Source organism: Magallana gigas, chromosome 1, assembly GCF_963853765.1.
Source record: "Magallana gigas chromosome 1, xbMagGiga1.1, whole genome shotgun sequence".
Taxonomy (NCBI): Eukaryota; Metazoa; Mollusca; class Bivalvia; order Ostreida; family Ostreidae; genus Magallana; species Magallana gigas.
The window spans coordinates 3,463,697-3,588,640 of NC_088853.1; the positions used below are offsets into that span (position 1 = coordinate 3,463,697).

The window sequence follows — 124,944 nt, forward strand, 5'->3', positions numbered from 1 at the left end:
TGTTTATGTAGAGTCCACGCACAGAACACAAAGTCCGTTGATGATCGGTAATTATTTGGCTTCTGTAACTCCATTGGAATTATGGATAATCCGGGAAGGTTTTCTACTGTCTCCTCCTGAAAAAAAAAATTATAATACTATTAAATGATTAATACCAAATACTTGGACAAGAAGGAAAGAGTGAGCAAGCTCAAACACCCCATGTTCTCCCATTACTTGACAACGCTACACATCATGAATGGCAGAGTATGCATTAAGGTGGCATTCTACACCGCTTTCTGATGACTCAGTACGCAAAAAAGTAAATCTGGAAGCATGTAATTCTGGTACCGGCTGATTGCAACTGATGCGAATTTGAAAAAATTGTTAAATGAACAGAATAAATCAAAATTTTGATTAAAATTCATTATTTACATGTAAGGTGGTATGGGACACCTTCATGTTGTGTCGTATCATTTATCGAAATAAACAATAAATCAAGTGTAATTTTATAAAAAGTTTCTTTCCCATCATTGTTACCTTACAGCGTAGTGCAGTGGGTTAGAGGGCTCACTACGGACCTGTAAGTCACGAGTTCGAGTCGGGTTTGAAAAATTTATTACTTTTCCAAAATTTTCTAAAACATATTTTTTGGTAAAATATTGTGAAAGAAAATTCTAAACCAATGAAAGTATTTCAATAGTTATGTACTTTAATTCACATCATTATTGACAGATGTTCCATACCACCTTAATTAAAGGGATGGGAGGGTGGCTTTGAATTTCTCTCAGATTGGGATACATAAATCCTAATTATCTCCCCTTGAAAAGGGGCAGCTTCCTTAATTTTCACAACTTTGAATCTTCTTTGCCTAAGGGTGCTTTGTGCCAAGTTTGGTTGAAATTGACCCAGTAGTTCTTGGGGAGATATTGAAAATCTGAAAAGTTGACGGACAGAGGACAGACAAACAAACAGACAGACAGACGACAGACAAAATGTGATCAGAAAGGCTCACTTGAGCTTTCAGTTCAGTTAGCTAAAAATGATAAAGGGCATTACTAGCAAAACATCATCACATCAAAACTTTCTGCAATTATGCACATATTTAATCATTTGTCTTAAACAGCAACATACGACATTCTAATGGTTCAAAATTTGAAGACAAAACATTTAATTAAAATTTCCTAGAAATGTGCAAATCAACACATTGTGTTCTAACTACCTACAAAAACATAGGTAATCACAGATTGCAAAGCTCACCGAGACGAGACATTACCCTTATGAGACTTCACCTTTAAGAGACCACCTTTATCATATTAAATGAAAATCACATTTATGATCTTGGATATTCATGGATTCTGTTTTGACACAATATCGTATATCATCTGTTAAAGAATTGTATGATAATCATATGTTCATTTGTTAATTAATACAATAATATAACATTAAAAATTGCATCCAATCATATTTACAACATATATCATATAATACAATAAAATACCATAATAAACAATGATGAGATATGATATTGTAACGTATGATATGACATTGTATTGTGTTATACGTTATTGTATTTGATCAAATAATACAATATCATAATATATAAACCAATATAGTATTATATTACAATATCATATTACATAATACATCATAACATTGAAACATATGATATTTTATTGTATAATATAGTATGACATTGTATGATACTGTATCATTTTTGAAACATAATATGATATTGTATCATATGATACAATATAATTTGATGCAACATTGTATCATATCAAATGATACTTTTACTTATTAGGTTTGTTACTGACTCACTACAGAAATATTTGGGGTTGATAAATCTCATAGATGGGGAGGCAAAGCCGATCATTTCTGTAGTGAGTCAGTAAAAAACCTAATAAGTGTTTTGTTTTCCCGAGGACTATCAAGTGACACATTAATTCACAAAAGCGATAATCTACGCAAACAATTCATATATACAAGTTCCCGAACATCTCGTCCAATTTAACTCATTTAAACTTTTTAAAATATTAACCTCACCTTTTAAATTCTCTTTGAAAACCTTCGCTTCACTAATGTTTTCTTACAATGTTTTGTTGCTATTCAATTTTAAAGGTTTTTTCCCTTTCCTCTGCAGAGATTTGAGCAAATCTCGATGCTGCCATTTTGTTCTGCTCCAGACACAACAATGTGACGTCAATATTTAAAGGGCAACTACTCTAATTTTAAAGAATTTCAAAGGGCAACTACTCAAAATATTTTAAGAACTTACGGAACACGGTTTCTGTGTTAAATATGAAATGTCGAAATGAGTAGGCGAAGCGGCGGCCAATGATGGCCATATTGCCTAATAATAATCCTCACGGTGCCTACATAGAGATATATGAGGTAATTACGTGCTATGTTTAAACCAATGAAAGTGTGGCATTTCAGTCCGAGGGAAAACAAAATATTATGTGATAAAGTAAAATATTATATAATAAAATATTATATCATACATATTGTATCATATGATACAATAATATATTTTACAATATCATACAATACAATTTCATGTGATGTGATAATATATCATATTATAAACCAATATCATATTATACAATATCGTATGATACAATATAACATACTATTACAGTATCATATTATACAACTTCATATGATATAATTCTATATTACAGAAACTAATATCATATTATACAATATCGTATACAATATTATAGAATATACAAAATTGTATCATAGGATACAATATCATATTTTGCAATATCTTAATTTAATAGTAATATGTGATAAAATAATAAATTAATAATACAATATAATATTATACAATATTGTATCATAATATACAATACTATACATAACGATATGATGATACAATATCATAACATAAAATATCAAAAAATTGATACAATATCATATCGTATCATATAACTTTTTATAATATTACATATGATATTATATTGTATCATATCAAACAATATTGTTTCATACCATACAATACTATATCATTGAAATCATGTTATATCATTTATCAACAAACACATCTGTCTATCGAGCAGGTTTGAGTGAGGTAGGAGATTTCTTTAGCATCCTTGATAATGGAGATCAGGCTCTGCATCTGAAGCAACCTCTACGTTTCATTTATAATATAGTTAAATCAACTATGCAATCATCTATAAAACATTTGACCTGTTCCAAAAAAACTAAACCTCATCCAGCATCCGAAACCTATGGCTCAGATTCAGCATTTAAGCCTGTCAGGTGCATCCGTATACAAGCTTGGTGAAGTTCAGACCAGTAATAACTAAGATATCATCATCAGAGGGCACTAGCAATTAAAACCTTAACCTGCTCCAGCATCCGCAACCTATGGCTCAGATTCAACATCCATGCCTGTCAGGTGCATCTGTATCATAAGACAAACCTTCCATTCAAGCTTGGTGAAGTAAGGACCTGTAATAACTAAGATATATTTTTTAGCATCCTTAATAATGGAGATCAAGCTCTGCATCTGAAGTTTCCTCTGTGATTCATTCATACAACACTTTAATCAACTATGCAAGTTTAAAATAGTACTATTATCTATTAAACATGTGACCTGTTCCAAAAAACTTAACTTTATCCAACATCTGAAACCTAAGGCTCAGATTCAGCATTCAAACCTGTCAGGTGCATCAGTATCATAAAACGCACCCTCCATGGAAGTCTGGTGAAGTTAGGACAAGTAATAACTAAGATATATTCATCAGAGGGCACCTGTTTAAAAAACTTTCACCAGCTCTTAAAACCTTAACCTCCTCCAGCATCCGAAACCTATGGCTCAGATTCAGCATCCAAGCCTGCCTGGTGCATCAGTATCATAAGACACACCATCAATGCAAGTTTGGTGAAGTACGGACCAGCAGTAACTTAGATATTGCTATCAAAGGGCACCTGCAACAAAAACTTAAACCTGCTACAAAAATCTTAACCTTCTCCAGCATCCGAAACCCATAGCTCAGATTCAGCACTCCAGCCTGCCTGGTGCATCAGTATCATAAGACACACCATCCATGCAAGTTTGGTGAGGTATGGACCTGCAGTAACTTAGATATTGCTATCAAAGGGCACCTGCAACAAAAACTTTAACCTGGTCCAACAACCGTAATCTCCTCCAGCATCTAAAATTTAGGACTCAGATTCAGCATCCAAGTCTTTCAAGTCCATAAGTAGGTCCAGATGCATCATCCATGCAAGTTTGGTGAAGATAGGACAAGTGATGGCTTAGATACAGGACCTGCAACAAAAACTTTAACCAGGTCCGGACGCCGACGCTGAGGGTATAGCATAAGCTCCCCCTGACTTCGTCTCGGTGAGTAAAAAATCATTGCTAAATTCAACATTTGGACAAAATTCTAAGTTCAATGGGGCTAAAATTCCCAGAAAGATAAATGAATTGGAACTTCCTAGTAATAAGCACATCTACACGTTATGTCCTAAATACCTTAAAAGTTTCATTTTAAACATGATAAAATTCTGTGCAGCTGTTTAATATATAAGTTTTGCTTAAAATCCAGGACTGACTGCGATAAGTCGAAGTCATTATTCTCTAACAATTCCATTGCATAGGGTATAATAATGGCATAATTAGCAAAACAAAGACATTTTGGAATTGATAATGATCTGACATTTACAATTTATAATTGTTCAGTTTAATATTATAGACTTCATGTGGATATTTGTTTTATAATATTCCACATTCAGAAAATAAAACTTGTATAACATGATGTTTCTCACTCAGCAACAGACAGCCATGTTTGGATGATCACAAAGTGTGAAATGAACAGGAGTCAGTATTACAGTCCATGTAAATTATACACAGCTCAATTTCAGCTGCAGATGTTGAACAAAGTGACAAATAACATCTGTGGTTTTGAGAGCAGACTAGATTTGTACAGAAACATTTACAACCTGTCAATATCCCAGCTATCTCCATTATACGGCTGGTGTTGAGCTGGACATGGCCTCCCCATCAGTACAGGGTGTGTGTTCATCTACAACAAGTCATTAATCAGCTGTTAATTAATTATTACATACCGTATAAAGAGCTACATCTACAAATTAAAATTTTAACCTGATTACTATGACACTTGCTTTGATATTTGTCTAATTAATTAAATTAAGTCAATTCATATGTAACAAAACAACATATTACAAATACATGCGTCAGTGAGTTTTACTTTCGTTTCGTTGTTGAGTTTTGTTGTGACGAGGTGTCGTGTATCGGGTGTCTCCATCAGGACGGGGTCTGTGTTCATCTACAACAAGTCATTAATTAGCTGTTAATTAATGAATTACATACAGTATATGTAATGATAGAGCTACAATTACAAGTTAAAACTTTAACCATGACACTTTCTTTAAAACAGGAGTCAGTATTACAGTCCATGTGAATTATACACAGTTCAATTTCAGCTGCAGATGTTGAACAAAGTGACAAACAACATGTGTGGTTTTGAGAGCAGACTAGATTTGTACAGAAACATTTACAACCTGTCAATATCCCAGCTATCTCCATTATACGGCTGGTGTTGAGCTGGACATGGCCTCCTCATCAGGACGAGGTCTGTGTTCATCTACAACATGTCATTAATTAGCTGTTAATTAATACATACAGTATATAAAATGATAAAGCTACATCTACAAATTAAAATTTTAACCTGATTACCATGACACTTGCTTTATTATTTATCTAATTAATTAAATTATGTCAATTAACATATATCACAAAATAACTGATTACAAATACATGTGTAACTCTAGATATATTTCATAATTAAATACAGCAACCTGCTATTTCTATTCACTAAACACAATGACATGTAACTGTACATTTAATTAATAAAATAATGTATCTAATTTCTGTTTATTTTAGATAAACAATGAATCCCAATGACTGGTAGATACAGCTAACCCTGTAACAATGAGTTGTTTATATTGACAAACATTCACACAGATAAACATGTCCTACATGTATCTTATTGACTGATAATTAACACGGACTGTGTGTCTTAGTTATCTATATCTAATTAATGTGAATGATAATGACTCAGACTTACCTGTCAGAGTCCTGTCTGGTGATATACCTGTAGACACACACCTTCTTGTTGTCCAGTGATCCGACCCAGAGACGGTGAGTGTTGACATCATAACTCAAGCTGTGTGGTATACCCATCTCTAGTGATTTTGTCAGTAGATGTGACAGGAACTGACCGTCCTTATTTATCATCTGTACTGTTTTGGTTCTACCATCACACACCAGGATGTGTGACAGCGCGTCAGTACAGATTCCACGTGGCATTAGTACTGATCCTGATGGAGGTCCTGTGTAGGAGAAACGATGTCTTCCTCCACGCTTTGTCACCACTACAGCACTAGAGTCAGACACCACGACATCCCCATTGTTGTTTTCTGTTATATAGTGAGGTCTACTATACAGTCCCCGTCCTGTGTTGTCGTTCTGTATGGTTTGTGTGAGTTGTCCACTCTGGTTGTACCGGGCTACCTTGCCTGTTACCTTGCCTGTCTTTATATCATTGTTATCCATCCCGACCTGTAGATCCTCAGTGGACGGGGACCAGTACACACACCGAAGTCTCCATGTAGAGTCTGTTCTCTCTATAAATGTTGTGGTTGTTTTCATATCCTTTGACAGTTTGTTGATGTTATAATTCCTATCTATATAAATCAGTTCACTCTCACTGTTCACTGTGTGTGATCCTCTATATAAACCACCACATGAATCCTCCACACGATGTAGAGGGACACCTGTTGTGTCTGTCATGATGAGATTGTTTACATAATCACTGACCCAGCCCCGGTCTGATGCCACACAGGAAATGTGAAAACAATTGTAAACACCTTTCAGTGTGAGAGATTGATGGAGCTCAGCACCAGACATCAGTTTCAGCAGACACTGGTTTCCTACGCGTCGGTTTCCTCTCTCTGTGATTTGGATTGCACTCAGTGACTCCATCACATCCTCCTTCTTGAGTGACTCAGTCATGGAGAGCTGCCTGGTGTGGAGTGTAAGATGTATCTGGGGGAGGGCTGTCTTTATGTCTTTACGGAGGGCTGTCTTTGTGAATGAGAGGAATTGTAGTGCACTGAATGTAAATGCTGGCTGTACATATCTGTGTTCATATCTCCTTAGTCTGCCAATATGTCTGCTCATTTTTATCTTTTGTTTTCTACATCTGTGTTTGAAATCAAAGTAACATAACACATTGTTCAATAGATCATATACCACATAGTCAATGAGATCCTTCAGTATTTGGGCCTTTGTTAACATCTTTGATTGAAGGGGAGAGAATTCTGTGTGACAGGTTTTGACATCAGCTTTGATTCCTGTCAGGAGAACAGGTCTGTAAAAGAGAGCCTCACTTCTGATGGTCTGAATGGTTCCTCTGTGTTGTTGTCGCTTTGTTTTATAGGCTGTTTTAACATCTATCTTCTTGTGATTTCTATGTTTTCTGCAGTGGTAACAGACAGGAACTTGACAGGGTTCACAGTACTTTGTATAAACATGGCTAGGATGTCTCACACAGATCTCTTGTGTTGGGATGTAGTTGATTATATCACGGCGTGACAAAACATCATGGTCTATTGTTTGGAGATCTTTTACATGGTTCTCTTTACACTGGTGACATAGATCACATGGACACGATACACAATAGTACTCTGTGTCCCCCGGACACTTAGAACACTGATGTACTCTATATGAGGAGCGTGCTGTGTCCATGATGTGGGCGGTCTGGGTCATAACCTGTTCAATGAAAATAAAGAGTTTTAGATTTATTATTGTTTTATAGATTCAATGTCAAATTTTAAAAGAAATATATTTGGGTTTTTTAAGGAATAATATATTTTCCCTACTTTTGCCCCTTTTTTTATCCCTATATTCCTTTCTCTCTGTTTTTCTGGATTGCTGAGAGAAAGATGTGCTCTCTCTCTCCCTCTTTCTCTCTCTCTCTCTTGCTCTCTCTCTCTCTCTCTCTCAGAGACTTGTTCTTATACATGTAAACATGTGCATTTTGCTTATTCTCTCAGACATGTAATATCTCACTCTCTCTGACGTTCTCTGTAATGTAATCTCTCTCTCTCTCTCTCTCATTATTACTTTCTTTAATTGATATCAAAATACAATTCATACCTTATCATAAAATGTGTGCAAAATGGGAACCCACTATTGTATACATGTTAATTACCAGCTTATTTTCCTTGCATTGCTATTCCCTTAACGTGGCTATCATTTTTTTACTGCCCCCCGGTAGATAAATTAGCCCTGACATTACCACAAGGATATGTTTCTCTTCGTCTAACACATCAATAATCAAATGGGAATGTGGACAATAGTTATATTGTCAGTTCCTGGGTAAGAAGTTGATGTTGACCTCGGCCTATGCTCTCGGGCAACAGTTCTTACCCCAGGACTAACACAATGACTACTGCCCTCATACCTATTTAAAAGATGTACTAGTAGACTTAAATGTCTACCAATGATACACGACGACAAACGTGAGATAGCAATGGGTCTCCTGAGTGACTCAGGTGACCTAAAATAATATAGCTACATGAACATGGTGATATTACATGAATACTATACCACATATATTCTCTCTTTGATCTCTCAGTACACAGCACAGTCAGACACATCCTGGGAACCTGTAAAGAGACAATCAACTGTTACATACTACAGACTGGTATAACCTATTAGTCAACATACAGACACAGAGAACCTGTAAAGAGACCATCAACTGTAACATACTACAGACTGGTATAACCTATCACTCAACAGTTAGACACAGAGAACCTGTAAAGAGACCATCAACTGTTACATACTACAGACTGGTATAACCTATCAGTCAACAGTCAGACACATGGAACCTGTAAAGAGACAATCAACTGTTACATACTACAGACTGGTATAACCTATCAGTCAACAGTCAGACACAGAGAACCTGTAAAGAGACCATCAACTGTAACATACTACAGACTGGTATAACCTTTTAGTCAATAGTCACACACAGGGAACCTGTAAAGAGACCATCAGCTGTTACATACTACATACTGATATTACCTATCAGTCAACAGTCAGACACAGGGAACCTGTAAAGAGACCATCAACTGATACATACTACAGACTGGTATAACCTATCAGACAACAGTCAGACACAGAGAACCTGTAAAGAGACCATCAACTGTAACATACTACAGACTGGTATAACCTATCAGTCAACAGTCAGACACAGAGAACCTGTAAAGAGACCATCAACTGTTACATACTACAGACTGGTATAACCTATCAGTCAACAGTCAGACACAGAGAACCTGTAAAGAGACAATCAACTGTTACATACTACAGACTGGTATAACCCATCAGGCAACAGTCAGACACAGAGAACCTGTAAAGAGACCATCAACTGTTACATTCAAGTATTTGATGATATTCCGCACGAGTGCGTGATTTAATAATATATACATTAATATGATACAATGCTTAATATTTCAAAAATTATTTTTTGGTTCATTTTTGTAAATATTTTTTTTTATTTTGTATATATTTTGTCTGATTCTTTTCTTAATTGTTTTCTTAACCTTTTCTTTAAAATTGAAATAAAAAACCAACAGCATGGCTTGATTTTAACAGGAGCAGGGATGAAAAATCTAAACTAAAATGGATGATATATACATATTATATACCCATCAATTTTTCTTCCTTGATACTGTCAATTTTACAGAGTTTGATCTGAGTTTCCGGATCACCACACTGTGGTTTTCCGATTCCGTATCACTGCTCTCTGAAACTGATAACGTCTGTATTTTAGCCCATTTTTAAAAGAGTTCGTATAAAATACAGTCAAACCTCATTATCTCGAACTAGATGGGACTGTTTAAAACCTTCCAGAAATCCGAGTATTTGAAATATCAAGGTACAATACTTAAAGCGGAAGGAAAGTAGTAAAAAAACACATTTTATTTATATTAATAAAGTGTTTTAAATTATCACACGTGGTCATGCTGATTATATGTATGCATTAATATTACTTTTTATTAAAGCACACGGTAGGCCAATTATTTTAATTTTGTAATCCTACAAATTTTCTCTTATCAAAATAGAATGATGTCGATTATTTGTTTCAAGGACACCGCCCCCTCCTTCTCAGTATTACAGTAAAACACGGTTATAACGAAGCGCCGGGGACGGGCGATTTTGCTTCATTATAAGCGTAGTTCGTTATATCCATCAAGTCTACAACATGTAATATAGTCACGGGGAATGAAAATCACTTCGCTGTAAGCGTCAATTCATTATAAACGTTTTCACTATAACCGTGTTTTACTGTATATATTAAAATACATTAATGTATTAAATTAATTAAATTAGTTTATTAAAACATCCTACCATATTCACCATTCTATTAATGATCACTGTTGATGTGTATTATTTGTAGTATAGGAAAACGGTCTAGGAAAAACAAAACATTTTTTTATGAACATTCATCGCCCAGTCACCATTCAACTTTCCCATTCTATGTATACATGATTGATTCATATAGATGTAGAACACAATCTGTTCATTGTTTACAAATTAATGTAAAAGGTTTGCTACGAATCTTTCCTGTATTAAAATGTATGAAATTAAAAGACGCTAGTGTATGCTAGTAATGCAACTGTGAAACGATAAGCACGTGCCATTATCATTGTGATGTCATGAAAAAGTTCACACATTATTGAAATGATTCGCTATTCTGCAGATTCATATAAGGAAACATATTTGCAACTATAAATATCAAGTATCACCTTCTATGTATACTCTAAGTAAATTCCCAGTAAATATATTCACTCTTTACATTTAATCATTCGATATCATTGCAAGTATATAATTTGATACAAACTCCCACTGACTTGGATCCCCCTAAGCATGTCCACCACCATACTCTCATTTTTGCTATTTTAGGCTGGTTTTAAAATATTGAAAATGAAATTAGGTTTTTAATTAATTCTACAATAATTACTTATCAGGTAAAATTCAATTATAGTTTATGGACATCATATTACACTTGTTCAAATACCAAAGGTGTAAGCAGTTACTCTGGTGCAGGCATTTTTTAGTTTATTGACAAACTGTCTTCATCTATAAGTATAGATATTCTTACATGTAACAAATGTTTAAGTGGCAATAACTTTTTCTATATATTTTTTTTTCAAATTCTGGTAAGCGATTAAGACATTGATAAATGTATTTTCATAAAATTTTGGTCTTTCAACAGAAAAACAAAATGTTACTTACTTTTTTTTTTAGACAAATGCCACCCCCCCCCCCAAAAAAAAAGAGCTATTATAATATTTAGCTTTTAATGTATTAATCGGTCAACTTAGTTTTCATTATTAATTAATTTCATCTTTATATTACTTATTAAAATTTTAAAAGGAGGGGGGTTCTGTGTCTGAACAAACGACTTCTCTTGTCACTGGTACATACAGCTGTTGGATTGAAACAACTTACCCCCTCCTCCCTTACCTGAACTAAGTTACAAATTTTTTCTTCAACACTTTACATATACATGAAGGACACGATTTCGAAGGTTTGTTTCTGGGTCAGCCATTTAATTTCAGTATGTACGTAGTTGATTTTTAAAAAATATCGCGTTTTATCTCACCTAAATTGTCCCTGGCATGATATATTGAAGAAGTAGAACATTGTAGAATATATGATATGACAAACCTTTTGTTTCACGGGGAACAATTATATTAACGGATAGAAATAAACTTTACTTTCCTCCTAAGCCCTCCTATATATCGTCTGGTCGACATACGTCACAACAATGGTTGTTTTATTTGTTTTTTTTTTATTAATTCATGTCAAATTGCATTATGTATCTGTGAAATATCAATTTAGAAATTGAGTTTATGACGGTGACATGCGCTGATCGGGGGTGGGGGGGGGGGGGGGTTAGGGTAATCCTCCCTTAATTGCAAATTCAATTTCTTTAAATTACCATTATAAATTAAAATTATCAAAATATATCTCAGACCGCCTCCCCCTTCCGGCACACTCAAGTAACCGTTGGACCACCCCGCCCCTAGAATTTTTTTTCTGGGTCAACGCATGGGTGATATTGCTATCTATAACATTCCTGCCCAGTCAGATTCTGTGCATTTTTGGTGACTTGTTTACAATCTTTAAGAAAATAAGATGTCTAATTCTGATACCACGCCTGCATGACGCCGGAAATCGTGTTTATTTCAGCGGCACTACTGAAGAAAAACACGGTACATGTACTTTTGCACAAAATACAGAAATCAATGAAATCAAGTTATAATCTAAGAAAGCCATGCATTGAGCTCTTTTTCATAGGAAAATAATAAAAGATATTGGCAAAAGGCTGTGAAATTTTTACAATATAAAGCAAAACTTTCACAAATAAACACTATTCTTTTCAACTTTTCGCGAATAAATGCAAAACTTTTGCGAATAAACGCAAAACTTTTGCGAATAAACCGAAACTTTTGCAAGTGTACGTGAATCGTTGATACGAAAATCACTAAGCTATAGCCTGTCCTAATTTAATGCTTTCACCGCTTTTTGATGATATTTAATAAATATACAAAAGAAAATGATACAAGGGAAAATGTCTAAAATATCTTCATTGACTAATCATCATTCTTTAATCATAGAAATTCACAGGAACGAAATCAAAATTCTTACGGAGATTTATAATGAAAAATGTATTGCCACTATTCGGCACTCGGAATACCTCGCACAATTTTTCTAACGTTATCATCCGGGCTATATCATGACCGATGCAATGCAAAATCCCGGTAGACCTTCTATTTTGGGTTGAAACCTAAAGCGGTAGATGGGGTGTATCAAAATAGATTATCTGTACATGCTTACATGTATATTATAGCATTGATTCATTATTTTTTGAAAGATATAATCTCATATTTGCAGCGGTGTGTGCATACAAATTAAATAATGTGTGTGTACAAACCGCTGCAGTTATGAGACTATATCTTTAAAAAAATCACGATTTAATGCTTATATTTACATTTTTTATAACTTCTTTTCTTGTCTGCAAATGTGATTTTTACGTCAAAATTTCTGTTTTATCCTAAGGGTAACTTCAAATTAATAAAAGAGCCACTGTAACAGCCACAAGCGTGAAATTGATTCTTGCTTGTGACGTTGCATTTTACAGCGTTCAACGTTTGTGACATCATTATAAAACTCGTCATTTTAACTTTTGAGTACCCGTGTGTGTTACAGTCTTATAACTGCAATATCTTTTTACACACTTTACATCCGAAAATATGTGCAATGTAAATATTAGTATATGAACGTACTTTAAGCACAAAAGAATTTATGTTTATCAAAACACAAAGAGAAAAGTGGTGGAAACAAAAACTCGGGATAGAGTATAAATAGATGCTTAATTAATGTGCGGCGATATCACATACAACGTATGTTTAAAGTTTTCTATAATTATATCCTTCCCATTTTACAATGAAATTCGGTAATTTCTTTTCAAGTAAAATTGGGATTAAGCAAATGTTGGTACCTCATTTCCTTAAATAAAATAAAGCTCTCATGACAATCGCAATACATTAGAGGAATTGACTTTTAAATGACCCTTATAGTTTGATATTCTATTTCTAAAATGATAAACTAAAGTCTATAGATGCATTAAATATACATATTTGTGTAAGAGAAAGTAGAATGACATTATTTTCATGGATAATTAATACATTTTTTGGGAGTTGATTTTAATCAACTCCCATCTGCAGTTTCTCAGGCAAAAAGGAAGTGAAACAGTGTTTGGACATAATTAGCACAAATTATCACACTGACAAGACTCAGTACTTGAATATAATCGATAAATTCAATAAAATGTATTCAGAAGCAGGGGGTCCTGTCCTCAAACACCTTTGTACAAAACATGATTCATATGGGCTTTTCCGTCTATAGTTCGGATTTCTTGTCGAAGCTCGATAATTCATATTCATAAGGCAAAAATTATGCGTAATGATTAAAATATATCTCAGAAGCTATTAGCCATTCGAAATTTCATATTGTTGATTTTGAGATATTTAATAACTATTAAATCAACTCCCAACAGTACTTCAGTACTTTGATATATATATTAGTTGCACGTGTAGATATCAAGTTAAAAACATGTAGAGAATATACCCCTTTCCGCCATGTGCAATATAATCTGCAAATTCGACTACTGCGGAATAAACATCAAGAGTTTAACTTTATATCTTATCATTAGACGATTTAAATTGAAGGACATAGTTATTATGCAAAATGTTCGAACTGCCGTTTACATTACAGACCCAACCATTCAAAAAAAAAATATGTCAAAATTCATTAATCACAAAGATATGAATTTTCAACTGGGCGATTAACAATTTCTGTCTTGTTTTTCCTAGACAGTTTTCGAAATGTACGAATGCATGCACGGAACTCGATTTTGATTTGGAAGAGAGGCAGTTATCATTGTAGCATATTTATATGATCTAAGGGAAGTAACTGTTTGTGTATGAATGTATGAGTATGATGTGAGTAAGAGTTATGGTTCTTTATGTGTATTGTTTGAGAGTATCATCCGGGGATTGAGGACGGGAAAATAGCCATGCTGATGATGTGTGCGTGCGTGAGAGCATGATGTGGATTTGTATACATGTGTCATGAATAAACCTATTCGTGAATTGATTTAATTCGTTATATTCTTCAATCATGGTTATCGGGAAGGGGGCTCTGATGTTTATTTTCGGTAACTTTACCACTGATACTAATAACTTTAGAGGAATTACCCTAGTGAGTAACCTAGCTAAGATTTGTACATCTGTCTTAAAAAATAGGCTGTTAGATTGGTCCTTTGCTAATAATGTTATATCTGACGCACAGTTTGGATTTAAACCAGTGTTTGGTACTGTAGATGCCATATTCGCACTACACGGAATGATTTCACATCACATTAATAAGGATAAAAAGTCATATTGTTGCTTTATAGATTATAAAAAAGCTTTTGACAGTGTCGATAGAAACAAAATGTTTCATAAACTTCCTAGAAGCGGAGTCACGGGAAAATTTCTTGTGTTATCCGTAAACTCTACAGTGATGTTAAATCATGTGTGAAGTTCAAATCAGATCTCTCTAAGTTCTTTTCTTCCACAAGGGGAGTAATGCAGGGTGGGCCACTTTCTCCATTCATATTTTCCTTATACATTAACGACTTCGAATGAATTCATATATACGCATTATTTCCCTTTTATCTCTGACTACCGCCATATTAGTTGTCGATTGCTATTGTTCTGCTCATCGCTACACACCCCCTATATAAGGCCGAGAGCCCTCGTCTTGCTTCACTGCATTCAGGAATTTCATACACCCGACCACGTTACCTTGGACGAAAAGACTTGTAAAAACGCGTTTTGAACAAAAATAATATGACAACCACTTCACTGGCAAGATATTTCCAATAAAGGACGAAACAAGGCAGACTGAAATCCAGGCGCAGATACTTCAAAAATTCCTCGATAAATGTAGACTGTTTCCCTGTGTACGTTATAACATCGCACATGCACAAACCACACACTGTGGCAGATCGAGCAATGTCAATTACCGCATGGATTTTATAAACGGGGAGTTTTTGTAGGAACGGATGGAAACGTTGTTATTTTCTTGGATTTACTATCATTTATCTACTGCGTTGATAAATGATAGTAAACTGTGTAGATCATGCATTTAGAAGTCCGTGCAACGTGAATGCCTCCATCGGAAAGCAACCGACCGTAACTTTCTCGACCGGTATTTATACCCCAATGGCAGTAGAGGAGCGATCGAAACTAATATGGCGACCAAATGCTTTTATGAATTCATGTCAGCTTTAAGAGTATATGTGAACCTATTCAACTTAAGGACATCTCATTGTTTCTTTTGGTATACGCAGGGGACTGTTGCAACCACTATTGAAATAAAACCACTATTGAAATAAATTATTTCAATAGTGGTTGGGAATGCATATCATTAGAAAAATCGCTTTGCAACCACTATTGAAATAAAACCACTATTGAAATAAATTATTTCAATAGTGGTTGGGGATGTATTTCATTTGAAAAATCACATTGTAACCACTATTGAAATACAACCACTATTGAAATAATTTATTCAAATATTGTTCCGGGATGTATTCCATTTTAAAAATCAATTTACAGACACTGTTGAAGTACATATACTATTAACATTATTTTTCAATCGTAGCTTAGAATGAATATCTTTATAAGTATTACTTTGAAAATTTATATTTTTTCTTTACGTTTCCCTTTTTACAGACATATCATGTTCTATGAATATTGTATATTACATGTATTAAATGATAGTGAACATATTGTCAATTGCCAGAACTTCTATTCAAACCCCCTGTATAATGAATCATTATTTATTGATAAATATTATTATAAATATTACTATTAAGATAAATTATTTCAATAGTGGTTAGGGATGTACGTCATTACGACAGCTATTTAAATATAGTATTTCAATAGTGGTTAAGGATGCGTTTCATTTCAACCACTATTGAAATCAAAAATTTTCAATAGAGGTTAGGGATACCTTTCATTTCAACCACTATTAAAAAAAGAATTTCAATAGTGATTGATGATGCATATCAGTTTTATGTCTATTATTATGTCTATTTGAAGCACTTTCCTTTCTGCTAGGGGAGTTTTTTCAGATATGAAGTATGTCTTATCATATGATAAATTCCTTTTTAATCATGATTTACCTTTATATGGTCATGCTTTCCATACCACCTGTCATTTGGAACTGACAAAGCTATACGCAGACGGAATAATAGGCATAAAAATGACATGCATCCCTACCACTTTTGAAATAGTTTATTTCAAAAGTAGTTGTAATGAAACGGATCCTTAACCACTATTGAAATAAATTATTTCAATAGTGGTTGTAATGAAACGCCTCCCTAACCACTATTGAAATAACTTATTTCAATAGTGGTTGTAATGAAACGCCTCCATAACTACTATTGAAATAACTTATTTCAATAGTGGTTGTAATGAAACGCGTCCTTAACCACTATTGAAATAATTTATTTCAATAGTGGTTTAGATTGTATTTCATTATCAACATCATATTGTAATCACAATCAAGATACTACCAGAGTTGAAATTTCAATTATGCAATATTTGATTAAAACTACATTTGAAGAATAATTGCAAAGGTCAAATTTCTAAAAGGCAGATCGAGATCGAACTCATGACTTACAGATTCGTAGCTTAACTATTTTTCTACACTAATAAATACTTCGACCTGGAAAATTAAATGTATAAAATCATACTTGATTCAATTGTTCATTTCGATACAAAGATTTTTACAATATGGAAGTATTTCATACTAGATTTTGTAGTGGACTCCTAAATCAACATTTGTTATAGCTTAAAAATGACCCCTGAAAAATGATTTTCAGGTCAAAAGATCAAAATTAAACCTGAGATCAATGAATTGCGAGAGATTCTTCAGTACCAAGCGGAGGACACAAATTCTTTTAATTATATTGTTTCAATATTGGTTTGAAATGTATTTCATTATGAATATGACTAATAAAACACCGACTACGTGTTAAAATTAAATATACAAAAAAGCAGCCACTGAATTTATTGAATTTTATAATTCTAAGTCAATTGAATGTTATTGATTAATATAAAATCAAAAACATTGTTTCACCCTGACATATAAAGCCAAGCCACCCCTTCTCCGGTGATAAATCATTACGTTACAGAGGATGGTTTTGACTGAAATAAAAAGATTTCTGCTCAAAAATTTAATTGCGAACGTTCTCTAAAACTTACTAAACTTTGCAAAAAATATCAATATTATATGTTTGTTTGATATTGGCTATGTTGTTATGGAGAAAAAGTATAAAAAATTAATTGTTTACGACTACAAAAATGATGTCACCAACAATGACTGACATGGGATAAATGTTGATGAGAAAAATATACAAAGGCCGAGAAGGCTCATTTGAGATTCGAGATTCAAAATACGACATTCGAAATACGAAAAACGGAAATTCAAGATTCGAAATTCGAGAAATGCAGTGTGTTTCGCGGATCTAAGTGATTTTGTTTGCCCCGGTGCATTTCCACCTGATGCGTTTGAACCCTGGGAAATTTCACAACCAATAGTTTAAAACCCCGGTTTATTCACCCCTTTTGTGTAAAAATGCGGTTATGGTAGAGAACTTCATAAACGGAGCCAATTTATTCGGTAGGGGGCCCCTAGGCCAATTTTCAATAATTTTACTATTTACATTCAATAGGCTTCAATTTTCGATTAGTATCTAAAATATGTTTTAATCTTAATATAAATAATCAGTCCAGTTTCAACGATAAATATAAGCAATACTTATCGTTTTTTATGTATACAGGCATACACTAGTACTATGATTATAAACTAATCATTGAGATATTATTACATCATACAGAATAATTAATTATTTTTTATTTTACTTTTCTTGAGTAAACAATTTCAAATGAGTCTTACATTTGGCATTGTTTTCAATATAGAAGGATACATATTTTGTACAATTAAAGGTAAGGATGATTTGTTCACATTGCCGATTTCTCGTGCAGAAAACAGTAAAATTTTAAAAAGTTTGTGCATGGATTTCTCAAAATTAATTGATGTAGTTTGGTATGATTCATTCATTGGTATATTAACAAGAAAGAATAGAAGGTATATAGACAGGCATATGTAGCTTACCAGTTTATTTTTTATTCATTTTTATTTGTTTGAATTTTCACATCAAAAGTATCAGTTTTCTAAACAAGTTTTACCAATTCTTGTAAGTTGAAAACTATAATAAAAATCACACATAAAAATAGCATGCCTAGAAAACAGGGTATGATATCAATAAGAATATAAAAACTAGCTCTGATTTAATATCATGTGCTTTAACACGTCTATTGTGGGGAAAAATTTCAAAATTTAAAAAAAAAACTTAAACGATGAAAGTACTTTTATTACAATATTTTATATAAAAAACAGTATTCAAATGTTAAAATATTAGCATAGCACTGTTCCTTTTAACTTCCATCTGGAACGAACATATCAACGACTCAGGCAGGCAGACAAACAGAAAATGTCTAATGAATATACCCTACTTTGAATGAAAGCAGGGACAATATTTATTTAAATAGTGCTTGTGTTTCAGCAGTTTTCAACAATTGCTATAAAGTAAAATGTATAATGGAATTTATTATCAATTACTATTGAAATAATAAATTTTAAAAGTAGTTGAAAGGTTTTCCCAGAATATCTGATACCATTTCCTCCTTAAATAACTGATTCATTTTGTTGAACAAAAATCAAATGCATTTTTTATAAAAATATATGAAGTGAATTTTCACTCAAGAAATTTAACAAGCATTCACAAGTTTTTTGACAAGTAAAGAATTCTTTATAAAACACAACATATTTAAGAATGTGATCCATATTTCTTTCATTAATGGTTATAATGAAACGCATACCCAACAACTATTGAAATGATTTATTTCAATAGTGGTTATAAAAAAATGCATATCCAACCACTATTGAAATGATTTATTTCAATAGTGGTTATAAAAAAACATGCATATTTAACCACTATTGAAATAATTTATTTCAATAGTGGTTATAAATAAATGCATACCCAACCACTATTGAAATAATTTATTTCAATAGTGGTTATAAACAAATGCATACCCAACCACTATTGAAATAATTTATTTCAATAGTGGTTTTATTTAGATAGTCAGGTTACTAAGTGATTCTAATAATAAAATACATCCTCAACCGCTATTTAAATTACTTCTCTCTCTCTCTCATATATATATATATATATATATATATATATATATATATATATATATATATATATATATATATATATATATATATATATATAGATTGAACATTTTGAAGAGTTTAAATGAGTTAAATTGGACGAGATGTTAGGCATCTTGTACATGGCGTTGCGTAGATCATCGCTATTTGTGAATAAATATGTCGCTTGATAGTCCTCGAGAAAACAAAACACTTATAAGGTTAGTTACTGACTCATTACGGAGATATATTGGGTTGATCAATCTCATAGAAGGCTCGGCTTCGCCTCGCCATCTATTGGATTGATCAACCATATATATATATATATATATATATATATATATATATATATATATATATATATATATATATATATATATATATATATAATGAAATAACAATTATACATTATTTATAAAAAAAAATCGAATTACTATTTGCAAATTGATACTTGAAATGAAGTACATCCACGACCTATACAAAAAAAAATAGCATAAATGTGATATGATAAATGAAATTTATTCCCAATACTGCATAGTTATTCTTGTACTGAAATACATCTATACAATTACGATTATCATAATATATTTCAATAAAGACTATTATAATGATATATGTTATATAATATTTTAAATGGGGTTTGTATTTCAATAGTGGTTGCAAATTATTTCTCATAATAAGCTTCATAACCCACCACTATTGAAGTAATTTATTTCAATAGTGGTCGTAATAAACTTCATCATCAACCACTATTAAAATAATTTATCTTAATAGTGATGTTTATAATTACATGTATCCTTAATTGATTTATTTTAATATACAGGGGGTTTGAGTTGAAGTTCAGGTAATTTCCAATGTGTTAATTCTTGTACAAATAATTTACGATTTTCACATTATATATCAATAGAAAGAAAAAGGTAAAGAAAAGAATATGAAAACAATTCTATACATCATTCTACGAGATTTTTTTATTTCTGCACAACAGTAAAAATCCGAAAAGAGGTACGTTAAATTCATAGTCTCGGTTATAATTACTGTAAAATATAAGTCTTTAATACCTTTTATTTGCATTTTAATTTGCGTGAATTGGTTATATATTTTTGCACACCCGTGAAAATTGTAACATTATACCATATTTCCTTTTAGTCTTGATTATTAATACCGTAAAATATGCAAGTATAATACCTACCTTTTGTATCTGATATTGTTCGTTAGATAAAGTGTTTCTTGCGTTACAATAGTAATAACAAAGTAATATTTCTAAAAAGTTCATTCTCGTCTACAATAAAAAAAAATAATGAAACATTAGTCTTTAAAAGTGTCTGTAAAGTGACTCTTAAAATGAAATGCATCCCCAACTACTATTGATATAATTACTTCGATAGTAGTTGTATTTCAATAGTGGTTGCAAAGTGATTCTTCAAATGAAATAATCCCCAACCACTATTGAAATAGTTTATTTCAATAGTGGTTGCAAAGTGATTTTTCTAATGAAATGCATTCCCAACCACTATTGAAATAATTTATTTCAATAGTGGTTTTATTTCAATAGTGGTTGCAACAGGGGACACTGTTTTACTGTCTGAGTCTAAGGAGGGTCTTCAAAATATCTTAGATAATTTGCATGTTACTGTGAAAGTTGGAATATTGATGTAAATGTGACTAAAACAAAAGTTGTTGTGTTCCGAAAAGGATCAAAACTACCTAAAAGTTACAGATGGTTTTATAACAAGCAACCGGTCGAGCTTGTAAATAGTTTCAATTATTTAGGCATGACCTTGAGTTTAAATGGTAAATTTAATTTAACACAGAAGATACTGGCTCAACAAGGTAGAAAATGCATGTTTGGTATACTTAAAACATGTAAGGAAAATGTTTTGAATATTAGGAATAGGAAATATAATAGGAAAGGACGTTGAACGTGTCTATACTCGATTTTGTAAATTAATACTAAGAGTGTTCAGTTCCACGCCACATTTTATATACTGAACTGGGTCGTTTTTAGAAAGTTAAAAATACTGAAATATTGGATGAAAATTTTAAATTCGCAAAATTGTAAATTAAAAAACATATATGAGGATATGTATTCCACCTAATGTGAAAACTCTTGGATTTCTATGGTAAAACAATGATTGTGCTCTACTGGTTTTAGCTATGTTTAGTATGAACAAAATGTTCCAAATCAAAGAAAACTGTTTTTTAGATATTAAGCAAAGACTATGTGATGTCTTTATCCAGGAAAGAGACGCCTTCTTTACAAGTTCCTCTAAATGTTACGTATACAAATATTTGTACGACCCTTTTGGTTTCCAGTATTATCTTAAAAATGTATATCAGAAAATATTGTTCACTATTTGACAAAATATAGATTGTCTGCTTATAGACTAGCAATAGAACAAGGTCGGTATAATCAAACTGTACGCTCGCGTCGCACGTGTAGATTTTGTTCTTTTTATAGGATTGAAGATAAATATCACTTCATTCTAGAATGTCCAAAGTACAGTCATTTATGGTGTATTAATATAAGAAATTATTACTGGTCAAGGCCTTCTTGCTTCAAGCTTGTTCAGTTGCTGAGTTCGAGAAATAAGAAACAATTAAACAGACTATATGTATTTTTCTTACGAAAGCCACAGATTATAGAAATAATTTGCTTTAATTAATATGTATATTATCGTCCTAATGTGATAATTTAAGTATTATAAAATACATATATGTACATTTTTCTTTTCTTTTTTTGTTATGTAATTTCCAACGGAAGACCTTATTGTTTTTCTTAGGTTTCTTTTTCCCTAAAATTATTAAGGTCTTCCGTTTCCAACGGAAGACCTTATTGTTATTGCTTTGTTTCTTTTTCCCTATGCTTCTTATTATTTTTTTTCCTTTTTTGTGCACGCGATATCTCAAAAACGGCTCGGCCGATCTCAATCAAATTTTTGGATGTGATAGATAGTGGTCTGAACTTGATTGGAAATTTTTTGTGTTGATAACGTCATATTCGTTTTTGAGATATTGAGATTTTTCTAATTTTTATAAGGGTATTTTGTCTTCTGTTGTTCTCCTAAACTATAAGAGATATTAAGCTCAAATGTAATTGAAGTTTTGCATGATTGTTGTTTTGTATGTTTAGCACTACTGGCGCCAAAGCTCGCTATGGCTCGAAAATTGACATTAAAAAAACGTCGTGAATTTTTGTGCTTTTTTCTCTTTATCTCTTTTCTGGAAAATATTTTGTTAAAACATGTAATGTAAAAAAAAGTTGATATTTACAAGACCTTTCTGCTGATATCAAGAAAAAGGGGCTGGCCCCTAAAATTAGGGACCTTGAAGGCTCTAAAGTCTGTTCCGTGGCTCTTCACCAAGGGATATTTTGTAATAGATTATAGAAGCAAATATCTTTATCTCACAGTTATGTATTCAAGCAATGTAATGATTTTATCATGTGCTACGTAATTAAGGGATTTTAGGGGCCAAAAATCCAAAATTTTGATCACCCATATCTCAGAAAGGAATAATATTTTGTAATGCAATACAGAAGAAAAGTTGTTCAAAATGATGTTCTCAACAAAATGCAACCTTCAAAATTTCGTTCAACGGCCCCTATAAGGAGTTATGGGATCGGCCCCTAAAACCTTCTTTCTCATATATCTCCAGAACGGTATCGAATTTCTAAACACTTGTTGAACAAAATTTGTTTAGAATTAAATGACCGTTCATTTCATATCCAGAAAAAGGGGCTGGCCCCTAAAATTAGGGGACCAAAGGGCTCTAAAGTCTTAATCTGTAGCCTTTTACTGAGAGATATTTTGTGAAATGTTATAGAAGCAAATGTGTTTATCTTATAGTTATGTATTCAAGCAATGTAATGATTTTACCATGTGTTACGTGATGAAGGGTTTTTAAGGGCCAAAATTCCAAATCTTTGATCACCCATATCTCAGAAAGAAAATATACTTTGTAATGCAGTACAGAAGAAAAGTTGTTCAAAATGATGTTCTTAACAATATACAACCTCCAAAATTTCGTTAAACGGCCCCTATAAAGTGATAAGGGATCGGCCCCTTAAACTTTCTTTCTCATATATCTCTAGAACGGAACGAATTTCTAAACACTTGTTGACAAAATGTGTTCAAAAATAAATGTCCTTTCATTTGAATCCAAGAAAAAGTGACTTGCTCCTAAAATTAGGGGACCAAAGGGCTCTAAATTTTTTTATCTATAACCCTTTATTGAGGGATGTTTTGTGAAATGTTATAGAAGCAAATGTGTTTATCTTATAGTTATGTATCAAAGCAATGTAATCATTTAATCATGTGTTACGTAATTAAGGATTTTAAGGGGCCAAAAGTCCAATTTTTTTATCACACATATCTCAGAAAGAAAATATATTTTGTAATGCAGTACAGAAGAAAAGTTGTTCAAAATGATGTTCTCAACAAAATGCAACCTTCAAAATTTCGTTCAACGGCCCCTATAAGGAGTTTTGGGATCGGCCCCTTAAACTTTCTTTCTCATATATCTCCAGAACAGTAACGAATTTCTAAACACTTGTTGACAAAATGTGTTCAGACTTAAATGTCCTTTTATTTGAATATAAGAAAAAGGGACTTGCCCCTTAAATTAGGGGATCAAAGAGCTCTAAAATCTGTTATCTATAGCCCTTAAATGAGAGCCATTTTGTGAAAGGTTATTTAAGCTAGATTAGGTAAAATACGTTTATATATCCTAACAATATAATGATTTTCTCTTGCGTTACCCAATTATGGTTTTTTAGGGACCAGAGGTAAACAAGTTTGATCTTTTCTATCTTAATTGAAAGAAATGCAAGTATTTAAAAAAAAGCAAGAGAACTTGTGAAAAGCGATACAATAAAGCATTAGTACTTCACTCCCATTTTTCCATAACATGTTTTCTTGTCGAAAATCAAAGTCGATGATGTCATATTTCATTCTATAAATCGAACAGAAGACCTCCTCGTTGCTCGCAACGAGATCGTGTCTAGTAAAGGTCTTCCATTTCCAACAGAAGACCTTATTGTTTTTCTTAGGTTTCTTTTTCCCTATTATTAAGGTCTTCCGTTTCCAACGGAAGACCTTATTGTTTTTCTTAGGTTTCTTTTTCCCTATTATTATTATTTTTTTTTCTTACCGATTTTGTGCACGCGATTTCTCGGAAACGGCTAAACCGATTTACGTCAAATTTTCATTTCTGATAGGTATTGATCTGAACCTTGTTGGAAATATTTTTGTTGATGACGTCACAGAGATATCGTGGATTTAACTGTTTTTATAGGGGTATTTTGTCACGAGAACTCCTCTTTTACCATTTGAGATATGATGTTGAACTTTCATGGCTGATAGACGAAAGATTGAAATAGTGTCTAATAGTCATTAATCATCTTTATCTCAAAGAGCGCCGAAGCTCGCCCGAGCTTGAAAATTAAGATAAAAAAGGCGTCGTGATTTTTCTTGGTTTTCTTTGAATAGCTCTTTTCTTGAAAGATTTTGTTAAAATATGTATAATAAAAAAAAACTTAATTAAATCAAGAGCTTTCATTTGAGATCATGAAAAAGGGGCTGGCCCTTCAAATAAGGGGCTGAGGGGGCTCTAAAGTCTTTTAGTGATAACTTTTTACCGTGAAATATTTTGTGATGCGTTATTGAAGCAATTATGTTAATTCTTAGGTTATTAACCTAATCATGGCAATCATTTACTCCTATGTTACGTAATTAGGGATTTTAAGGGGCCAGAAGTCCAAAACTTTGATGCTCAATATCTCAAAATGAAGAAACATTTGGATAAGCAATATTTAACAAAAGATGCTCAAAATATTGAGTTTAACAATCTGAAACCATAATTTCCTTGTTATGCGGTCCCTAAAAGGAGTTACAGGGTCGGCCCCTAAAACGACCCTCTCCAGATATCTCGAGAACGGTACAAAATTTGTAATTACTTGTTGAACAAAATGTGTTTGAATTGACAAGAGCTTTCATTTAAAATCATGAAAAAGGTGCTGGCCTTTCAAATAAGGGGCTGAGGGGGCTCTAAAGTCTTTTAATGATAACTTTTTACTGTTAAATATTTTGTGATACGTTATAGAAGCGATTATGTTCATTCTAATGTTATGTACCTGTACATGGCAATCATTTACTCTTATGTTACGTTAGAAAGAATTTTAAGGAGCCAGAAGACTAAAACCTTAATGCTCAATATCTCAATATGGAAGGACAACTTTGGAAAGCAATATTGAACAAAAGATGCTCAAAATATGGAGCTTAACAATGTACAACCATATATTGTTTGTTATCTGGATCCTAAAAGGAGTTTTAGGACCGGATATCAAAACAATTTTCCTCATATATCTCAAAAACGGTAACCAATTTCTAAACACTTATTAGTGGTACACAAAAAAACCTTTTGACTCAGCTGAATGAAAAGGAGCTGATCCCTCAAATAAGGGACACCAAAGGGATAGATAGTATTTCACCCATTACTCATAGATCCCGCCTCCTTTTCTGGATAAGTTTCGTTGATGAAGGTCAAGAGCAAGGTCATTCCATATTCTAAAAATCAGATGGAAGACCTCCTCGTTGCTTGCAACGAGATCGTGTCTAGTTATTATTATTATTTTTTTTCTTACTGATATTGTGCACGCAATTTCTCGGAAACGGCTAAACCGATTTACGTTAAAATTTCAGATCTGATAGGTATTGATCAGAACCTTGTTGGAAATTTTTTTGTTGATGACGTCACTTCCTGTTTTGAGATATCGTGGATTTATCAGTTTTTATAGGGGTATTTTGTACGGAGAACTCCTCTTTTACCATTTAAGATATGATGTTGAACTTTTCAGGGCTGATAAACAAAAGACTGAAATAGTGTCTAATAGGCATTAATCATCTTTATCTCAAAGAGCGCCGAAGCTCGCCTGAGCTTGAAAATTAAGATCAAAAAGGCGTCGTGATTTTTCTTGGTTTTCTTTGAATATCTATTTTCTTGAAAGCATTTTGTTAAAGCATATAGAACAAACAAACTTAATTAAATCAAGAGCTTTCATTTGAGATCAAGAAAAAGGGGCTAACCCTTCAAATAAGGGGCTAAGGGGGCTCTAAAGTCTTTTAACGATAACTTTTTACCGTGAAATATTTTGTGATGCGTTATTGAAGCAATTATGTTTATGCTAACGTTATTTACCTATACATTGCAATAATTTACTCCTATGTTACGTAATTAGGGATTTTAAGGGGCCAGGAGTCCAAATCTTTGATGCTCAATATCTCAAAATGAAGAAACATTTGTATAAGCAATATTGAACAAAAAATGCTCAAAATATTGAACTTAACAATCTGAACCATAATTTCCTTGTTGTGTGGTCCCTAAAAGGAGTTACAGGGTCGGCCCCTAAAATTACCCTTTCCAGATATCTCGAGAACGGTACAAAATTTGTAAACACTTTTTGACCAAAATGTGTTTTAATTGACAAGGGCTTTCATTTGAGATCAAGAAAAAAGGGCTGGCCCTTTAAATAAGGGGTTGAGGGGGCTCTAAAGTCTTTTAATGATAACTTTTTACCGTGAAATATTTTGTGATGCGTTATTGAAGCAATTATGTTTATTCTAACGTTATTCACGTAGACAAGGCAATAATTTACTCCTATGTTACGTAATTAGGGATTTTAAGGGGCCAGAAGTCCAAAACTTAAATGCTCAATACCTCAAAATGGAGGAACATTTGGATCAGCAATAAAAGATGCTCAAAATATTGAGCTTAACAATCTGAAACCATAATTTCCTTGCTAGGGGTCCCTAAAAGGAGTTACATGGTTGGCCCCTAAAACGATCCTCTCAAGATATCTCGAGAACGGTACAAAATTTGTAATTACTTTTTCAACAAAAAGTGTTTGAATTGACAAGAGCTTTCATTTGAGGTCAAGAAAAAGGGGCTGGCCCTTCAAATAAGGGGCTGAGGAGGCTCTAAAGTCTTTAAATGATAACTTTTTACCGTGAAATATTTTGTGATGCGTTATTGAAGCAATTATGTTTATTCTAACGTTATTCACCTACACATGGCAATTATGTACTCCTATGTTACGTAATTAGGGATTTTAAGGGGCCAGAAGTCCAAAACTTTGATGCTCAATATCTCAAAATGAAGAAACATTTGTATAAGCAGTATTGAACAAAAGATGCTCAAAATATTGAGCTTAACAATCTGAACCATAATTTCCTTGTGGTGTGGTCCCTAAAAGTAGTTACAGGGTCGGCCCCTAAAACGACCCTCTCAAGATATCTCGAGAACGGTACAAAATTTGTAAACACTTTTTGAACAAAAAGTGTTTGAATTGACAAGGGCTTTCATTTGAGATCAAGAAAAGGGGGCTGGCCCTTCAAATAAGGGGCTGAGGGGGCTCTAAAGTTTTTTAATGATTACTTTTTCTGTTAAATATTTTGTGATACGTTATAGAATCAAATATGTTCATTCTAAGGTTATTTTCCTATACATGGCAATCATTTACTCTTATGTTACGTTATAAAGGATTTTAAGGAGCCAGAAGACTAAAACCTTAATGCTCAATATCTCAAAATGGAAGGACAACTTTGGAAAGCAATATTGAACAAAAGATGCTCAAAATATTGAGCTTAACAATGTACAACCATATATTGTTTGTTATCTGGATCCTAAAAGGAGTTTTAGGACCGGATATCAAAACAATTTTCCTCATATATCTCAAAAACGGTAACCAATTTCTAAACACTTATTAGTGGTACACAAAAAAACCTTTTGACTAAAATGAATGAATAGGAGCTGATCCCTCAAATAAGGGACACCAAAGGGATAGACAGTTGTTCACCCAATACTCATAGATCCCGCCTCCTTTTCCTGATACGTTTCGTTGACAAAGATCAAGAGAAAGGTCATTCCATATTCTAAAAATCGGACGGAAGACCTCCTCGTTGCTCGCAACGAGATCGTGTCTAGTTATTAAGGTCTTCTGTTTCCAACGGAAGACCTTATTGTTATTGCTTTGTTTCTTTTCCCCTATTATTATTTTTTTTTTCTTTGACGTTTTCTCAAAAACGCTTTAGCCGATTTTCATGAAACTTTCAGACCTCACTATGCACAAAATTTGTCAGAAATTTATCGATCAAATTTTTCGTCGTCACTTCCGGTCCCGAGATATTAAAGATTTTATGTTTTTGCTTGTTCACGCGTTTTCTCAAAAAGTATCAAAGATAAAACTTTCAAATTTTCAGTGGTGGTAGAGAGTCGTTAGGCACAGTGTCTCTCACATATCCGAACGTCTGTCGTCACTTCCGGTCGTCACCGGAAGGAAATGAAAAACCTTAATTTTTCAATTGTTTGGATTTGAATTTTTTTATTTTTTCATTCGATAGAGACGCTCTCAAAACTACAGAATATGAAATTCTTTTTAAAATCAATCCACGCATTCTTGAGATTTGGGACTCCAAAGTTCTGAAGCGAGGGTCCGCGTAGCTCAGTCGTTAGAGTGGTGGACTTGTGCCCAGGCGACCCGGGTTCAGTCCCTGAGTGCCGAATCTTTTTTCTCTCTTATTTGTGTTTTGATTAATGGTTTTATCTTTAAAATGATGGATTTGAATGTTTTCCGTTTTATTTTTGTCATAAATTAAAAAAAAAATAGCGGCTTTTTTTTCAGTACAAAGAGAGCAAATTCTGTCAGCAACTCTCTAAATTCCGACGCTCGTCGCATCGCCGACATCAAAGACATGCCGCCGAAGTGCCCCTGCAGTTCGACCGCATTAGAGTTCGCTGGGTCGCTTTGCCGGTGTAATGAAGAATAATCACCCCCGTAGAATATTGACCGGGGGTCATTTTTCTACGTAGAAAAATGACCCCCCGGTCATTATTTTACGCAGAAAAATGACCCCCCGGTCATTATTCTACGTAGAAAAATGACCCCTTTGCCTGAAGAATAAATGTCATTTTCATAAAAATGAGCACACTCCACATGAAGAAAAGTGACCCCTGTAGAATAATGACCCCCTTGTAGATTAAAGTTTTTCAGTATATTTTTTTATTATTTGTGAAATAGTCTTTACATTATTGTAATTTTTACTGCTGAAGTTTACAAAAAGTAACAGAAATTATAATTCATATTCCAATAAACTTAAAGTGAAAGAAGGGCTAGATCCTAGAAAATAAAAAACCTTCCGTTATAACAAGATATTGACGTATTGCATCGGGGTATGGTTGTCATCTTAACGATTACATTTACATATATCTATTGTGTTCCGATAGGGCCACTTCGACCTTAGGGCAAAGATGCGAAGTTGCAAAGGCGATAGTGCGAAGGCGAAAGAGCAAAAGTGCGAAGATGCGACGACGAAGCGCTAAGATGTGATGCCTAAAGTGCGAAGGTGCGAAGGCGAAGGAGTGATACTTCTATCGCTCCTTCTCAACTTTGCACTCTGGCCTTCGCACTTTCGCCCTCGCCTTTTTGGATTGCATTCAGCAAGTCTCGGTCGATTACATAAAATTTAATACAGGCACCGTACTCGCCAAGGTTTTTCGATTAATCCATGCTTTTATTGGTACGCATGCGCTAGGCCATCGCGCTTACTATGAATGTTTTAATGTGTACATGTAACATATATGTTTACCAGTGATGGCTATGCGTAATCATTATCTACTCCACACAAAATTAAATGTCCGCCATAATGTGTACATATGTACTTCCAGACTCCTGTCACTTTCCAGCCGTCTCTTTACCGTGGACCAAACACAGTAACAATGTAATTTCATTATGCGACACTCCTTGCTCATGCATGGATCTAGAGGGGGATAGCCCCCCCCCCCCCGGAAAGTTCAATATCAATAATTTCACGCAGTAAAAGGGGAGAGGGAGTCCGGACCCCATCCCCCTGGAAAATTATATTTTATAAAAATAAAATTTCCAAAATATGCCTCGGAACCCTTTGAACGATGGAGAGCTCCGCAATTATAAAACATAGGTAATCACAGATTACAAAGCTCACCGAGACGAGGCATCACCTTTATGACACCACCTTTATCATATTATATCATAAAGGATGGTTTTCATATAACTTATTTGAAAACCATCCTTTATTATCTTGGATATTCATGGATTCTGTTTTGAAACAATATCGTATATCATCTGTTAAAAAATTGTATGTTAATCATATGTTAATCAATACAATAATATAAAATTAATATTACATCCTATCATAATTAAATATATATCATATAATACCATAAAATACCGTAAAAAGATTGTGAGATATGATATTGTAACGTATGATATGACATTGTATTGTGTTCTACATTATTTTATTTGATCAAACAATACAATATCATCAAGCATAACACAATATAGTATTATATGAAACAATATCAAACTGCAATAATACATCATAACATTGAAACATATGATATTATATTGTATAATTAAGCATTGAATTATTATTGTTTGAAAGATGTGGTCTCATAACTGCAACGGTGTGTTCATACATACGCGTTATGAAAATTTGTTTGCACTCATTGTTGCATTTATGAGACCACATTTTTCAAAAAAATAATAATTCAATGATTATATTTACGTTTTTTAAACATGTATTTCCTTCCCGCAAATATGATTTTTTTTAAAAGGCTCTGTCTTATTCAACAAGTAATGCGAAATTAATGGCCACTGAAACAGCCACAATATGCTGACAAACATAGTACGCAGCATTTTAAATTCTAATAACACAATTATATTTTTCTTTCTGTAATTTAATGAATTAACTCTTGGTATACTTAGAAATTAATCAATTGAATTCATTTAACTGTCAAAATATATTTACATCAATGAAATATTTATCAGAGTAAGTATAATATCAGGTCGTTATCCGGTTTGAAATCGAGAGAACAGTCAGTTCTTGTTCTTCGAGAAATACTGAAGAAATATTTAATGTATTCATACGCACCAGATTTGGTGAGTAAGTCTTCTGTGTTGTTTGTAAATATCACTAAAATTAACCAATGCAATTTAATTAAGGGAAAGAGAGTGAATGTAAACATTATAGTATGATATTGTATTGTATGATACTGTATCATATTTGATACATAATATGATATTGTATTATATAATACAATATAATTTGATAAACATTGTATCATATCAAATGAAACAATATCATGTGATAAATTAAAATATAATAATAATACAATCATACTATACACATTGTATCATATGATACAATAATATATATTAAAATCTCATAAAATACAATTTCATGTGATATGATAATATATCATATAAACAAATATCATATTATACAATATCGTATGATACGATATTCTATAATATTACAATATCATAGGGATCATGTAACATCATTTAACAACAACTACATCTAACTATCAAGCAGGTTTGAGTGAGGTAGGAGATTTCTTTAGCATCCTTGATAATGGAGATCAGGCTCTGGATCTGAAGCAACCTCTGCGTTTCATTTATAATATAGTTTAATCAACTATGCAAGCTATCTATCTAGCTATAAAACATGTGACCTGTTCCAAAAAACTAAACCTTATCAAGAATCATAAACCTATGGCTCTGATTCAGCATTCAAGCCTGTCAGGTGCATCAGTATCATAAGACTATATCAATGCAAGATTGGTGAAGTTAGGACAGGTAATAACTAAGATATCGTCATCAGAGGGCACCTGTTTTAAAAACTTTAACCAGCTCTTAAAATCTTAACCTCCTCAGGCATCCAAAACCTGCGGCTCAGATTCAGCATTTAAGCCTGTCAGGTGCATCACTATAATAAGACACATCATCCATACAAGTTAAATGAAGTTAGGACCAGTAGTAACTAAGATATTATCATTAGAAGGCACCTGCAACAGAAACTATAACCAGCTCCAAAAACCTTTACCTCCTCCTGCATCCGAAACCTATAGCTCAGATTCAGCACTCAAGCCTGTCTGGTGTATTAGTATCATAAGACACATCATCCATGCAAGTTTGGTAAAGTACGGACCAGCAGTAACTTAGATATTGCTATTTAAGGCACCTGCAACAAAAACGTTAACCTGCTCAAAAAACCTTAACCTCCTCCAGCATCTGAATGTTAGGAACCAGATTCAGTAGGTCCAGATGCATCCTCCATGTACCTTTGGTGAAGAGAGGACAAGTAATAGCTTAGATACAGGAGCTGCAACTACCAGTAAAACTTTAACCAGCTCCGAACGCCTACGGGGGTGTAGCATATGCTCCCATTAATTTCGTCTCGGTGAGCTAAAAAGCGCGAAGATTCAAAGGCGAGGATGCGAAGTTGCAAAGGCGAAGAAGCGATAGTAGTATCACTTCTTCGCCTTCGCAACTTAGCACTTTCGTCTTCGCATCTTCGCGCTTCGCCATCGCAACTTCTATATTCTTCATATTGTTCATGAATTATACTTGCATTGAGGATTTCCGCAATACAAACTGCTGGGTATACAAGTGCATCACCCAGAATTAATGATTTAACCAAAATTATGAAAAGTTTACTCTACTGTTAGGCATTATAACCAATCTGACGTTAGAGTCATTACGCCAGTAGAGGTTAACGGCTAATAAGGAAAATCGTCAAAGTACTGAGAGTACTTGTACAGAAAATATATTTTACTTTATCCTCGGCATACTTTAGTAAGTTTAGTTAATATCAAGATGATTAATGCATCAATAGTTTGTATGAGCATTGGTAATGTTGGATACAATAAAGATCGTGTGATCAAAATCAAGCGGGATATAAACCCCTAACATGGGTCCTAACCTCTTATCAACGCTTTTAGAAACAATCTTTTCTTATTATAACCGATCAGTGTTTATTATCTATTAAGATTTACTATAGTCAGGTACTCTTCACAAATTTGCTCTAAATGAATAAAGTCTATCCATGATCACCATTACAACAAATGTTTAGAATATTGATGTTCATGTATTACGTAGAAGAAAACAAAACTAACGCAGAATGCTTTTTTTAAAAATCACTTTCCCCAAGAAATGTAATTAAGAAGTATTCATATTCCTATGTTACCTGTCCCCTTAGTCTTTTTCCATAAAGATATATACATGTATCATTCTTCGATTGACAATTCATTCACCCATGAATATTGCTTATATTATTACAACAATTATTCTTTCATGATTATTGTTCGTTAATTATCACACAATATCCTCATTGTGTATGAATTTTTCTGTATATGCGCCATTTCCCGCCGTTTGTCGACGAGAGAAGTAACGTAACTGTTAACAATCAATTTGTGGCAATGTAGGATTGTTTTGCGTGTGCTTGCTACGGATAAGAAAAACTATATACAGCGATTTATTTACAAGATCGGTGTTTATAACTTCAAAATCAGTTGAACAGAGTGAAAAATAAAGTAATTTCAAAGTCATATCTTGGATACTGGGTAACCAATTTCTATTCATGTTTACGGGGGGGGGGTCATTTTTTTATGGGGGTCATTTTTTCTTCATGTTTAACATGAAGAAAAATAACCCCTGGGTCTTTTTTCTTCAGAAAAATCCAATTATTCTTCAGCTAGGGGGGTCATTATTCTATGTAGAAAAATGACCCCTGGTCATTATTCTACGGGGGTCATTATACTTCATTACACCGGCATCAAAGAAATGCCGCCATCTCAATGACTGTATGCACACAACATTTAGCAATGCACCCACGTTATTCTACTCGGCTTAAAAAGGAGGACTGCTTAGTATTTAATCCCATATATAGATACACACATGCATGTATACATTTTCGCTTACAGCATGTTCGCTTACATATTGATTTCCTGAACATTATAAAACACTATGTAATCTCTCTCTCTCTCTCTCTCTCTCTCTCTCTCTCTCTCTCTCTCTCAAGTACAAATGTTTTAGCCTTTAAATAAGAACTAGTTCAGGTAACATGCAGTCAATTGGATAGAGGCTAAATGTACATTGGCGTCCAAAAATTATACATGTATTTATTTCAAGTTACAGGATAATGTCTAGGGATTAAGATAATTTGAAATTCATTGTTTAATGATTGTCTTCTTACTGATTGGAAGTCAACGCTAAAAAGTCATTTTTATTAAAGACGGTGTACTTTTTTGTGCATGTCTAAATACTGATACAAATCTGCTGCCTGTCTGGGATTAAGAAAAACCTCCGAAGTTTATTCACGTAACTATACAAAAAAAACGGGTGACTGCGACAAGGTTTGAAAAATGACCACCCGTTTATGAGTGTTTGAGCCTAAGAATAAACAGATGTAAAAAAAATCAATAGTTACATCTTTCAAACAACGCTTATACATTGTTCTAACATATGTATTTTATTTAGAAATTGTGTAATGTGTGATATTAGAATTTAATATTTTACGTTTAAAATTGAAGTCACCGATCGACACCCCCCCCCCCCCCTTCCCAGTTCATTTAGTTTTTCTGGCCCGATTTTCCTTGATCTTTGATCTTGGGCCTTTAATTTCAACTAATTACCATTCTAGATTACTGTACTAATGACCAGACCAATTCGTTCATTTTTAAGAGAGTTATGAATTTTTCGGCCTTTGAGTTTCGATTGGCGAGCTTGACATGAACTGTAAAAAAAATTCTAACTCCCAAGCCCTTCACTCAATCCTAATGAAAATTCGTGAAAATGAACCTCGGACCCCATTCTTATTGTCTGTCAAATATGCAGCGTATTGAACAATTAAGACGGAATTCCGGAGATTAAACAAAAACAGCGCTTATTGCCTATACCTGGAAATTAAATTTACACAGTACACCCACCGACTACCCCCCCCCCCTTCCTATTCACAAAATCATTTAGTTTTTCTGGCCTGATTTTACTGGATCTTTCATCTTGAACCCTTATTTTCAACCTAGTTCAATTCTATAGTCTGTCCCAAGATATTTATGCTGCATATTTGAACGATTTTTAATAAAAATACACATACCTGTGACTGAAGTGCAATTAAAATCGATGAAAGGGAAAATTCCCAAGATAACTTCATTCACACATTATCATTTTTCCCTCGTAAAAATTCACAGGAACGAAAACAGATTTCCTACGGAGATTTATAATGGGGAATGTTGACATCTTTTCTCCATTCGGAAGTACTCGGGACACCTCGCGCAATTTTTCAACGTTATCATCCGGGCGTCTTCATCTCCTTGGCAATGGAAAAACCTCGTAGACTTTTTATTTTTAGCCGTGTACTGATAACCGACAAGCTAGAGGGGGCGTTTCAAAGGGTAAATCTTGGGATTTTTTCATACAATTGAATGAACATCGTCTGAACCAAGAGGTATTTATAAATATTGAATAATTCAAGAAAATATGCGGCAAAAATATCTTGGGACAGACTATAGATTACTGTACTAATGACCAAACCTATTCGTTCATTTTTAAGAGAGTTATGAATTTTTGGGCATTTGAGTTTCGATTTGCGTGCTTGACATGTACTGTAGAAAAAAATTCTAACTCCCGAGCCCCTTTCTCAATCCTAATGACATTTTGTGTAAATGTACCTCGGTCCCCATTCTTATTGTCTGCCAAATATGCAGCGGATTGAATAATTAAGAAGAAATTTCTGAGATCAAACGGCGAGTATAGCCTGTACGGGGACTTAAAATTTACACAGTACAAGGGATGTAAGCAGCCGCGTAATATTTCTGTTGCATGTATATTTCTTGTTTTCCGTTTAGTCTGTATCTACGATAGCGTGTGAACTACTTATGAATATTAGAACTGTGGAAATTACTGTCATCAAATTTTTACCGAATAAATTTACGTGTTACTGATTTCGTTATTTCTACATTCATAAAGATTTTATCAATCCTGCTGAAATAGAACAGTCAAACATAATATTAACGACACGAAAAAAAATTCTCAACACTGAAATACATGGGTAAAATGCATCAGTCATTGTTTTAGGACTTCCCCAAATTGTTGTTAACCGAATCCGAGATCCACACCTCAAAATTCTATTTTCGATTTATTTAAGACCTCCTCGAGACACAAACACGCATCAATATTTCTAATGACATCGCACTAGTACCAAACCTGAATAGTCAGACATCTTACACGTTGTTTTTTATCTCATACAAAAACTCAGCTCCTCTCCCGGGCGGAAACGCATTAAATTCAAATACAAATTCGAAAATTATTTCGCGTCAGCCATGTTTGAGACACCTGCAAAGGCTGTGTGTTCTAATCTCGCCGGATCCCAGATTTGTTCTTTCTCTCTATTTCTTTCTTTCCTTTTTATTTATTTTTCTAACTAAAATATTCAATATAAAAGGATTGTTGGACTGTAGCACAAGTTGAAAAACACTCTTCAATTAAGATTTAGACAAAAACAGTCTTTTATTATTAAGGTCTTCCGTCTTCAGCGGAAGACCCTTCTATTCTTATTGTTATTAGGGTCTTCCGTTTACAAAGAAAGACCCTCTTTTTTTTTCTTCGGTTTCTTTTTATTACAGGTTCATAGACCTGTTATTAGGTCATAAGACCTTTTATTTAATATGAAATAAAATTGGGCTGGTCTTTCAAATTAGGGATCAAATGGGGTGTATAATCCTTCATCCATTTTAGATCACATCTGCATTCCCTTATTTTGTTGATGAAGATAAAAGACAAGGTCATTTCCTCTTCTAAAAATCGGACGGAAGACCTCCTCCTTGCTCGCAACGAGATCGTGTCTAGTTATTAGGGTCTTCCGTTTCCAACGGAAGACCCTCTTGTTTTTCTTCGGTTTCTTTTTATTATTATTTTATTTTTTATTAGGGTCTTCCGTTTTCAACGGAAGACCCTTTTGTTTTTCTACGGTTTCTTTTTTTTCTTATTCTTATTATTATTATTCTTTTTATTTTTTTTCCAACTCAAATATTTCAAAAACGCTTGCATCGATTGTTTTGAAATTTACAAGTGTAATGTGTATCTAAAAGATCTCTATGATATGAAAAAATTATTTGATGACGTCATCAATTTCGTCAGATATTGACGTTTTTTACGTTTTAAAAAGTGATTTTGTCCGGAGCTTTTCTCATTTTTGATTTAAGATAAAGCTATGAGATTTACAGAGAAGATAGAACAATCGTTTTACTTATGACATAAGGCTGGAAACTCAATTCGGACACTTCCAGTCGAAACCGGAAGCAAAACCAATTTTTTTGAATTTTCATGTTTTTCAATTTTAAAAATTTTACGTACGTATCTTACAATAATTTTCATGCTGATTTCAAAACTGAAATCCGTTTTTGAATCGGACGATGCATTACAGAGATATCGGGGTTTAAAAATTGATTTTTCCGGAAATTTTGATTCCGCGTCCTTGGTTTAAAAAATAGCGTTTTGTTTAAAGTGATATTAACTCGTACCAAAAATAATTGCTAAGTCGTACTTAAACACATTCGGGTTTTTATGTTAAGTCGTTCTTGAAATCAGAAAGGTTTTTGTTAAGTCGTACTTAAAATGATTCGGATATTGTTAAGTCGTACCAGGAATAATTCGATTGTTTTCATCTTTTTATTTTAGTTACTTTTGTTATTGGTTTAGGAGCTCTACTTCTTACAGGAACTTCCAGCTTTACATCCGACATTAACGGAAGACCCACTCGTTGCTTTGCAACGAGCTTTGCTCTAGTTTTTTTTCTGACTCTTTTTCGGCTTTATATCTCAAAAAGTTTTTATCCGATTTCAATGAAATTTTCAGAGCTTTTGTAAAGTAACCGTGCCTAAAAGATGTTAAAGATTCAGCATTTACGTCACTTCCGTTCAAAATTGGCGGCCATTTTTAAATTTAAAAAAAGTGATTTTGTCCGGAAGAAATCTCCGTAAACTATAAAGATATCGCTTTGAAATTTTTACTGATGATAGATGTATCAATTCTATAATGTACTGGGGGGGTTAAAATTTTGTTCATCAATTTTGCTCAAAACCGGAAGCAGTTCAAATTTTTGGAAATTTTCATTTTTTTGAACAAAATAAGACAATACCACAGTCTTATAGAACTTGCCATGGTGAATTCAAATATGAAATCCGTTTGAAAATCGGACGATGCATTACAGAGATTTCGGGGTTTAAAAATTGATTTTTCCGGAAACTTTGATTCCGCGTCCTTGGTTTAAAAAATAGCGTAATATTCAAAGTAAAATTAATTCGTACCAAAAAAAATTGTTAAGTCGTACTTAAACACATTCGGATTTTTTTTGTCAAGTCGTTCTTGAAATCAGAAATGTTTTTGTTAATTCGTACTTAAAATCATTCGGATTTTGTTAAGTCGTACCAGGAATAATTCGATTTTTTCATCTTTTTATTTAAGTTACTCTTGTTTTCGGTTTAAAAGCTCTGCTTCTTACAGGAACTTCCGGCTTAACTTTCGACATTAACGGAAGACCCACTCGTTGCTTTGCAACGAGCTTTGCTCTAGTTATTATTTTATTTTTTATTTTTTTTCTGACTCTTTCTCGGCTTTATATCTCAGAAAGTTTTCATCCGATTTCAATGAAATTTTCAGAGCTTTCGTAAAGTTACCGTGCCTCAAAGATGTTAAAGTTTCAGCATTTACGTCACTTCCGTTCAAATTTGGCGGCCATTTTTAAATTTTCAAAAAGTGATTTTGTCCGGAAGAAATTTCCGTAAACTTTAAAGATATCGCTTTGAAATTTTTACTGATGATAGATGTACCAATTCTTTAATGTACTGGGGGGGGGGGGTTAAAATTTTGTTCATCAATTTTACTCAAAACCGGAAGCAGTTCCAAATTTTTGGAAATTTTTATTTTTTTGAACAAAATAAGACAATACTACAGTCTTATAGAACTTGCCATGGTGAATTCAAATCTGAAATCCGTTTGAAAATCGAACGATGCACTACAGAGATATCGAGGTTTAAAAATTGATTTTTCCGGAAATTTTGATTCCGCGTCCTTGGTTTAAAAAATAGCGTAATGTTCAAAGAAAAATTAATTCGTACCAAAAATAATTGTTAAGTCATACTTGAACACATTCGAATTTTTTTTGGTCAAGTCGTTCTTGGAATCAGAAAGGTTTTTGTTAATTCGTACTTAAAATCATTCGGATTTTGTTAAGTCGTACCAGGAATAATTGGATTTTTCATCTTTTTATTTAAGTTACTCTTGTTGTTGGTTTGAGACCTCTGCTTCTTACAGGAACTTCCGGCTTTACTTCCGACATTAACGGAAGACCCACTCGTTGCTTTGCAACGAGCTTTGCTCTAGTTATTTTTTTTTCTTACCGATTTTGTGCACGCGATATCTCGAAAACGGCTCAACTGATTTACGTCAAATTTTCAGTTCTGATAGGTATTGATCTGAACCTTGTTGGAAATTGTTTTTGTTAATGACGCCACTTCCTGTCTTAAGATATCGTGGATTTAACTGTTTTTATATGGGTATTTTGTACAGAGAACTCCTCTTTTACCATTTAAGATATGATGTTGAACTTTTCAGGGCTGATAGACGAAAGACTGAAATAGTGTCTAATGGTCATTAATTATCTTTATGTCAAAGAGCGCCGAAGCTCGCTCGAGCTTGAAAATTAAGATTAAAAAGGCGTCGTGATTTTTCTTGGTTTTCTTTGAATATCTCTTTTCTCGAAAGCATTCTGTTAAAACAAGTAGAACGAAAAAACTTAATTAAATCAAGAGCTTTCATTTGAGATCAAGAAAAAGGGGCTGGTCCTTTCAATTAGGGGCCAATAAGGCTCTAAAGTTTTTTATTGATAACTTTTATCCGTGAAATATTTTGTGATACGTTATAGAAGCAATTATGTTTATTCTAACGTTATTCACGTACACATGGCAATCATTTACTTCTATGTTACGTAATTAGGGATTTTAAGGGGCCAGAAGTCTAAAACTTTGATGCTCAATATCTCAAAATGAAGAAACATTTGGAAAAGCAATATTGAACAAAAGATAGTCAAAATAATGAGCTTAACAACCTGCAACCATAATTTCTTTGTTATGTGGACCCTAAAAGGAGTTACACGGTCGGCCCCTAAAACAACCCTCTCCAGATATCTCGAGTACGATACAAAATTTGTAATTACTTTTTCAACAAAAAGTGTTTGAATTGACAAGAGCTTTCATTTGAAATCATAAAAAAGGGGCTGGTCCTTCAAATAAGGGGCTGAGGGGGCTCTAAAGTCTTTTAATGATAACTTTTTACCGTAAAATATTTTGTGATACGTTATAGAAGCAATTATGTTTATTCTAACGTTATTTACCTACATATGGCAATCATTTACTCCTATGTTACATAATTAGGGATTTTAAGGGGCCAGAAGTCTAAAACTTTGATGCTCAATATCTTAAAATGGAGGAACATTTGGATAAGCAATATTGAACAAAAGATGGTCAAAATAATAAGCTTAACAATAATCAACCATAATTTATTTGTTATGTAGTCCTTAAAGGGAGTTCCAGGATCGGCCCCTAAAACGACCGTCTCAAGTAATCTCGAGAACGATACAAAATTTGTAATTACTTTTTGAACAAAAAGTGTTTAAATTGACAAGAGCTTTCATTTGCAATCATGAAAAAGGGGCTGGCCTCTCAAATTAGGGGCTGAGGGGCTCTAAAGTCGTTTAATGATAACGTTTTAATGTGAAATATTTGTGATACGTTATAGAAGCAATTATGTTTATTCAAACGTTATTCACCTACACATGGCAATCATTTACTCCTATGTTAAGTAATTAGGGATTTTAAGGGGTCAGAAGTCTAAAACTTTGATGCTCAATATCTCAAAATGGAGGAAAACTTTGGAAAGCAATATTTAACAAAAGATGGTCAAAATATTGAGCTTAACAATGTACAACCATATATTGTTTGTTATCTGGACCCTAAAAGGAGTTTTAGGACCGGATATCAAAACGATTTTTCCCAGATATCTAAAAAAAAAACGGTAACCAATTTCTAAACACGTCTTAGTGGTACACAAAAATACCTTTTGACTAAACTGAATGAAAAGGAGCTGATCCCTCAAATAAGGAACACAAAAGGGATAGATAGTCTTTCATCCATCACTCATAGATCCCGCCTCGTTTTCCGGATACGTTCCGTTGACGAAGATCAAGCGTAAGGTCATTCCATATTCTAAAAATCGGACGGAAGACCTCCTCGTTGCTCGCAACGAGATCGTGTCTAGTTATATTGTATATTTGTGATAATATCTCATAATGGCAAAGTGTCTGTGTACGGCTAATTTTTTTTACATTGATTATGTAGTTACATGCATTTATACAATGCCTATGAACCATGTGGTTTTGAGCTAATAAACTATAGTATACCACATATACTATACTATACTATACTATACTATACTATACTATACTATACTATACTATACTATACTATACTATACTGTACTGTACTGTACTGTACTGTACTATACTATACTATACTATACAATACTATACTATACTATACTATACTATACTATACTATACTATACTATACTATACTATACTATACTATACTATACTATACTATACTATACTATACTAATTTGACAAGTTTGATTTATTCAGAGTTTATGACCAGAACCATAGACCCCCCCCCCCCCCTCCACCTGTAGATTTGCGCATTTAATGCATTACATTAAATCACATAAAGGTATATATATGCCATTTTTAACGCCATTACATTAAATCACATAAAGGTATATATATGCCATTTTTAACGCCATTTTTGTCAGCATGACTAGGTACTGTGGTTTCATTAATATTCAAGGGTATCAATTTTCGTGGATAAAGTGAAAATCACAATTTCAAGGATACGTAAATCCGTGGCCAATGACCCTATCAATACAAAATGTTCATAGAAATTGCGTTTCAATGAACATTTAATTTCGTGGATCAACTTAACAACGAATTCCACGAAAATTGGTATTCAACGAATATTGATGAAACCACAGTACATAAAAAAAAAATTTTACAGAAAATTTTACAAATGAATAACGGCGATTTACCTATGCACATTCACAAACGATTAACGTTTGAGGCACATTTGCGCATGCGTGCGGGAATAATAATTCAGAAGAGCAGCATGCAGGACGAGGTAATAAGACAGGTTTGTTTACAGTTGTTTGGGGTTTTTGTGCTGTTAACAGAAAAAAATATCATATATTTTCATCTGCATTTTATGAAGATGGGTGCGTATCGGTGTCGATGACAATTGATGAGAGCTCTTTTGCAAGAAATCATTATTTTCATGCATTTGACAACATATATAATTATAAAATAGCAAGTCAAAATTATCCCTTCTGGGGTCACTCGACTCAAAACAGATACAATTTATAGATTTTTAAGAAGTTTTTGTATAATAACCTATACAAGTTTTATCATAATCAGACAATGAATATCATACCATGCATATAACCTTTTTTCCTTTATGAGTAAATATATCTTATTTATAAAAGAAAACACACCGTTGTGTGACCCATCCGTCTTTAGCATGAACCCGGCAAGCTCATAGTTAAGGTGGAATAACACATCATCACAAAAATGGCTGACACTGATCGAAACATTTCGTTTTATTAAAAAAGGATTTTATGGACTAAAACATGTATCCTACTCCATAGCCGAGTGGATAAAGTGTCGGACTTGTGATCCGTACATCCCGCGTTCGAATCCCTCAGGGGTTTTTGTTGTTACTTACCGGAATAGTTATTTTTTATATTCATTTTTTATCCCCAAACTTCAATTTTTTCGCTTATTTGACATCTGTACAATTTATTTATCATTATATCTTTCATTATAAAAAAAGATCATGATAATTTGAGTTACTTTTTCCAGCTGTGTTATTCCACCTTAAGCATGACGTCTCTAACACGTTCCCACCGCTCAAGGTGTTCTTCAATATATACTCTAATTTTACAACGTTTTCTGTCAAACTGTTTCTTTCTTTTCTCTTTGGACGCGTTATTCCACTGCCCACAGACAAACCACGTTTCTGCGTCGACATCTTGTGTACGTTCTAAAATTAGCTTCTCACATCACGTGCTTTTAAATATTTCAAAATTGTCGTTTACCGACCGAATGAATAAATTAGAATCTATTTTTAATACTTTTAAATGCGTTTGATTTAAACAGTATATATTGCAGAAAGTGTATAACATTTGTGGCTTAATAGAAAACGCAAACATTTATTTCTTTTAAAATGTTAATTTCAAACGGCATTTATACCTTTAATAATTCTCATCATAGAAAGCCAAGGGTTTTGTAAGGTGTCTGGATGTTTCCCTCTGGGTAGTTTTTTCTTTAATAGACATGAACGCGATTCCATCCAGTTACGGGTTTTGGGTCCATTCTATTTCCACAAACAGGACATAGAATGGACACTAAAATTGTTTCTTGCAAAGATGAGGAATTCTGTTTAAAGTAAAATGGAAATAGGGAGAACAAAAGTGAGTCTCTGCTATCTGTCAGTGACACTGTTATTTGTACCCACTTAAAATATTAGCTTGTTGCATTAAATGTAGGATAAAGAGCCGATTGCATGTTGGGTCAATATGATGCACTTTAATCACTGCATCATTTAAATATCTATATCCCAGAACTCCTGATCTTTGAGCTGTGGACGTTTTCGGCGCCGACAATGATCAACTCTTCTTTCACCCTATAGATATTGACACCCTGGGGGCTGTGGGGGGGGGGGGGGGGGGGGTTAGGAAAGCCCTGTCTCTAGCACATTTTTTTTAAATCAGACATTTTTCACATAGAGAAAAATATTCTTTTATGGAAATGGCCATTCTACTACATTCTACACTATTCATTTAGGGAATTATGGAAACAATTTTAAGGGAGCATTGATAAGAATACCTGGTTATAGGATTCTGAAGATTGGCGTTAAGTATTAACATTTTGTTATGTACTTGTTTTAAATTACTCCTGAACATATTAACTGCAAAGTAAAAACCTGCAGTCAAATTATTAACCTCTTCAGCTATGTACTCAACCCTCTCTCTCTCTCTCTGTCTCTCTCTCTGTCTCTCTGTCTCTCTCTCTCTCTCTCTCTCTCTTTGTTTATATCTTTTTTGGTATTTCGGTATTTCATCTCTCTGTCTCTCTGTCTCTCTCTCTCTGTCTCTCTCTCTCTCTCTCTCTCTCTCTCTCTCTCTCTCTCTCTCTCTCTCTCTCTCTCTCTCTCTCTCTCTCTCTCTAAACCTTCATAATGTTGGTGACGAAAGACCCCTTATTTTACTTAAACTTTAAACTTTTTTTAACATGTTCTCTCTCATCATTTATTTACTTCTCAGGTGTACCTGACTAGCTGTTATCGATTTGGAACCTTAAAGGATTTTTTTGTTCAAGAATCAGCATTAATTAATTGATTTCTGATCTCATGCAATTCAACACAAAAGAGGAATATCCAGCAGTTGTTTATTTGAAATTCGAGGACGCCGTCAACATCTTAGTTAGCTGCTCACGACAAAACTTTGACCAGGCGAGTGTTCATCTTAGTCATGCTATCCAGAAACACTCTATATTAGCAGCATTACTAGTTTCTTTATTAAAAATGTTACGATGTCAACCAGTCACTAAACAATGCTTAACGTTTATTCATTAACTACGCATATCAATCTTGCATAACTTGCTCATGTAAACAAGGCTGACCTTATACATAAGGGTGTGTACATCACATTACATTGATTCAATTGACACCGTATACATTGTTTTGAATACACTTGTGATGAGTCGCCGCGATCGAATCCAAAATATGAAAACGAGTAAATGCAGATACACAGAACAACTTGCAGTTGCATCAATGATTTCTCTGCATGACAAAAAGGTCAAGGTCAAAGGTCAAGGTTATTCAAAAGTGAAAACAAATTTAACCAGTAAAATGTTTGTCGTGAACGTTTCTTTCTAAGCCATTGGAGAAGTTGTAACCCCCTAAAAGTGACACTGAGATGTAACCTTGACCTTTTGATCTTGATCTATTCTACCAATATTGTAATGAAGGAGAGAACAACAGGTTTGAAATCGCCCTTTTCCTGTTCTCGTCCACTTCCAGTTTATGCCACAATTACTGAATTTCATGTTTACAATCTTGTGCCAAAGATCAGAATAAAATGATTTAGTTTACGACATTCTATATAAAGCCTTGTTAAGCTCACAATGCATAAAATAGTTGCAACTCCGATTTTTTTTTTTACCAATCTAATAGCATAAGGGAGAAAATGAACCTCAAACAGTTAAGTTCAACAAAAATGTTTCTATGACTAAATAACGATAACTCTAGTTCTGATAATTTAACTGTTTCACTGTGTGCAGTTTGTTGAATGTAAATTAAGGCTTCCGTTAAATTTATGTTTACATTTAATTTTAATCTATAACCAGGGATGTTACTTCCGCTTTATGTCACAATTACTAAATTTTATGTTTACACTTTTGTGCCAAAGATAAGAACAAAGTATTCAAGTTCACGGCATTTTATATTGAGCCTTTAAAGCTCACAATGCATAAAATAGTTGCACATCTGCTTTATTTTACCACTCTAAGTTTAAGTTAAGTTAAGTTTTTTTTTGTTTTTGTTTTTTTGATATTTCTTTTTATGCATGCATGATAATGGATATACTAAAATATTTCGACAAAACATAAGCAACAGTTGTATGGCGACGGACTGCTTACTCGAAAGACCTTACTACCATATGTGGGAAGTTTTTTTTTTATCAAAATTTTATTAAAACATTTTTATTTTTATTTTTAAAAAAAAGCAAATACTTCCGGTATATTTGTAACTGATCTGTCATTACCGTGTTGAACCTCCAGTAGGTATAAACAGGTTTATAAGATAATACCACATTACATACATACATTATCACCCCATATAATGGTTCATTAACAAATATACTCCACATTTTACACAAATTTAATAACATCCCCTCCTCCATTTTTATAAAAGAAAGACACAACACGCAAAAAACGGATTCGAGAAATAATGAATTGATTTAAAAGCAGTCTATTCAATGGCATGAATATTTAATAGACTGCTTTATATAATTTGACATGGTTTATAGTTTGGAGTGACTTAATTCTATATTCCTTGTGTCGTTAAATGAAATCTGTAGTTCCGCTCTACTTCTCGGAAGCTATGGATTGTAGTTTTCCCCCTTAACATCCGATTTAGCACGCTAAAATCAGAACTCTTTAGTCTATAAGGAATAAAAAGAGAAACTGGAACACTGGAACAAACGACAAGTTATCTCATATACTTAACGCTATTTCTATATCCCCACTGTCATATCCCCTCACCCCCCCCCCCTCCCCACCACCACTTAAACAAAACTTCACTTCAATTTTTAAAAAAAGGAAATTCTTAAATGAAATCAAAGTTACCTATAATAATCAATATCTTACCTAATAATGACAAACGTTTTTTTTGTCAGGTTAATAAAATATCCGGCCTCAAATAATTCATGTAAGACCTGCAGTCAGGTGTACCTGAATGTGTGCAGACTTTGTCGGGCTGATATCCCACACCCGACAATAGAAGTGTCACCTGATTGGTTGGTTTGCTGTATAGTCTGTGTCACACCCTGAATTGTTGTACTATATATCTTTACATGTGTTTGACATAAGATGAATGTGAAGAAGTAAAATATTAAACAAATATTAAAACATTCTCTCTCTCTCTCTCTCTCTCTCTCTCTCTCTCTCTCTCTCTCTCTCTCTCTCTCTCTCTCTCTCTCTCTCTCTTATCTCCATTTCAAAAAACTTGTTTCTTAATTCAGTTTAAATTGTTGATTGTTTGCCCAGCAATGTTCATATTAAAAACATAACTCATGCAGTTTATTAGCAATTCTCACCGAAGTTTTCACCCCCCCCCCTTCCTGCATCATGTTTTAAATGTTGATACACCTGACTGGTTACCCTACATACTACAAGGTGTTTTGATGTAATACGACATCTGTTTTCCTGTGATGACGCGAATAATTGGAATGCCAGACTGTTAGCTGATAGGCGTGTGTAAGGATGAAAGTATTTTTGAATTTAAAATCAAAATTAAGCTGTCTGTTTAAAGAGGTTAAATATAGTACATTTTTAAATCTTTTAGGATGAATTCGTTTTAAAAAAAAATCATCGTTTGATAGATGGTTTATATGATTGTTATGTGTGCTTAGATTTTTTCATGGATTTAAAAGATATTAAAGAATAATGATTATAATGTCAATTACTGTTTTATTAAAGGAATCAAGACTTGATTATACAATCTTAGGCATGCTCTCATAGGTTACTAAAATCAAATTACATTGATTGAGATTAATTTTTAATCTCCAAATTATATCAAGTCTGCAGGCAAAACAACCTTTTTTAAACATATGAAATAAATAGAAGGCGATTTCGGTCTAAAGGCTCTTTTATTGGCCCATTTAGATAAAATATTCGTGGTTTGACGAATCTGTTGATCCTTGTGTTTAGGATATCTATTCATTGCACACATTAACCAAAAGCAACACATTACTGAGTACATCAACTTGAAAAATAGTTTTGTTTAGTATTCTTCACGGTTGACTTCAATTCAGTGCATTGACAATTTGCTAACTGATAGCTATAATATTGAGATCACGCACCAATATACCCACAAACACATGTTGACATTTCTTAATCTTACTTTCATATTTCAAGCTTCATCCATGAAAAGTATGGAGAGAAAAATAATTAGATGAATAAAATCCACTCTTTTGTAATTCATGCAACGTATGAAGGCAATTGCATTGCAATTGCATTGCAGAAAATACATAACCGGCATTAATCATAAAACATATTAATGAATTGATCGTAATAAAAAAATTAATTTAACTAATATGAATATTTGAGTCCGATTATTTTGTGCAGTCCTTAAATTCCCTTGGGTTACTAAATGTCTTGACCGATCGACCACTAGTTTCAGAAGTGAATCGTGTAGATTTCAGTCCTGTGAGTTTTGAAATAGCTGTCAATTACAAGTAATTTCCATAAAAAGTATTCGGAATCATACTTAAATAACTTAAATATAATACATTTATCGACGCCAGTCTGATCTCAGACACAATTCACACGCTTTGATAAGCACAGTTGTATGGTAAAGAATTACTCGTGTCATATTTTTATGCTAAACAGCTGTTTTTATAAGTGCAATCTGATGAGGTTTGTGTCATAATAATGCTTTGTGTCCGACAGTGGGTGTACACTTAGTAACCTAGCGTCCAACAAGTTGATTTATCTTTTTCTTTCTATATTTCTCTTTTCTGTTTGCCTTTATATCTGTTTCTCTTTCTATCACTTTCTGTATTTCTCTCGTTCTCCTGTTCATGTTTAAGTTTTGTATTCTGTCCGAAACATATATATTGTTCCTCTTTATCTATGTATGCTAGTAAAACAATGACTTGCAATGACTTCAGGTATATCCTTTGATCTTGACTTGAAAGTTTGGTTTATAATTTCTAAAAGACACTTAATTACTTGTAATTCAATACTCAATTGTTTTAGATGGAAGCTAACCTGAACAATGTGTTTATTAATTTTTCTAGCATATGTATATATTATAAAGTATTTGCGAAGAAAGAAAAAATCATTTAAAATATATTAGTTGGAATCGCTTTAACATGAGTAAAAATTGCATGCTCTGAACAACTATGTTTTATTAAAAACTTTGTGCGACTTTCACTTGTGTATCTAACTTAGACATCTGGTTCTTTATTAGTTGCTATAGAAATTTGTTTTCACTTTATAAATAATTTGCAACTTTGCATGTATATTGAAGTACGACATGAAAGAAATTCAATTCATTTTCTTTTAAACAGGAACTTCTTAAATCAATCAAACTTACACATAATAATCAATATCTTACCCAGTGATGACAAACGCTCTTTTGTTTGTATTTTTAGATTATTTATATATCCAGTCTGCAATAATGCATATGAAAACTGCAGTCAGGTTAACCCGAATCCATGCCGACTTTGTCGGGCTGACATCTCACACCCAACGATAAAAGTGACATCTGATTGGTTGGTTTGCTCTATAGTCTGTGGCACGCCCGGGATTGTTGTTCTGTATGCTTTGTACATGTGTTTGACAAAATATGAATGTTAAGAGCTGAAATATAAAACATATTATACAATTGTTTATTGCTTGAGCAGTCAATAGACCAGAATATTTTTCCACAGGTGCGGGGAACAGTTCAGTGTGTTCTCTTGCCCAAAGCCAACAGCCGAGGGTAATAAATCATACTGAGTTATTCCCTGCACCGAGGGGAAACATTTTGGTCTGTTGACTGTTCAGGCATTAACAAATGTTTAATTACCTAATTCCTTTTTTAGTTTTTAAGGTTTACAATTTGTATACAGTATTACAGGTTTTCGTGCCATTATGCAATTAACTAAAATTATTTTGAAATATAACATATCATTAAAGACTTATCAGTTTACACGTAGAAGGTAGAGTCTCAATATCATACGAGGCTTAAAGCTGCTGATTATTTGATTTTACTGATAACATTGAAGTTGGTATCATTACTTTTAAAAACAGCGTCTATTTAAAGGAAACAATCAGTTTTATTAATGTTTATGAATAACGTGTTATACGTTACATTCTCCAAGAACTATCGAAAGGACGCATATTGTGAGGTCAACGTTAATTATGACGTCATGTTGTAGGACGTACAGAGGAATGACTTTCTACAAATCGTTGTGAAATCAATCGGGAAACCCTAACATACATATGTACCCGTGTTTTCAAATACGTTGTCGGTCCAATAGATCAAAGTTTGAGACCATACAGAAACCTTACTAAATGCGTGTACTTACAACTTCCGTCCTAGTTTGCCCTCATTAGATAACTTTTTATGTCTTATCTAATGATCGATATTTGTCGGTTTTCCCCCTTTGTTAAAACATAGGTGGCGCTACGAACGTTTCGGTTCACGATCTATATTTCCGGTATTAGCTCGTCACTGTTTTGGTGTTTACATTGTTATCATTTTCGTAATGCCTACATGTTGCTGTGTCCCTGGGTGCTCAACCCGCGGTGGATTGAGTTTCCCTAAAGATCAAAAACTGAAGAAACTCTGGGTGTTAGCCATCAAAAGAAACAGCGAGGAGTTTCGCTATAAACATTGGTGTCCTCAGCCACACAGCGTTGTCTGTCACAAACATTTCCGTGAAGATGACTTCATATCTGTAACTTCGCACGGTAAGTTTTCTCTCTGATATGTTGTTTCATTGGCGTTATAACAATTTTCAGTTAATTTAATTTGTGTTTTGGTATTAAATTTTTAAAATGAGTGAGACTGTTTTCACTGGGCGGGGGGGGGGGGGGGGGGGGGTCGGACTGCTTTGCATTGTAATGTATTGATGTCCCGAAAATGGAAAACGAGAAAGTGAAAACATCTGTGTCTTAATTATTTATATGTTGTATACTTTTGTTCGTTGTTGAATAATTTTTACTTTATTTTCATGAATTGATTGGCCATGTTGGAATAAATTGGCAGATTCAAAATATGCAATGAAATTGCCAAACTTGTGATTATGTTACAAAGTTTGCTCTTCCATGGCTATTTTGTTTTGTCATAAATCACAAAGCATAGACCCATATTTAACTTGAGCTGACAGAATGTGGTGAAGAATGATGAGGAAAATCAATTTCTTCGAGGAGGAATGTCACAACATGCAGGATAAGATTTATTATATTCTTTTATGTCAAATGTTGTTATCAAACTTATGAATCAGATAAAATTCATTATAATATTTATAATGTTGAATGTTGTTATCAAAATTTGAGAAAGAAATGAAATGGAAGAAATTTTTCACTAATTAGAATTGAAGCTTAATACAGTCATAGCTTCAGGTATAGCCTGTCTGATATTGAGAGAAGACGTAATCTGAGCTTTTTTTTTCATAAAAGAAATTTATTATAAGACCAACAATTTGAATAAATAAAATGAAATTGTTTTAATATTTGTTTAGGAACTGATCCTTTGAAAAAACAAAGAAAGGCTGATGCGATCCCTTCAGTTTTTCCTTGAAATAGCTGCATCAAGCAAAAAAAAAATGAGCGAAGTGAGCGAAGAGATGCACGCAATCTTAAAGTTGAAGAGATTAAGAATGAGGCTGAAGAACCATTAGAAGTATTGATGGATGATGCTGATATCTCTGATGTGGCAAACTGGTGTACTGTTGAGTCATCAGACAGCAACTTAAATCAGGACGAAGATGCATCAAATTTTACTGAGTTGGAAGACAAGGAAGAAGTGTGCTTCACAGAGACATCATCTCAAACCATCCCTACACCTTTTTTATCAATAGAAAACTTTATTGATGACCATGAAGGAATGCTATTTTACACCGGTCTTGCAACACACACAGATTTCCTTTTTGTTCTCCATAGTTTAGGTCCAGCTGCTTATCATCTAAGATATCTTTACAATCAAGTTCAAAATTTGTCAGTTGAAAATCAACTGTTTTTAACTTTGATAAAACTAAGACAGAACCAAACAAACTATGAATTGAGTCGCTCATTTGGAATATCAAAAACTACAGTAGACAACATTTGGATTACATGGGTAAATTTTATGGCAAGACAATTTAGAGAAATTAATTTCTGGCCTGATAGAGACACAGTTAATTTGTTTTCACCCTGGGACTTTTTTCAAAAATTTCCCTCTACAAGAGTTATTATTGATGGCACTGAAATCCCAGTCAAAAAACCAAAATACCCTGTTGCTCAACAATCTACCTTCTCAACTTACAAAAACAGAAACACTGTTAAAGTGCTTGTTGGTGCTACACCTGGAGGACTTATATCATACATCTCCCCAGCTTATGGAGGGTCTACCAGTGACAGGCAAATTGTTGAACGTAGCCCTTTAACAAACATTTGTGAACCAGGGGACTCGATTATGTCGGACAAAGGATTCAATGTCCAGGATTTGTTTGCCCCAAAGGATGTTAAGGTGAACATTCCCACATTCTTTAAGAAAAAAACCGTATGTCTAATAAAACTGTTTTAAGAGACAGAAAAATTTCAAGCAAACGTGTTCACATTGAGAGGCTGATAGGGCTTGCGAAAACATATAAGATATTAAAAGGACCCCTCAACTCTACGGAAACAAAATTAGCAAGTGAAATCTCTTATGTGTGTTTTATTATGTGCAATTTTCGAAAGTGCATTGTCCCTAAACATGCATAAATATATTCCTATTCAAGTTGAAAACTTTCAGTTTTTTGCTGAAAACAAAAAGTATCACATATTTATAGTTTGCAATTTTTTATTATCAAAAAACACTTATTATAAACAATTGTGCACTGAAAATGTATCCAATTTATAAGTGCTGGATATTTCAATCTAGTGTACAGTCAGAGTTTAATGTTCAACTAATATACAGGGAAGTCTAATGTATACCAAGAATTCCACAAGAACTCAATAAGGCATATCTCAGCATTTAATCCATTTGTTGGAAAAAAAAAACCTATTTAAAACAGCTTTCTTGAAATGAGTCTCAAAGAATTCTTTCAATTTCTTGAGCATGTTTTTAATAAAATGTTCATCTCTAAGTATTGTAACTGTTTTTATGTCTTTTAAAGTATAAACAATAAATGTACATTCCTTCCTTCCAGAACAGAAGAGCTGTCCTTGCACTTGATAGTAATAATCATGAGAATTGTCAAGCTCTAAGGTGTCATTAACATAATTAAGATAAGGTACAGTTTCCTCTGATATTTCTTTGTTTTTTGCTGAAAAGGGACATTTGATTTCACCTAATCTATTGTCATCAATGACTGCATCAGAAGATGCAGCCAAGTAAGGATGTGATTTAGACACAAAAATACCACACTTTTTGGTTTGAAAACCAGATTTTTCTTGAAATTCCTGTAAAGCAACTGATTCATAGCATTTGCCATGTAAAATAGCAGGGGCAAATAATTGGGGGCTATGTTTTGTCAAATTTTTTGCAACTTTGTTTAGATCAGTTTTCTCAGTTGCTTTATAGTTAGAGGAATGAATTCTCTTTTGACGTTCATTATGCCATAATTTATTGTTACTTTGTCCACATGTCTGTCTTTCCGTCCGCATTATTTCATTGTCAGTTATTGCTGTAATATTCATATTCCGAAGCCAGTTGTCGGAAAGAAAACCTTGTAGATAGTCATGGTCATTGTTTAAAGCCACTTTGTTGGCATATGAAAATAGTTGAGACACAGGGAAATAATCAAGATTTGGGTTATTTAACCACACATTTCTGAATATGTCTTGATGTCCGGCAGCATTTTGAAATTCTCTTGGCCGAGGTTCAAAAATGACATTAAGGTCTTGATTAGCCAATGGCAAGTCTTTGGCCTTGATGGGGCTACCCTTATAACGTTTGGTATGATGAAAGGTTTGTAGGTTTTGAGTACATGTTTCTTCTGTTACTATGTCTCCACACTCACTAAACATTTGTAAACCAAACAACACAGTAGATACATGCTTACACACAGCAGATGGACCCATCCCTGCAGCACATTCACACTGGCATTGCACAATACATCCATCTACATCCACACCGACATCCACTTTGTATGAAATGCTTTTCTTCATCTCTGCATTACATTCAGCTCTCACAAAAAACAAACCAACATCACACGCCAATCGCACATATTTCAGAAACTTGCTCTCATATATATACTTCACATGATCATCCACACTTTTCCCCATTTTCCCTAAATATGCAGCAATAGCTTCTTTCTTTACAGGTGTAAATTGTGTGTCTTTGTTAATATCTTTGTACTGCTCATAGCAGGGCACTTTCATTTCATATTCTCTCTCAACATTCTCACTGCTACCAAAATTACTGTTTCTGTCATAAGCTTCTAGTCTGAAAATATAGACCATAATAAGTTTTAATCTTTTACTTAATTCGGATTTATTGTTATTTTTCTAATTCTTTTCATTCAATTATGTGCTAAAATGAAAGACATTTTTCCTTGTGTATATTCAAGTTTGTGTTCAGTATTTTTTTTACTTCAAAATAATGTTCCATGACTTAATCCTATAGCTACAACTGGAATAGTCATTTGCGTAAGTAAATATTTCTCATACACAAGTTAAAACAACCTTAAAACATTTAGATTTCATTTATTCACCACTCTACATGTCAATTATGTAGATTATTTGGAGATGTGTAATCATAACTAAGCAATTTAATTGCATGCACTTACTAATATTTTTTCTTCATTTTATAAAGACTAGTACAATTTGTTACGTTATATGTTTTGATGAATGGTATCTATACTGAGCCTTGTTTTTATTTCTTATTGAAGGGCCCATCGGGACCCCCGCCGCCATACTCAGCACACGGAGGCCCACCACAGGGGCACAGGAAGGGAGCAGGGGCTAAAGGCGGGAGATACAATAATTTAGAAATGCGCAAAGTTTGAACCATATATCATCTAAATTGAATTCATCGTATTTAATGATTTTTTTAACGAATGTACACTAGAAGAACAACATTTCCATATGTGTTTTGAATGATGTAGTCCTTTGGTATTTTTGATAATATTACATTTGTGTTAAAGATACAGATCTGTGTTCATTTCTTTGTAAATCATTATGCAAACATAATTCCTATTATGAAAAACAATATGACGGGGTATTGGGGTTTCAATTGTTCATTATTTTTTAATAAATTATTTCCTTCTGTATTTTGGTAGAATGATATTACATTGAGGCATTTTTGATTGTTAAGGTCAGGCGACACGTTCCTCAATTTTATATAACTTTTTCCAGGAATTTGTTGATGGTTTACAACTATTTTGACAAGCTTTCTTGCAAAAAATTAGGGTTCCTTACAAGGCATTTCTACAAAATACTAGAGTATGCAATTTCCTATATAATCTTCTTGGAAATACACTCGAATTGCTGATGTAAAAATAAATACATATACAGCACAGCAAAATTCACTATAGAGGAACTCTATCTCGGCCGGAGCAGGGATTTGAACTCACGACCTCCAGAACATGTACGCTTCTGGCAGTGAGCGGCCACGGTTCTAACCACTCGGCCATCTAGACACATAACCACATGTAATTAAATATTAATCATTTTTAAAATAATTATAAAATTAATAATTTTATTGGAACTCTCTATAACGAGGAGATACAAAAAAGATTCTCGAAGAACGTGTCGTCTGACCTTAATTTTTTGGAGTTTTTGTGCTCATGCATACAGTGTTGGTTATTGTTTACTTCAGTTTGAATCATGTTATAAAATAAAAGGCTATACTAATCATTGTAATGTAAGCAAATGTACGTTAAAAATGTGATCCATTGTTTCAATCAAGGCAAATATCTTCGTTATTAATTGCACTAATAGTATAACTATGTTTAGATGATGGCCTATCGAGTTAATGTAAATCATTTATGCCCTTTCTTATGGATTAAAAATATCAGGTTTTTCCATTGTGTGCTATTGAACTGACTGGAGCAGAATGACCGCACCTTGGAATGTGACGTAACAATGGTATATGTATTCTATTGGTCGTTCTATTTCCTAGCATAATTTGTGTTAAAAGGTTCCAGCTTTTCGTGGACTCTATCTAACCATCATTTTCCTTTATTTATACATATCTTTGAAAGTGGGTTTTTGCCACTTAATTTGTAAACGTTTGTTTTAATTATTTTAACTCTGTCTATAAACCATTTTAAGTTGTTAACAGTTCTTTAAATATTTCTTACGTCTGTTTGTGTCTTTACTGAGTACAGTATACGTACATTTAAGGTACGTGACAAGTCCCTTACAGAATGCTAGTCACGTTATCATATCCTTGTCAACTTTCAGTAGCAGCACTGTAGGAGCACAAAGAACTGACACAAGTAGAAACTGCAATATATCCTCTATTTTAATTGTATGCTATTCAGAAATACATTTAACCAATTTTGATGATGTACAGGCGATATGTAACTACATTTTTTAACAATTGTTTTCACTTTATTTCCCCCTTTCTATTTATTTTATTTCATCGCAACTGTAGCCTAAAGAAAAGGACTGGAATGTTTTGTTGGTTTTTTTTGCCTGGGTCGTCAAATGATTCTTCAATCGCCGTAAAAATAATACATGTTTGACCTCCTCTCCCAGAGTTTTAACTGTTTCATATATCCCTATGATGAAAGTCCCAGGACATCTACTTAGTGACTTAATGGTTTAACACATGTTGTCATCTAGCCACCTACAAAACCAAGCACCTGCTAATGATGCTAGTTATTTATTTTGCTTAGTGCCATTCACAGGACGAATTACCAATCTATAAATATGTATTGTTATATGGGAAGTTGTCTATGTTAAAACAAGAAATTATCTGTGTGTTTTAAAAGTCAATGAGATCAGTTATTTTGGATATAAATATTGGTCGGCTTCATTATTCAACAGAATGGAGACAAAAGGAGAGATTGTAACTTTATGTTCCTTAGAAATTTAGTTTAGATCCAAGATCGGGAGTCAATAGATCGCTTTAATATAATTAGCTATTTTCATCAGTTTAGGTTCCCCTCCTGTTAATTTTTTTTGCATTGTGAGAATCTCGTGCATTGTTTAAATCGCTTTATTCAATCTTCTATAGATTTTGATTGATCATGGAATGTTACGATTCTTCTCTTTTGCTTAAGGTGGTATGAGACACCTCCATATTGTGACGTACTATAGAAAGAAATGTAAAGGTTCATACTTTTATCAACAGTAATATCGACAGGTCTTCCATACCACCTTAACATGTTTGTACTTTTATTTTCTCTTTGGTTGGTGCTGATGATGTTTTGTTCATTTACAATGTAATTAACGTAACAAATGTGTATCACCTCCTCCATTTATTAAATCCTGTGAATTAACCCAGTGTTTTGTAAAGAAAAGGTTGAGATGCATTCTGTTTTAAATGTAACGCATACTTGTAAACATTGTTATGAAACTTTCCTTGAGAGCTGTTGAACATAGAAAAAAACATTACTAAAATGACACTAATTTGCTGTAAAACATTGTGTTATTTATTTAACTTAAAGTTTGTTTCGTCATGTTTATTCTTCGCTGTCAGACATTTATTTTACTGGAAACAATAAAACAAAATCATATGAAAAGGGTTTCTTTTTATTGATTGTCTAAAAAAAGGGTATTGAAATATTACCAAAAAATAGTTATATTGTAAAGTAATATAGGTAACACAAAATAAAGAATTAATAAACGAGGGAAAATTCGAACAGAATAAATGCAAATGGCAAATATTTAAATTGAAAACATTCTTGATTTTTATGATTCATAACTGGTGTTTATATTTGCACATCAATGAAATATTTGATATATCTATTGGTATATTTTTTTATTTTTTACAATATTACGTAAATAGTTAAGGACGATATGGTTTATATATGTATTAATGTTTTTTCTTAATACTGTATTACGTGCATAGTTTGGCTGGTCTTGATCTGGACAATGGATTTACGTCAGACCGTGGAAGATGGTCATCTACAAAAGTCGTTCACCTACTTTTACTTTTACAATTACTTTTAATGTAGGGTTATAATTATGGTTTGTTATTTTTCATTTATGAATTGTGTATTTGTTAGAAATCGATTGATTCAAAAAATTTTAAATAAACAATAAAGATACATTCTTGGGATTCTTTGGTTAATATATTACTTGATTCGTTTAATAACTTGAGTTCTGTTTTTTGTTTGAGAATGACGAGTTATAATCTAAGTATAACATTGTGGGTCTTTTCAAATCAGAAATTAACTCTTTTAATAATTACGTATTACAAATTATTAATGTTCTTATTGCTAGACAATAATTTTTTTTAGACAAACTAAATCATAGCTCAATAAACAAAGAAAACAATGCAATTAAGACAAGTGCATGCTCGAGGCATGGATTTTAAATGGGTAGAGCCTATTCCAATCTGATCTTGAAGTATTAAAATAATAAAGACAAGTTGAGAGTTAGCTAGAAAAGTTTGAATGAAATTACCACCATTTGTTAACATTTCACCCAGTGACGAAAATCGGGGTTACATGGGACACCCGCACTCAACATATAACTATCACCGGGGAAAATAAGGTGTTTCTATGATGTTTATATTTCCAAGATATTATAAAAATGTATTCTCCTGGAAATATTGTAAAAATTTTAAAATTCAAAGGGATGAATAAATGTACCACCCATATATCAATACTTCCAGGTGTCTATATTAAAGCATTGAATGATTTATTTGTGACGTCGTCGTGTCAATAACTGCCGTCAGGTGAGCAGTCAAATTGAATAACCCACGACGACCTCAAAAATAAATCATTTAATGCTTATATTTACATTCCCTTACTGACGAAATCAATTGTTTACTTAAATAAATCGATATAAAGTGCAGATCACGGAGGGAGTGAATAAGTAACAGCAAGAACAGCTGTTATATAAAACCGGTTTAATCTGGTTATTACATAGACTGTTGAGTTGAGATCGACGAGCATGAAAATATAATCCATGAAAAATAACTCTTGAAATTTTGCTTTCAACTATAAAGTCAACTTTTTTGTTGAATAACTATAAAAAAACATGATGTTTTGACAACATTCATGAAATACATTTTTAACCGATAACATAAAAATCACTGTTTGAGAACTACTTATGTAAATTACTCGTAAATTCCTACGCAGTGAATAGGTGTTGCATTTAGAGGCATTTAATGGAAAGAAACACAGTAGAATGTAAATATAATGTTATGTGCGAACAAACATTACCACACCTTCCTGCAGTAATGATGGTAGACTTCTTATAGTCTGCATTATTTTTTCACCTCACCACATCAGTTTAAGCGCTTCAAGTCCTGCAAACAAGTTCATTTAAATTTCATATTAGCCTTGACACAGAAAGGAAGTCCAGTGTCAAACGCATTTAATGTACAGATGGTATACAAAATTTATGCTGATTTATATTCAGTTTGTTCTAATGCTAATTTTATCAGCTTTAACCATAATTTATGAAATTAGTGAAGAAAAATCCGAGTTGTTTAAAAATTGCTGGAGGTGTTGGAGGTGCACCATGTAAATAAATAAATACATGTACCCGCATTTCATATCTTTTTCGTACAGAGTATTCTCATCCTGAGACAATGTGCGACAAACAACTTGAAAAACGCCATTTGATATTAAATTGAAGAAAAAATGATACAGAGCTTCTAAGCAGATTTGCTCAAGGCATATTAATTAGTCATGAAAAGGTCTACATAGAGCGAGTGCTTTCCAATTCCAGTTTTAATATTGCCTCATGTATGGCCGGGTTTAAAATAATCTAACATTACATTTTGAAGAAACTTTTTTTTTTATTTTTAAATATAAAAATTATATAACATGATATAATTTATTAACTTCCAGGGGGTTCTGTCTAAATCGGTACAAAAAAAAAACAAAAAAACAAAACAAAAACAAACAAACCCCCCCCCCCCCCAAAAAAAAAACAACAACAACAAACAAAAAAACCCAAAAAACTAAATCGACCAAAAAATCAAATCAATTCAATATGTATATCCTTCCTGCAAAAACACAACCGAGTAGGCTTCCTCCATTTTATATATTTACTTTAATTTAATTTACTAACGACAGACTTATGGATTTTTCAGAATCTAATATAACTCATGTTCAATTTAATATAATTTACCAACTTCCAGGGTGTTCTGTCTATATCAGCACACGTACGTTTTATTTGTGTACAGACATTGTACCTGTACAGGTATAACCATGTTATCTGTTTGTGTACAGACATTGTACCTGTACAGGTATAACTATGTTATCTGTTTGACAAATATGTATGAAATATGGCAAAAATGTACACTATCCATGCTAACAAAATCCAACAAAATACCGGATATATACATCTATAGCAAGGCAAACGCGGAAATCTAAAACATCAGATGGAAGATCAAGTACAAATGGCCAGTAAGCATTCCGTGATGACCGGTCGCACTTATTGTTTAACTTGCTCATTGTCATGATCGGCATAATGGTAAAATACGTATACCATTCGTTGTTTGTCATTAATGAGTTACTTGCGTGTGAAAAACTAAAGCGCAAATGATTCAAAGGTAGTTAAAAATTGAAACAAATTGGTGTGCCATGGTTTTTTTCACTGTGGCACTTAAAGGAATATATTCCGTTTTTTAAGAAAAATTTTAAAGAAAGAAATGTTTTCATTTTTCCATTAAGGTACATAAGTTATTAACTTTCTGCAAATTATACTGTTTAAGTGAAACGCAGTTAAAAGTATTTAATATAAATTCGAATTTATATATTTTTTGACCGGCCCGATCAATAAACGCCAACCTCTGAAATATTCATTAGCACGTGATGTGACAAGGTAATTTTAGAACGCATAGGCGTCGGAATCGGGGGGTGGGCTAACTTTTTTTTGCAAAGTTAGACCTAACCATAAGGGACATAGTATCATATAGGGTTTAGCCCCCCCCCCCCACTTTTCTTGCAGCAAAGATAATTGTTCCTAAATTTACCTTGAAAGATTGAGAAGTTGGAGTCATAGGCATACTAGCCCCCCCCCCCCCCCCCCATGATTTTGGGGAAAAAAATTTGGTAGGTAAACTTTTTTTTTGGAAGTATAGGTATACCCCCCCCCCCCCACACACACACACACGGATTAGGATTTCCCTGATTTTGGGAATTAGTTTTTTTCCCCAATATTCTGAGGATTAGTTTAGCCCCCCCCCCCCCCCCCCCACTTTCAATTTGCTTCCGACGTCAGTGGAACGTACACATAGGTCGATGCGGAAACGTGGTCGGTCCGTTGGCAGTGGAATAACGCGTTCGAAGAGAAAAGAAAGAAAGAAACAGTTTGACAGAAACGTTGTAAAATGAGATTCTATATCAAAGACCACTTTGAGCGGTGAACATGTGTTAGAAACGTCATGCTTAACTATGGGCTCATTGTCTGAATATGATAAAACTTGTAAAGCTATCACTCGAATACTTAAAATTTATAAACTGTATATGTTTTGAGTCGAGGGGCACAAGACGGGGTAGTTTTGACGTTCTATTATGTCATACATGTTGTCAGTGTATGAAAATAATGCACCCCTGCGAAAGTGTTCGGAATGTGTTTTTTTTTTTATCGTTGATAAGTATGTAATAAATCCAGAGGTGTTCGAATGAAAATTCACGAGACTTCCTTGAGATTTGTTCAGTTCCTCTGAAATTTCGAGCGAAAGTATTAGTGTCCTGGTCGTTTTTTATATCATATACTACTTTGATTTATGTTAAATCATGAAAATCTATGAAGATATTTGTCTTATTGCATCGTCTAGCAGTTATTTAAACTAAACGATGATATTAAGAAAAGAGCTATCGTTCGTGTTCAACCACTCTACACGTAGTTGAAAATGTAAACATTGGGTTGCTTTAAAAATTCATAGCCATGTTTTATGCTTTTGGTGTGCAAAACTATGCTTTTTAGATAAAGAATGAGTGTCAGCTTTGTATAAACACTTAGTCTATCGAGTCATTTTCAAGTAACATTCTGCATAAAATAGTATAGTCTGTTTCACTATTGATGCTATGTCTATGTCAGGCGCTGATCGAAAATTAATCCTTAGAAGAGGGGGGAATTGCTCCTTAGCATGTTAATGAATTCAAACAAATGTAAACACACCTGTGGTATTACCTAGGTCTGCTTTCTGCTTTTCTAAATTACTATTTCCGCGCACATGCGCAAATCCACCTCAAAAGTACACAAAGCAGTGTAGTCAGTTACGTGTAAATTTTAAGGCGTAGTCAATTGACGGTGTTCACAAACCTTTGTTTGTGATGTGTGTTATGGTATATGTGTTAAAACGCGTGATTTTGCGTAATGGTATATGTGATAAAGTGTGTGGTTGTGTGTAATGGTATATGTGTTAAAGTGCAGGAGTGTGTGTAATAATATATGTGTTAGAATGTGTGATTGTGTGTAACGGTATATGCGTCAACGTGTGTGATTGTGTGTAACCACAGGCACCTGAATTTTTATTAATCAGTCGCTTAATAATTCATATATCGAAAAATTCTACCCCTACTATATAGAAGTATTTATATATAGTAGGGGTAGAATTTTCCGATATATGACTTAGCGACTGATTAATAAAATTTCAGGTACTTGTGGTGTAACGGTATGAATGTGTTAAAGTGTTTGATTTTGTGTAACGGTATATGTGTTTAAGTGTGTGATTTTGTGTACCGGTACATGTGTTAAAGTGTTTGATTGCGTGTAACGGTATATGTGTTAAAGTGTTTGATTTTGTGTAACGGTACATGTGTTAAAGTGTTTGATTTTGTGTAACACTATACGTGTTAAAGTGTGTGATTTTGTGTACCGGTACATGTGTTAAAGTGTTAAATTGTTTGATTTTGTGTAACGGTATATGTGTTAAAATGTTTGATTTTGTGTAACGGTATATGTGTTAAAGTGTTTGATTTTGTGTAACGGTATATGTGGTAAAGTGTTTGATTGCGTGTAAATGTATATGTGTTAAAGTGTGTGATTGTGTGTAAGGGTATAACTATGCGTTAAAGTGTGTGATTATGTGTAGCGTTATATGCGGTTAAATTGCGCAATTGCAGGGTAACAGTATAAACATAATAGTTCCTCATTCCGTGTAACATTATATGTGTTAATGAGCATGACTGGGAGATGACATTATTCACGTAAAGTAAATAGAATTGCGATAACAGTTCATCTATCAAAGTGTGTGATTGCCGGAAGAAGATATTAAGGTTTGTATTTTTTATAGTGAGGTTTATATAACAGATTTTATTGCACGCTCATGTAACACCTATCAACCAATCATGAGCTTAGGACAGATACGATATCAAAATTAGACAACATTGAGATGGTGACCATATAAAAAGAGCCCCGCTTAAATAATGGACAATAGGGTGGAAAGAATTTCAGAGAATTTTGCTTTGACCTTGACCTATAGCTTAACAAATTTCCACCTGTCATTGAACTTCTGTGTGTGCTCTTAAAAAGGGAGTTTTGTGTCATCTGATATGAATTTGACATTTGACCTACAAACATCATTCAAGGTCGCTGCAATTTCTTTGATCAAAGGCACTATGTATGTGATGTATTAGCAAGATTGGAATAAAGGGAGAGAAGATATGCTCTGGACAAGGATTTTACACATAATCCTGCTATGACCTTCACATTTGACCTTGAAAATTGGTTCAAGGTTACAATATACCCTTTACTCAAAGCTCTGTTTATAAGAAGTATCAGCCAAATAGGACTAAGTGGAAAATATATCTTCTCTGAAAAAAGAAATATTTGATGGTCTTATATGACCTTGACCCTTGACCTACAAACTTTATTCAAGGTCACTGCACACCCTTTGACCATAGACACTCTGTAAGTGAAGTATGAGACAGAATGGACCAAGGGGAGAGACAAGAATTTTATATATAATTCTGCTATGACCTTAACCTTAGACCTAGAAACATGGTTCAAGGTCAATACACACTCTTTACCCAAAGGAATTCTGTAGGTGAAGTATGACCCACATTGGACCAAGGGGAGAGAAGATATGCTCCGTACCAGAGATCTTGGACAGACAGACTGATCACTATAGGGCGCTCGCAGAGCGGGGCCCTAATAAGTGCTTCTAATAATACTCAGATTTAAACCTATCAGTCATAATGAAATTCTTGACACAACTTTAAGTACTTGGATGGGAAATTCATTTTGTAATTCATTGTTGACTATTCTCTATTAACATCTAACTATAGTGAATACAAATGGAGATTGGTTTGTCAGTTAGATTTTGTTCACCCCAATAAATAATTGCCTTGTTCTTGTATATAAAGTAACAGCATCATATTCTACTTTTTTGTACCAAGTATTACAGTAATGTCCTACTAAGAAGAAATTCAAAACTATAAAGAAATATCACATTTATTGAGTTCTCAGCTTGCTACAACTCACAAAAAATCATTTGTATATAAGTAGTATGTATTTCATGGTAAGCATAAATACAAAAAAAAAATCAGTACATTTAAACTTGGTCACACTATTCCTCTAAAACTATTTACAAAAACATGAATTTTCTATCTACCTGATCAATATAACTCCGTTTTTATGAGGTAGAAATGTGCTTAATCCACCATTAGTGTACATATAGGTATATTTTTACAAAATTCATCATAAACCCCATACAAACAGTTGCATCAGAGGATTAACAACATGGCCTACATATAAGCCTTACACCACTATTCCATGAAGTAATCTGTCATAACATTGTAAGTATTCAAGTCTTAGAGGATTTAAGACATGATTCAGCTGTACATTTTCAATATATTGACATACAAAATAAATCAACTACTTTAAAAAATATTCATTGTTGCCATTCAAACAATAAAAAACAGCATTTAGGTCAAATTTCAATGCAGGATCCCCCTCCTCCCTTATCACAAATTACACTTATCATGGCATTTTGTAAAAATATATTAAATGATACTCAATAAACTCTCCTACAAAAAAATGTCAGGGATCAACAACATAAAATACAGATATCTCTAGGAAACTTTAGTAGAAGGGAGATAACTTTCTTTGATTTTAAACAGAAGAATACAAATTGGAGTTATCCCCCTTTGAATGTGTTGTTCAATCAATTCCTTGTGTGCAAATACAAACTGAACAAAAAAATCATCACACATTCATCACATTTCTAAGGGATATCTCTGTCCCAGCACCAAAGTACAGCAGAGATTTATAAGAGATCTCAGGAGCTTATTATGTAAAACACACATATAGTACAACTGTCAAATAGCAACTAATACTAAACAGAATTAATAAATGGCAAACTAATGCTAAATATAATTAATAAAAAGAATGAATAACAAATTAATGTTGATTTTATGACGCGTTATTTATGTTGAGTCCACGTACACAGAAACAGATTCCATTGATTAACACGTTATTTATGTTGAGTCCATGTACGGTACACAGAAACGGAGTCCATTGATGACGCGATATTTATGTTGAGTCCAGGTACACAGAACACAAAGTCCATTGATGTTGGGTAATTATTTGACTTCCGTACCTCTGTTGGAATTATGGGTAATCCGGGCAGGTTTTTCTTCAGTCTCCCCTTGAACTGGCCTGAAGGCATTTTAAAAAAGCAGCTTGTCTGTAAAAAACAAAAATAATTAATTTTTAATTGTATTAAATGATTAATACCAAATACTTAAAGGAGAGAAAAAGTGAGCAAGCTCAAATACCCCACATTCTCCCATTACTTCACAATGATACACATCATGAATGGCAGAATATGCATTAAATACAAAATCAAAGGCCTGAAGGGCCATAATGGCTTACGGTTTTGATATGACTATATTTACATGGATCGAGTATGATTCCCTCTATTTCTTACGGGAACTTTAGTTTATTTATAGCTCTATAGAAAGTAACTAGCTACATGTAATTCATAGATCTATAGAAACTACCAGGACCCATATCAACATGTCCCATTTGTTGATTGGTCGAACCTTAGTGACCGAAACAGACAGGATTGAAATCTAGACGCCTCTTTTATCAATTGGTTGAAACCACCATTGCTTTTAGGAAAATCATAGACTGCATAAAATAATAATGATGATGTCAGACTCAAACTCCAATATGAGACAATTTGTTTCTTTCTTTTATCCAACGACTGAAGTACATTAACTGTAAATTCATTCAACTATATAGGACACAAAAACACTTAAGCTTAAAACCAACATGCTCTCAAATATCAGTATACCTTGTATTCCTACGCACTATGAACTTGCGCGAGAGTTGGTGCACGGTGCGCCGTAACAGCGCCACAGCCAGCGCGAAATCATTGCGCGTAAAAATAATATAACCAAATGATGAAATGTACTGCATGATATGTACTATAATTAATGAATTCTCGTGAAATCTACACCAACAAGTATTATTCCATTTTATTTGTATTTCATAAATGTATTAATATTTATTCATATTTTTCTGGGGTTTTTTTCTACTTTTTTAAGAGGCTGACCTTCACAAGCTTTTATAGGAAATATAGATTCACAAGGCAGTTCATAAACACCTTATATTTTTTTGTTCCCTTTGTACAGAGATCAAATAAACTCTTTGGAGGGTGAGGGGGGGGGGGGGCAAGAAAAAGGCAGAACTATGCAATTACAGCAAACTTGTTTTGACACCAAATTTAATTAAAATTAATTACTGCACTATAACTTAGCAGTCAGTCTCTCTTCACAAGACATGTGTACACAGTCATTTTCAGAGGCATACTATACGATGTCTCTATGTTATAGTAATGTGACATCGCTTCCGTATATGACTTGCAATCAAGCTTAACTGTATACTGTTTTCTTATTTGAGTACATTTGGTCTCAAGTTTCCAATATTTTTACGACAAATAAACGGTTCAATCATAGCACAACCAAGGTAACTCCATCGAGGGAACATTGTGCTATTTTTAGATCTTGGAAAATCCCCAACATTCGATAATGAAGAAGGCACATTATATTAAAACAAGTAGTAATTGCCCCTCTATTTATGCATTTATTACCTAATTATAATCCCAGTTTCAATATATCTCAATCATAAGTTCAGTTCTTTAACCGTTAAACACTTTCCCCCTTGCTGAGATCGATGTCGATCGAAGTTAGCGACGCTCTCTGCTGCGGGTGCAAACGTTTTTATGAAGATTGAACGAAATAACGACAACTTTACATTTACTTATCACTGTTAGGATCTGAAATAATTGGGAAAAGATTTTTTGCTTATAATACATGTATGTATCCATAGCGGAAAGCATGACGGCACTGTGTGATGCATGGTGGGGGCCTATACCTCTATGCAAAAACGGTCTAGGGAAAACAAACACAGCAGTTAATATTCATTTGCGTTAGATTTCGAGTTTATTTAAACTAGAACTGTCCTAATGGGACTAATACCCCCGCTAGGCTAATTTCAAATGGGACAAATAATTGAATTGAATAATAATTAAGGTTTGGAACACATACAAAAAAAAAATTCTAGAAATGTAAAAAAAAAAAAAATAGTTAACAAAGAAAAATTAAAATCAAAATTGTCAGAATTTCACTGTAAATACATATCTCTAACAGTAATACATTTACAAATGTATGTATTTGATGATATATTTTTTTAATTTAATTGATTTAAAGAAAAACCAACAAAATGACAATAACCCCTCCCTTTGCAGTGAATAGAAATACCGGTAGCCAAGCAATGCTCTTCTGTTGATAAAACTTTCAATATCTTTCTAATAAGAGTCTTGACAGATGCAATTAGTTGTTTCAAATTTTCCTCACTTTCTCCTATGGCACAATTGAACTCCAAATCAGAAAACTGATCCCATAGGACTATGATTTTCTTTAATGAGCTTGTTAAATTTAATAAACTCCCAAAACATTACCATAATTACCATACTATGTAAAAATATGTAAAAAAGAAAATTTAATATTACAAACAATTTTAAAATTGCCAAAACACTTCAATCATATCAGTAATTTTGAATTTCATCAAATTACTTGACAAATAAATTTAAACAACCTCTAAAAATAGTTTAACTTCTTTATTAATAATTATATTATTTATTTCCTTATAATGATAGACCTTTTGGTTTACATGAAACAGTTTTAAAATAGCCCCTAAACCATCATCCATTTTACAGATTATCAATTTCCCCTAAACACATGCTCCATCTGAACCATGGCTCAGATAATGGCTCCCTTGGGACAAATGAATTCAGCCACACTTGTCTTTGATGTTCTCATTAGCTCCTAAGAATTTATCATTGACAAACAAAAACTTTGCATTGTCAGTTGATAGAATACTTATAAAAAAAAATTTTTTTTTATTAATCAAGACATAAAGACAAAAAACTCCATCTGGATGTATTTATATAAATATATTTTAGAGTGTTTTCTATTAATTAATTAATAAAATCTGTAAGGATTACTTCCCTTACTTTTCAACATTTGTGTACAATATATAGAATAAGGAAAATGAAAACTGTCATAAAATCATTAAATCTTGTCTGATCTTAAAAAAAATTGCAGGTGCACATCTTCAGATGGTGTTCAACATATGTACAAATTTTCAAACTGTTCCATGCAGTAATAAAAAATTCTATAGGGGGGACAAAGTTGCGTCTACAGACAGACGGACAGACGGACAGACAGACAGACGGACAGACGGACAGGGTGAAACCAATATACCCCCCTAAACTTCGTTTGCGGGGGTATAATAAAGTCAATTCATATTGGTTACAATAACATAAGTGATAATAACATATGGAAAATATAATCTTGCTTAAAGATATTTATTATGAACAACAAACAGTTAACTTTGCAACATTCGCATAGAACTATTTTTTGTGGCGCATGTTCAGATAACTGAACTCTTTGCCGTAAAGATTATCCGGCAACTAGATGGTCGTAAGCCATAAAAAGAGGCCCAATGGCCACATCACTCATCTGAAGAACATTAGATATGATAAAATCAGTTAATGAAGTTATAATACAAACTATCTGGACAATATTGTATAATACATGTAGACCCTGTACACATTAAAATCCACCCCCCCCCCCCTTCTAGGCAAATGATTTTTAGAAGATTTTTAAAGATTTTTTCTCTTTATATTCTTATGTAAAAAATTGTCTCCTCCCACCCACATTGTGACCCCATCCTACCACAAGGGATCTTTCGGTTTTTCGGTTTTCCTGGCTGATGAGTTTCAGAGAAGATTTTTAAAGATCTACTCTCTATAAATATATTCCTATGTAAAACGTTGACCCCTACTCTGGCCCCACCCTACCCCTGGGGTTATGACTTTCACAACTTTCAATCTACACTACCTGAGGATGATTCCATACAAGTTTCAGGTTTCCTGGCTGATTACTTTCTGAGAAGAAGATTTTAAAAGATCTATTCTATATATATATTCCTATGTAGAAATTTGACCCTCCCTCCCATTGTGGCCTCACCCTACCCCCAAGGTCATGATTAAGACAACTTTGAATCTACCTGAGGATGATTCCACACAATTTTTAGGTTTCCTGGCTGATTAGTTTCTGAGAAGATTTTAAAAGATATACTCTATATGTTCCTATGTAAAAATTTGACCCCCCTTGTGGCCCCACCCTACCCCCAGGGTTCATGATTTTCACAACTTTGATTACACTATCTGACGATGCTTTCACATAAGTTTCAGCTTTCCTAGCCAAATGGTTCTTGAGAAAAAAAAAATTGAAAATTTCTCAGAAATGTTCAATAATTTCCAATTATCTCACCTTGGAAAGGGCATGTTTCTTAAATTTCACAAACTTGAATCCCCTTTCCCTAATGTTGTTTTCTGTCAAGTTTGGTTGAAATTGGCCCAGTAGTTCTGAAGAAGATGTTAAAAATGTGAAAAGTTTACAGACAGACGAACCAACAGTTGACAGACAAAATGTGATCAGAAAAACTCACTTGAGCTCTCAGCTAAGTTTAGCTAAAAATGATACTGGGCATTACTAGCAAAACGTCAGATCAAAACTTTCTACAATTATGCACATATCTAATCACTTGTCTAAAACAAAAACAACATACTAAATTCTAAAGGTTCAAAATTTCAAGACAAAAAATTGAAATTAAAATGTCCTAGAAACATGCAAATCAACACATTGTGCCCTAACTACCTAGTACACAGTTTTACGAAATTCAATACAGCTGTTTGAGAAGAGTCACCCTTACAAAAAATTCATTGCTAAATTCAATATATGGCCAAAATTCAAGTTCAATGGGGCTAAAATTCCCAGAAAGATAAATGAATCGGAACTCCCCAATATTTAGCACATCTACACATTGTGTTCTAAATACCTTTCATAAAATTCTGTGCAGCTGTTAAATATGAGTTTTGCTTAAAATCCAGGACTGACAGACAGATAGGTTGAAATCATTATTCTCTAATAATTCCATTACATGGGGTATAATAATGGCACAATTAGGAAAACAAGATACATTTTCAAATTGATTAAGATCTGACATTTACAATTTTTAATGGTTCAGTTATTGATTAGATTTTCATGTGGATATTTGTTTTATAACATTCCACATTCAGAAAATAAAACTCGTATAACATGATGTTTCTCACTCAGCAACAGACAGCCATGTTTGGATGATCACAAAGTGTGAAATAAACAGGAGTCAGTATTACAGTCCATGTGAATTATACACAGCTCAATTTCAGCTGCAGATGTTGAACAAAGTGACAAACAACATGTGTGGTTTTGAGAGCAGACTAGATTTGTACAGAAACATTTACAACCTGTCAATATCCCAGCTATCTCCATTATATGGCTGGTGTTGAGATGGACATGAGGTCTTCATCAGAACGGGGTCTGTGTTCATCTACAACAAGTCATTAATTAGCTGTTAATTAATACATAGTTATACAGAATATGTAACGATAGAGCTACATAGATCTACAAATTAAAACTTTAACCTGATTACTATGACACTTGCTTTGATTTTTGTCTAATTAATTAAATTAGGTCAATTAACATGTAACAAAACAACTGATTACAAATACATGCGTCAGTGAGTTTTACTTTCGTTTAGTTGATGAGTTGTTGTGACGATGTGTCGTGTATCGGGTGTCTCCATCAGGACGGGGTCTGTGTTCATCTACAACAAGTCATTAATTATCTGTAAATTAATTAATTACATACAGTATATGTAATGATAGAGCTACATCTACAAATTAAAACTTTAACCTGATTACCATGACACTTGCTTTATCATTTGTCTAATTAATTAATTAAAATTAAGTCAATTAACATGTCACAAAATAACTGATTACAAATACATGAGTCACTCTATATATTTTATAATTAAATACAGCAACCTGCTATTTCTATTCACTAAATACAATGACATATAACTGTACATTTAATTAATAAAATAATGTTACTAATGTCTATTTAAGATAAACACTGACTCCCAATGACTGGTAGACACAGCTAACCCTGTAACAATGAGTTGTTTATATTGACAAACAATCACACAGATAAACAATCTGACTGTTATTGTAGTCTACAGAAGATCCGTGCACACACTTGTCTATTGTAAGGATTTGCTATGAAGTCCAGACTTAAACATGCCTCCTCTTTTTATCTTACGATACTCTAACCTCTCTATCTTATCTTTGGGTTGCCTCCCCCTCCTATCTTAAGGTACACTCTCCTTTTATAAGGTACACACTCCCCCTTTTTTCTTTAAGCTCATTCCTCTTCTCTCTTACTGTACACCTACCTAGGGTTGCCTACCTCTTCTATCTTTGGTTCACTACCCCTTCTACCTTAAGGTACACTCCCCCTTCTGTCTTCAGGTACACTCCCCCTTCTGTCTTCAGGTACACTCCCCCTTCCATCTTAATGTACACCCCCTCCCTTCAATCTTAAGGTGCACTTCCCCCTTCTATCTTAAGGTACACCTACCTTAGGGTTGCCTCACCCTTCCTTACAGGAGTACATGAACTGAAGTGCCGACTCGGCCACGGTCTTAGTCAGGTCCAGGATGTGGGTCTGTTGTTTGGAGTTCTGGATCAGCGAGGCGGCACCTACAGCACCGTCCGAGAGTGGGCCGAAGTAGCTGGCCATCATTGTCACCTGTAGATACAGGTGGTGTCAAAATTTATTACCTACCTATGTGTACATTGTGCTAACAAAAGGCATGTAAAAATGGCCATTATCATTTTGGATTATCATTCAAATTTCACAGAGAAGAAAATGAGCCATGTTATCTCACATAATAAGTATTAAATATCACAACCGATGCTCTGTATACTGACCCTGTGACCCAGATTCTCCGGCTCTGCTTTAGCCGAGTCCTTGACCTTGGAACAAAGGTCATGGATTTCTCTTGCACTCCCAATCATCTGTTCTTGGAATCCCTATAATACCATTCACCAATAATAATTAATGATTATCTACGAATATTGAAAATTGAGCACATTTTGATTACTTTAAAATCTTAATAAAGGGGGGGGGGGGAGAGAGGTGAACTATCAAATAAATATGTTAAACTGTTGAAACAAGGGAGGGGGTGATATCTTAAAAATCTAGACATGAAAGGGAAGATTTGAAAACTTAAATATCTAGATATTGGGAATGAGGGGTTGATAATTTACAAATCTGGACACATGGAGATAAATTGGTGGATGGGGAAAAGGTGGTTTTGGGTGGAATAAGTACTGACCCTGAGGGATTTCTCGGTCCGTTGCTGTAGACTCTGACTGATGGCAGCCAGTGAGGCCTGGTCCAGGTCGCGGATGGAACGGTTCAGTTTGTCGATCGACTCGTCACACTCACGCTGACCCGGCGCACAGTCCCTGAAATATACAGATGTATATCGTCAAACAGGTCCCGATGTATTACAGGATATATGTTCAGTTCAAGATTTTTACATTCCTTGAAAGTATACAGTCAAATACTATAATATGTGTCAAGAAATAACAGATGTAAAGTGGAATGGACCTCAAACAAATTAAAATCAAGCTTCACAGAAATACAGTAAAATACTATAATATACATGTCCAAAAATTTAAAATCACTTTTAGGAATGAACCTGGCTATTGAAGAGCTAACACTTTTGTAAATCTAGAAATGCTGACCAACGTTAGGAGCTGGCATTATAATAAAGACTTGCACTATTCACTTACTTGATGAAGGAAAGACTTACTACTGGTGGACAAACTTACTTGATGGAGGACACGAGTCATTTGATGGCCTCGGACACACTCTTGGAGTGGTTGGAGTACAGTTGGTAAGTGGGCGGGTCCTTCGGGTTGACAGCCAGCTGTTTGGCGGCCGTCACCATGTGACACGCTCCATCGATCATCGCCTTACCTGCCGACACAATGGGCTCTTGGGCCTTCCTTGCCTACATATATATACAGATAAGTCATCTGTGTGTCTTGTCCCAGAAAATTAGGAATAACTGCATAAAACTTTCTTGAATTATGAAACCCCACCATGAACATATTCAAGTACATTTCTAATATGGGGTTTTACAGGACAACATAATCCTGTTAGTTGTGTGCTTTAACTTGCTAACTGTCTGCTTTATGTAGCTAACTTAGTAGCTATCTGCTATATATTGCTAGCTGTCTTACTTCATGTATTTATCAATAGCTTTTCATTTACTGTAATTACCTCTGGGCTGATCTTGGCTGGCATGCTGGCAAACTCGGGAGAGGAGGCAAATGTGGTGAGTTCATCCACTGCATCTGTCAGTGGTTTGGCGGCCTCCGCTCATCGCTGGCGGTTCTCCTCCGTGAAATCCTGGTCCAGCGCCTGAATAATGATGTCAGTATTATCATTTAAATCTTTGGGAAGCTTAAGGTACAAAACCCATAAGAAATTTCATACAATCTAAACAGATTTTCACAATGAAGCTCCTCTTTGACAACAAGAAATGTGTTACCATGGCTACCAGTCATACAGACGAACTCTCTACAGAGAATCTTACACAACAGTATAATGATTCTAGTACTTGTTATATGGACAGGAAGTTTACAGAATTCTGACGGGTATACAATTACGTCGTAATATCTTACATCATGCAGAGACCGCCTCTGAAAAGCTTGTGATACAAAAGAGAAAAAATACATAAATATGCATGTACCTAATATAATGAATATTTAAATCTCTGTGTATGAAAGAAAAATACAACTCATGAATATGGATGAACCAAAGTATCTCTAAAGCATAAACATAAAAGTGAGTAAGATTTTTCTAAGATCATAGAAAATTGTGTTCTTGTATGTTGAATATTTTTAATACAATGGTAATTTGAAATATAAATATGTTTAATTAAAGAGAATGAAGTTGATCATAAAAAATCTGACAACATGAATAATTATGGAGATATTTAAAGTCGTATACGAGTTGGAATGACCCAGACATTGTTACACACTGTACCTTCTTTCTTTCAAACAATAGAAGCTGTTTAAACAAAAAATGTTGCAAATACAATATTAGCCATGTAATAAATTAATGCTACAACAAATCTTTCTTACCTTTCTTAAAAATATGCTCAATCAATAAAGCATGAAATAGAAGACTTAAAAGATTGACAAAATGTAACTAATCATTAAGCACTAAAAATCAACGACCTTGAGCCAAAATTGTTCATGACCTTAACCCAGATTTTGTTTTGTCTTTAAACATAGAAGGCAGAAAACACAACAATATGGCGGTAAATAGCTCTGTGTACGCAATTTAACCAAAAAAATATTTGGAAAAAGATAATAAACATTCCACACACAGATCTACACGGTAACTAAGGGACACAATGCACAGGGTTACGTGACCCCAAGGTCATGACCCCAGGGGTGAAAGGCCACCTACCATTGACCTACAGCTTTCCGCCATGTAATACTAAACAAAGGACAAAAAGGAAATCAATTTACTTTGATTACTGAAATAAATCAAAATAACCAACAAATGAGGACAGAACATCGTGCTATGCTTTGATTTCACCAATTCTAAAAGGGGGCTTTCCAATTGTATATTAATAAATCAATGCACAAACAAATCATATAGTTTCTTTGATGTTAAAAAAGCAAATGATTTATTTACAGCAATAAATTCTGGAGAGGAGGAGAAGGGGTAAATTATGCTGTAGGATTCTGAGTGAGTTGGTCTTGATAGAAGTACACTGCTTTAAATCCTGTTATATATCATGGAGCATCATTGATCTTCTAGAAGCCAGGCTACGTTAGCCACAGAATACAGAGTTATGGCTCTAAGGCAGTTAGTCTGTAATCCAACAGCTCCTATAGCAGGATATATAAGGAGATACTTCCTTGAGATATATGTAACTCAGACAGGTTCTGCTACAAGCAGTTAGTTTGTCTAAAAACTTAATTCTTTTTGCAAAAAATGATGTCTTATAACCCGATTTGTTAAGAATAAAATGAAATTATCTTTGAAAATTACCTCCCATTTCACTGAAAATTTAAATCTTAAACATTCACGTAAAAAAGTTTGCTTATATTATTTCCTGAACTTTGTGGTTATTGGGAATTATGAAATAAATTCTAATACAACATAAGCTCATTCAAAGAGGGGCAATGATGATGTTATCACCAGTCAGCTCAATAAGCTCATTCAAAGAGGGGCAATAATGATGTTATCACCAGTCGGCTCAATAAGCTCATTCAAAGAGGGGCAATAATGATGTTATCACCAGTCGGCTCAATAAGCTCATTCAAAGAGGGGCAATAATGATGTTATCACCAGTCAGCTCAATAAGCTCATTCTGGGGGCAATAATGATGTTATCACCAGTCGGCTCCATAAGCTCATTCAAAGAGGGGCAATAATGATGTTATCACCAGTCGGCTCAATAAGCTCATTCAAAGAGGGGCAATGATGATGTTATCACCAGTCAGCTCAATAAGCTCATTCAAAGAGGGGCAATAATGATGTTATCACCAGTTGGCTCAATAAGCTCATTCAGGGGGCAATATAGAGGTTTGAGAATTGATGCCATGTATTGCATTCTGACTGGTCCAACATTGGATCTGTATAAACTCCTACAGGGCTTGATTGACCAGGCTCTATACAGGTCCATTAGTAAGTCATTAGTCCTCCACTAATTAACCACTGATTAACGACCTACCTGTTGCTGGGAGCTGGCCGGGTTAACCAGGTTCTGACACGCCATCTGTATGGCCTGGTTAGCCCGGGCAAACTGGGACTGGTCCACCAGCCCGGTCCTTCAGGGCTCTGATGCTCCATCAGCAATGCCCACAAGGTAGGCCGCCTGTAATTTAAAGGAAAAACAAATGTTATTATTCATTCATCATACATATTAGGAAGATCTGGCACTCCATCAGCTGCGCTCCCTCTCTTCAGAGAGTTTAAAGACGGTCCTTCTCTACAGACAGTTCCTCGGTACCTCTATATGTATTTTACATTCTTTCGTTACAAAATAACCATGCCATTTTGGAAAAAAAATCTACAACTCATACAAATCAATCCCTGTGTACAGAGACTGTTCTTCTACATGAAGACTTTTGAGACGGTCCTTTACCTGTGAGGCGGCCTCAGTGAGTCCACAAACAGATGTTGAGAAGTTCCCAACAGAGTCACAGAAGTTCTCCAGGTCGCCCTTCTTGGCGTGGTTCGTGATCCCAGTCATAGAGTCTCCCAACAGCTGCAGGACAGAAAGAGGGGCCAGTTAGTTAATCCAGTAATTAACTAATTAACTGATCCAGATATTAACTTACCATTCAAAATATTATTAAATCTGAAGTGGTATGACAGGTATAATGTCAGTATGATTTATGAGTGATACAGTTGGCTTAATGATTCATCAAACACATCATCAATACATATACTGGTGAACTTATAGGAGATCAATATCATCAATACATATACTGGTGAACTTATAGGAGATCAATATCATCAATACATATACTGGTGAACTTATAGGAGATCAATATCATCAATACATATACTGGTGAACTTATAGAAGATCAATATCATCAATACACATACTGGTGAACTTATACGAGATCAATATCATCAATACATATACTGGTGAACTTATAGAAAATCAATATCATCAATACATATACTAGTGAACTTATAGGCGATCAATACATATACTGTTCAACTTATAGGAGATCAATATCATCAGAATAAAGCAAATATTACATGCATCCAAATATGTAATTCACATTTAAAGCCTCAAATTGTCTGAGTTTTTTCATATTGAAAACAATACCAAGGAGAGAGGAGTTGTAAACATTTACATGTAGTACGCACAGACAGGCGAAGGAACCAAGCTCAGGGCCAGAGAATCTCAACTTGCTCATTCTCTGATTGACAGTCAGGCTTATTAGGGGACCATCATATAGTATTTGAGAAGACACTGTTGTAATGAGTTTTCAGGCTTAAACATGCAACAAACAACAAAACAACACACAACATAATGTTGACAGACAACAGACAGGGGGGGGGGGTTAATGTTTACACACATACATGCGTTCTCTATATTGGGTTCTGGGATTGTACATTGGGGAAGAAATCTGTTCTTTATAAATGCTTATCTTAGCAAAATTACCGAAACTGAATTTTAAAAAATACATATGATCATATTAGTATCTGATTATCACAAAGGCAACCCATACTATAAAATGAAATTTGTCATGAATTTACAAAGCCTTGAAACCTTAGATCCTATGAAATGAAGTTTCTAAAGATATTTTAAAATTAAACAAACAACATATTTCATTTAATTTTTCCAGAGGAAGAACAAACAATCTAGAACTTGTAAGATGATAGCTGCACTGTTAATTCTCTCTGTATATCACATGTATGCTGTCCAGTTATGTACTTACTACAGATAAACAAGAGAAATATACAATAAGCTTAATACAAAGTTTTTCCAGGTACATGTACAGTAACTAGCTTGGTCATTTTCTACTTATCTAATTAATGAATAAATACAAGATTATTTTTCTATTTTCACATATGTGTATGCATAAAGCACTAGCTATATTTTTTTTTATCAAAACATGACATAGAAGTCATTTCCACAATTTTTTTTTTATTTTTTTTTGGGGGGGGGGGATTATAATCAATTATCAAAACAACAAAGGCTGACACAAAAAAATGACAACAAACATGCAACTGATGATGAAATTGACAGAGACAAAGTGGGAAAAAAAAACCCACAACCCCAGAAATAGTTCATAGAAAAACAGGTCTAAATCAAGATAACATTGAAAAAGCACCAGTTCCCCCCCCCCCCCCCTTCACATGGCTGAACCCTGATCCTGAAAAACCCTGTAGTTTGTGGGAACACAGAACAAGCTCAACATTGTCAATATAACGACCTTACACTAATTACTGGCCCATCAACTGTGACATGTACATTGTCAATATAACGACCTTAAACTAATTACTGGCCCATCAACTGTGACATGTACATTGTCAATATAATGACCTTACACTAATTACTGGCCCATCAACTGTGACATGTACATTGTCAATATAACGACCTTACACTAATTACTGACCCATCAACTGTGACATGTACATTGTCAATATAACGACCTTACACTAATTACTGGCCCATCAACTGTGACATGTACATTGTCAATATAACGACCTTACACTAATTACTGGCCCATCAACTGTGACATGTACATTGTCAATATAACGACCTTACACTAATTACTGGCCCATCAACTGTCACTTGGCCCTGTGATAAAATCCTCACAAAATCAGCCAATCAGTCGATAGCATTCAAAACAGTATTATACAAACAGCCAATCAGTTGACAGCATTCAAAACAGTTAATTTACAATCAGCCAATCAGTCAATAGCATTCAAAAAAGTTTAGAAATGATTAGGCAATCAGATATTGGCATTCATAAATAATTCATAATATAGATGGCTGTAAATGTTAAAATATTTAAATTAAAAAAAACAAAATTTAAATATTAATCTAGTAGGATTTGGGAAAATTCTAGTTATACATTATTCAGCCATTAACAAAGATATGAATTTTTATTGCAAAGGTTTGTAAGTAACATGAAGACGAATGAAAACAAACCTTAACTTCATTCTATATACAAGACAAAGAGATTTTCACAGATTCATTCTCTACACAAAAAAGTCAAAAACTGATAAAGCATCACTTTCTACTCCGACAGTCAGCCATCATGCGACTTAGTTCTTGGATACATTCTGAGAGTTCACTCTCCGCGCCACAGACATTGTGATACAGGCGAGGAATGAGTTACCTAGATTTCTCCATGACGGAGTCCAGACATTCGAAATACGACAGGTCGGTCACTGGCTCATTGGCACTCTCCAGCATAGATTTCATCATCTACAACAATACAGCATCACAGCATTAAAAAAATACAGCATACTGAGCATAGAGAAGCATTGTACATCATAGATTCTTACACAACTCAAATATTTATAATAAAATACATATCTTTAATATTTTCACTTTCTGTTTGGAGGGGATGAGGAGTATAAATCTGAGGAATCCTCTATAGATAATGATTTTGCTATGAGGATGAAGGAGTAATTCTTCTAATGTTAAATCAGAAGGATGAAAAGGTGGTTTTTAAGGATAAGTTATGTGATTTCTGAATCATACTTACAACAGTGTCATAAAGCCATACTCTACAACTTCTTTCTCACTCTTATCGTAATAATATTCTGAGGGCGTTATCACACTCCTTCTGCCCTTGGTTATATATACTACATACACATTGGAGGGTGTTACTGACCTGTATCTGTCTGAGGGCGTTATCACACTCCTTCTGCCCTTGGTTATATATACTACATACACATTGGAGGGTGTTACTGACCTGTATCTGTCTGAGGGCGTTATCACACTCCTTCTGCCCTTGGTTATATAAACTACATACACATTGGAGGGTGTTAATGACCTGAATCTGTCTGAGGGCGTTATCACACTCCTTCTGCCCTTGGTTATATATAAACTACATACACATTGGAGGGTGTTACTGACCTGTATCTGTCTGAGGGCGTTATCACACTCCTTCTGCCCTTGGTTATATAAACTACATACACATTGGAGGGTGTTACTGACCTGTATCTGTCTGAGGGCGTTATCACACTCCTTCTGCCCTTGGTTATATATACTACATACACATTGGAGGGTGTTACTGACCTGTATCTGTCTGAGGGCGTTATCACACTCCTTCTGCCCTTGGTTATATATACTACATACACATTGGAGGGTGTTACTGACCTGTATCTGTCTGAGGGCGTTATCACACTCCTTCTGCCCTTGGTTATATATACTACATACACATTGGAGGGTGTTACTGACCTGTATCTGTCTGAGGGCGTTATCACACTCCTTCTGCCCTGGAGACGACACAGTACAGACGTTGATCAGCTGGTTAATGCTCTCCGTCACCGCTCTATCAGACAAAATGTAGTAAAAGTTTAAAATATCAAACAATGAAATTGAAACAAACCCCCTAAAATCCTTACTCAATTTAATTATTTCATGCTTTACAAAACTACACATAATTATTGACTCTGGGGCTATAAACTTAACAAAAGTTAAAGATAATACTCAAACACATTAAGGATTAGACTATGTAGAGTAACTCAATGTAATATTGGATTATATAAAGGTAATATTTGAGTGCCTACCTGGCGGCCTGCGAGAGCAGATTCTTGGTGTTGGGAGCGTTTGGATCGGCCGACACAGACTTGGCGGCCAGCAGCAGTTTACTGGAAACCATGGAGACGTTCTTCAGTCTGCCCACAATCTGGTTCTGTGTGTCTCCATCCTTGGACAGACCTGGAAACCGACCAATCAAAATCAATCACAGGTACCTACATTCTACAGTAATGTCACACCTTAAGCCTCGCGTCTGTTTTGATCAAACCTTAAATTTTTAGTATCTGATTTTGTTGGAATCTCGCTCTCACTGACCTGCCATGGTGAGTCCAGATTTGATGAACTCTGAGTAAGACGAGCTGTACTCGCGAGATGACTCGGCAAGTTGTTTGGGTGTGCCACGAGATGCGGTGATGATGTCACTGGCGGCCTGGTTGAGATTGACAGCGGCGTTGTTGTTCTCGATCTGGATCTCCTGGAACGTGCGGTCTGTGCTCGGGTACTACAATGTACAGGAACGAAAAATTAAATCAATTCCTAATAATGATGCATAGATGAAGTAAATTTGTTAAGATTACTTTTTATGCGATAAGGATTTCTATGCATATGTGAAGTAATTTAATTCTGAAAGAATGAGAACTATTTCTGTTAAAAAGGTGATTTTTTATGAGCCAAGTTTAAATTTGAGATGAAGCTTGTGTATTGCTGACATAAGGTTGCCTATTCGTCTATTTCTAAGATAGATGTAACTATCTCGGTGGATGCCATTTGACTCTTAATCCACTTATTCTGAGATCAAATCTGCTTCCGACTTAAATTTTGTCTATTTCTGAGATAGACTTTGTCTGCTGAACAGACAGATCTGTGTACCTTGGTGGACGCCAGCTCCTGGCTCGAGTCTGTGATCTGTCTGATGGCGTTATCCACGTCTCTCTGTCTGGGAAGGGCGTTCACACAGCTGTTGAGCGCACTCGACACAGCCTTGGCCACCTGGTTAAGTCTAGCCTGGTTCTCAGGGTTTTCTGGGTCGTTCATGGCTCGCTTCGTCTCCTCCAGTAGATGCGTCGACTTGTCGATGACGTCACGGGCGCTGTCGATCACTTGCCGTCTGACCTCGATGTCTTCTGAGGTTGAGGCGACACCGCGCGTGGCTTCTGTCAGCACGCGGAGGGCGTTCACGGTGTACCTGGCTGCTACACCCACGTAATTCTCATTGCCCTGAAAAATCACCATATAGTGGAAATATATTATATAGATAAATATATAGATAAATAAAATCCAATTCCCTGAGAAATGACCACAGGGAAGAATGTGTGAAGAAAAGTCACAACAGAATGAAATCATGTCATATATATATATTATACTGTTCACTCCGTTTTTTCTTATATCACAAAAATTACAAAAATGGGGATAAATACGTTACTTTTTCATTTGCATCAGTCATCTTGTTTCAATTTTTGCGTATCATATTTTTTGTGATGTCTTATTTTTTTACAGCGATCATCTATTACCAGAATATATGAAATGTTCTATATATTCTACAAAATTTCTGTCTCCATTATACATTTATCTGTGTTTACCTGTGAGGCATCCGTCAGTAGCTGAGCCATCGCCGATCCCACGTTCTTAGAGGTGGAGCCAAGTTTCATGGCCGACGCCTCCACCTGAAATACGTAACAGTATCATGTATCAACTCCATTCCACCATATTACAATAGAAAACCATGATACAATATCAAATCTCCCATTTATATAATAATCAAAAAATATCTGATACTTTACACCTGACTATATAATCACCATGACATTTTCCTCTTGGCCTTACCGTTTAACCGGGTAGTGGCACAAGGTTACCGCTGTCGGCGGCTCTGCGGTACTCCTCCAGCTCGCGGTCGAGTTCGGTCAGCTGATCAAGCGCGGCGTCAACCTCCAGTGAGATACACATCTCCTCTGCCTTCCCAGAGGCGGTTCTCAGCTCAGCGAGCGCGGTGGTCATCGTCTTCACTGCCTGGTTGATGTTCATGCTTGCGGCTTGATCTCCAACCATTGGGGCTGCGGCGTTTGCGGCGGATACCAGCTGACTGGCAGGCTGTCAGAAGAAATGTGGCCAGTGAACCGAGATGTGAAACTAGTGTCTATTATAATAGCTATGCACATCATATCATTTTGATAAAATAAATAAAATAAGTTAAATATAGCACAGAAACCTTAGTATTAAGATATTTTCCTTTCTCCCCCAAACACTGCAGCGAGATTTTACAGATATTGTACTATCAATGTTTGATTTTTTTTCTTGCCAAATGGTCTCCCTTACAATTTGTACTTTATACCTGTATAAATTCCTTGCTGGCATTGATCAGTTGTAGCTGGGCTGTAGCGCTGTCCTGGTTTGTCTCAGATCCCCGGAATCCTTGGATCAACAGAGGCAGCTGTTCATTCATGATCTGTAGAAGGAGAACAACATGTGATAGTCTCAGCCAATAAAATACAACAATACAAGGAGGACACACTATTATTTTCTTAGCCAATCAAATATGGTTTTACAAAAACTACAGTCCCAATCAGCCAATCATCGGCAGTATTTGGAATACACAATACAATATTCTTAGACAATACTTTAATCCTCTGGAGAAACAGAAGGAATGCAGATACAATGCTTAGTCATAGAACACAACAGGAAGATTTGACCCCTCGACCTTTTGCCAATCAATTATAACCCAGCATTTGTCAGTGTTTCAACATTCAGTGTGTCTTGTTTGTCATTTAACAACTTCAGGATTTAAACCAAGAACCTTTAGCTTACTGGCCAATCTACTATACCTCCCATTTGTTAAGTGTTTCCACCATTATGTAAATTGATTTGGGACTTCTTTTATTGATAAGAATTATGGAATGATGTCCCCATCACTGCTTACCTGGCACTGTTGAGTCAGTTGATGTTCCGAGGTTTTGTTAGTGTTGGATTTGTTAGCATTCTTTGAGGCGTTAATCAGCTGTGTGGTGGATGAGGCTGTGCGACGCGCGGCGTTCTACAAAACATAGATATAATCTCTTACAGTCCAATCACATGATAAAGTACGATTGTAAAATACTCGTTTTACAATCCAATTACATTTCAAAGCATGGTTGTAACCATAATACACCTAAATGACTCATGTAAAGTCTCATCACAAAACATGGTTGTAATATCAAGCCATCATGTCGTATATCATTTATTGCAATTAAATTACAGGTTTTAAAGATTATTAAATGACAATTAATAAGTCTCTGACCTCTAGCCTCCTGATGAGTTTCTTTTTGAGGGCGTTGCTGGCGGCGATATTTCTGGCAGCCCGGAGATCCTCTGCAGCGCCTCGTAGTCTCTTCTGCTGCTCCGAGTCGTTCGGACTCGACGCACAGCCCTGTAATATTAGAATATAACACTTTACTGAAATTGATTGAACATGATATAGCTGTCAACTGTGATATACAACTCTGTATCAAATATAACATTTGACTTTACAAATGTTAAACATGATATTGCATTCTACAGTTTCAGCTGTTTTATCTTTACCATCATATGCTCTGCGGCCTTCAATGTCTACATTACACTTCCCATCTCATTGTTTAATGCACACAACTTTTCCTTACCTTGGCAGCTTCCACCATGTTCGCGGTGGCATCAGCGAGTTGTCTGGCAGCGGCCAGGAGCCGCTTCTGCATGTCCGAGTCAGAGTGGCCCTCGGCTTCTCCCCTGATGGCCCCAACCAATGAAGAGGTCGCCTAAAAACAACAGATATCAAGGTAAAAAAAATTATATCATAAACAAGTAAATATATTGAAACAGTCAACAGTGTTAAATTTCTGAGCCATGTAGGTGCTAACCCAATCTAGCATTGACTTTTATAGAATTGAACTTATGAGAGAGGTGTGAGATATTTACGAGCTTACCTGAGCTAGCTGCCTGGCCTGTCTCACCATCTCGTGGGCGTCGCCCACACTACTGAACAGTCTGTCCGTCACAGTCAGGATCGTGTCCACTGCATCCTCGTGGGATTCCCCAGCCTGTCAATCAAAAACATACATTTACTACCTCACTGCACAGAAGAGTTCATGATCTCAGTATCATAACAATATCAAATCATTGTATTGTCATTATAACCAAAACGTCAATGTCATACCTTTCTTCATTTAATATTGAGTAACAGGAGAGAGAGATAGAGAGAGAGAGAGAATAAAAAGCTTAAGAAAAAGAAAACAGTGACTATCCCACTTACCGCCGTGGGTCCTGCCCCCTTCTTGATGTGCTGTAGCAGGTCGTTAAGAGCCTGAGTAACCGCGGTGGCTGCGGCACCTAGGTCCGCCAGAAGCTTGTCGTCGCGGCAGGACTGCAGGGCCGCCTCCACGATTCCCTCCACAGAGTGAGCCACACCCTTTGCGGCGTCTATCAGCTGTTCCTGACAGGCCGGGCTACTGATGGTCGGAGCCACCACCTACAACATAAAACAGTGTGAGTACCAACTAGCAGATATTGATGTTATCCTATGAGGTTATCATTCTAACCAATAGTACTTATTGTAACAAATGGATTAATCCAACCAATAGTACTTATTGTAACAAATGGATTAATTCAACCAATAGGACTTATTGTAATAAATGGATTAATCCAACCAATAGTACTTATTGTAACAAATGGATTAATTCAACCAATAGGACTTATTGTAACAAATGGATTAATTCAACCAATAGGACTTATTGTAACAAATGGATTAATTCAACCAATAGGACTTATTGTAACAAATGCATTAATTCAACCAATAGGACTTATTGTAACAAATGGATTAATTCAACCAATAGGACTTATTGTAACAAATGGATTAATTCAACCAATAGGACTTATTGTAACAAATGTATTAATTCAACCAATAGGACTTATTGTAACAAATGGATTAATTCAACCAATAGGACTTATTGTAACAAATAGATTAATTCAACCAATAGGACTTATTGTAACAAATGCATTAATTCAACCAATAGTAGCCACCACCTACACCACAATGGAAGACAGTATTGGCACTTAACACACAGGATCAATAAAAATCCAAGGTCCCAACAAATAGAATGATTTCCATCCTACTGGATCAATCCTACCCAATAGGATCAATCCTGCCCAATAGGATCAATCCTGCCCAATAGGATCAATCTCAGCCTAAAGGACCAATCTCAGCCTATAGGATCAATCTCAGCCTATAGGATCTATCCCACCAAATTTGATCAATCCAAACTCAAGAGATCGACCCCATTATTTTGGGTAATTCTAACCTATAAGATCATTTTCAGAAGAATTTGTCAAGCAAAGGGATTAGTCTGAACCTCATGAATCAGTCCCAAAAAATCAGATCCAAAAAATGGGTTAGTCCAACCAATAAGTATCAATCATAAAGAATTCAATAGTCCAACCAATAAGTATCAATCATAAAGAATTCAATAGTCCAACCAATAAGTATCAATCATAAAGAATTCAATAGTCAAACCAATAAGTATCAATCATAGAGAATTCAATAGTCCAACCAATAAGTATCAATCATAGAGAATTCAATAGTCCAACCAATAAGTATCAATCATAAAGAATTCAATAGCCCAACCAATAAGTATCAATCATAAAGAATTCAATAGTCCAACCAATAAGTATCAATCATAGAGAATTCAATAGTCCAACCAATAAGTATCAATCATAAAGAATTCAATAGTCCAACCAATAAGTATCAATCATAGAGAATTCAATAGTCCAACCAATGAGTATCAATCATAGAGAATTCAATAGTCCAACCAATAAGTATCAATCATAAAGAATTCAATAGTCCAACCAATAAGTATCAATCATAAAGAATTCAATAGTCCAACCAATAAGTATCAATCATAAAGAGTTCAATAGTCCAACCAATAAGTATCAATCATAAAGAATTCAATAGTCCAACCAATAAGTATCAATCATAAAGAGTTCAATAGTCCAACCAATAAGTATCAATCATAAAGAATTCAATAGTCCAACCAATAAGTATATCAATCATAAAGAATTCAATAGTCCAACCAATAAGTATCAATCATAAAGAATTCAATAGTCCAACCAATAAGTATATCAATCATAAAGAATTCAATAGTCCAACCAATAAGTATCAATCATAAAGAATTCAATAGTCCAACCAATAAGTATCAATCATAAAGAGTTCAATAGTCCAACCAATAAGTATCAATCATAAAGAATTCAATAGTCCAACCAATAAGTATATCAATCATAAAGAATTCAATAGTCCAACCAATAAGTATATCAATCATAAAGAATTCAATAGTCCAACCAATAAGTATCAATGTCACAGTTCATATTAATTTATTTATTTAATGTTCATCAGCACGCATTGCCGATAGAACGCATTGCTGTATGTATGAATGAGTGCATGTGTGAATGTTGTGATAAGACACGTGGTTTTTCCATTTTTAGGATTTAGTGACCAGGTACATGAATATAAGTCTTATTGACCAATGACAGACGACTTTTAGCTCATTAATATGCATGTTTTACTAACTTCGTTCACTATATAAGCGCAAGTCCCGCCAAATCCAGTACCCACAGATTCTACCCTTTACGGCGCTAGTATCAATTACTGTTATATTCTATTCCTGATCTTCAAAGATCCAGTTATTTATTTATTATTTAAAGTCCTGGATACCTGGTAAGATCACTGTTAAACATATTATTGTAACATCATGTTCAGTGATATTGTCGGTAAATCACCGGTATTATAATTGGGAAAACCATTGTGTTTGTAATTTAATTAAATATGTAGTACATGTAATTGTCTTTCGTCAACGTGTGTGTGTTGTGTTGTGAATGTGTTTTCTGTGTTTTCTAGGTTTCTTTTCTGATATTATATAAAAGCAAAGTACGAATCCAAGTCTTTGATCGTTATTTATTTAACGACCCTGTGACAATGGCGCCCACGTTGTCTATGCTTTGAAGGAAACCAGGGTCCAGATTCCAGCTCCAGGGACAAGGTTCCAACACCAGGGCCAGACATGTTCGAGGCGGCTGTGTGAAAGTGCCAATATCCTTGTGAAAAGTAGGCCTACAACTTCAGTTTATAAGTGAGCGAGCTCCGTCGACCACTACTACTATTCATCTGTTCATACCATGGCTAGCTATTGTTCATACTCGGAGATGAGTTCAATTCAGGACACCGTCCAGTGATCCGATCATTTGTGGAGATCTCTTGATCTAGTGCGGGAACAGGTGTATTCGCGTCGAAAACTGCGCGCAGTGATAGCATCGATTACAGAATTTCCATCTGTGAAAAATTCCAATTAAATGTGAACAAGTGCTATCCATTCATTTATATGTTCTATGTTTTGTAAATGTCTCAATTGTTTGTAATGTCAATTGTCTTTGTTGTTTACATGTCGTATGTGTTATGTTGAATGAGAGTAAAGCCGGCTGTGTGCAAGGTGCGTGCTATTCAAGCGTGAAAGTGATCGGGCTCGAGATTCTTTATTTCATGTGTTTTGATTTTGTACTTCCGGAAGTGTAAAAACGTGTTTTCCCAAGGTATAATTTCAGTCTGAATCGCGATTGTGAACGATATTTACACTGAAAATATGTACACGCTTACTCAATGATTTGTTTAGCACATGTTGATGTTGTCATATGTGTTTTGTGAACTGTCAATGTGTCTGTCTTAGATTTTTTTTGTGTTTTCGTGAACAATTTTCCCGACCCCGCCCACGGAGGATCATGGATCAAGGGAGCTATCTACTACTTCAAGATTGCGGTGGCTTTGGCTGTAGCAGCTATTCCAGAGGGTCTGCCTGCTGTCATCACTACGTGTCTTGCTCTCGGAACCCGAAGAATGGCCAAAAAGAATGCTATTGTGAGAAGTCTTTGATCGTTATTTATTTAACGACCCTGTGACAATGGCAGGTTGACAGGTTGGTTGGTTCCAGGTACTTTACCAAATTAGATCTCACAAGCTCCTACTGGCAAGTGGAAATAGACGAAAAAGACAGAGAAAAAACAGCTTTCTCGGTAAGTGGTGTAGGTCTCTTTGAATGCAATAGAATGGGTTTTGGACTGACGAATGCCCCAGCCACATTCCAAAGGATTATGGAAAGTTGTATGGGTGAGTTGAACTTAACGAAATGTTTAGTTTTTCTTGACGACATTTTGATTTACTCACAGACATTCGACGAACATATGGCCCGACTAACAGCTGTGTTTCAGAGACTTGAAAAGCATAACTTGAAACTCAAAGCTAAGAAGTGTGAATTTTTTAAGGACAGAGTGACATATTTAGGACATGTAGTTAGTGAGAAGGGCATAGAGACAGATCCAGAAAAGACTAAGGCAATTTCAACTTGGCCAGTTCCCAGTAATATCAAGACTCTTAGAACATTTTTAGGTTTTTCTGGATATTACAGAAGGTATGTTCGGGATTATTCAAAAATTGTAAAGCCTCTTAATGATCTACTGAAGGGGCATTCTACAAACAAAGGTAAGTCTGGAAAGAAGAAACCAACAGCATGGAGATGGGGCGATGAGGAATCCAAGGCGTTTGAGTGCATCAAGGAGAAATTGATGTCACCACCTATCCTTGCCTATGCTGACTTTGACCAGCCTTTTATCCTTCACACAGATGCATCTAGTAATGGTTTGGGTGCTGTGTTGTACCAGAGACAGAATGGTGAGAAGAGAGTAATTGCTTATGCAAGTCGTGGGTTGCGGAACAGTGAAAGACATTATCCAGCTCATAAGCTAGAATTCCTTGCGCTAAAATGGGCTGTCACCGATAAATTTCACGACTATCTCTATGGCAACAAGTTTGATGTGGTAACTGACAACAACCCACTCACCTATGTCTTAACCACCGCGAAGCTTGATGCTACAGGCCACCGTTGGTTAGCAGCCCTCAGTAACTTCCAGTTTTCAATCTACTACAGGAAGGGTACAAACAACGCTGATGCAGACGGCCTGTCTAGACGACCAACAGAGGAAGTAGAAGTCAGTCCCAAGGTCATCCAGTCCATTTGCAGTGCTTATATGGCAGACCGTGAAAGTTGCCCTTATTTTGAGAATGTATTCCTTTCAGAGGAGGAGGAACCATCATCATGTATGACTGCAAGTACTAACATGCTTATAGGGGTAGATGTTTCAAGTAAGTCAGATTCTTTTTCTGTTGAACCAAATGAATCTCATTCTGAAAACTCGTGTGTCTTCTCCAATATTGACTGGGTAAAAGAACAGTCCTCTGATAGGGAAATAAAGAGAGTTATTGAGCTTGTTCAGTACGGGTTTGCAAAGTCAGATCTGAAAGCAGAGTCAGATGGTGTTTGTAGATATTTGAGAGAGATAGAGAAATTGTTTTTAGATAAGGGTGTACTGTACAGAAGAGCTATTTTACAGAATGAAAAGATTAATCAGTTGGTTTTACCAAGTCATTTCAGAGATACAGCATTTAGACTCCTGCATACCAACCTTGGTCATCACGGACGAGACAGAACCATCCAACTCATGAAAGAAAGGTTTTTCTGGCCAGGAATGTTTTTAGAAATCACAGAAAGAGTAAAAAATTGTGAACGTTGTATTAAGTTCAAAACTCCTGAAAAAAATTCTGCAGAACTTGTTTCTATAGAGAGTTATCAACCATTAGATCTTGTTTGTATGGATTATTTATCACTGGAAAAAAGTAAGGGTGGTTTTGAAAACATCCTGGTCATAACAGATCATTTTACTCGTTACTCACAAGCTTTTCCTTCCAGAAACCAAACAGCGAAAACCACTGCAAAGATTTTGTTTGAAAATTTTATAGTTCATTATGGCTTTCCAAACAGGTTGCATAGTGACCAAGGTAGAAATTTTACTAGCAATGTTATTAAGGAGCTGTGCAGACTAGCAGGAGTGCAGCAATCACGAACGACGCCCTATCACCCGATGGGTAACGGGATGGTTGAAAGATTCAACCAAACTTTAATAAAAATGCTAGGTACTCTAGAAGATAAGCAAAAAGAAGATTGTAAAGCATATGTAAGTACTCTTGTGCATGCATACAATGCTACAAGACATGATAGTACAGGTTATACGCCATTTTTTCTCATGTTTGGCAGGCATCCGCGTCTTGCAATCGATGCCTACCTCGGGTTAGACTCTAACGCGGAAAAAATTCGTAGTCATGACAACTATGCGAAAAAACTCCAAAAGCGGTTAGATTTTTCATACAAGATAGCTTCCCGTGAAGCAGATAAAAGTGCTCACCGCTATAAATCGCACTACGACTCGAAGGTAAGAGAGGCTACTGTACATGTCGGAGACCGTGTTCTCATAAGAAATGTTGGCTTAAAGGGCAAAAACAAACTGGCAGATAAGTGGGCCAGAGATACATATATAGTTATAAATCAGCCCAATTCTGACATCCCAGTGTTTCAGGTTAGGAAAGAGTTTGGGAATGAAAAAACTAAGACATTGCATAGAAATATGCTACTCCCCATTTCCTATATTCCCAAATTATCTGACCAGAGCAAACCTAGCCCAACTTTGCCCAAACACAGTAATCAATCTAAAGCTTGTCAACAACCAGAGAACCTCACAAGCAAATCTTCTAGGGTTGATGATGTTGTTTCTCTTCAGTCTAGTTCTGAGTCTGAGTCGGAGGATTCAGATTCTGGATCATCTGATGGTGGTAATGTTTATGTTATACCCCAGAGACGGGTAAATGCTGCACCAGGTGTTGATAGGTATTCACCCCTTAGTTCTATTTATTCTCAAAATCAGAACTATTCCAGTACTCCTAGATCCATATTAGATGCAGGTAATTCTTACAGTCCTTCTACGATGAATCGTAATGTGTCTGTTCACTCTCCTTCTGTAAGAGAATCACCAATTCTCCGAAGGTCCACCAGACAGATTAGGCCACCAAATAGGTATGGTGAGTGGGTGAGTCATCAAATAACTCCTGTGTATTTTGTGTAGTGTATTCAGGGGAGATTGTCACATACAGTTTGATTTCAGTTTTATGAAGTCTGATTTCAGGTGTAACTTTGATCATATTGCGTGTAGTTTGTTGTTGTTATAAATTGTGATTCAATGATTTATTGTATAAAATGTCAGGAGCCATTTTCCTTAGCAGGGGAGATTGTCACAGTTCATATTAATTTATTTATTTAATGTTCATCAGCACGCATTGCCGATAGAACGCATTGCTGTATGTATGAATGAGTGCATGTGTGAATGTTGTGATAAGACACGTGGTTTTTCCATTTTTAGGATTTAGTGACCAGGTACATGAATATAAGTCTTATTGACCAATGACAGACGACTTTTAGCTCATTAATATGCATGTTTTACTAACTTCGTTCACTATATAAGCGCAAGTCCCGCCAAATCCAGTACCCACAGATTCTACCCTTTACGGCGCTAGTATCAATTACTGTTATATTCTATTCCTGATCTTCAAAGATCCAGTTATTTATTTATTATTTAAAGTCCTGGATACCTGGTAAGATCACTGTTAAACATATTATTGTAACATCATGTTCAGTGATATTGTCGGTAAATCACCGGTATTATAATTGGGAAAACCATTGTGTTTGTAATTTAATTAAATATGTAGTACATGTAATTGTCTTTCGTCAACGTGTGTGTGTTGTGTTGTGAATGTGTTTTCTGTGTTTTCTAGGTTTCTTTTCTGATATTATATAAAAGCAAAGTACGAATCCAAGTCTTTGATCGTTATTTATTTAACGACCCTGTGACATCAATCATAAAGAATTCAATAGTCCAACCAATAAGTATCAATCATAAAGAGTTCAATAGTCCAACCAATAAGTATCAATCATAAAGAATTCAATAGTCCAACCAATAAGTATCAATCATAGAGAATTCAACAGTCCAACCAATAAGTATCAATCATAAAGAATTCAATAGTCCAACCAATAAGTATCAATCATAAAGAATTCAATAGTCCAACCAATAAGTATCAATCATAAAGAATTCAATAGTCCAACCAATAAGTATCAATCATAAAGAATTCAATAGTCCAACCAATAAGTATCAATCATAAAGAATTCAATAGAACATCCAATAAGTATATCAATCATAAAGAATTCAATAGCCCAACCAATAAGTATCAATCATAAAGAATTCAATAGTCCAACCAATAAGTATCAATCATAGAGAATTCAATAGTCCAACCAATAAGTATCAATCATAAAGAATTCAATAGTCCAACCAATAAGTATCAATCATAAATAATTCAATAGTCCAACCAATTAGTATCAATCATAAAGAATTCAATAGTCCAACCAATAAGTATCAATCATAAAGAATTCAATAGTCCAACCAATAAGTATCAATCATAAAGAATTCAATAGTCCAACCAATTAGTATCAATCATAAAGAATTCAATAGTCCAACCAATAAGTATCAATCATAAAGAATTCAATAGTCCAACCAATAAGTATCAATCATAAAGAATTCAATAGTCCAACCAATAAGTATCAATCATAAAGAATTCAATATTCCAACCAATAAGTATCAATCATAAAGAATTCAATAGTCCAACCAATTAGTATCAATCATAAAGAATTCAATAGTCCAACCAATAAGTATCAATCATAAAGAATTCAATAGTCCAACCAATAAGTATCAATCATAAAGAATTCAATAGTCCAACCAATAAGTATATCAATCATAAAGAATTCAATAGTCCAACCAATAAGTATCAATCATAAAGAATTCAATAGTCCAACCAATAAGTATCAATCATAAAGAATTCAATAGTCCAACCAATTAGTATCAATCATAAAGAATTCAATAGTCCAACCAATAAGTATCAATCATAGAGAATTCAATAGTCCAACCAATAAGTATCAATCATAAAGAGTTCAATAGTCCAACCAATAAGTATCAATCATAAAGAATTCAATAGCCCAACCAATAAGTATATCAATCATAAAGAATTCAATAGTCCAACCAATAAGTATCAATCATAAAGAATTCAATAGTCCAACCAATAAGTATATCAATCATAAAGAATTCAATAGTCCAACCAATAAGTATCAATCATAAAGAATTCAATAGTCCAACCAATAAGTATCAATCATAAAGAATTCAATAGTCCAACCAATAAGTATCAATCATAAAGAATTCAATAGTCCAACCAATAAGTATATCAATCATAAAGAATTCAATAGTCCAACCAATAAGTATATCAATCATAAAGAATTCAATAGTCCAACCAATAAGTATCAATCATAAAGAATTCAATAGCCCAACCAATAAGTATATCAATCATAAAGAATTCAATAGTCCAACCAATAAGTATCAATCATAAAGAATTCAATAGTCCAACCAATAAGTATCAATCATAAAGAATTCAATAGTCCAACCAATATCAATCATAAAGAGTTCAATAGTCCAACCAATAAGTATCAATCATAAAGAATTCAATAGTCCAACCAATAAGTAACAATCATAGAGAATTCAGTAGTCCAACCAATAAGTATCAATCATAAAGAATTCAATAGTCCAACCAATAAGTATCAATCATAGAGAATTCAGTAGTCCAACCAATAAGTATCAATCATAAAGAATTCAATAGTCCAACCAATAAGTATCAATCATAAAGAATTCAATAGTCCAACCAATAAGTATCAATCATAAAGAATTCAATAGTCCAACCAATAAGTATCAATCATAAAGAATTCAATAGTCCAACCAATAAGTATCAATCATAAAGAATTAAATAGTCCAACCAATAAGTATCAATCATAAAGAATTCAATAGCCCAACCAATAAGTATCAATCATAAAGAATTCAATAGTCCAACCAATAAGTATATCAATCATAAAGAATTCAATAGTCCAACCAATAAGTATCAATCATAAAGAATTCAATAGTCCAACCAATAAGTATCAATCATAAAGGATTCAATAGTCCAACCAATAAGTATCAATCATAAAGAATTCAATAGTCTAACCAATATCAATCATAAAGAGTTCAATAGTCCAACCAATAAGTATCAATCATAAAGAATTCAATAGTCCAACCAATAAGTATATCAATCATAGAGAATTCAATAGTCCAACCAATTAGTATCAATCATAAAGAATTCAATAGAACAACCAATCAGTATCAATCATAAAGAATTCAATAGCCCAACCAATAAGTATCAATCATAAAGAATTCAATAGTCCAACCAATAAGTATCAATCATAAAGAATTCAATAGTCCAACCAATAAGTATCAATCATAAAGAATTCAATAGTCCAACCAATAAGTATCAATCATAAAGAATTCAATAGCCCAACCAATAAGTATATCAATCATAAAGAATTCAATAGTCCAACCAATAAGTATCAATCATAAAGAATTCAATAGTCCAACCAATAAGTATCAATCATAAAGAATTCAATAGTCCAACCAATATCAATCATAAAGAGTTCAATAGTCCAACCAATAAGTATCAATCATAAAGAATTCAATAGTCCAACCAATAAGTAACAATCATAGAGAATTCAGTAGTCCAACCAATAAGTATCAATCATAAAGAATTCAATAGTCCAACCAATAAGTATCAATCATAGAGAATTCAGTAGTCCAACCAATAAGTATCAATCATAAAGAATTCAATAGTCCAACCAATAAGTATCAATCATAAAGAATTCAATAGTCCAACCAATAAGTATCAATCATAAAGAATTCAATAGTCCAACCAATAAGTATCAATCATAAAGAATTCAATAGCCCAACCAATAAGTATCAATCATAAAGAATTCAATAGTCCAACCAATAAGTATATCAATCATAAAGAATTCAATAGTCCAACCAATAAGTATCAATCATAAAGAATTCAATAGTCCAACCAATAAGTATCAATCATAAAGAATTCAATAGTCCAACCAATATCAATCATAAAGAGTTCAATAGTCCAACCAATAAGTATCAATCATAAAGAATTCAATAGTCCAACCAATAAGTATATCAATCATAGAGAATTCAATAGTCCAACCAATTAGTATCAATCATAAAGAATTCAATAGAACAACCAATCAGTATCAATCATAAAGAATTCAATAGCCCAACCAATAAGTATCAATCATAAAGAATTCAATAGTCCAACCAATAAGTATCAATCATAAAGAATTCAATAGTCCAACCAATAAGTATCAATCATAAAGAATTCAATAGTCCAACCAATAAGTATCAATCATAAAGAATTCAATAGCCCAACCAATAAGTATCAATCATAAAGAATTCAATAGTCCAACCAATAAGTATATCAATCATAAAGAATTCAATAGTCCAACCAATAAGTATCAATCATAAAGAATTCAATAGTCCAACCAATATCAATCATAAAGAATTCAATAGTCCAACCAATAAGTATCAATCATAAAGAATTCAATAGTCCAACCAATAAGTATCAATCATAGAGAATTCAAAAGTCCAACCAATGAGTATCAATCATAAAGAATTCAATAGTCCAACCAATAAGTATCAATCATAAAGAATTCAATAGTCCAACTAATTAGTATCAATCATAAAGAATTCAATAGTCCAACCAATAAGTATCAATCATAAAGAATTCAATAGTCCAACCAATGAGTATCAATCATAAAGAATTCAATAGTCCAACCAATAAGTATCAATCATAAAGAATTCAATAGTCCAACCAATTAGTATCAATCATAAAGAATTCAATAGTCCAACCAATAAGTATCAATCATAAAGAATTCAATAGTCCAACCAATAAGTATCAATCATAAAGAATTCAATAGTCCAACCAATAAGTATCAATCATAAAGAATTCAATAGTCCAACCAATAAGTATCAATCATAAAGAATTCAATAGTCCAACCAATAAGTATCAATCATAGAGAATTCAATAGTCCAACCAATATCAATCATAAAGAATTCAATAGTCCAACCAATAAGTATCAATCATAAAGAATTCAATAGTCCAACCAATTAGTATCAATCATAAAGAATTCAATAGTCCAACCAATAAGTATCAATCATAAAGAATTCAATAGTCCAACCAATGAGTATCAATCATAAAGAATTCAATAGTCCAACCAATAAGTATCAATCATAAAGAATTCAATAGTCCAACCAATTAGTATCAATCATAAAGAATTCAATAGTCCAACCAATTAGTATCAATCATAAAGAATTCAATAGTCCAACCAATAAGTATCAATCATAAAGAATTCAATAGTCCAACCAATAAGTATCAATCATAAAGAATTCAATAGAACAACCAATAAGTATCAATCATAAAGAATTCAATAGTCCACCAAATAAATATCAATCATAGAGAATTCAATAGTCCAACCAATAAATATCAATCATAGAGAATTCAATAGTCCAACCAATAAGTATCAATCATAAAGAATTCAATAGTCCAACCAATATCAATCATAAAGAATTCAATAGTCCAACCAATAAATATCAATCATAAAGAATTCAATAGTCCAACCAATAAGTATCAATCATAGAGAATTCAATAGTCCAACCAATAAGTATCAATCATAAAGAATTCAATAGTCCAACCAATAAGTATCAATCATAAAGAATTCAATAGTCCAACCAATAAGTATCTATCATAGAGAATTCAATAGTCCAACCAATAAGTATCAATCATAAGAATTCAATAGTCCAACCAATAAGTATCAATCATAAAGAATTCAATAGTCCAACCAATAAGTATCAATCATAAAGAATTCAATAGTCCAACCAATAAGTATCTATCATAGAGTATTCAATAGTCCAACCAATAAGTATCAATCATAAAGGATTCAATAGTCCAACCAATAAGTATCAATCATAAAGGATTCAATAGTCCAACCAATAAGTATCAATCATAAAGAATTCAATAGTCCAACCAATAAGTATCAATCATAGAGAATTCAATAGTCCAACCAATAAGTATCTATCATAGAGAATTCAATAGTCCAACCAATAAGTATCAATCATAGAGAATTCAATAGTCCAACCAATAAGTATCAATCATAAAGAATTCAGTAGTCTAACCAATAAGTATCAATCATAAAGAATTCAGATGAAAAAATTTATATTATCTACTTTATTTTACAATATTTATAGTTTGATTGCAGCACAAATTTCAACTCTGATATTCAATCTTTAAAACAAATTTCATAGAAATTAAATGCAAACTAACAGCAAACTAAGGTTATTCAAATAAAATTGTGTTACCAGTCAGCATAGCACTCTATCGATCGAGCTAAAGGGTTAACCCGCTAGCAAGAGCTAGTAGGAATGCCATATACCTGACTCTACTCATTGTTCCCCTCCAAGGAAAGAGGCGTCCCGACTCTCCTGGAGTGCCAATGCCTGTGGGGCAAAGTTCTGGAAACAATCTCTCTCACCGCCAGAGAATACCCAGGTCCCAACGTGGGCGCCAAATGCAACGGGATGGGAGAAACAATGACGGACCAGACCGGGTTTCAAAACCCAGGCCCCCTGAATCTCTAGTCAGGTGCTCTACCAACTGAGCTATCTGGCGCCGGTATTCGAACCGGTCTGACCGTCACATTCCTCCCACCTTTAATGATCTTCGTCCCCGAAGAACACCCCTGGCTCTTCCCCTGGCAGGAGCTCACCTGTCAGTTCCAGGGGTTGGTCACGGCACCAAATGTAACGGGATGGGAGAAATGATGAAGGACCAGACCGGGATTCGAACCCGGGCCCCCTGAATCTATAGCCAGGTGCTCTACCAACTGAGCTATCTGGCGCCGGTATTCGAACCAGTCTGACCGTCACATAATGCCCCAACGTTGGCGCCAAATGTAACAGAGACACTTTATGCCTCTGCTGGGGTTTGAACCTAGGTCCTCTGGCACACCAGTCCAGCACTCTACCGATCGATCTAAAGGGTTAACCCACTAGCCAGAGCTAGTAGGAATGCCATATACCTGACTCTACCACAAGTCGTACATAAAATTTGTAAAAAATTGTGTTATTTTAACGATATATTAAAAAGTAATCAACTAATTGACTTGAAAATCCACAGGGTTTGTCCTTTTACCATGCCAAATAAGTGTACGAAGTTTGTTAAATATCCGTGCAAGAATTTTCTTTTCAACTTGTTTCCAATCTGAACACACGCACAGCAGCGATGCTATATCCCCTTCGCAAAAAGTTGCGCGAGGGGATAATAACAAACATTCAAACACACATTAAGCTATTAACTCTATTAACTCACCGTAACGTTGTTCTGTCACGCTACTTTTGCTCTGGGTGATTGATAACTCTTACTCAAAAATTTCGATTGATAAATCATATACAAAGTTGATTATGACATTGATTTAATGAAATAATAATTTGTAATAGTATTAATGGTTTGGAAAGACACATGCATTTTTTATTTGTTATTTTACAGAAGTGTGCAATCTATGATCAATATTCTTAGTTTTGAACGAATTTTGTCATTATGTATGCCCCTCCTTTACAATGGTTACCTGTACATATAGCAGATTGTATGTATAATTCTAGGTTACCTGTATGTATAGCAGGTTGTATGTATAATTCTAGGTTACCTGTACGTAAAGCAGATTGTATGTATTATTCTATGTTACCTGTACATATAGCAGGTTGTATGTATAATTCTATGTTACCTGTACATATAGCAGATTGTATGTATTATTCTATGTTACCTGTACATATAGCAGGTTGTATGTATAATTCTATGTTACCTTTACATATAGCAGGTTGTATGTATAATTCTAGGTTACCTGTACATATAGCAGGTTGTATGTATAATTCTATGTTACCTGTACATATAACAGGTTGTATGTATAATTCTATGTTACCTGTACGTATAGAAGGTTGTATGTATAATTCTATGTTACCTGTATGTATAGCAGGTTGTATGTATAATTCTATGTTACCTGTATGTATAGCAGGTTGTATGTATAATTCTATGTTACCTGTACATATAGCAGATTGTATGTATAATTCTATGTTACCTGTACGTATAGAAGGTTGTATGTATAATTCTAGGTTACCTGTATGTATAGCAGGTTGTATGTATAATTCTATGTTACCTGTACATATAGCAGATTGTATGTATAATTCTATGTTACCTGTACATATAGCAGATTGTATGTATAGTTCTATGTTACCTGTATGTATAGCAGGTTGTATGTATAATTCTATGTTACCTGTACGTATAGCAGGTTGTATGTATAATTCTAGGTTACTTGTACATATAGCAGGTTGTATGTATAATTCTAAGTTACCTGTACATATAGCAGATTGTATGTATAATTCTAGGTTACCTGTATGTATAGCAGATTGTATGTATAATTCTAGGTTACCTGTACATATAGCAGATTGTATGTATAATTCTATGTTACCTGTACATATAGCAGGCTGTATGTATAATTCTAGGTTACCTGTACATATAGCAGGTTGTATGTATAATTCTATGTTACCTGTACGTATAGCAGGTTGTATGTATAATTCTATGTTACCTTTACATATAGCAGATTGTATGTATAATTCTATGTTACCTGTACGTATAGCAGGTTGTATGTATAATTCTATGTTACCTTTACATATAGCAGGTTGTATGTATAATTCTATGTTACCTGTATGTATAGCAGGTTGAGTTGTACAGGGTCACGCTGGTCAACGTTTTGGTCGGGGAAAAAGAACTTCCTCCTCAGCAGTAGTGTGTTCACGTCCAACACCCCCTGTTCCCTCGGGGTCAGTGAATGGTCCAACCACTCCACTGAAAAATCGTCCAATCAAAACTCATTTACAAAACATCCAATCAAAACTCATTTACAAAACATCCAATCAACACTCATATAAAACAAAATGCAAAATGTAAGAACTTTTAAATATGTATATCTATTTTAATCTTAATTTCATCAACTACTTCAATAAAAAATCATTTGATCAAAACTTTATGAAAATGTCCAATCAAAACGCATCAATGAGAGGAGCCTACGTTCGTCGTCAGTGTGGAGTTTCTTTCTCATCTCGTCGAGTTTCTTCTGGGCCTTGGCGATAGACCTCGGCGGAGAGTCAGCGTCTTCTCTTTCTTGTCGTTGGTCATCTCGCGGACCAGGGAGTATTCCTCATGGTTAGAGATACCTGGAGAATAATACATGTACAACAATACAGAAAATATGTTGATAGGTGTTGCTGTATGTTGCTAACACTTACCCATCTTGATACAAATTGTGTTGCCCTACTGTGTGGCTGTCATTCACCTTACTTAAGGATTACGTTTACTCAGGGTTTGAGATTTTAAAAAAATATTTTTACAAAGTTCAATATCTGAAGTCCAAAGTTGTTTTAAAAACACAAAATAACAACGTTATTAAGAAATATCGATATTGATATCCATGATTTGTTTATTTGAGGAAGATATGCTCCGACAAAGGTAGATTAAAATTGAAACAGAGGAAATTCGGACTAATTTTTTCATTTTCTTATTTTCTCTTACAAAACTTTCTGTTGCAGTGTAATTGCAAAAGTTAAGGATTTTATGTGTTTTTTCATACCATTTACATATTTTATGGTTGTATTTACTCGTCTATAAATGTATATCACTGGCTGACACGCGATTGGAAAAATCTTTAAAATACATAAAATCGATTCAAGATAAAATATCCCGAAATTTTGATCATTGACCTTATATAATGTTAATGACAACATAATACAGACAATAAAAATAGTTTTAGGCAATCAATGGTTTGGAGCTCCTATTAGTCAGTTTTTTGTAAAACTCGATCAAAAATGGGTACAATTTTGGAAATTGATAGAGGAAATTCGGACTAAATTAAACTTAAAATATGAGCTTAAAACGATTCATTCAAATATAAAATTAGAAAAGCTATTCATATTTTATCATTTCCCAACCTACAAATTGTTTTATTATTTTTAATAGTTAAAAAATAAAGAAAACCTTGAAAATGGTGGACAATTTTGACAAAGTTTGACAATTTTTTCAGAAAACATTTAGAGGTCACTAGCAGAAAAAGTAGGTCATTGACCTAGTTATTTGAAAGTGAAAAATAGCACCACAATAATGGGGCTACAATGAACAATAAGTAGTTTTTCGTTCCTATTAGTGGATTTCTTTTCGCCCCTGAGTAAACGTAATCCTTAAGTGTTTGTGTTGCTACATGTTGCGTGTGTTGCTATTTGGTGCTGTATGTGCTAACATCTAATTGACCCCCACCAAATTAAATGATTCCACAGTACCTATCTTGATATAGATGGTGACCATCAGTTGCCCCACTGTGTAGCTGTCATCCAACTGTAACTTCTGTGTTTCTGTGTGTTGAGAGTTACAGTGTGTTGCTATATGCCGTGTGTTGCTGTATGTTGCTTTAAGTTGCTATATGTTGCTTAGACTTACCCGTCTTGGTACAGATGGTGACCATCAGCTGCCCCACTATAACTTCTTTCTTTTTTTGTTGCTATGAGTTGCTGTATGTTGCTGTGTGTTACTTTATGTTGCTGTATGTTGCTTAGACTTACCCATCTTGGTACAGATGGTGACCATGTGACAATGTTTTTTACTGTAAATGTCTTTCCTGTTCCAGCTTGGCCTGTTATCAAGATATTGTTATCATTTTCCGCAATGTTTACACATTTTTCCTGGTCGCTATCTATTTTCGCGGGTTCTTACGATTTCTCTGGACTTACCGTATGCATTCGAAACATCTCTGACTTTATATGGAGAGCCGCCGCTAGGCGTCGCGTTGCTCGATGCAAACTTCCGTTGCTTTCGATGAAATGGAATGGTATCGAGGACGTTTCGGGTCACTGGGTGGTTAAAACGGCATGTATACTTATATAAAGTATAAGAAGAAGTCATTAGATCATTTTGTGACACACTTCTCTCCAGAAACCGGTAGACAAAGGGTATAAATTGTTGAAAATAAACTGTGAATTGAGGCCTCCCCCGATGGCGAGTGTCGTCCCTTTACCTTTTTAGCTCACCGAGACGAAGTCAGGGGGAGCTTATGCTATACCCTCGGCGTCGGCGTAGGCATCGGCGTCCGGACCTGGTTAAAGTTTTTGTTGCAGGTCCTGTATCTAAGCTATTACTTGTCCTATCTTCACCAAACTTGCATGTGTGATGCATCTGGGCCTACTTATGGACTTGAAAGACTTGGATGCTGAATCCGAGTCCTAAATTTCAGATGCTGGAGGAGGTTAAGGTTGTTGGACCAGGTTTAAGTTTTTGTTGCAGGTGCCCTTTGATAGCAATATCTAAGTTACTGCAGGTCTGTACTTCACCAAACTTTCATGGATGGTGTGTATTATGATACTGATGCACCAGACAGGTTTGAATGCTGAATATGAGCCCTAGGTTTCAGATGTTGGATATGGTTAAGTTTTTTGGAACAGGTCACATGTTTAATAGATAATAGTACTTTTTCAAACTTGCATAGTTGATTAAACTGTAGTATGAATTAATCACAGAGGAAGCTTCAGATGCAGAGCTTGATCTCCATTATCAAGGATGCTAAAAAATATATCTTAGTTATTACAGGTCCGAACTTCACCAAACTTGAATGGATGGTGTGTCTTATGTCAGATACAGATGCACCTGACAGGCATTGATGTTGAATCTGAGCCATAGGTTGCGGATGCTGGAGCAGGATAAGGTTTTAATTGCTAGTGCCCTCTGATGATGATATCTTTATTATTTCTGGTCTTAACTTCACCAAACTTGCATGGAGATGCATCTTATGTATACTGATGCACCTGACAGGCTTGAATGCTGAATCTGAGCCATAGGTTTCGGATGCTGGATAAGGTTTAGTTTTTTTTGAACAGGTTACATGTTTTTTAGATGATAGCTTGCATAGTTGATTAAACTATATTATAAATGAAACGCAGAGGTTGCTTCAGATGCAGAGCCTGATCTCCATTATCAAGGATGCTAAAGAAATCAAACCTGCTCGATAGATAGATGTGTTTGTTGATAAATTATGTAACATGATTCCTATGATATAGTATTGTATGGTATGAAACAATATTGTTTAATATGATACAATATAATATCATATGTAATATTATAAAAAGTTATATGATACGATATGATATTGTATAATTTTTTTTGATATTTTATGTTATGATATTGTATCATGATATCGTTATGTATAGTATTGTATATTATGATACAATATTGTATAATATTATATTATATTATTAATTTATTATTTAATCACATTATACTATTACATAAGATATTGCAAAATATAATATTGTATCCTATGATACCATATTGTATATTCTATAATATTGTATCATACGATTTTGTATAATATGATATTAGTTTCTGTAAATAGAATTATATCAGATTCACATGAAATTGTATAATATGATACAGTTATATTATATAATATCGTATCATACGATATTGTATAATATGATATTGGTTTATAATATGATATATTATAACATGAAATTGTATTGTATGATATTGTAAAATATATGATTGTATCATATGATACAATATGTATAGTATAATACAGTATTATATAATATTTAACTTTTATTATCACATAATATTGTAACATTTGATATGATACAATGTTGAAGTATCAAATAATATTGTATCATATGATACAATTTGATCATTTTATGTATCAAAAGTGATGCAGTATCATACAATATCATACTATATTATACAATATAATATCATATGTTTCAATGTTATGATGTATTATGTAATATGATATTGTAATATAATACTAGTATATTGTTTTATATATTATGATATTGTATTATTTAATCAAATACAATAACGTATAACCCAATACAATGTCATATTATACGTTACAATATCATATCTCATCATTGTTTATTATGGTATTTTATTGTATTATATGACATATGTTGTAAATATGATAGGATACAATATTTAATTTTATATTATTGTATTGATTAACATATGAACCTATGATTATCATACAATTTTTTAACAGATGATATACGATATTGTGTCAAAACAGAATCCATGAATATCCAAGATCATAAAGTATGATTTTCATTTAATATGATAAAGGTGGTCTCATTTAGGTGAAGTCTCATAAGGGTGATGTCTCGTCTCGGTGAGCTTTGTAATCTGTGATTACTTATGTTTTAATGTACACATAATACACATTTTTTAAAACGACGATAAAGGGCGATTTTAACGGCGGATTTTAATTGGATTCCATAGAACATATATTGAATGACCATTTATGTATATTTTTTTATCCGGGAATAAATTGTTATAAAGTTCAGTGTCTGACAACCGAGCCCCTGTGGTCAAAATCTGTGTGTTTACAGTATATGCATATAAATGCGTGGCTGTAGGGTAAAGATACATCTGTAAAGTGCGTGATGGCGGTGTAACGTTATATGTGCTGAGGTGCCTGGCTTTTAAAGTTTGTACATGTATTTTTTCTTGTATAGCGAGGTTTATAACAAAATTTATAACACAACCATATGACAACAATTGACTTATTATATGCTTATGAAAACAAGAGGCCTATGGGCCACATCGCTCATCTGAACAACAATTCCTTGTAACATTATATGTCGTAGCATATGCTATTTCTATATCAAACTTTGAACCCTTTTGGGGCCTGGTATTTTTCCGTGAATTTTGGTTAGCTTTAACAAATTAGAATGTACACTATCTTAGAATGCTTGCTTAGTAATCTCACAAACTGTAGATTATTTATTTCTCATAAAGAAAATTTTTAAACATTTTTAAGGCGCATCGCTTTCAGTGATGTAGCCTCATCGCTGTCAGCCCACTTCTCTCGGCTTATATACAAGCGGCGTCATAGAACTCAAGTATCAATGCGCCAAAAAATATATAGTGCCATTCTGATTGTTACGTATTTTCAACCAGGAACATATATTCAGTATTCATTTTAAAAATGTCAACAAATCATTACAACAGATATATCCTTTACACATTGAAAAAACATCAATGAAAGAACAAAACAAAGATTAATACGCAGATGAGATAGACTTGCAATGCGATGTACGTATGATAGGGACAGAGGACCAGTCAACCGATGAGATAATTTGCATAACAACAGTTCGTACTTCAATTTAAAAGCGGCGACGTTAATTGTTCGAATATTGAAGGTAAAAAAATGAAATAATTTCGTATATAAAATATTTATATTAAAATGAGAGTAAGTTGCTGTCTTCCTATAGCTAGGGACAGCTTTCGTATTTTATCACTTGATAAAACGAATAAGACGATGTCCAACTGAATGAGGAAAAGCGCGCCACCTTCCCCATGTGTAGAATGGCGATATTAAACAACTTGTAGTGATGTTTTTAGCTACCTTCAATGCGATGCGCCGCTCAGGCCTTCAGGCCTTTGATTTATAATATATATTTCTATGTTAAACTTTGAACGTCTTTTTGGGCCCCAGTCTTGGTCCTGTGGTCACGCCTTTATTTATTACATTATTTAAGGATGCCTGCATAGTAATCTCACAAATTGAAGCATTGTGGTTCTTTATCAGAAGATTTTTATGATATTTTTCTATATTCGTTAAACTTTGAACCTCGCGTCAGACCCCAATTTTTTCACTGTATAAACAAGCTTTTGAGTAGACATTGGCATTTCTGCTGCAGTGGTTCTTGAGAAGATTTTTTAAAATTTCCAACGTATTTCTATGTTAAATTTTTAACCCCGCCTGGAGGCCTAGTTTTGGTCCGATGGTTTCGATTTTTACAATTTAAAATATTCACCATAAAAACAAGCTTTGGTGTAAATATTGGCACTTCTGGTGCAATGGTTCTTGAGAGGACAATTTTTACATTTTTCCTATGTATTTCTAAATCAAAATTTGAACCCCGCCTGCGGCTCCAGTTTTGGTTCGGGGGTCACGATTTTTATATTTTAGAATCTTTACTATAGAAACAATCTTTGGTGTAAATTTTGGCATTTCTGCTGTAGTGGTTCTCATGAAGATTTTTAAACATTATCTTTTCTACACGCGACTGAAGCCCCAGTTTAGGTCTGAGGGTCATGATTTTTATAATTTAGAATTTTCACTATATAAGCAAGCTTTTGTGTGAATTTTGGTATTTCTGGTTCAGTTGTTCTTGAGAAGTAGATTTTTAAGGACACACACCCTATACTCACTGTTTCTTAATTATCCCTCTTTGGAAGAGGGCTGCGCGCTTTATTTTCACAATTTAAAATCTCCTTTCCATAAGAATACTTTTTATTAAGTTTGGTTAAATTTGGCCCAGTGGTTTTAGAGAAAAAAATATCCTCACTGTTTCTTAATTATCCCTCTTTGGAAGAGGGCTGCGCGCTTTATTTTCATAATTTAAAATCCCCTTTCCATAAGAAGTTTGGTTAAATTTGGCCCAGTGGTGTTAAAGAAAAAGTCAAAAATGTAAAAAGTTAACAGACAGACAGACAGACGCCGGACAACAGGTGATTAGTAAAGCTCCCTCGAACCTTTTGTTCAGGTGAGCTAAAAAACTACAGTATAATAACAGTGTTTATACTACTGCTTAAAGATGAACAAAGCTGCCATAATAAAATATTTGCATATCCATTGTTCTTTCCCACTGTAAGCCTATACAGAGGAACTGCAATTATTTTTCTATAATCGCAATTGCTCTGTCTGTATACTATGACGTCATAAAGGATACATTAAAGTCGGAATGTTTATTTTTGATGCAATATCTAAATGTCTAGGTCTAGGCTAATACAGGGTATTTGTGAGTGGTAAAATGCAAATATAAGTAATAAACAACGATTATTTAGTGAACACGGCATTAGGATTAGCAATTGCTCTGCTGGCATATTTTCCATGATGCGCTAGTATTGTCTGAATATGTTGAACTGTTAACAATGGTGAAGTCTGTCTGATTAATCCGTGTCCTCATTTTGTACCATGTATTACAGTACTGCCTGACTATGAAAAAAGACAAACAATATAGACATGTCACTTTAAGTTTATTGACTTTTATCTACAGCTCGCTACATTTCCCATAACATCATTTGTATACAAGTATTATGTTTTTCATGGTAAGAGTAAACACAATAAAAATAAACATAATACTATATATATACGTTATAAATGTATTTCATCAGGTTTATTGTGTGGGTAAACACCAAAAAATCATCTCGCTTAAACTTGCGTACAATATTTCTCCAAATAAATGACATTAACTTGAGTTGTCCTATAGATCTATCGTCAACAGAGATACAGAGTGTGAGAAATGTGCTTACACACCATTAACAAACACATAGGATTAACAACATGCTAAATACAAATTGAGGTCATCATGACCTACTTTCAAATTGATATATACATGAGTATATGACTTCTGGTATAATTAATGATACATCATTTCTAAAACACAAGTTAGTTTATTTTTTCAAATAAATAGATATGTTCTAAAATAGTTTCACTATAAACTACCATGATTCTAATTGGGTCATTGTGACCTACCTTTTGAGCATAACAAGCAATATATGATGCACCAATTGTTACACAGGCACAGCTCAAACTTAATGAATTAAAAACTAACATCAACTATTAATATATTTAAATTAAAACTACATAACATTGTATAAAAAAACCCATCGAAAACTTATCAAATTCTTATCAAAAGCTTATCAGATCACTTCTTTCCAAATGATCAATCCTACCAATAAAACTGTCACGGATAAACACCATCAAATTCATTTCTCATTTTTAAGTAAAACTTCATCTTATGAAAATTATCTAAGGGGAATAACTGTTTTTTCATCCTGACTGAAAAATACACATTTTGAGTTATTCCCCTTTGAATATAATGTTTATTAAAACATACAAGATTTCTTGTGTAAAAATCAAAATTACAAAAAAAACAATATGTGACACATTGGCTACAATTGTAATGGACATCTCCGTCCTAGCACCGAATGATACCAGAAATTTCAGGAGCTTAGATATGTAAAACATATTAATATATACTGACAAAATTTACACTTAGATAAAATTGACAAAAAACGTATGATAACAAATTACAGTAGAGTTCACGTACACAAAAGACAGAGTCCATTGATGATGCCTTATTCATAAAGAGTTTAGGTACACAGAGCACAGAGTCTATTGAGGATGCGTTATATATGTAGAGTTCACCTATACAGAAACAGAGTCCATCGATGACGCATTATATATGTAGAGTTCACGCACACGGATACAGAGTCCATCGATGGCGCGTTATATATGTAGAGTTCACGCACACGGATACAGAGTCCATCGATGGCGCGTTATATATGTAGAGTTCACGCACACAGATACATTATTTTTGTGCAGATTTCATGTACACAGAACGCAGAGACCATTGATGACGCGTTATTTTTGTGCAGAGTTCACATACACAGCAACAGTGTCCATTGATGACGCGTTATTTTTGTTCACCTTCACAGATACAGAGTCCATTCATGAAACGTTGTTTATGTAGAGTTCACGCACAGAACACAAAGTCCGTTGATGACCGGTAATTATTTGGCTTCTGTAACTCCATTGGAATTATGGATAATCCGGGAAGGTTTTCTACTGTCTCCCCCTGAAGGCGTTTAAAAAGCAGCTTGTCTGCAAGAAATAAAAAAAAATAATTTATAATAGTATTAAATGATTAATACCAAATACTTGGACAAGAAGGAAAGAAAAAGTGAGCAAACTCAAACACCCCATGTTCTCCCATTACTTGACAACGCTACACATCATGAATGGCAGAGTATGCATTAAGGTGGCATTCTACACCGCTTTCTGATGATGCAGTACACAAAAAAGTAAATCTGGAAGCATGTAATTCTGGTACCGGCTGATTGCAACTGAGGGGAATTGCATGGGGACCGCTCTTTTGAAAAATTTGTTAAATGAACAGAATAAATCAAAATTTTGATTAAAATTCATTATTTACACGTAAGGTGGTATGGGACACCTTCATGTTGTGTCGTATTATTTATCGAAATAAACAATAAATCAAGTGTAATTTTATAAATAGTTTCTTTCCCACCATTGTTACCTTACAGCGCAGTGCAGTGGGTTAGAGCGCTCACTACGGACCTGTAAGTCACGAGTTCGAGTCGGGTTTGAAAAATTTATTACTTTTCCAAAATTTTCTAAAACATATTTTATGGTAAAATATTGTGAAAGAAAATTCTAAACCAATGAAAGTATTTCAATAGTAATGTACTTTAATTCACATCATTATTGACAGATGTTCCATACCACCTTAATTAAAGGGATGGGAGGGTGGCTTTGAATTTCTCTCAGGTTGGGATACATAAGTCCTAATTATCTCCCCTTTAAAAGGGGCACGTTCCTTAATTTTCACAACTTTGAATCTTCTTTGCCCAAGGGTGCTTTGTGCCAAGTTTGGTTGAAATTGACCCAGTAGTTCTGGGGGAGATGTTGAAAATGTGAAAAGTTGACGGACAGAGGACAGACAAACAAACAGACGGACAGACAACAGACAAAATGTGATCAGAAAGGCTCACTTGAGCTTTCAGCTCAGTTAGCTAAAAATGATAAAGGGCATTACTAGCAAAACATTATCGGATCAAAACTTTCTGCAAATATGCACATATCTAATCATTTGTCTTAAACAACAACATACTAAATTCTAATGGTTCAAAATTTGAAGACAAAACATTGTAATTAAAATTTCCTAGAAATGTGCAAATCAACACATTATGTTCTAACTACCTACAAAAAAAATCATTGCTAAATTCAACATTTGGACAAAATTCTAAGTTCAATGGGGCTAAAATTCCCAGAAAGATAAATGAATTGGAACTTCCTAGTAATTAGCACATCTACACATTGTGTCCTAAATATCTTAAAAGTTTCATATTAAACATGATAAAATTCTGTGCAGCTGTTGAATATAAGTTTTGCTTAAAATCCAGTACTGAATGAGATAGGTCGAAATCATTATTCTCTAACAATTCCATTACGTGGGGTATAATAATGGCACAATTAGCAAAACAAAGATACATTTTGGAATTGATAATGATCTGACATTTACAATTTATAATTGTTCAGTTTAACATTATAGACTTCATGTGGATATTTGTTTTATAATATTCCACATTCAGAAAATAAAACCTGTATAACATGATGTTTCTCACTCAGCAACAGACAGCCATGTTTGGATGATCACAAAGTGTGAAATAAACAGGAGTCAGTATTACAGTCCATGTGAATTATACACAGCTCAATTTCAGCTGCAGATGTTGAACAAAGTGACAAACAACATGTGTGGTTTTGAGAGCAGACTAGATTTGTACAGAAACATTTACAACCTGTCAATATCCCAGCTATCTCCATTATACGGCTTGTGTTGAGCTGAACATGGCCTCCTCATCAGGACGGGGTCTGTGTTCATCTACAACAAGTCATTAATTAGCTGTTAATTAATCCATTCCATACATTATATGTAATGATAGAGCTACATCTACAAATTAAAAATTTAACCTGATTACCATGACACTTGGTCTATTATTTGTCTAATTAATTAAATTAAGTCAATTAACATGTAATAAAACAACAGATTACAAATACATGCGTCAGTGAGTTTTACCTTCGTTTAGTTGATGAGTTTTGTTGTGACGAGGTGTCGTGTATCGTGTGTCTCCATCAGGACGGGGTCTGTGTTCATCTACAACAAGTCATTAATTAGCTGTTAATTAATACATACATTAAATGTAATTATAGAGCTACATCTACAAATTAAAACTTTAACCTGATGACCCTGTCACTTGCTTTAATATTTATCTAATTAATTAAGTTAAGTCAATTAACATGTAACAAAATAACTGATTACAAATACATGCGTCACTCTATATATTTCATAATTAAATACAACAACCTGCTATTTCTATTCACTAAATACAATGACATGTAAATGTACATTTAATTAATAAAATAATGTATCTAATTTCTGTATATTTTAGATAAACACTGAATCCCAATGACTGGTAGATACAGCTAACCCTGTAACAATGAGTTGTTTATATTGACAAACAATCACACAGATAAACATGTCTTACATGTATCTTATTGACTGATAATTAACACGGACTGTGTGTCTTAGTTATCTATATCTAATTAATGTGAATGATAATGACTCAGACTTACCTGTCAGAGCGTCCTGTCTGGTGATATACCTGTAGACACACACCTTGTTGTTGTATGATCCGACCCAGAGACGGTGAGTGTTGACATCATAACTCAGGCTCCATGGTGAACCCATCTCTTGTGATTCTGTCAGTAGATGTGACAGGAACTGACCGTCCTTATTTATCATCTGTACTGTGTCGGTTCTATCATCACACACCAGGATGTGTGACAGCGCGTCAGTACAGATTCCATATGGCCGTAGTCGTGATCCTGATGGATGTCCTGTGTAGGAGAAACGATGTCTTCCTCCACGCTCTGTCACCACTACAGTACCAGACTCATAGTCTATATAGTCAGACACCACGACATCCCCATTGTTGTTCTCTGTTATATAGAGAGGTATACTATACAGCCCCCGTCCTGTGTTGTACTGTATGGTTTGTGTGAGTTGTCCACTCTGGTTGTACCGGGTTACCTTGCCTGTCTCTGTATCATAGTCACACATCGCGACCAGTAGATCCCCAGTGGACGGGGACCAGTACACACACCGTGGTCTCCATGTAGAGTCTGTTGTCTCTATAAATGTGGTGGTTGTTTTCATATCCTTTGACAGTTTGTTGATGTTATAATTCCAATCTATATAAATCAGTTCACTCTCACTGTTCACTGTGTGTAATCCAAAACCACTCCATGAATCCTCCACACGATGTAGAGGGACACCTGTTGTGTCTGTCAACATGAGATTGTCATCATCACTGACCCAGACCCGGTCTGATGTCACACAGGAAATGTGATCACAACAATCAACACCTGTCACTGTGAGAGATTGATGGAGCTCAGCACCAGACGTCAGTTTCAGCAGACACTGGTTTCCTACGCGTCGGTTTCCTCTCTCTGTGATTTGGATTGCACTCAGTGACTCCATCACATCCTCCTTGTTGAGTGACTCAGTCATGGAGAGCTGGCTGGTGTGGAGTGTAAGATGTATCTGGGGGAGGGCTGTCTTTGTGAAGGAGAGGAATTGTAGCGCACTGAATGTGAATGCTGGCTGTACATATCTGTGTTCATATCTCCTTAGTCTGACAATATGTCTGATCATTTCTATCTTTTGTTTTTTACATCTGTGTTTGAAATCAAAGTAACATAACACATTGTTCAATAGATCATATACCACATAGTCAATGAGCTCCTTCAGTTTCTGGGCCTTTGTTAACATCTCTGATTGAAGGGGGGAGAATTCTGTGTGACAGGTTTTGACATCAGCTTTGATTCCTGTCAGGAGAACAGGTCTGTAAAAGAGAGCCTCACTTCTGATGGTGTGAATGGTTCCTCTGTGTTGTTGTCGCTTTGTTTTATAGGATGTTCCAACATCAAGTTGTCTGTGAGTTCTATGTTTTCTACAGTGGAAACAGACAGGAACTTGACAGGGTTCACAGTACTTTGTATAAACATGGCTAGGATGTCTCACACAGATCTCTTGTGTTGGGATGTAGTTGATTTTATCACGGTGTGACACAACATCATGGTCTATTGTTTGGAGATCTTTTACATGGTTCTCTTTACACTGGGGACACAGATCACATGGACACGATACACAATAGTACGCTGTGTCCCCCGGACACTTAGAACACAGATGTACTTGGCACGGGGAGCTTGCTGTGATGTATTGGGAGCTTGCTGTGATGTATTGGGAGCTTGCTGTGATGTATTGGGAGCTTGCTGTGGTGTATTGGGAGCTTGCTGTGTCCATGATGTGGGCGGTCTGAGTCACAACCTGTTGAATGAAAATAAAGAGTTTTAGGATTATTATTGTTTTATTCAATTCAATGTCAAATTTTAAAAGAAATATATTTGGGTTTTTTAAAGATTAATATATTTTCTCTACTTGGATAATTGACGGGCCATCATTCTGGTTCTGATTATAGAGACACTCAACCAGTAGAAAAATACAACATAAGATTGCTGAGTGAGAAAGAGGTGCTCTCTCTCTCTCTCTCTCTCTCTCTCTCTCTTTCTCTTTATCCCTACATTTCTTTCTCTCTGTTTCTCTCTCTTGGATGTCTACATAATTGAGAAAGTGTACTATATGATTATCTAGCAAAGAAAGTCAGAGAGAGAAAAAAAATAAGATGTAAACGTCTCAATTTAGTTCAATTCAATTACCGGGTATTTACTGTCTCGATTTACCTAACATGTACTCATGCTCTTTCTATTTCTTTCTCTCAATCTCTGTTTCTCACAATTACAATACTAAACATGCACTCTTGCCCCCCCCGTCTCTCTCTCTCTCTCTCTCTCTCTCACTCTCTCTCTAGATCTTATTCCTCCTCTCTCTCTGATTTTTTTTCTAACACATGCTTTTTCTCTGTCTCCTCAGATTTCTCTTCTAAACATGTATTTTTGCTCTCTCTTTCTATCTATTTCTCTCTTTCAGACAAACTCCATTAAACATGTACATGTACTGAATATATCTTACTCTCAAAGATGTAATCTCTCTCTCTCTTTCTTTCTCTCTCTCTGACCTATTCTTATAAACATGTGCATCTTACTATTGTAATTTCTCTCTCTCTCTTTTTCTCTCTGAGTTACTCTCTGTTAAACATATGCATCTTTCTATTTCTCTTAGACATGTAATCTCTCTCTCTCTCTCTCTCTCACATTACAACTCCTTCATTTACTATCTCAAAATTTTACAGCTAAGCAAGTACTTCTTATCTCTCATTCTTTCTCTAAGCCTCTGTCCCTCATATTTCATGAATAAACATGTACCGGTAAAAACTTTTTATCTTTTATGTAAACATGTGCATCTTACTTATTCTCTCAGATATGTACATGTAGTCTCTCTCTCTCTCTCTCTCTCTCTCTCTCTTGTGACTTCCTCTTATACATGTAAACATGTGCATCTTACTTATTCTCTCAGACATGTAGTCTCTCTCTCTCTCTCTCTCTCTCTCTCTCTCTCTCTCTCTCTCTCTCTCTCTCTCTCTCTCTCTCTCTCTCTCTTGTGACTTCCTCTTATACATGTAAACATGTGCATCTTACTTATTCTCTCAGACATGTAGTCTCTCTCTTCTCTCTCTCTCTCTCTCTCTCTCTCTCTCTCTCTCGTGACTTCCTCTTATACATGTAAACATGTGCATCTTACTTATTCTCTCAGACATGTAGTCTCTCTCTCTCTCTCTCTCTCTCTCTCTCTCTCTCTCTCTCTCTTGTGACCTACTCTTATACATGTAAACATGTGCATCTTATTCTCTCAGACATGTAGTCTCTCTCTCTCTCTCTCTCTCTCTCTCTCTCTCTCTCTCTTGTGACTTACTCTTATACATGTAAACATGTGCATCTTATTCTCTCAGACATGTAGTCTCTCTCTCTTTCTTTCTCTCTCTCTCTCTCTCTCTCTCTCTTGTGACTTACTCTTATACATGTAAACATGTGCATCTTATTCTCTCAGACATGTAGTCTCTCTCTCTCTCTCTCTCTCTCTCTCTCTCTCTCTCTCTCTCTCTCTCTCTCTGTGACTTACTCTTATACATGTAAACATGTGCATCTTATTCTCTCAGACAGTCTCTGTTTCTTACTCACTGACTTAGTCTTGTAAACATGTGCATCTAACTATTTTTCTCAGACGTATTCTCTCTCTCTCTCTCTCTCTCTCTCTTTCTCTGACTTACTTTGTCAAACATATGCATCATTCTATTTCTCTCAGACATGTAATCAATTTCTTTCTTTTATTATTACTTTCTTTCACTATCTCATGATTTTACAGCTAAACATGAACTTCTTATCTCTCATTTTTTCTCCAAGCCGCTGTCCCACATAATTTCCTAATAAATCTGTTCTCTTGCTTTCTAACTGTTCTCTCTATCCCTAACACTTTCACTGCCAAACGTCTCTCTCTCTCTCTCTCTCTCTCTCTCCCCTAACATGTAATCTTGCTATCATCCCTCTCTTCTCTCTGTCTGTCTCTCTTTTTTTCAGATGAACTCAGCTAAACTTGGTCTCTTAATCTCATTCTTTTTTGTTCCTCATCCATCACTCCTTATTGCTCTGTATAACATGTCTGTTTGCTCTCTCTCTCTTTCTCTCTCTCTGACTTTCTCTGTTAAACATATGCATCTTTCTATTTCTCTTAGACATGTAATCGATCTCTCTTTCTCTCTTTATTACTTTCTTTAAAATGCAGTTGTGACATTACCCCATGTAGAGAACATTTTGTACTTGCTATCAATATTCAATGCACACCTAATCATCAAATGTGTGCAAAATGGGAACCCACCAATGTATACATGTTAATTACTGGCTTATGTCCCATGCTTTGTTATCTCCCTTAACCTGGCTGATTTTTTACTCTAACACATCAATCATCAAATGGGAATGTGGGCAATAGTTATATTGTCAGTTCCTGGGTAAGAAATTGATGTTGACCTCGGCCTATGCTCTCGGGCAACAGTTCTTACCCCAGGACTAACACAATGACTACTGCCCTCATACCCATTTAAAAATGTAAGATGTCTATGAATGACACACGACGACAAACGTGAGATAGCAATGGGTCTCCTGAGTGACTCAGGTGACCTAAAAATACATAGTATAGCTACATGAACATAGTGATATTACATGAATACTATACCACATATATTCTCTCTTTGATCTCGCAGTAAACAGCACAGTCAAACACAGCCTTGGAACCTGTAAAGAGACCATCAACTGTTACATACTACAGACTGGTATAACCTATCAGTCAACAGTCAGACACAGAGAACCTGTAAAGAGACCATCAACTGTTACATTCTAGTACTTGATGATATCCCGCACAAGTGTGGGATTTAATAATTTATATGACACAAAGCTTAATTACATGTACGTATATGTTGATCCATATTTTTTGGTTTATTTATGTAAATATAGTGTCCGATTTTATTTCTTAATTGCTTTATTAACCTTTTCTCAAACTCGTAAAAATCTACATTTACTATATTAATTACTGCTACTCTCAAACATGTACTTTCAATCTATGTTAATTTTCTCTCTCTCTCTCTCTCTCTCTCTCTCTCTCTCTCTCTCTCTCTCTCTCTCTCTCTCTCTCTTTACACACAGATCACCATAACTTAGTTATAGAAATGAGGGCTGACACAAGATTTATCTTCTGTCTGATTCTATTGAACCACTGTTTTTCAAATGTGACACATATCTTCAGTGTATTCTTATTTACAATTCACCTATGAAATACAGAATGTAACTTTTTATAATGTGTTTATAAAACATAGGTATATTTGTGTCATTATCCCATGTAGAGAACAGACTGTAAATACTACCCAAAATACAATTCACACCTAGTCCTCAAATTTGTGCAAAATGGGAGCCCACCAATGTATACATGTTAATTACCGGCTTATGGCCCATGCTTTGTTATTCCCCTATCCCTGGCTGATTGTTTGACTGTCCCCCCGGGCAGATAATTGGACAATACCCCAGCCCTGACATTCGACAAGGATATGTTTCTCCTCATCTAACACATCAATCATCGAATGGGAATGTGGGCAATAGTTATATTGTCAGTTCCTGGGTAAGAAATTGATGTTGACCTCGGCCTATGCTCTCGGGCAACAGTTCTTACCAAGGACTAACTCAATGACTACTGCCCTCATACCCATTTAAAAGATGTATACTAAAATGTCTATGAATGACACACGACAACAAACGTGACATAGCAATGGGTCTCCTGAGTGACTCAGGTGACCTAAAAAACCAGAGTATAGCTACATGAACATAGTGATATTACATGAATACTATACCACATATATTCTCTCTTTGATCTATCAGTACACAGCACAGTCAGACACAGCCTGGGAACCTGTAAAGAGACCATCAACTGTTACATACTACAGACTGGTAAAACCTATCAGTCAACAGTCAGACACAGAGAACCTGTAAAGAGACCATCAACTGTTACATTCTAGTACTTGATGATGTCCCGCACAAGTGCGTGATTTAATAATATACACATTTATATGATACAATGCTTAATATTTCGAAAATTATTTTTTGGTTCATTTTTGTACATATTTTGTCTGATGTTTTTCTTCATTGTTTTCTTAACCTTTTCTTTAAAATTGAAATAAAAAACCAACTGCATGGCTGGATATTTACAGGAGCGGCGATGAAAAATCTAAACTAAAATGGATGACATATACATATTATATACCCATCAGTTTTCCTTCCTTGATACTGTCAGTTTACAGAGTTTGGTCTGAGTTTCCGGATCACCACACTGTGGTTTTCCGATTCCGTATCACTGCTCTCTGAAACTGATAACGTCTGTATTTTAGCCCGTTTTTAAAAGAGTTCGTATAAAATACAGTCAAACTTCATTATCTCGAACTAGATGGGACTGTTTAAAAACTTTGAGATATCCGAGTATTTGAAATATCAAGGTACAATACTTAAAGCGGAAGGAAAGTAAAAAATACATTTGATTTATATTAATAAAGTGTTTTAAATTATCACACATGGTCATGCTGTTTTGAAAATAAACTACATAATTAAGCTATAATGCACGTTTGAAGTGAGAAATTGTATTTACGGGAGGCTGACATGATGTAGAACTCTTTTGTATTGAAAACCAAGAAAATTAATTATTTTGACGTCCCACAATCTATTCTGGTTTGGTTTACATACATGCATATGACGTATACAATGCTCTGAATAAAACACTGGTTTAGGCCTAACAAAAAAAAATAGTTTGTTTCCGCTTTCACTCTTTCATGATGAAAAAAAGTAGGGTCGGTTGGTCGGAAATTTTTTATTTTTTCAAATATTTTTTTCCCTTTAATATTGCAGTATCCATACATGCCGGTTAGATACTAGTATGGTATAAATGGTATTAAGCTGGTCTTAAGAAAACACAATTTGAAAAATGATATTATATATCAGATACTTCCTCTGCCAACGATGAGAGCATTAATAAAATATACAACACATGGAAACATACAGCCATTTTGAAACAAAACGTTTGTTACACTGATTTGAGAAGAGTAACTGCTTCAAGCATTTTTGTGACCAAAATTTTGATTAATTTTTTTTTCCAAATTGCATAAAAACGAAAATAAACGATTTATCATCAAAAACCCTTAAAAAAAGTTTTGAGTCGGGGGGGGGGGGGGGGGGGGGGGTAAAAGCTAGTGTCGGTCGGGAAAGCGGAAACAAACAATTTTTTTTTTTAGGCCTTATGCCTTTCTGTTACTCAAGTAATCGACGGAACAAAAATAATGTTTAGGTTCACACTTCAATCTAAAGAATATTATATGCATGCATAAATATATGATTTTTTATTAAAGCACATAGTAGGCCAATTCATTTAATTTTGTATTCCTACAAATTTTCTCTATCAAATTAGAACGATGTCGATTATTTGTTTCAATGTTCAATTGTTCCGCCCCCTCCTTCTCAGTTTTATATATTCAAATACATTAATGTATTAAATTAATTAAATTAGTTTATTAAAACATCCTACCATATTCACCATTCTATTAATGATCACTATTGATGTGAATCATTAGTAGTATAGGAAAACGGTTTAGGAAAAACAAAACATTTTTAATGAACATTCATCGCCCAGTCCCCTTTCAACCTCCCTATTTGATGTACACATGATTTATTCATATAAATGTAGAACACAATCTGTTCATTGTTTACAAATTCATGTAAAAAGTTTACTTAATCTTTCCTGGTATAAAAATGTATGAAATTAAAAGACACTAGTGTATGCTAACGATGCAACTGTGAAACGATAAGCACGTGCCTTTATCATTGTGATGTCATGAAAAAAGTTCAAACATTATTGAAATGATTCGCTATTCTGCAGGTTCATATAAGGAAACATATTTGCAACTATAAATATCAAGTATCACCTTCTATGTATGCACTAAGTCAATTCCTAGTAAATATATTCACCCTTTACATAATCATTCAATATCATTTCGTTGCTAGTATATAATTTGATACAACTCCCACTGACTTGGATCCCCCAAAACTAGTCCGACTTAATATCTGATGTTTTACTTGCCAGGAAAGTAAATATCAAAATCGTTAAAAAAGCCAGAAAACGTCAGATATTTCGGACTACCCCAAAACATGTCCACCACCAAACTCTCATTTTAGGCTGGTTTTAAAATATTGAAAATGAAAGTAGGTTTTAATTAATTCAACAATAAATACTTATCAGGTAAAATTCAATTATAGTTTATGGACATCATATTGCACTTGTTAAAATACCAAAAGTGTAAGGAGTAATTACTCTGGTGCAGGCATTTTTTAGTTAATTGACAAAATGTAGTATAGATATTCTTACATGTAACAAATGTTAAAGTGGCAATAACTATATATATTTTTTTCAAATTCTGGTAAGCGATTAAGACATTGATAAATGATTTCTCATAAAATGTTGGTCTTTCAACAGGAAAACAAAATGTTACTTACTTTTTTAGACAAATGCCACCCCCCCCCCCCAAAAAAAAAAGCTATTCTAAAATTTAGTTTTGAATGTTTTAATCGGTCAACTTAGTTTTCATTATTAATTAATTTCATCTTTATATTACTTAACGTACATATACTCCAAGTAAACATTTTTAAAAAAAAAGGGGGGGGGGGTTCTATGTCTGAACAAACGACTTGTCTTGTCACTGGTACATACAGCTGTTGGATTGAAACAACTTACCCCCTCCTCCCTTACCTGAACTAAGTTACAACAGTGTTTTCTTCAACACTTTACATATACACGAATGACATGATTTTGAAGGTTTGTTTTCGGGTCAGCCATTTTACATAGTTGATTTTTAAAACTATCGCGTTTTATCTCACCTAAATTGTCACTGGCAAGATATATGGAAGAAGTAGACTACATTGTAGAATATATGATATGACAAACCTTTTTTTCACGGGGAACAATTATCTAAACGGATAGAAATAAACTTTCCTTTTCTCTTCCCAAATCGGTCTATCGTCTGTTCGACATACGTCACAGCGATGCTTAGACGTTTCGCCACCTAGCAATTTCGACCCCAAATGGTTTCGGTCCCAGATAATGAATTTACCGGTTTTCAAAAATAGAAAAAAGCTGTTCGAATATTTAGTTTTAAATGTATTAATCGGTCAACTTAGTTTTCATTATTACTTTATACTACTTAACGTATATGTACTCGAAGTAAACATTTTTTAAAGTAAGGGGGTGGGTGGAGGGATCGGGGGGGGGGGGGGGGGGTAAAAATGGATTTGAGACCACGGATGACTTCTAAAGCAATCCTGTATTTCTACATATTTTGCAGAAATGTTTGCCAGAACAATTCAAGTGAATTTACTGGTCAGTTTCACTGTATGTGCTTTGTTTTATTAATCCATGTTAAATTTCATTATGCGTTTGTGAAATAAAATTTTAGAATTATCTCTTGGACGGCAATCCTGCTATCTGTAGCGTTCCTGTTGAGTCACGAAGAAGTGTGTTTGTTTATAACAGAATGTCTGATTCTGACTGACACCGGAAATCGTGTTTATTTCAGCAGCAAAATCATCGCACTTGTTGAACTGAACACAAGCACATAACAATATGTCAAGGACATTCGGTACACGCACTTTTGCACAAAATAAAAAAATCAATGAAAGCAAAATATATACGCTAAAAATCGAATGACATAATGGTTTTTTTTATGAATTACAGCTAGAAATGTTATTCGCATTATAGACACAATCTATATAAGAAACAGCATACATTAAACATATAAATCATAACAAAGCTATTAATATACATTAAACATATATAAGCAGCAATCACCAAGATATTATAATTTTCAACTTTTAACCCAAGGTGTGTTATTTTGTTTGCCCCCACCCTCCTCCCGGAGGAAGGGGTGGGAGGGGGGTACAGAGGCGGATCCAGCAATTTTGAAAAGGGGGGGGGGGTTGAACATCATTGCGTACAAAAATCATTATTTGTCAATAAACAAGGCCTTTTGAACGTTCTCCATGCCTAAATTTAAAAAACAGTTATTTCGTCAATATCTATTTCATATCTATTTTAATATCAGAGTGCACTGTATTTATTAAGCGTTTTGGGTTTAGGTAAGGAAGATTTGTATAATTTCTAGCCTTAAAAAAACAAGTCTACAGCCATGAGAACGTGCGTCTGTGCTAAATAGAAAGAAACACTAAGAAAGAAAAAATAATTCAGACTGATTACGACAAGCTATAATTATAAAAAGGAATTTTTTTGGGGGGGTTGGGTTATTTTTTTATGTTTTTGATGTGTACACTCTGAACTATTTATCGATTTTGATTTCTATCGATTGCCTTCTTAAAGAAAGGTCTAAATGATAGGATATGACAAAAAATTAAATTGGAATAGTTTATTTGCTGAATAGATGGAACATGTGTAATACAATTGTACAAGCAATATAGTCGTCCCAGGGAATTTAATTGATGTTACCTCTGTATTGGGTGCGCCACATCATTCGGCACTAGTATAGATGCGATAAAATTCAGGAAAGTTTTGAAAAGTTGTGCATTTTCATAATGGTTTACATATAAACCCCTTACACGGTATTTTTGAAACATAACCTCCGATTCTCGGAAACAAAACAAAAAAGGCTTTCTTTTGTGTTTCATGTGGGTATGAACGTATCTAGCATTCCAGAAAAATAACATAACCCGCATAAGCGGGTTTAATTTTCTCTGTATTTTTCTTTCTTTTTTTTTTTTTAGTATGAAACGAAGTAAAACTTTTTTATTATAATTACTTTAGTTAACTTAACAATACATTTGAAAGCAGCTTTTAAAAGTAAAAGGAATGTTTGTACTTGTACTTGAACGCCGTTTTACTCGATGCCTTGTCAGTTCAAATTGATGTTTTCTCATGGAAGTGAACACCGGATGCTGAAGGGGAGTACTTTTTTCGATTAAAAATAGTTACGGTTTTTCATATCAGAAATACATGTAAATTACGGTACGTTGTGAGAAAATCTTTAGATGAGCAATTCTTAAAGCATTTATTTGATATAATTACAGTATTTATATTACAAATGGGAAAAATTGCCTTTAAATATGCATTAGAAGTTTTAAAAAAAAAGTCATATATCCCAGAGAAGGGGGGGGGGGGGGTTCCGACCCCCGGAACCCCCTCTCTGGATCCGCCAATGGGGTATGAGGTCTATTTTTGGTAGCTTTACTACACTGCTTTAATAAGTTGGATTTTTTTAAAACTAAAACCACGCCATCGTTTAAAAATCGTCAGCGCAAGACACGTCCTTTACTTCCTATAATTAGGCAACTTCAAAACAAAGAAATGTTTGCAGGCTTCAGGATCGGGGGCGGATTAGGGGAGGGGGGTGGATGGGGCCTGCCCTCCCCCACACTTATGTGGTATTTCTTACTTATCAACACTGCATGCGTACGCAGGAGAGAGAGAGAGAGAGAGAGAGAGAGAGAGAGAGAGAGAGAGAACACATGTACAAGATCAACCCTGACTCTTAATACAAATGTGAAGTATGGGGGTTCGAAACTGGGGAGCATTTTTTAATTTATTCTTCTAATAAAACACATAATTTCCGCTGAGTACTATTTGGAGTATGCTCCAAAAGCTGGTGGAGGAAATTTTTACGTCTCTAGAGGAAGACAGAGCACGGAAATTCATGTAAAAAGTCCTGACATGTATACAAACTGTACGTGTATTCAGATCAATTATTTCTCAACAAAATATACCACATTATATACATTTATATTATGCCCTTTATCATCTGCAAGCATTGAGATGTGTCTGCATCTATAACTGGTGAAATTCTCTTCCTATCTCTCTATCCCTCTCTCTTTTTTTTTCTCTCTCTCATAATTTTTAGCTTCTATCATGCGTGTTTTAATTAATTAAAGTACTATCATTATTTTACATAAACAAGCTTAATTTTTATAAAATGTAAAATAAATACCCAGGTTCCAAAGCAGAATATATATTACATCGATCATACTTAATTTCTTTCCATAAATGTTTACTTAAGAATAAAATTTGAGAGAGAGAGAGAGAGAGAGAGAGAGAGAGAGAGAGAGAGAGAGAGAGAGGATTATACAGACTGTTAATTACCTCGTTCTTTTAAAAGTTGTTTATATCTACGCTCCCTACCCTCTTTTCCACAAACATTTGACATAAACACAGTTTGTTGATAAATTTCCCAATAATCTTTGTTGCTCAAAAGTTCATCAGTGTTTAAATATAACCGTACACGCCTAATTACCCCTAGTAAGTGTATCAAATACGATAGACCAAAAGCAAAGTACAAAAGCCACCCCACTTGCTGAGCCTATACACTTCTATTCAATCAAGTCATCGCCTTTCATGTATGCATGTTTTAGACTTTCCAGATCTGTTCCAGCTCGCCCATTCTTTCCACAAATTGTTTATAAAATATGTTTTCGGAATTTCATAAGTTAAATTGACAAACACTTATAAATACACGTGTCTACACCACATTAAAATCCTTGGTAAGTTCACACGCATCGTTGTATTTTGTGATGCCGATTTTTATAAACCATTATCTTTGAAATAATTAATTAAACATAAGCATTATTCACATTTTTTT

At 34.2% G+C, this 124,944-nt stretch overlaps 2 protein-coding genes, 1 long non-coding RNA gene and 2 pseudogenes across 15 annotated transcripts; 1 reads left to right on the forward strand and 4 right to left on the reverse strand.

Annotated features, from left to right (window-relative positions):
- Positions 1–4,928: 4,928 nt before the first annotated feature.
- On the reverse strand, positions 4,929–121,562 carry LOC109618075 (uncharacterized). 12 transcript variants are annotated; one of them, XM_066081012.1, is made up of 8 exons: positions 121,254–121,561; positions 118,533–118,635; positions 118,123–118,255; positions 116,958–117,016; positions 112,346–114,101; positions 111,789–111,866; positions 111,511–111,593; positions 108,146–109,792 (listed from the first exon to the last, which is right to left on the reverse strand). In XM_066081012.1, exons 5-7 carry the CDS (start codon positions 114,075–114,077, stop codon positions 111,535–111,537), a joined length of 1,869 nt encoding a protein of 622 aa, XP_065937084.1. In that variant the 5' UTR covers positions 114,078–114,101; positions 116,958–117,016; positions 118,123–118,255; positions 118,533–118,635; positions 121,254–121,561; the 3' UTR covers positions 108,146–109,792; positions 111,511–111,534. The 12 variants fall into 12 exon arrangements, 8 of the variants coding, with proteins under 8 accessions (XP_065937070.1, XP_065937063.1, XP_065937078.1 ...); XR_010712683.1 differs by lacking the exons at positions 108,146–109,792; positions 118,123–118,255; positions 121,254–121,561 and adding exons at positions 64,864–66,115; positions 70,275–70,369 and having other exon boundaries at positions 118,533–119,474; XR_010712688.1 differs by lacking the exons at positions 108,146–109,792; positions 111,511–111,593; positions 111,789–111,866; positions 118,123–118,255; positions 121,254–121,561 and adding exons at positions 64,864–66,115; positions 70,275–70,369; positions 71,291–71,373; positions 71,574–71,649 and having other exon boundaries at positions 118,533–119,468.
- LOC136274393 (tripartite motif-containing protein 2-like) lies at positions 5,088–8,705 on the reverse strand. The gene is made up of 3 exons (XM_066081036.1): positions 8,630–8,705; positions 6,084–7,789; positions 5,088–5,282 (listed from the first exon to the last, which is right to left on the reverse strand). Exons 2-3 carry the CDS (start codon positions 7,784–7,786, stop codon positions 5,279–5,281), a joined length of 1,707 nt encoding a protein of 568 aa, XP_065937108.1. The 5' UTR covers positions 7,787–7,789; positions 8,630–8,705; the 3' UTR covers positions 5,088–5,278.
- Positions 51,914–53,132, forward strand: LOC136273106 (uncharacterized; annotated as a pseudogene).
- On the reverse strand, positions 71,985–88,212 carry LOC117687395 (talin-1-like; annotated as a pseudogene).
- LOC136273108 (uncharacterized) lies at positions 100,803–103,071 on the reverse strand. Of its 2 annotated transcripts, none has more exons than XR_010711283.1 (3): positions 102,577–103,071; positions 101,158–101,303; positions 100,803–100,935 (listed from the first exon to the last, which is right to left on the reverse strand). It is a non-coding gene; the product is annotated as an uncharacterized lncRNA (long non-coding RNA). The 2 variants fall into 2 exon arrangements; XR_010711284.1 differs by having other exon boundaries at positions 102,699–103,068.
- Positions 121,563–124,944: the final 3,382 nt, after the last annotated feature.

What these genes read in the sequence shown, in the direction of transcription:
- LOC136274393 (XM_066081036.1), bottom strand. Translation starts at nt 7,786, where the DNA reads ATGACCCAGACCGCCCACATCATGGACACAGCACGCTCCTCATATAGA.
- LOC109618075 (XM_066080991.1), bottom strand. An exon ending in CAGACAGGACGCTCTGACAG is followed by an intron (nt 111,867 to 112,345) that starts GTAAGTCTGAGT and finishes GACTTGTTGTAG; the next exon opens with ATGAACACAGACCCCGTCCT. An exon ending in AACTCATCAACTAAACGAAG is followed by an intron (nt 111,594 to 111,788) that starts GTAAAACTCACT and finishes GACTTGTTGTAG; the next exon opens with ATGAACACAGACCCCGTCCT.